Source organism: Columba livia, chromosome 15 (assembly GCF_036013475.1).
Source record: "Columba livia isolate bColLiv1 breed racing homer chromosome 15, bColLiv1.pat.W.v2, whole genome shotgun sequence".
Lineage (NCBI taxonomy): Eukaryota > Metazoa > Chordata > Aves > Columbiformes > Columbidae > Columba > Columba livia.
Genome location: NC_088616.1, coordinates 5994150 through 6138328, shown reverse-complemented (window position 1 = coordinate 6138328; position 144179 = coordinate 5994150). Strand labels below are relative to the sequence as shown.

Genomic DNA, 144179 nt, shown 5'->3' with positions numbered 1-144179 from the left:
GGTTTTTTTGGGTTTCCCCGCTTGCTTTTTTCTGTTAACTCATGGGTGGTGAGTAGATAATGATGCTTTCTGTTCAAAACACATCACACCTCTTACAGTCTTCACCTAAAATGAAAACACTCAGATTGTAAGAACAAACTGTTAAGAGCTGTCAGCTGTGATTCCTACAATTTCTGTGTTGTTTCTAGACATGAATAGAAAAGAAGGGCAGTTGGGAAATTTGAATTTTATGTCCTGCACACACTCATTTTTACATCTGTAAAATGAGAGTGAATCTTCCTCTGCCATCTGTGTAGGACAAGAAACCATGTAAACACAACACCTTTGCAAATAACAGCATAGAATCATCTTTGGGAGAGATATCTATGCCTTTACAGATGCATCTTCAGGTTTCTCTAAAAGTCAGAAAACCTGAAATACTGAGAAGTCTGGTGTTGTACGTGTGAAAGAGATTACATCAAGAATAATTCTTTTATACATCACAAAAATCTCAGATTTTAAAGAACTAGTTCAATTGTATTTCCTACCCATTTTTCACATGGCATAGGAATCAATTTTGAAGGAAGGTCCAAGTTTCCTGTAGTAATCTGTGTATCCTTTCCTTCCCATAGTCACAGGAAAAGACAAGCACAGAGGTTTCCTTTTTAATAAGTCTTCCTTAATATAAGCATTGTCAGACAAGACAGTCTTTGTTACATACAAAAATCTTTCAAAATAGTATGACAGAAAGAGAGGTTTATGAGTTCCTCTGGTAAGCAAGGAAGATGCAGTAATTGAAAGTGCCCATGGGCTTGGAGATTTATTGTTAAGGGAAGTGTGCTGTAAACAAGAGTACCATTAAGGATTTGACTGTAATAATTCAATCTATCTTACTTTACAAAACAACATCTAAGTTTGCAAGTAGTAAGGTCTTGTTTACAAAAAATTTGCAGCCTTCATGATGTAGACAGCTTTCAAAACCTCCCAGAAGAAAGCAATTTTATAAAATAGAAGGCATTACTACTGAAGCACTGGTCACAAGTGTGTAGCTTAAAGCAAGTGTGTTTTTCATGGAAATGGGTTCAACCTCTGTGCACTGATGTGTGTAGGAATGAGAGTAAAACAGCAAGGCAGAGGAATCTTCCTTTGTGGCTGGACAAACAGTTGCAGGAGGCATTACTGGGTTAGGAGTTGGGAAGTTGCAGGATCAGATGAACTGCAAGATTACTAGATTTGGAGGGGGCATTTAAGTCACCGTGCACCAAAATTTTCAGTACGCCTGGGCAGTTCCGGTCTTTGTAAAGTCGGTCCTTTTCTTTCTGTAACAAAAGCACAGAAGGTGCTGCTCACAGCTGCCCAGCTGGACAAGCCACGTAAAGAACGGGCACACAGCTTCTCCTCTGGGCTGAGCAAGTCTCACCTCTAAGGAAGTATTCATAATTCTGATCAAACAGCAGTAGGAACTATACAAACCACTAAAATATATTAGAGAATTCTGGCTATAAAGGGAAAACATGCAGTTGTGGAAGAATGGGATCACAGCAATGTGTATTTTAAAGAAATTGGCTTTGCCTAGGTCTTCTCTCTGTTATATCCCAAACATCTAAAAACAGCACTATACTTGCAAAATGAAAAATGCCTATTACTGTAAGGATGCGGTTCTTTTCTTGGGAATAAAAGGTGCTTCATTCTAGACATAGCATTCATATTACATTGATCCTAAGGGAAGAAGATGGTAGAAGAGCTTACTTAGCAAAATCCTGAATACTTAGCACACACTAAATGTCCAGATCCCATGTCCCGCACAGTGTGATGGAAGGTCTGTCTTCTGCCCCTCCTTTCCCCTTCCTGCTGCTTCTGGCACGATCTGCAGAGAGCGCAGCTGCCTGCCCGTCCGTGCACAGATTCATCTGTGCAACGGGTCAGCACAATCTTTGCAATGTCGGCATTTATTCTCATTGAGTGACAGACATTACTTATGTCCCAGAGCACAAGATTAAAATCTTCACCAGAGACATTTTATTTCATAGGATGTAATTTTTACAGAAAGATCACAGTTCTGTCATTGAATACACAGAGCTATCCACAAAAACATCCAGATGCACTGCAAAGTATGTCTTGGATCAGACAAGGAAAGCGAAAGATGAGATAACCCACTTGATCTTACATAGAAGTGTGTGCTGCTCCAGAGGAATTATTAGAAACTCTCTGGACCTCAAGGACAAAATTGTTAAGCCAGTACTTAACTGACAGTTATTTTGCTATTATCTTTTAAGAGGGTAGGAATTACATTGCTACTATTCTTTACAATCTGCAGTTCAGCACAGCATTTGATACAAAGACAAATAAAGTGTGTAAGTTTGGGGTATGTAAAAAGTAGGAAAGCAGGTATTTAAAAATATCTTGAATATTTAGAGTCATCAAAATATATAGTTTAATTGAACAAATATAAAAAGAACATTAAGAGAACTATTTTCAAGGTTCTTATATATCATTATCTTATCTGGGTCTCCTGATGTTCATGCTTACAGAACTCATTTATTCATCTACTTAGAAGTATTCTAGTCATTCAGAAAATGAAAAGTACTCTCAATTCTGCTGCTCCTACTATGCAGAGGTAGTTACTAAGAAGATATACTAAATAGCCTTTTACACCTCAAAAGCACAGTACAGCGGCGACAGACGGATGCACATGCCAGTGTGATGAGGAAAAAGAAAAAAGGAAGTGAACTAAAGACTGTTCCATTTTCATGGCAATAAGTTTCTTAAGCACAAAAAAAAAAGGTTCCTTCTATCTATAGTGGAGATGGTGACAATTAAAAAAAAAGGCTACACCGATCTTCTATTGATTCACTGCATTCACTGTTATGCCACAGTCTTTATCACTAACCAAAAGCACAGAAAAATTTGGTTGTCTAACAAGGAGGAACAATCATTAGAAACATTTTAATTTCCTCCTTTGTGTATAATAACATCAAAGACCTTAGATATTTCCATGATGGAAAACAAGATAGACAGATACAGAGCAGGTCTTTTAATGCAAAGATACAAATATGCATTGTACCTATGAATTAATTTAATTCACAGTATCTCTGTGAAATATTAGAACAAATTTTATAAAAGAACAAATTCGGGCATAAAAACCTTAGATTCTTCAGCCTTTGAAATTGAATGGTAAATTTTCTATTGAGCTGTTATAGAACTGGGTGTAGATTGGTCTTTAGATCACACAATGAGGAACTGTCTGAGCCAAGATTGGAAAAGTAACAATGAGGAACCCTTTCAGCAGTGTGTATTTATTAAGAGAATTCATTACTGCAGGAACAGATACAACTATCGTCTCTCGAAAGTCAGCGAAGACTTGCTATATTCTTCTGCCACTTAGAACCTGTATGGAATTTATCCTGTTCTTTTCATTTTATCATGATTTTATACAATTAAAACGAAATGTTTTTGTCCTCCTTGTTCTCCCAAATCAAGCACTATTACTATATATTTATTTATACTCAAGAAGAGCCACTAAAACCTTTTCATCACTTTTTTTTTTTCACATTTATGTTTTCCTCTTTCTGTCACTCACTAATCTTTATTTTTTTTTCTATTTGGTAAAGGAGTTTTGAATTTCAAATCTTCATCTACAAAGTAGCTCTTACAGTAGTTACATTGCAAAAAGCCATGTATATGCTGGCCCTCAGGGCAGATCAAAGCATGAGCAAAGCAGAGTTGGGAGGTGAAATAGAGCTCATCTGGAAAATTGCTGCATTGTGGTCTAAACCTTAGAGATGGAACAATTTTATAACCTAGAAGAGCTGACACCGGTGTGCTATTGGACTTTCAAACCAGTTGATCTCCCGTTGCCTACATCCTTAGTTACCTGCTTTAACAAATGCAAAATTTAGTCGACACCTGTAGTGAAACTATGCAAAAAGGCAACTTTAAATAAATGCTTAGGCAAAAATCACCAGGTTGTCTAAGCAAAGTTTCGTGTATTCGCTGAAGACAGAATGCAAAAGCCAAAGCTATATCTTCACCATTTGGGATTTGAAATATGCAAGCTCTAAGTAGTTGGAAAAGAGGAAAATCCAAAATTGAATTGAATCATGCAAGGAAAGCTATCTTGAAGAAGGCAATTGTTGTTAGCTGTAGCGGTTGGTGAACGTATGAGCTGTTCTCCCCATCTTTCTCCAGTGGATAAACATGTATTTTAACACAATTTGCAATGGGGTTTGGGACTTATTACCAGCTGTCAAGAGATCAGTTATTGAGGGTTTAACTGACAGTGGATAATTAGCTTCTCTATGAACAGTGATTTTGTTTCACTCTGAAGATAGTGGAGTAAGGAAGTGAAGCATATGGCAAAGTCAATTATGATTTTTTTCTCAAAACTGTTTTCAATGGTATTTAACTATTGATCTGTTGGGTTCCAGTTTACTCTGATGAGTGTGCAGTTATCACAAGAAGCTATTGTATTTAGGCTGTTTTCTATTTTAACTAATTATATCCTATTTAAACATAGAGAAATTAGTATATTACTGTTCAAAAAAAACCCCTATTTTTCAGTACAATTTGTGGAGCAAATGAGAGTACTTCAGAGGGCTGCAGAATTATCAACAAACAGATTATGGTTCTGTCATGGCCTTAAGGCAGGCTGAGCAATCCCTATTACTTTCACTATTCATAGGAGTTTATGCTGTCTTAGAACCAAACATATTAAAAATGGCCTTCTAATGTGTTTTCTGAAAGTATTCTTTCTGCCTTTGTCAAGTAACACAAGGAGAAATTATCATAGCATTTTAACTAGTAAGTACCAGCTGAGGAGCACAGGGTTACCCTAGGAAGCAGAGAAACACACAGCCTGGTACTTCTGCTTGCATAAAACATGCATTCTTTGCAGACATGTAGTTCAGTAGGAAGCTTATTGGATTACTAATCTTAATGTATCTGTATCACTCTCATACAGTTACAAAAAAACTCAACAATAACACAAAATGACATATTTCAGAAAAAAAAAAAAAAAGGCTGTGTCCCTATCCTTATTTAAAGTACAAAGATAATGTCTTGTTTTCTTATTTCTTCCTGTGTTAGAAATTTGACCAAATGTTTTTGAAACACTCACTGCTTTCTAACAACGGTGAAGTGGTCTGAAGATGACAAGTGAGATTACAATTTCTCTTCTCAATCTGGCCATTGACTTTTTATGCGATATTGACCAAATCAATGCTTTGAAGTGTAGAAGTTTAATTTCAGACGCCTTTAAAAGGTTGGAATTCCACAAGGTGAGAGAACGGAAGTTTATTGCAATGAGTCATCAAAAGTTAAGAATCTAAAATTCCTAATCAAATTAGTTTTAACCTGATGCTAAATCTTAGCGTCGTGGTTTCTCTAATAATACTAGAAAGAAGCAATCTGATTTACAAAACACAAAGTCCTCTGAGGAGAGGGTCATAAAATGCTGAAAGTCTATTTCTATTAACGTAAGAAATTAATTCCTGCCAGATTCAAGTTAGAGCTTTAAAGAAAAAAGGGACACAGTTGGATAGAGAAAAAGATAGTTATTCTCACATGCCTCTGCCCTTTTACAATAAGCCAGAGACATAATAAGGCCAACAACCTGGATTCACACATCACATCTGGATTTGTTCAGACACTCAAAATCTTTCTGAGGAAACTCTTTTCCATACAACCGTGTTCTAAATAGGAAACATCTTCTGTAGTACAGTACTATAATATATTAGCATTATACCACCATCCAACTATTCTCCTGAATTAAACTGAACTGTTACCACTGATGATCTAATTCAACCTGTGAACATTTACTTTCGTTACTAAGAAAAAGATGTCTGACAAAAATCACAGAAAATAAAAATTCACTTTCTTTCCTACTTTCCCTCTTCCCCAGGAGAAAGAAGCAACAGGGCACTGTAAGTTGAGACTTGCATTTTTTGCTATCCTCAAAGTATCTTTGGTCTAGATAAGGTCACACCACAGAAGGTACACCTTGAAGTGATGGTGGCTGTAGATAAGTCCACATCGCAGCAGGCACACCCCTGAGAAGACTTGCCCATGAATAATTCCATGCTGGAGCAGGTACACCCCTGAGGGACACCAAAGCAAGTCCCACCTGAGCAGCCTCACAAGAAGCAATGCAAATGCAGCAGTGACCCAACCTGAGCTGGCTTTGATGTCCATTAACTCTACACAACACACCACCTCTGTCCTAAGTAACTGCAGTAACAGATGGACTAAATGACTCAATTGGCATTTTATGGACATTTTACAGGGGTTGCCCAAAGACTAAGGTAGGTGCTGGGTAAGGAGGATGTATTGCATAGCGTGGAACCTGAGCATGATATAAGTAGTATGGAATAAAGGATTATGATTGCACTGGCTTTGTCTGGAATAGAATAAATTTTCTTCAGAGTAGCTCATACGGAGCTATATTTTGAATTTCTGACCAAAGCAGCGCTGATAATTCAGGATTATTGTAGTTATTGCTAAACAGAATTACACAGTGTCAAGGCCTCTTCTGTTTCTCATGCTGCCTCACCAGCGTGTGAAACAGAAGGGGGTGTGCAAGCTGGGAGGGTACTGCTGAGGTCGCTGACCACAGGTTACCACGGGAATGTTCCATACCATAAAATGTCATGCTCAGCAAAAATTGGAAGGGGAACAAATTTGCAAGGGCTGTCATTACTCAGGGCTCGGCTGAGCATCAGTCAGCTGGTGGTGAGTAACTGGATATTTTGCATCACTTGTTTTCCTTTGTTTTCTTTTTTTTACTTTTAAGACGTCTTTATCTCAACTCACAAATTTTCACACTTTTACCCTTCTGATTCTCTTCTCCATCCCACTGCGGGGAGTGAGCAACTGGCTGTGTGGTTCTTAGTTGCCTGTTGGGGTTAAGCCACAAGGCTTGGATGGACACCACTTCTAGTGGGTCAGAGCAGAGACTGTCTCACTTCCACATCCATCCAATACAAACTGTGCCTGTTGATGCAATCACTGAAGATATCCAAGTTAGCTCTGATGACATACTATTTTATCTTTTGGATGCATATACCCTCTTTTGAGAAATAATCTGAAATCTCAAAAGAAACTATACAAATATTTAGGGTTCTTGAACTCATAGATTTTTGAACCACCAAGATCACTTTACTCTAGGTTTTTAAGAAAAAATGGTGAAGTTCAGAGGCCACTGATACTGTGTCTATAACAGCTGCTTTCCATGACTAACAATTTAGCTTGGATTTAATTCAGAGATCTGAGAAGTCAAAAGTGGACAGATATAACACTGAAATAGTATTTCACTGTGTAATGAAAGCAAAGCCAAAAGTGATAATATCCAATTCCACTCTAATGGGTTTTATATGTAGATCTCAAGATGCTAGTGATATTCCACCAGCTAAGTACTCTATATTCACCTCAGGAGGAGGTCAAGGGCAGAACACCCATGGACTTTAAAAGTTTGCTGAACTGAGGCAGATGTATCAAAACATATTACTCCAGTTTCTGCCTTATATAATAAATTGTGGGCCAAAGGAGCAGTAAACCATCAACCACCAGCCTGATAATTGCATTTCTAATGAAAATGTGTGCCCCTTTTGTGTCATTTCTACTGTAAAACAGCACGCCAGTACCCACTAGTGAACAGTGCAGTCAGCAGAAGCATAACTAATAGGAGAAATAAAAATTATGTCCCTGATGGTGTATTTTTTAATGTATTAAATAATGATTAGGGGCAAAGGGCAAATATTAAGCAATCAGCGAGCAACCAACAAGGGAAAAAAAGATACTGATTCAGTAAGTAACGACCATTAAAAATCTTAGTGTAGCTCTTTTCTGAAATCTTCTCCCACTCGTCATAAAAGTACTGAAACATATCATCGTTCATTTTGATTGAAGCTAGTCTCTTCTCCAGACGTTAAGGTTGTTCTGTTATCTGTTACTATATCATATATATTCCTGAAAATATACTGTCAAAAAGACATACTTGCAGGTTGACAGCTAAGATATTAAAAGGCAATTCCAGTTACAGTTGGCCAAATTTTTGATTAGCTCTTCAGTAAACAAAGGGCATTATTACTGGCAGTAGGTGATTTCAGACAAGACAGGTGTATGTCACAGCACAACTTTCAAGCCTCTGTTGCGTGTTACGGTATGTTAAGAGATAGCACAACGTCTCTAAGAACCTTGTTGCCAGACTTAAATAGAGACAAGAGTAAGAATCGAATCTGCTAAACAGAATTTCTCAGTTGTACTCGTCCTTCATATTGAACATGCTGAAATACAACAATTCAAATTGTTGTTAGGCAAACCTAGATGGAATAGGATATAATTTGGCGCTTTATAATATTTCTGATCCTTTACAAAGGTTGGCTGGAAAAAAAACCTGTACACAGAAGAAATGACAATTATTTCTTCTATAAAAGGAACAGCATAATACAGACAAATGGACGTTGCAGGAGAATTGCCAATTATACTTGGCCTGGTTCAAAAGGTTAATGATGAAATGTATCTCTGGCTTATATTTCAAGAAGAAAACTAGCAGTAAGGCAAAATTATTCATTGTGAATCAAGTAAAAATATATCCTTTGGTCTTTTTCTAGTTATTGCTAACAATTCACTACCAGAAAATGCTTTCTGCTCTTGAAACAGGTACGCTTAATCTTCTAAATTAAATTTAAATACTTTCAGACAGGATGCAGTAGACTTTTTTTTCTTTATGTGCTACTTATACACTTCTAATGATGTAAACAGAAATGAAGGACATGGGAATGATCCTCATTAATCCAATAACAATTTGTGGTTAGACTAGGTCATGGGAATATTTACAATAGAAAACTTCTTTTACTCTATGGGTTGGTTTGGGAAAAGGCAGTTAAAAGAGCACAACTTAGATGAATCTAGATAAAATATATCCTGGTAAACAAGCTGTTAAAAACAATAATTACTGCCCTACAAATACCTGTTTATTTATATTGATGAATACAGGTTATGTCCATGGAGAATTTGATACAATGTTGCGAGTGCCAAAGGAAGACAGGAATAACATGAAATTCTGTTGATTTGGTTTTGTTTAGTATAGAAAAATTACATAGAGGAGCTTTGTTTCAGGCTTACTGCAGATGAGACTGGCTGTGAATGAAGTTCTGGGTTTACATGCGGTTTGTCCTATTTCTGCTACCACAGACATGCAGCTTATAAACCATTACAAAGGCCTTAGATAACAACCAAGTAAGTATTCACATATATAATTATTTTCCGTTTCAGATGGGTAGGGTCATCGAAGAAGAATCAGCAATCCGTGCCAAAACCAGAGCTCAGTCTGACTCCTGAAGGTGGCTGCACGACAGACGCTCACTGAGGAGCCCACAGGACACCGCAGTCCCCTGGCTCCGGCTAAAACAGTGGGGAATTATGCAGGTGAGCATCGACTGCCAATTTTGGCTGCTTTAGAAAAAGCGAGAGTAGCAAGGGATGTTTTAAAGGCTTTCTAGGGGAGGGGAAAAGGAAAGAGAAGAAAATCTGTGCATACTACATAATTATATCAAATCATAAAAGTTTAGGATCCAGGAAATTATCTTGAGTTCATACTTAGAAAAAAATAACATTGGGAATTGAGATTTAGCCTACAACATCTATTTGGCTTAATAATTATGCCCAAAATAACTGATAATTGTAGTTAGCAAGAATAGTTACCATATTAATTCTATTATTTTGTAATCTAGTTTTACTGAAAATAAACCCAGACATCCTAAAAGTGCTTCAATAGACCATGTTGATCAAAACGTTTTAGGAACACGTTTGATTTATGTCCAGCAAGGTATTTTGAAGTATATTACAGTAGGATGAACTTCGGTTTTAATGACTTGACTGAATTGTTCCGTTGTCACGTTATCTTTGTTGTGTGGGGTTTTTTTTTGTTCATATTAGTAGCTGATGAAAGCAAAACACTGTCAATGGCATCCTCCTTTCTCCGAAGTAACTTGAGGATGTACCACATACTCTAGACTGATAACTAAATATCATTTAAAAGAACAAAGCTAAGCAGTGATTTAGAATACAAAAAGATTCAAGATTAGGAAATCACGTTTTTGTGTGTGTTTTAGAGATCAGTAATGCTAAAAAACGAAACAGATTAATTATTCCTGTTATCTTGTTTGATTTCCCAAGAAAACGAAAGGAATCCTTACTGAGGAAATATCATTGTGACAGCCAACACTGAAATCAAAAGCACTGATGCATCACCAGTTTCAGCCCCCATATTTTGAATGCAAAACTTTACTGTTTCCTTTGGGTAATTTCCCACATTGCATAGCCTATATCAGATATAACAAATCTTTAAATTGTTAAAATACCTTAGGTAATAAGTGCACAGAAATAGATATAAATAAACTACTACAGCTTCAATATTCACTTTTATCTTTTACAGAGCCAGACTTATTATACAAATATATGATCATACAATGCATCATACACTTTTTAGCTGCACCAATAGATTTTGATAATCGGTATTTACATAATTATTCTTTCTGCAGGGAAAATATGGTGCAATATGAAAAACATACTCAGGAAAAAGTCATTAGACAATTACTCACACAATACTCTGGAGCTAAACCCACAATACTGTGCAAATAAGTAACTTCCTCAATGTACTTCTGTGAAAGAAGGTTATCCTAACTGAGTTATCAATTGTGAAGTCAAATATACCTGGGTTTGGAGGCAGACAGTAAATGTCATAGAACTTACATGCGCTTACCAAATAAACAGATCAATTCTGTATAGCCATTAGAAGTGTCATTACTCCTTGGTAGGTTTTGTGCCTCTCTCTACTGTCTTTCTTGCTGGTATGTTTTGCAAGAAGTAGAAATGAGTCCAAGTCTGCTTCTAAACCTCAACCTTGGACTACTTTGGACTTCAGAAAGACAAACCTCATGCTAACAATGGGACAATTTTTGGTTTTGCTTTCTTGTCCTCTTGATTATAAACAGCTGTAATTTTTGAACTGTTGAAACAACTTATACACAAAAAAAAGCACAGGTGGCTCACATACAGCGTGAGGGAGCTCGAGTGACAAATCCACAATTTACCAGATTACTTATGCCTTTTAAGACAGACCAAAGTGAGTTTACTTGGATGAGGACAGTTTGGAGGACAGAGACAAACCAATGAAATTGTTTACTGCAAGGTAGTGATGAGGATTATATTTGTTTCCCACTGCATAAGATTTCTTTTTAAAAGGTAGTTCAGGCCAGATGAAAGACGTGCATCTTTCTAGTACAGGAGTTACTAGGCAATAACTCCTTTTCTGAGTATTCTTCCTCCCCAGTAAGAGTATGTGTATGGGGCCTTTCTTATAAATAAGTTCATAATTATTTCTTACAAAGAAGGATGAGAATAAACTCATCAAGAACTCATGTTCTCATAATTATCGAAGGATTTCCCCAGAGAATTCCTGTGAGCTCAACAGAACCGCTTAGCTGCAAAGAAACCGTTTATGCAATTCAGGATCTGGGGAGAGTTCACTGGTAAAGACACCCCATGGACACAAAGAAATCTGCTGCGTACAAATACTCACAGGATGTTGAAGTGCCTATGAGACTGAGCTGGGACTTCATCAAACCTGGTGGTGCTGTGCAGCCCTGATGGCCTCTCTTATTCTCCTATAATGGCCTGTCCTCCTTTACTAGTTTAAGTCATTCTGCTGGGAACAGCTGTCTTTCCCTGTCTGTATGTCCACCTGGGGGCCCAGCCTTTGCTGTGGTGTCTAGAGGCTGTTAGAATAGACATCACCATAATAGGGGGGTCTTAATTTGAGGAACAATCCTGTGGCAGCAAAGACTAGCTCTTATTCAGGCTTTTACCAAACAGGTGGAAAATACACCTCTGAATGGTCTGTGAACATAGTGCTTAGCTTTAAATAAATGTTAATGCTGCTAATAACTAAATATCATTGCCCTGAGCCAGCAGGTTTTGATACAGTTCTGTGTATTCCTTACAGTTATTTGCCCCCTAGTTGTGCTTGTTTTCTTTTGAAGAATAATTAAGATTTAATGGCATATTTTCACAGGTTTTTTTCTGCTTGCTTTCTTGCTGCCTACTGTGCTGATTGCTTGTGTCTGATCCTGGTCATTACGAGAACTGTACAGTAATTGCCTATCTGGTGACTCTTTAATGAAGGTCCCCAGAGAGACGAGAAGCTGTTCTTTTGAAGTTCATCATGTTTGCTGTTGGCCTTCTAGTTTAATCTATACATTCAGGACACCTTATTCAATTATTGGAAACTCCTTTTTTTCTAAGGATATAGACACCTTGTAAACAAGGTCCTTTATCTCTGCTAACAACATGCCTTACCTCTGATAAATCAAAGCATTTTACACACCAGACACACTTTTCATCTTTGAAAAGCCAGGATGTTTCAGAAAAAGAAAACCAAAACATTCTGGTACAAACAGGTGTTTTGAATCAGGGAATTACCTTCAAAATGCAGCATTTCCAACATCTGAAATTCAGCAACATATTGTAACACAAAGCTCTGTTCATCAACACACATTTTCTAATTCTCAGAAGTTGTTTTCTTCTCTTTTGAACTGAGCTTTATAAGAGAAATAATTATATTTTAGAATTTTCTGTGAAAGTTTGAAATTGCTTTAAAAATGGCCATAATATTTGGCAGCAAGCCAACCAAAAGCTTCCACCTATTTGTTTCTATTCATCTAACCTGCTCTTGCAGACAGACAGATAATTCATAACTTCCCCTTTATCCCTCCCTTAGTCCACTGCTACCCAAGAGTGCTACCTCCTCTCTAATGCTCATCTCTGACTCCCTGCACTCATACACCCCACCAACAACAACCTAAGCTGTTTCCAAAGCATCTCACCAGTTACCTGATGAATGGATTTTTGAGAGACCTACCCACGTTCCACCAGAAACTTATCAAAATGTTTTGCAGCACGTCCCGGTTTTGACAAATGAACCTGCCAGGGCAAAGACTGTTCCAACCAAACATTCCCTTGACTGTAGCACTGAAAATACTCGGCTTCAGTTCAGACAATTAGATTTTTGTTTATTTGGTGGATGGCAGTACGCAAAGGCGGAGGGTAGTGTTTTGCCAGGAGTGAAGGGCACACCAAAGGTGATTAACTGCTTCGTTTTTATTATCCGTGTCTTCTACTCAATTGTTTGTCTGTGGTTGTGGTAGCTATCAACCTGCATGGGGGTGCCACTGTTTGTATTCACAAGACTGCTTTGTTTTCTCATTTTGTCTAAAATAGCTGAGTGCAGAAGGAAGTCTCCAGGATGAGGGCTATGAAAGCAAGGAGCTCTTACTGCCAAAAAACACAAACATGTGCTCTAGAGCTCTCAGTCACTAGGAGTCTCACCTCTACATGAGGACTTGAAAGATCCATACATGTCTAAGGAGAACATCAGGAAAAGAGGGATCCCTTCTGATTTGAGGTTTGACAGCAGTGGTAAACAAGTATGACAAGACTACTGTAAAGTGAAGCAATCAGGCTGGCAGAAGTTCAAGACAAGTTTTGCATAAAATAAATTATAAACAGACACAGATAGGGAGAACTTAACAGCTCCACAACAAATTTAGTTAGCCCAAAACACTTGATGACGATACTACAGCCTCTCAGGGACCTGTGCTATTACCTGTTTGCATAGAGCCTGACATTTTGCAGAGCACCAGTTCTAACAGTTTTCATCAGCATAACACAAGAAATCTCATCTTAAAATTCAAGCAACAGTTCTGTTTTGTGCATACTTGTTGCTATCCAGAATATTCCAATCTACAAGAAAGAGAACTCTGAATCTTTTCTTCATACTTGTGCAAGAAATCATGAGAATCACAGCAGTAAATAATCAGAAATAATCAGAAAATAATCACTAAAATGTAACACCCCTTGGCATGGCAATTATGTGGCACAGAGGACCTGGTAGATCAAAACAAGGTCCACATAACCACATCACTGGCTGAAAGCAAAAAGCAGCACTTAGTAGGTGTGGCTGGAATTCGGTTGTCACTAAATGACTGTCATGCGTATCTTTAGTTGCACGCAGTGAGTTTGGGTTCCACTCATTTAACCAAGTTTCACTGTATAATCTTTCTCACTCTGAAGTGTTGTGGAATACATAATTTCATAGCTCCTGCAATGCAGTCACCAAACAAAAGATCCCCAGGGCAAGCGGATGGTAATGCCAGTGTATTCCTGGTCCTGTGGCTTTGAATGAAGATGCATGATCAATATTTCTGCAACTGTGAACCTGCCTTCAAAATACATTAAAAAAATGACTGTTGGTTGTGAAAAATCCATGCTGCTCAAGATTTGATACTGTTTGTTACATGAGACATCAAAACACATATCTAAGGCATATCGTTAAATAAATACTTTGCTCAAATCAAACTAGTAACAAATCTTGTGCCTGTACATTAGTGTATACAACAAAATAGTGAGAAAATGGTTATGCTTCTTTCAGAAAAGTTTAGCTACAGAAGATTTATTTGCCACATGCAATTGCACTGTACTATACATTTTTGTAGACCATTTCAGTGGCAAGTTGATGGAATTATTTATTGATGCTTTACATATTGACATAATAATTTGTTCTTTTAAACCATTTGTATTTTAACAAACCCTCACTCACATGTTTTCCTGACCTCTTTATTTACCTTTGATGTGAAATGATTGAGGAATGTTTGGAGTTTTACTTAACAGCCGATTAAAATAAGCACTACTTGAAAGACAGAATTACTGGGGCATCAGGAATCCATTAAATGAGCTGTAAAAATCCTGTGGAGTGTAATATATGCATGTGATTAAGCGCTCTCCACTGATTGGCTTTTCTTTCCTACTTTCTATTATAAAGGCATTAGGAAAGTTGCATCAATTAAGACACTAGGGTTGAAATACAAAAGTACTCTGTTTTTCAGGGAAAGCACAAATAGAGGACAATGTGAAATCTCTATCTCACTTGGTATGAATTCCTCATGAAAGAAATCCAACGACTTGCACAAATTTTCTTGAAATTCTTTTCAAACAGCCATTGAACCAACATCCCCTAGAACAGCCACCCATTAGTCATATAAAAATTCAGTGTTAAGGTTTGCTGAGGAGATTCTTGCACCTTGTTTTATTTATCAGTTCACTTAGAGTAGTCATTACCACTACACTTTCCAACAGAGGCTACAAATGCTTTTTGAATAAATAAACTCATTCAGATTTGACAGTTAAACTGCCCAAACTCAAGTAAATTTTCTCTGCCGCTTCTAGAGAAGAATGAATTATAGTTTGTGAATCTTTTAATGAAACACATACAGTAATCCTGAGCTTTAGAATGGAAATTATATTCACAGTGTTAAAGAGGCACAGTTAATTAACATCAAAACCTGTTGCAACTGAATCTTATCTTTTTAGGGTAAAAACACTTTTAAAATATTATATAACTGTTTGCACCATTTGTACTTTTGTTTCTTTATTTGTCAGTGGATTTAATAGTTTGCAAAGATCAAATATTTTCAGCTAAGTCTCAGCACTAGTCTCTAGTCTAACAAAAGATCTTAAGACTCACATTTCCTTTGTTACCCAGTTTCCTTTGAAATATTTCTAAAGGATTTACCACAGAGCTATCTGGACAAGTCATTTATTCTATTTTGTTATTCTATAACAACAGGAAATGCTCATAGTCACTAACAAAATGTATAATCTCACAGTCACAATTAATGATAATGTGTGTGTTGCGGTGTTTGTCTTTTACAATCCTTTATTTTGCTCTTTTGAATTTTAGTGGTTTGGGGCTTTTTTAAGTGCTACATTACTCCACACCTACCACCACTTTGAAAAAAAAACACAAAAAAGGAGGGCAAATATTTTATTTTTCAGCTATAAGTTTTATCCATTCTAAGCAGGATCTGAGAACCATTGATGTATTCACCCTCTGCAATAAGAATTGAAGAAGGTGTAATGGCAAAAAAAAAGAAGGAGCTGCCAGTGGTACTGTGAATAGCAGACAGAGACAACATGTAGCAATCAGCTATATTTTTTTATATGCTTAAGAACCTTATACCCAGAACTGCCTAGAGAAGAAGAGAAAAGTGAAAGCGGGTTTTTTTGTTTATTTTTACATCAGGTGATGCCTGGCAGCTGAACTCAGTTACTTCATGTCTCAGAATAAAGAGATTATAAAGAGATGGTCTTTAGTTTTTGAAATAGTTCTATTTTAGGGTCCTCCTTCTCGGAGTCAGAATACTGACTAGTCAGTACACACATTAGGCCAGCACCATTACCTCCTTTTTGTTTTTTAAACATAGAAATAACTTGGCTGTTTCAAGAGAACTTCCCAAATTGCATCAGCACTGTATGCTTCTAGGAACCCAAATGGTTCCCCAGGAGGCTCCTGCATCAAAGAACCTTCCTTTACTAAAGAAGCCCATACTATCATGACAGAATGTCACAGCTTTTGTTCTAGACAGATCTGGACTTTATCTAATAACACACTCCCTGACAACAGTGGGAAGCAGGTAAAGGACTTGGATCACAGCATCCTCATTGGAAAAGCTGAGCAAAGGTACAAGAGGCCAGGGACTCAAGCCGTGGATGCAGCTCCTCACAGAGGACATTCCGCTGCCTTTAGCTCTTTACTTGATAAGAGTTTATGGGATCTGACCCCTCATTTGTGAATGTGTGCACAGCTTATTGGAAACACAAAGCACTCTCTAAATGGAAAGTGTCATCATAATTAATATTAATCAGAACCTAAATTGTCTATCTTGTTTTTAATATTATAAATTTTATTATGATCTAGAAGATCTTATTACTGCAGTAAAACAGAAGAGTAATTCAAAGAATTTCTGAAGGCAGCAGTGTAACACTCTTGATGGTAGAGTGCACATTGTTAAGCAGCTCAAAGGGATTAGTATGGGGGACTATAACAACCTTAACTTGCTTTACAGTCTGATTTTTCCTTCCAGACATCAAATAGAAACATGGAAAAAGAAGCCATTTGCCCGTCTTTTGTAGGTCAAGAGGACCAAACAGGAGTGGGATATCCTCTGTGATGCAAAACTGCTCCTTGTAACTCGTTTTCCCTTACATAAAGCAAGCAGGGAAACACAAGTTGAGTCATCCCTCACCCTACAGAAACCCTCACCCTTTCTCTTTTCCACTTGAAAATTACACACAGGACTGAACAGCTTTAAATAAAGATGAGCTTTTGCACTTTTTCATACTCTAGGATGGCGCGCAAAGTGAGGAATACAGTGAGGCTGTCTGTTAATTCTGCAATTTTAACATCTCACAAATATCATCACCCACTCCAGCCACAGCTCCTTCTGCTCTGCTTCCTTTTGTAGCCTTGTATTCACTTTGTACTCAACAAAAACAAGTTGGTAGTAAAACACCATTATTCACATAAAATGTAGGCCTCCACCACTAATTTTTTGAATGTATCACATTGAAGAGGAACTTTTTATCAAATATTTGATAAATAAAACAGTTCAATAAAAAATAGCGACTAGCCAATTTTGACCTGACATTTCTTGAATATTTTGCAATGTTAAGCAAGCTTCAGGGTTACTGATTTCTTCTGGATTCACATATTATTATTTTTCAGGGTAAAATTAACATCATATTAACAGGAGCTGAAACTCAAATAGTCTTGTGTGGAGAGACTTACCAGTTATTGTGGAAAAGTTGAGGGATTTGTAACTTGTGTTTGCAGTCACATGTCAATCATTCCTTCGCTGTTCTCCATCAAACATGGCACAGGCAAACCACAGCTCTGCCAAAGTAAGAAATCCACATTCTCACACACCTGCTGACTCTCTTGGCCTCTGCTAGCTGAAAGCTTTTAGCAGCCGTTTTGCCCAGCTGAACTTCACCTGCACAGAAAAGATGTCACACAGCAAGGTAATACCAGATGCAACAAGGGACAACAGTTACCTGGTCACCTTCTCATCCTGTGTCTGCCTCTTCCTCCAAAAGGGATGTGTCAGCCTTTTGACTACAAACACAAACTTGACAGGAAGTTTGTCCAGTAAACAAACATAAACTCCCAAAGAGATTTCAAGCTAAGTTAACCTCTTTTATATTAAATCACAGAATGCTGAAGAAATGTAAAAGCAGCTTTAATTGAGAGACATTTGATGACAGCAAACTAATGGTTTCACTAGGAGCACTTTAGAGATATCTGTTTGCTACGAATGAAAGTATCTTCATCTCATTCATACTTACAGTATTCTGCATCTAACAAAACTGACATTAAGTAGATTTAAAAGAAAAACAAACAAACAAGTACACAAACCAACAAACTCAAACACACACCATTTTTATGGCTAATGAACAGTAGCCATTTACTGACAGTGATATCATTAAAGCACTAACACAATCTAAATTAATAGATATTGCAATTAAGATTAAGTAACAAGAGGGCTAAAAACTGTTCCTTGTGGCTTCTCATTGAAACACAGAACAAAAAAAACAGCAGCAAATCATTTAGAAATGACACATGATGGTTATGGTATGAGATTTTGTAGATTAGGAAGTTTTATTTGCTGAGATTGCAGTTAAACTATGCTATGAAAACATTAAAATTCAAATATTTGTACAAATATACAACTGAGGATTTCTTATATTAAACAGTATACAGCCTTGCAGCAACAAGTTAAACTTGGGTTAAAATAAAATGTCATTGAAAGACAATGAGATTGCAATATGAACAGAATTACTGTAGCCATTACTGAGCACGTTTTGAACACAGGGCAAATAAGGGGTCAGATAATACTAGGAAGAGGGAATTAAATTCAGTGGCAGCATGGCAGAGCTTGCACTGGCATCAGACACAGTCATTGCACAGCAAAACGTTATTTGTAAAGAAAACTGGTGCCATATAAAGAATGTACTAAAGAACTAGATGAAAGTATTTAACCAGATCCACAGCTGTCATTCCTAAAATGAGGTTTTAGAAGATAAAATCTATTCATAGTCACAGTCCTTATATCTATTTCTTATTCAAAAATATTTCCCTCCTGCTACAAAATTCAGTTTACAGGAAAAAGACATGAACTAAAAAAGAGAGGTTGTTAAAAAAAGGCTGCATGATTTCTTTGGTTTCATGATGTGCCCTGATGCCTTTAGTATTTTGACATGAAGAGATGCTGTTTTGATATCTGAGCCAAAATACAATTTGTCCAAAGAAGATGGAATGTGACACAGCCCTATCCGTGCTTCACTGTGAGCTCTCCTAAGGATAATGAGTGCTCTTATGTTGGAGTTGCTATAACATCAAAAGGCATGTGTTTCTCAGGTTAGAATCAAATGGAAGTGAAACTACTGTTGATGGTTTGGTCCAGTTTGCCATTTTCCTGTTCCAATATGAAATTATTTTATGTTCAGATCCTAAGGGTAACATCAAGAGGAAGATTTGTTATCTATTCATACACTACATAGATGTTTAATGAGCACTTGATGATTCATCTAGAGTACAAAATTTCAGCTGAGAGCCTGGTGGTATTCTTCAAGCCCATTTTGCAGTCAGACAGCCCCCACTCTTCTATAAAGCATTTTTTTACTCTGTGGAAAACAAGGCCTTGGAGGCAAGTCAGCAGATACACAATGGCATATTGAATTTACTGGCTTTATCTTCAACAACATGGCAGAAATATTTCAGTGATGCAAGATCTAATCTATAAATAACTCGAAAACGCGGTGAAAGACTGTGCCAACAGATTGTTGAAATCCCCAGTGGTTTGAATGGGAGTTTACTGGAGAGAACTCCTGAAGGGTTGTAGTTTCAAGCAGAACTGAGCCAAATAAAAATAAAAACAAGGAATCTAAAATGTCACTGCGTAAAGGAACCATCTGATTCTGCAAGGGAACAACACTCTGTCACTGTTTGGCATTTTACGATTTCAAATGTTTTAATTTCTTTAAAACAGTTCATTTGCCCCTCTTTTCTTTGTCCTGGTCTCCCTTTTTAAAATACTTGTGCTTCAAGCCAGGACTGGGGAAATACCGACATGGTACCAAAGAGCAGCCCAAAATGAATACAGCCAAATGAGCCATGAGAGCACAAAATTCCCCATTCTCCTCCCCCATCTGTTTGCTGGTCATGATTTCCTAACTTCTTCTCCCGTTGCTCTGCTTTGCCTGGCAGCTGCTGCAAAAACCTTCACCCTAGCCAAAAGTCAGAAATAAGAGGTTCTTTTCAGTGCCGCTGCTCCTCAGAGCCCAGCACGGGAGGGTAGGAGCTGCAGAGCTGGTACCAGCTGCAGCCTGGCCGTCCTGGCAGCGACACCCTCCTAAACCTGGGGCTGTGCTGGGGAGCAGGACACAGCGGGGTTACACACACCTCTGAATGCTGCTCACTAGGGAGAGAAACTTCAGAGGAAATACGTTTTCCCCAGATTAACACTTTATAGCAAGAGAAGCTAAACCAACCGCTTCAACTACATAGAAGCCAAACAAGCTGTGTTTATAAATATACAGGAGTGAATTACATCTCAGCTACTACTGCATTCGAAAAAAGTATTCAAAACAGCAGCTATTGGATAACAGGTTAAACTTGTCATCTTCCTCTCCTTTCTGTGACTCTGCAGTGACGTTAGGAGAAATAGAAACTACTCACACCGCATTCAATTTAAATTGTACTGACTTCAAACATTTGAGTCAAAATTCTGATGTGAGGCTTATTTCTATTAGGGGAACAGGTGAGGTCAATCAGCAGATTAGATTTAAAAAAATGAAGTTTAGAAAAAATTCAAGATGATAAAGCTGTTTTCTAGCTCCCTGGTATCAACATCTTCCCCAAGATCCAGTTCTGTCCTGGTTTAGATGCCCTTAGAGACAGAGTCTTTTCCCTCCTTCCCTCTTCCCTATGCACTGGTCCTTCTGATCTTTGAAGAAAGTTCAATTCAGGCAGGGAAATCCTGTCCTCTTAAGATGTACTCAGACTTTCACATCAATTAAACTAATTGGCACCAAGTGCAACACATACCTTAATTGTAACTGCAAACAATCTGTGATTATATCAAATCCTTTCTGTAAAGGAGAGTGTTACATTACTTCCAAAGGTCAAAGAATCCAAATAAATAACTTCACACCAATAATCTTGTCTGTTTTAAAAATATACCTTACTGTTTTTATTTTGTAACCACTATCTGTTCCTTTTCACCAATCTGCACCTTTAGTAAGGTCTTGCTTCAATCAGCTCCTGTTTCCACGTATTTTCTTATATTAAATATTAGAATTCTAACATGCACAGGGAATCCAGAAATATTTAATGATCCTCTTTTTCATATTTCAGTTGAAAGACTGACAGCTAAAATGAGCTGATCAATATCACCCCAACATGAGCCAATTGTGAAGTGCTGTTTCCAATGTGAGAGCCAGGCAGGGCTGCGCCAGAAACACGGATTTGTAGGACACAATTAAAATAGCATCCATTTTGATTTGGTTTTAAGTAGTAAGTGATAGGAGGAGTGAACGTGTTCACTGATGATACCACCAGGAGGAGCCTTTTGGGAGACTCAGCTGGAGACACATCTGCTCCATGCACATCTGGCTGCCTCAGTCTCCAAGAGGCTCAGCGCTGTGAACTCATTTCTGTGTGTACAAAAGCAAAACAGACAGACAAACAGCACTCAATGGAAAATGTCAGAATTTCCACTTTGACACTTCATTCCACAATGCTCCCCCTTACACCTTTTCTGACATTTTTAGATGAGCAGGTTTCAATCAGTACTGAGGAACATCTAATGTGAAAGAAAACATAAAAAATTTTTACTATATCTAAGCGGTTCACGGGACAATCCTCTCTCAATTAATATGACATTCTATATTAGGTGAACACTTACTTACAAGGATTGTTAATTGAAAGAACATTACCCACAGCATGAACAGTTATTACCATTTCTGAGTTCTACCTTCTTTTAAGCATATTTTTCTTACTGTGCCATTGCAATGAAGATTAGCTAAAAATGTGTTTCAAATAACTAGGAGATTGCAATCTCTTCAGCTATTCCTTAGTTTAGCAAGCATCAATACAAAATTAAACAAAATTACCATAATTATTTTGAAATTATTATACAAAAAATGTCATCGGAGCCCTGAACTTTCTAGAGTTTTAAAAAGAAAAGTAAGAAGGAAATAACTTGGAAAGAGAATGCCCAGAGATACTGTGTGGAAGATCCAAGCATAAAAAGGAGGAAATTTGATTATTTTCCTTGCTCTCATGCAAAAGTAATCTCTGCTGGGCAGACAAGCAAATACCCAATTTCTGTCCCCAGTAGCCAGGATAAAGGATACGGCCACAGGAAAGCAAATACAGCTTCAACATCCCTGACAACCATAGGGTATAGATAAAAAGTATAACTATAACTCAGAGAGAATTAGAATAAATGTGGAAAGGTTAGAGGGCAGTGTGAAATCACACTGATAACCTACCTAACTCTTCTTTTCCAGGAATGCAATTTGAATTTGAAGGATTTTTGTCGGTGGTATTTACTGGTCTTGGGTTTGTTTACTGTGTGTTTTTCATAGGTTTTTTAATATTAAAAACATGCACATGTATATAGATAAGAATTTAAATGATGAGCAACAATGCAACAGGAGCAGCAATGAATGAGATCCGATTATAAATGATGTCAGGTATTCGAGTGATGTTTTCACTGTAATTAACAGATGATAGTGGAAGAAAAACAGGTTGCAGAAATTGAGAGATTTTACACAATGAAGTTCAAGCAATTTAGATTTGTTCTTGTTAAAGGACTCTCTCCTTCCATTGTTTGCCATTTTGAATTTAATCTTTTTTCCTGTCCCTGGAGTTTTGCCATTCGTTTTCCTTACAGGATCTTTATAGGCTCAGTTTCTGCAGTAGTAGTATTTCATCAGTATTTCTCCATAGGGAAACTTTTTCTTTTTTTCTTTTTCTTTTTTTTTTTCTTCTATATAGAATATTAGGAGGCTACTGGTAAAATATAGTGGCTCTAGTACAACATCACAATGAAATTGCCAAATGCTCTATCACTAGAGATATTTAAAACTTGACAGTACAAAACCTAAGAGAATAGGTAAAAGAACCTGTATCATGAGGGATTCCACAAGACCAAATACCTAACAGTCCATCTTGTTTCTCTGATCTCTATATCCCCTCTTGTCTGAAAATATGTAGCATATGTCAGTAACTTGTGTTTCTCTGCAATCATCTTCTGTGAACAAGAATAATTTCTTCTCCCTGTTTCATATGCAGCCCTTTCCTGGTATTCATGTCTGAAAACAGAGTTTGTATATCCTCCAGGGAAAGTTTATTGCAGTGAGGCAGCTACAATGAACAGAAATGTCAAGTCTTAATGACAAGAAAGCAGTTTACTCAAAAGATACTGATCTTGGTATATAGTAGTGTATGCACAGCTTAGATTATAGGAATTCAACCCTGAAGCAAAGAGGCTCTTAAAGACCCCAGAACTGTGGTTGCTTGAAAAGGCCAACTATTGAGTGTGTGCTTCTCATTTTTTTCAGCTTTTCAGGCTTGTATTTTCTGGGATTTTTAATTAAAAGATAATAGCAGAAGATCTTTGGGCTTAAAATTAAATTCTCAGACTTGTCTGGTTTCTCCAGTAGTCTCTAGCCCTTCCCTTCAAATATCTCACAACTGTCAGTGAAAGAAACCAACCTACTTGACACAAATAGTGAAACATCCTTCTTTCTTTCCCTCTTTTCTCTTTCAGAAAGATAGCAGGATGTCAGATCTGAAGAGAAATTAATGCATTTCCACCATGGAGGGGATGGGGACAGAAATGCCCTGGAGAACTCACAACCTCTGTTCATTGTGGTCTTTATCCTGTGACACAACACAACAGAGGATTTAATTGGTTTATCAGCACCAAGCTGCTGCTTGCTAAGCCCCCCACCCCATAGAGGGGCAGAGCCACCATGGAAGCCACTACAGCAGCACCTGGGGTTCCTGTGTCCCCATAATGGGATGCTCCAGCCCTTGGGACAGGGCTGCCTTCACCGGCCATGCTCCTGCTCTCTCTGTTGGGCTTCTGGGGCAGAAGAAGTAACTGATCTTGAACAAGAGCAGCTCCTGGGCTGCCATCTGGAGTCTGACAGGGGAGCTGTGACCAGCCTGAATCCCCAGTTCACAGCACGCTCTGGCTCCTGACAAGACCACAGTACATCAGAGAAGATCTGTCTGACGTCCTCCTTACCACTGCGATCATTCTCTTCACTGACTTTGGGACACTCTGGGAAGTTATTCTCATTTGCTGCTTTTTTTTTTTTTCCCTTTGGGAGAGGACACAATCATAGTATTTATACTATTTCTCTTCATTTCCCTTTCCCTTATTCACTTTTGTTTGCTAATTCAGTCTTCAGCAATTATTTCACCACAATTTATAGGCATCATTGTGGTATTTGTGGGGTAATGAAGCAATAATTACAGCAAAATAAACCAATCCACCCCCTCCCCCCAGCACAAAAAATCCAAAACTGAAACCAAAACTGAGATCCATCTGTACCCCTAAACCTGAGGTTTTTGTCTAGAACTTGCCTTGTAACTGAAGGTTTTTCTATGTCAGATACCTGGCTAGTTTATAGCCTTTAAAATATCTTATTCACCTCTGTACCTCCTATGTGATAATGGAAAAAAGTCAAACAGGCATACATTCATTTAGATGGCATTCCCTTAAAAGTTAATGTTTTAGCTTGCATTTTAAAGGAAAACAAAACAATATTTAGAAAAGATGAAGGCATGAAACTTTTCTAAAATGAAAGCAGATTAGGCAGACAGTGAAGATTAAAATTGCTTCACTCCAATGCTGTAATGCCTCTATATAAAATTATTTCCTCCATCTCTGCCCACCTTCCCCTTGCAAGTCGTTACTTCATTTCACCGAGAAGGCCGAAATCAATATAATGAATAGAAAAGTACGCAAATTAGAGAAGCGTGTGTCAAGTGACAGCGTAAAAAGAGCAAGTGAGAATTCTGTTCCAGCATAAAATCTCCAAAAAATCTTATACGCCATCAAAGTGGATTCATTTCCATAAGAAACAAATTGGTAGTTGATGCTGATGAAGGCTGCTGTACACTTTACTGCTAATAAGTGACACCAGGGGCCTTGTTACAAAGTATTCCTAAACATAAGAAATTCTGTAATGGGGCCCCCAAGGGCCACGTCCACAAGCTGCGGACCTTCTGCGTGCTGCGTGTGCGCAGTCACTTGTTTCCAAGGCAACTAACCCTAGCACGTAAGGCTATGAGACACTTGGTGTAGAGAAGTTCAGTAAAATGGCCTCAATATTTTCATTTTGCGATAGGGCCAGTGTATTAGGAAGTATCATCTTCCCTTGATTTTGGACTCCAGAATCAACCTGTATTTAGATATCACCTATTATTATCATCTGAAGAAATAATACATCCAAAGAAAGAATGCAGCATATCACAACTGAGAGCAGTAAGGGCATAAACCCCGTTTCTTTTTTTATTCACCAGTTAAAAAAACCCAAAAGGTCACCCCTTTTACCAGAAAGCAGCTGCAAGACATGACTGAGCATAGCAAATGGCTGTGTCCCTCTCCAGGACCTTCAGGTAGCAGAAGAGTATCAAGGATAATTGCTTTGATCGCTCTCCCCTTTGACTCTGGTCACAGTGCTGATGACAACTAACACCAGCCAGATTTTCTGGAATACGGTATCAGTTCTGCCCACTCATTTTGCATCAACCTGCCCATCAGCTGTCAGACAGCAAATTTTTCATCACCACAAACATACCAAAAGTATCAAGGGAAAACAGCTACAGATCTCCCCAAAAACATCCCCAAACCTTTATACATTTCCTTATCAGTTGAAGAACCTCTTAATTCACTTGGAAATTTTCAGGCCTTTTTTAAATGCTGACTTTTTTTTCAACATTAACCTCAGAAGGCCAGGAAAGGTTAGAACATCAGGATTCCATAAAATATTACAGCTATATAAGCTAAAAGCAAACAAATCCAACATCATACTACTTGATCATTCCTTCCATAACACAAAGACCTTAACAATAATTGTCCTTGGTAGTCCCAGGTCAAGTCTCACTGCAAAAGAGAAAGTCACCTTTCCTGCACGTATATGCAAAACCTCTTATTAGCTCACAGTTGCACATTAGGTAGCTCTACACACTTCTGCTTTAACTCCTGAAGCCAAAAAAGGGATTTGGAAGGCGAGTCCTATGATAGTGGGTCTGGGTATCTTGCTCAACGCATTTACAGCTGAAGTCAGCCAAACCCTCCATACCAAGGTGCCAATTCGAACTACAGAAATCTGCTGTGCTTTAGGTGCAAATAGGTAAAGCATCTAAAAACATCTCCTTCCTTAAGCCTTTGCTTAGCACTACTAGTAATTTAAATACTAAGCTCTGAATAACATGAAGATGTAGACAATCTTCAACTTTTCTGCTAAGGCTACATTTAATCAATTAGAAAAACATTGATTTAGCCCAGAGGAAAGAAGAGAAAACACAAGGTTTTCCCAGTTAGCAGTTTTTGAGGTAACACATGCTCTACTACTGGGATGTCAAACTCATTTTCACCAGGGACCATGTCAGCCTCACAGTTGCCTTCAAAGGGCTGAATGCAATTTTAGGACTGTATAAATGTAGGACTAGTTACATTTATACAGTCCTAAAACTTCATTCGGCCCTTTGAAAGCAGTTGAGAGGCTGGTGCGGCCCCCACTGAAAATGAGTTTGATACCCCTGCTGTACTACATGCCACGGTCACAACCCAAGAGCCTCCATCCATCCCCAGGAGCAGTGTCTGCCAGTGTCTGGCATCGACACTGACCTGAGAGAGGCACCTGCTCACAGGGTGGATACTCAGGGCCAGTGTTTTTAAAGGACAGATGGGAAACATCTCCCCACATGTCCACCCAGAGCAGCCTGATGGCATCACACTCCCAAGCTCAGAAAACACATTAACTACATTTCATTTAAAAAAAATCCTAGGTTTCTTTGTTTCAAGAAAACAAGCAAGAAATAAGGTTGTAGGTACTAAAATGCCTACAGTATATATTAAATTCACTGAAGTTTTGATTAAAGATCAGCTGTGCTTTGTAGCAGATGAAAAAAAAAACACTCATGTATAAAGAGCACCCCCTTTTGTCTTTTCCTCACTTCAGAATTGGATATTTTTTTTCAGAATAACATTTCGGATCTCTTCCAAAGAACGTGCCCATGTAGCATGTTTATAGCCATAAACCTGTCATGCAGTGAAACACTTCTAGCTAGGCATCTCATTTTTATAGTCTCTTGAGAAGCAGCTGGCACCTCTGTGGGTCAACATATTGGAAACCATACAAAAGCATATAGGAGGAAGCTTCTCATATTCTTAGCAGAAAGACCTCATCTCATCACCTGTCCCTGTGATACACCTGGTGACAGCAATGCTGCTGTCTTTGCACTTCACAATGAAGATGCACCAAACTCACAGTACTGATTTGGAAGCTTTATTACTGAATGTGACTTTGTATAAGTCAAGTACCAGACTGCTGATAATAGTGTCCAAAGCAACAGAGGTAGATATCTCCCTCTTTTGAAGTATATTTCCAAGTCAGAATCTGACTAATAAAAACCAAAACCTAGAGGTAAGCCACCTAAGGACAGTACAGGGGAGAAGCAAAGGCACAACTGAAATATCAAAGTAATTCAGTAAAGCCAGCCTAAGGATTCACATGCTCTCATTACCACCACCCCACGGAGACCCGTGACACCGGCACTGAACACACAAATGTCACAGTGTGCTGGTTGCCATTACAAAAGCATCTGCTCCGGCATAGCAGTACATCCAGAAGCAAGCTCTGCTCTGCGTTTCCAAGTTTCCCAACACTCACAAGGCTGCCAAGGAGCAGCTCCAAGCATAGCTCCAGAAAGAAATCAATGTTTGGCTCTCCTCCCAAAGACGCTGCCTGGCTGCATTGTCATCGACAAGGTAACCGGTGCTGTCAGATGGTAAATCCACACAGGTCTTTTGCCGCTGAGCTGCCAATGGGGGATTCTCTCTGTAACAAGGAGAGCAGAGAAACTCTGGAATAAGCAGTTTCTTTTTCTCTGGAAACTTGTTATTCCAGAGATTCTTACAGCTCCCTGTCTTCCTAGCTTCTAAGTCAGCTCCATGAATCATCTGGTACTGAAATATAGGTATAAACCCTCAAATTTCTTTGTGGGAAATACCAGCTAAATGGGAGCTGTCTCCTCTTATCTTTAGTATGAAATAAGTCTTAATTTTTTTTCTCCTGAATATAAATATAAAATAGCATTGTGTTGTCTCATAGTTGTGAGGAAACAAATATGAATGGTTTCAGCACTTGGCATATGTCATAATTAGAAAGGTCAATTTTTATCCATCATCTGAGGAAGATTTCTCCAGTTCCAGCCAGTGGTATTGTTGAGAATTTGCTACCTTTAAAACAAAGTTTATTTCAAAGCTGATTTTATTTGCTCCTGAAGTATTATGTAAAACTCTAGTCTACTGTATATGCTGACAATACCAGCTGCAAAGGCCTTCGAACACCCTGCTCACACAGCATGAAAATTCTGAACAAATGGAAAGCTTTAGAGCAATACGATACACATAATGGTTGCTTTCACAACTCCAGTTGACACTTAAATATTTAAAGACAACAAGGGACATATGGGTTATTTATTTTCTTTTTACTTTAATTCTAGTTCTGAAAATAGTTTCTAACTTAGTTATTTTAAAACAGAAATGGCACCATTTTAGCACTGAACTTGTGGGCAATTCATCAGGTTGTGAATTCTAACCTGACACTTACAATACACCAAATGCTTTTTCAATGCTGCTGTTGCACCATCTGCTTTTGATATTGCTTCAGAATTATACTTAAAAATATGTAGCTGGAAGCAAAATGAGGTTTATAGAATTTGACTACAATCTATATCTTTCTGGGAGGGAGGATTAATCTTCAGTGCTTGAAAGCTTTTATGCTTTATAATTTTTGACAACATTTGAAAAACAGAACACAACTGGCACTGCCACAAGGATGTAAAAGTTTGCTCTTTTCAAGTCCTAAAATAGTGGTGTTCTTGCTAAATTCTTCTAAGGAATATTTTGTGTCGTGTCATTTTTCTCCTCAAAAATCTAACCCACAGATACTGCTGGGTTTTGTTTTTAATGGTTCTTTCACATGGGTATAAGATCAAAATATTATGTAACTTTGAAATAACATGCTACAGTAAAATGGATTTGTGAAGGGTAAAATCTATGTTATTTTCTTACAGATTGTGAAGAGCAAAACAACACAAAATCTCACTTCTTTTGTGGACAGAAATAGCATAAGTAAATAGAGAGGTTTCACATCATTGCAGCTTCATGCCATAGTATAAATATTGCAGATTTTACAGTTTCAGTTGAAAATTTATACAGAATAATCAAGTTGTGGAGTAGGGAAGCAGACAGTTTTATGCGATGTACTGTAATTATTCTGACCTATTCCTGCTATTGATGAAATAGGGGCAATAAAGTGAAAAATCTTACAGTTTCTTTGTCCTCAGCCTAAGACAGACCTAAATGTTGCAAATTTTATGACAAAAATGAAGCAATTTCTACATGTTAGTTTGGCTCTTTTGTTGAAAATATTTATTTGGAAAACAGGTTTTACTAGAACTGCTGAGCGGGAGGCTCTCCAATCTTCCTCTTGGGCATCTAGTGCTGGCCTCTGTCAGAATCCAGGACTAGGTGGATCAAGAGTCTAAGCAGCACTGTAAACCTCATTCTAATTTGTCACTATTCCAAGAAAAAGAAAAAAAAGGCTATCTCAATTTCATGTTTTTGAATTTTTCTTAACTAGTGGAACATAAAGATGAAGCATGTAAGGTCTATAATTTGTACTCACACCTTTAAACAACATTTATAAAATACAAAAAAGGAAGAAAAACATGGAGATACTGTCTGTGCTACCACACTACCTTTCTTTTTTCCTGGCAAATTTTGAATGTGCAAGATGAAAAAGTTCATCGCTTCTCAAGAAGATGTATTACTTAGAACAGTGCTGAAAATTTCTTGATAGAGCAAAGGCAGAATTGTGACTTGAAGCATCTCAACGTTTCTACAGAGGGTGCTCTACTGCTTTGAGTACTCGACTCACAATTCTCATAAATCAGAAGCACTTCTGCTGGTGTGAACCTATTCAGATTTCAGTGTAAGTGCAGTGAATTCTCTTGATCTTGATAAGAGGAACATGCAGCCTGATGAAGTACCAAATACCACTCCACAAGAGGGTGTACCACGGATTTGGAAAGAGTTATTCCCTTGGCAGTACATTACAGAAAAAAGTGTTGATTCATTTAATATTTTGAATGATATTTTGAATGATTTTGTTTCATTTTTTAAGGTACTTGTTTTGGCTACACATCTATCTCACTGACACTGTCCTGAGGTGTCCAACTGTGCACATTCAGTCATTCATAACATTTTCAGACAGCTTTTTGTGGCTATTGTTAGTGTTAAGCTTTATAGTACTGGACTTTCTTAGAAATGTTGGGATTTGACTTAGCCTGGCAGTTGCTCAGTGGCCCTGGTACCTTTTTTCACAAGCCAGCAGAAGACCAAGTCTGTAATGAGAGCTGACATCGCACTCTTACATAGGACTGGTTTAAGGCTTTATTCTATTGCAAATGGAGCTGCTATTTTCATTTTGGATCTAGGATGGGCATTCAAAGTGCAGCTGCTTTTGATTATATTCTAATGTTCTGTATCAAGATAGCTTTCGTTTTGCATGGCATTGCTCAGTTGCCCTGCCTCCTTCTGCAGTCGGAGCTTTTAAGCACTTGGGAGTTACATAGGGATGGAAATTAGCACGCTATTCATTTGCCACCTCTTATGCTTTGGTACTAAAATCCTGGCATCGTAGAATCATTTGAGTCAGCAACAGGCGCAGCAGTGCCTACAGAGCAACCGCGGGAGATTTAAACACACTGAACCGACTTGCACAGCAGTGACTACGGGAAGAGCTGAGGCTGGGCATGGATTGGAGAGGCGAGGGAGAGACCCCGGAGCCCCGGTCCTGCCCAGAGAATCGCTGTGAAAAATGACTGATCTTGAGAGAGGGGCTGACCCACCCTCAAGGAGCATTGCCAAGAGCTACTGGGGGAGGTTGAAATGCCCTCCTAGGGAGTGCAGGCAACCAGGGAAAGCAAATGAGGTGAAGTGGTTAACGCAGCAGTTTGCGCAGGCAGGGAAGCTCAAGTGATTCATCTCACTTGGTTGTTTGCACCCTTGCAGAAGGAGCTGACTATGGTATCCACTCGGGGCAAAGGTAAGTATTCCACACTCAGCAGGAAGGAGGCGGCAACTCAGACAGAGCTGCCACGGGAACATGCAGCCACACAGACCTCAGGCTGCAGAGCATGTTAGAGCCTTTCATTGGTATGGGGTGGTAATACAGAAAGCAGTTGTGTGTGGTGTGAGCAGGTGGATGACCTGCTCAGCCTGGTACTAGAGCTGCAAAAGCAGGTGGAAAGGTTGAGAAGACCTGGTTCTTAGGGACATGGGTTAGCGCTAGAGTTAGGTCAGGTTATGGTTGGACTTGATGATCCTGGAGGGTCTCTTTCAACCAAAATGATTCTATGGATCACGTTTTTTCACTCTGCCCTTCATTCAAATATTTTTTCTGACATGGTTTCATACTTCAGAAATCCTTTGTGAGTGGTAGGAGGGCAATAAGGAAAATTAATCCTTGCATTAATATTCCCCTTATTTATTCACTTGAGTTAGAAAGTGTGGGATATCACTGATTCTGCAAAGCTCACAAAGGCATACGTACATCCCTTCTGTCACCCATAGTTTGATACCATTGTAGGCTGACATAAGATCTAGTCAACATTCTTCAGGTTGCTTATCCCATCAGATTATTCTTGTCTCAAATATAAGGGGTTTTTGCACTTCTCTGTCACTTGCTCACACCATCCCAGCCTCTCTTCGTTTCCCACCCATTGGTCTTTGCCTTGTGCTCCTCCAGCTTTCTTTTACCCACCTCAATAACATTTTTAAACAATCTTAGTTGAACACTTACCACTTTGTACTTTTTACTTAGGGCTGGCTCCCTCTTACAATGCTCATTTGTTCTACAATTACCTCCTTAAAGTTCCCATTTGCTGAGGAAAAGAAGAATAACAAAACATAATAAGATGGCTGACACATTAAGGCTTCTGCCAGTCATGCTCTTGCACTTCCTTTTCTATTTATCTGTTTCTTTTCCGGAGTTCTTTACCAGGAGGATTTTACTGTGATCCATAATGAGGACTCTCAGATCAGGATAGCAATAGTGATAACACTGCTTTCAAAGTAGGATGTGATTTATGCTCAACATATATTAAAAAGCAGATTTCCCATCCATGCTGTTTACTGAAATGTGTGATGCTAATTCAACTGGAAGCACTCAAATCATCGTTCAAAAACACTGCAGTGATTGAGGATTGCTCAGCTTGATGGATTAAAAACATTATATAAACTTCACACTGCCCCAGCTGTGTAGGTGAGAGTTATTCTCATTTTATAAATAGGAAACTGATGTGCAAAAAGAAGATGTGTTTTACAAAGATCCCACATTAACTCAGTCACAAAGTAAGTCCCTGATCACTACAGGGCATAGCACAATCTCACAGAAACCTGTACACAGCAAAGCTGTGGTTCTTTTGAAGCTTCCCTTTTCTTAATGCTGAATATTGCCAGAGAATTGATGGTCTCAGTTGCACAGGATGACTTTGCTGACTCCAGAACGACCCCTGAGTTCCCCCAAATTATACTTTTAGCTTTTTGTTTGGTTTTTTTTTTTTTTTTTTTTTTTTAAACTGTAAGACTTTTTCTGTTAATGCTGCAACATGCATGCAGCTTTCTGATATATTCTGTCTTGCTCTTTAAGAAGGTCCAGAGTAGCATATTTAGGTTTTTGGCAACACATGTGAATCTATGCTAATTATTTAATCAAGGAAAAAATTATCTGAATTGTCTTTAGCAAAGCAGAAGTAAACTGCATCATATGCCCTGCATACACACACACACACAAACACTCATTTGAATTATTCTGTCATTAACTGAGACTCCTGAGTACATATTACAGTTTAAAAATAAAAACAAACCACCATTTTCTTATTCTAGGACAGACAAAATAAATGGCACCCAATTAATTTTAAACAACATTCCTGCACACAAAGTTAGTGACATAATTAAGAAATGTATTCACACTATTACTAATTTAACATAGCTCATCAATACTTCCATCAGAAAGCTGTTTATGGCCTACAGTGTCAAAACTGAATTTATGCATTGTAAATACAAATATATTTTATTCATAGAAAATTCTTGTGACTTCAATTATGCAATAAGTATTTATTTGGAATTCATTATTTTTTGTTTGATAACCATCATTAATTCATGTTCAACTGATTAAGCCTGCTGTAAAGCTTTAGTGAACATTATAAAAGATAAAATATAGATTTGTAGAGCTCGATTTTCCCTACATCTGGAATCTGTGGACAATGACATTATGCTGTTTCATATAACCACTGAATTTTATGTCACAATAGCATTGTTAATAATGGAAATATATCACAAGAACACAAGAACAGTGTAAATCTCTGGACAAGAAGAGAAATCTATTGATTTAGTGGAGCTTTAGCTACTTGCTACTTTCAAACGGCACAAAGTTATTGCCCTTCTCTCTACCCTTTTTTTTTTTCTGCATATGAGATTAAGATGTAGGGTGTTTCCTCTGCCACCGCAGTTTGCAGGCATGTGAATGCTGCTTACCAAACAACCACGCTCTTGGCACAACTACTTCAGTTAAAAAAAGTGGTATGTTTAAGTATACACAGTAAATTTAATCTTCCTCCACATTTTTTCTCAAGCAAAGGCAGAGTGCTAAAATTTATGTTGGAATATAAAGTAAGTTTCATATGTTTCTAAACTGACTTTTTATATTGTTTTTGCTCCAGTTTCCTGGAGATTATCAAGAAAATAGAGGGAAAAAGAACGAATTAGAACAGCAACTATGTAACAGAGAAATAAAGACAACACCACTACTGTTTTCTATAGCTCCTGTTCTACAGAGAAATCTACTTTAGTTACCCAAGGAAACAAAACTTCAGGCTGATGGATAAAGCCATTTTACTGAAGTTGACAAAACCTGAAGACAGAAAGACTGAATTAGCCCAAACCAAAAATGTCTGCTCAAAAAACCAAACAGCTGTGTTGAGATAATTTCTTGTAAACAAGGGGAGCATGAAGCCAGAAATTAATGGACCAAAATAGCTATGGTGGAAACTAAGCTCAATTAGTGAATAAAATAATGAAAGGAATTGCTCTTTCCATCTTGCTTTCTTCCTTCAATATGCTGGGTCTGAGATCTTAATTTCACGCTGACATTAAAAGAAAGCACGGACCAAAAAGAGCAAGTGACCCACTACAGCTGCCATACTGCACATCCAGGACCTGTGAATTCACTTTTATTACTATTTAGCCAGTTACCAAAAGCCAAAAGCCAGAGACTCAGATGGTCTAGTCTATACGTAGTGCATGGATTGAATCAGACACCCAGCTGAGCTCACATGGCCAGATCGCTCAGTCCTATCCTTTGCCTGACTTCTTTCTTTGGTACCTTTTTGGTTTTTCACCACTCATCCAAAGAAAAATCCTAACTTTGATGGCCACTACTGAATTTCTCTTTTTGTGGGCCCTTCATCAAAAAAGACAGCTAAAAATGACATCTTCATCCAGCATTGTCCATATTTGGCAGCTCTAAAGCCATTAGTTATCACTGCTGGATTACTAGAAAGTACTAGAATCAGAAACATTTTCCTTGATACGCTTTTCTGTTTCTATTGATTCTGTAAAATTATTGCAGCCATTCTATCTTTTCAGCAGCAAGCATGAAAAATCTGCTTGACTTTCACTCAAAAAAAACCCCTCTCAGCATCTTACCCTTCATGTCTTGTGTACATCTGGAGTCTACAAATTCCATGGAAGTCTATAGGTCCCTAGCAATGCCTTGGTCTGTACACAAACTTGATGAATGTTCTCTTTCTGAAATAAGATTGATGGTCTATGAAAGCTATTCTCTATCCAAAAGCAAGTGTCACCGATATATACTCTGTTTTTGTTTTGGGCTCAAAAAAACGTAGGTGTAGTGAAGAGACTGTAAACATAACTTTTTTCCAAATTGTCACTTCTATTGTATCAGAAATGTCTTTTCTGCAGCATCTGTTCTGCATATGTTTAAGGTTACACTTTAAGGAGACAATATGAGTTACAGTAATGACCCTGAACACTGCACATTTCTATCTTGAGTCAGAGATAATGGGGTTAATCCTTTTTCAATTAGACACAGGACAGAAGCAGAATGGTATATTCCTGTATTTATCCTTGGGGGCATGTTTTGTATGAAAGTATTTTATTGAGAAGTGTTATACATATGATCAGACTTAGTGGCAGAATGCTATTAATATTATAGGAATATCTAGAAGTCCTCATCAAATGACTGTAATTTTGCTGTGACAGATATTGTACAAGTCTACATGGCCAGAACTACTGCTGGTCCAAACTTCTATGAGCAAAATTTGTCTTCCTTTATTTCACTTACTGCAACCTTTCTACAAGCCTTCTCAAATTTCTCGTTTGTATAACAATCTACTTTCCATACACTGCCATTTTTACTTTTTAAAAGTATCATAAAAGCATTTGATTTCCTCTCCCCCTCCAAAGCTCAGCGTGAACACATTCTTAAGTTATTTCTTTCCATAAAAACAAGAACCAGCCACTGACTTGTGAGTTCACGGAACTGTTGTAAAAATCATTTGTGAAGCTGGCTTTTGAAATTTCCAGCATCACCAACAGCTACATCACACACTTGCTCTAAAAATATAAATTGAATTTGTCAAAAGCAAAACATGGTCACTTTGCAATGAGCCTGTGACATTAAATGTAGGACAAAAGACATAAAGTGAAATATTTAGAACCAAAACTTATGTATTTATGTTTTTAAACAGATAATGTAACTCTACATGCACAGAGAAGGCTTTTATATGGTAAAGGAAACACAGAACATCAAATAATACAGTACTAGTGATTGCTTTTGATGCTGAAATATACTATTAATAATAATTCATACTAAATTTGATTCCAATATCCATACTAAAATATATTATTCATAAAATAAATATTGGTTAGCGGTCAGCACTACCAAAATATCAAGATCAGAAATTTTAAGAGTGCTTTATAAAGTAATCCTTCATGAAAGGAAAGATATTGCTCGCTTCAATGAAAATCAATGTGGTGGAATATACAGATTAAAGACTCAAAAAATAGCTTCCTTGTCCTTTAGCAATGGCACTGGATTGCTACCCAGCAGGTAGGAAGATCCTAAGTGGATTTAAAGAGCTGTCCTATATGCTTGAACACCAAACCACAGTTTCTTTAAACACATTACAGGTCCCTCCCATGACCTTTGTTTCTTGTTTCTTGCAGACGCATTGTGATAATATAAAATGAGGTAGTAATACATTCATCCCAGGGAACGTGATTGCTTAGAAAACTAGTAGCAGTTTTCCTCTCTTTCCTGGCTTAAGTCAGGCATGTAACAAAAAGGGCTACTGTCATTTCCATTAATCTAAGTTAGTTTGGTCCCCACTTCCTGCTGTATCCTTTTAGCTAAGAAGAGAATGTTTCTTGTTGAGAGCTGAAACAAGGAAATGGACGTAACGTTCAACTACAATAATACTGCTTTACATCCCTTTGACAATGTAACGGCAGTGGATATTAGTGTGATTTACTCCCACTTCAAGTGAAACTAAGTCTCCCATGAATTCTAGGACAAAATTATGATGTGTGAATGCAAAACAGTGAACAAACCTTGGATGTGGATGGAAAACACGCAATTAAAATATTATTCTGACTTGAGGGCTTTCTAAGTATTGCAAGATAAATAGGGAATATCTGTTTAGTTCGCACTTAGACAACAAATCATAATTTCTCTGGTCTCTAGAAATGATAGTAGTGGGGCACATGATTGATACATTATGGTATATTAATCACACATTGTGGCATGTGTGTGTTCTGTTGCATGTGTTGCACATGAGCTGCCCGGGAGGATTTCGGTCTCTTGCAGAGGCTACTTAACACCTCTCTGGCGGTTCTGACTTCCATGGGGACCATTGTCAGAACAACAACAACAAAATGAAATCCTGTGTCTTATGAGAGGTGACATCAACTGGCATTATGAGATGTTGGATACCTCTAGGATAATTCATGATGCAGAAGATCCCAGGCCATCAGAGACCTCACTACTATGCTCATACAATATAGAGTTAGACTGATTTAGAAATAATGCTGCCATCTCTGTTGCTTCCAGACTTAAGTAAACCTGCAAACTGTTCAGATAGGCCACTGATTTAGCAGAGCCACTTTATAAAGGCAAATAAATGTCCGAAAGTTGTCATCTTCATGCCCTCCAGTTCCCAGCCTGTTCAGGAGGCAGAGAGGAGGAGGGTGCACAGAGGAAGCCTCTCCTTGCCCTGCAGAACTTGTGTGGAGGGTGCACTGTGCTCTGAAAATGATGCAACTTGGGATGCAAAGTCACCTGGGGAAGCCTGGAGACAGGGGATTTATTAAATTTCGTTGCTAACAAGATTGCATATAGTATACACTCTTATGGGACATGATTTTGCAATCCTCACCTCACAGGCACACCAGAATATGTTTTACTAACTTCTCCAAGGAGTAGGTTTATACAAATGAAGTGAGTTACACAAGCACAACACCTAATCCTTTTCCCACACAGAATTTACTAAGCATACATAGGGAAGTAACATGAGGTTTAAGACACTCCTGTAAGGCTCCCAGAGATATCAATCTTATCCTCTAGAGCTTTTCCTTCTACTGCTTCTAAATATAATGAGAAAGAATCCCCCTCTCTGGTGTGACATCTGATCTACTTCTTCAGGCAAGCCCTTCTCTACTTACTGAAAACACTTGCTAAACCACAGGACTTCACCTGTTTCCCTCTCTGTCTCATGCCAATCTTACCTCAAAAGAGAGAGCAAAAAGAAGGCAAACTAGTACTCCCATCGCTCTAAAAGTTTTAGGTTGATGGTGCATCCTAGGCATCCACAATTAGATTTCAAACAGAGAAAACCAATAAACTGTTTTTCCAACATGTTCATCAGTGGGTATTAACCAGTTAATTAATCTAAGATCTAAAAAATGGTTTAAAAGCATCATGAGAGTAGAATTAAATCACAGATCTCAGAAAGGGAAATGCATGGGATGCTAAATCAAAAGAAAGGCAAACTAAAGTATAAAAGCTAACAGGCAGATTCACTTTTAAACAACTTAATTTTGTTTAATCTCCTTCTGCAATTTTCTCCTAATTCCTTACCTATCCACCCCACCTGCTAAAAAAATTATCATAGAAGGATATAGTTGTTCCCACCAATAAATACCTTTTACATGTATAAAGGAGCCAGCCAAAGAATTTTAATTTGTTCATTTGCCATCTGTTTTACATAGTATTTCTACCTTGGTCTGTATTTTACAGGACTGTAATGTTTTTAATGTAGTAGAGTTTCAATCCACTAAAACTTAACAATTTCAATTGCTACTTTTTCATTTTTAGGCATATGCATCATTAAGTCAGCACAAAAGTTCTTCACATTGCATTTTTAACAGGATACTCAAACTATTCACAGTGAAATGTTCTTAATTATGAGAATGAATCCTTGCTGTCATCACTGCACTTTAAAAATGTGACATCTAATTTTATTTAATTCTTTCCCATATTCTGTAGCAAAAAGGTTGCAGAATGTGAGCAATTATGGGCTAAGAAAAGGTGGTAAGGCAGTGGTAGTATAATGTGTAATCAAAGCAAGCTATTTAAATTGCAGGGAATTGAGTGTCTCTGTGTGTAAGACAAATATTCTACCATTCAAATGATCAACCAATTTCATTTTCTGCATGTGTTCTACCACTATGTTCTATTAATAAGTCCTCAAAAACCTCAGACAGTATTTGCAGGATTTATCTCAACCTTTTTCTTGGTGCTTCACCCCCACAATTGGAAGGCCACCTAGTTCAAGTTTCTCATGGCTGATTTCTTTCTCCACTAATGTTCAGTAGCTATTGTTTTATTGCAATGTGTTTATGAGAAAAAAGTAAGTTTTTTAAGGTGCCAAGAGCTTCAAGCTTTGTTTGTTTATAGCTCCTCTGTGCACTACTACACGTCTCTTGGATTCAACTGCCAATGTAAGGGATTAAGGGGCTAAGCGAGTTTGACTTGTGCAGGAATCTTTCAAATATGTTCCTCCAGCTCAACTCTTTCACTGGCAGTTTTTATTTAACAATAACTGCCAAGAAAACAATCCCTTGGTGCAGCAGGAGTGACAAAACAAACATACATTTCAGGCACAATTCAATATCTATTCACACCTCCGAAAAAAATAAGAGTTGACAAAATTATAAAGCTCTTCCGCCTGTTGGCTTGCTTTTGCTGGGTTGGGTTTGGTTGTTTTTCTTAATTTTTCTTGAATGCCCCAACTAATCTTCAGATTGTTAGACAGGGTTGGAGTAAGTGTTTGTTGACCTGTAGCCTGCCCACAGGGCAATGATTATTCAATAAAGTGCCTGTAAATGAAAATAACTTTTTTTGTAGAGCTACAGTAATTTCGCGTCAACAATCTTCTGTTGCTGCCTTATTTGTTTTGGACTACCTGGAACCTTTCCCTGGTTTCTGTTCCCCGTATATCAGCAATGCCTCTGCTGTTTCATCACTAAAAATCAAAACTTCTTTACAGGAATTACAGACAGCTTTGCGTTTGTCTTTCTAGGGATGGCTGAATGTTCATTGCTGATGAAAAGAGCTATTTAGTAATACCAGCAACTAAATTCAGGACTAACCCCAAAAGCGTCTCTGCTGATATAGCTCATTTCTGACCAGTCCTGCTATTTTGCTCCCAGATTCCTGGACACAGAGATCAAAGCTGTAATAAAGAACTCAAATGGTTTTGCTTCATACACAAATGGAGATGAGTCCCTCTTGCTCTCACTTGCTTCTTAACTCCTGGTCCTTGAAGTGAAGTAAAATTGCATTCACTTAAACCTATGCAAGTATGGTTTACAAACGATTAAAAAGATATGGCCTACATGTTGCTTTTCAATAGAAAGATGAAGATAACTGTATTGGTACTCATTTTCATCTGCCTATGCATATATTTCATTAGATTTAATTATTTCTACTACTAGGAACTAGTTTGGGGTTGTTTTGTTTTTAGTTATGAACTAAACTAAACATTGTGGTTTTGTTTTGTTCGTTGCTTTTTTTTTAAGATATACACACACAGAAATTGTTCCTTGGTAAAGATTTTGCTAGATCGCAGTGTGATTGTTAAAGAGAGGGATGCAGGAGGAAAAGAATCAACAAAGTAAGAATCGTTTTGATGGCACAGTTGGACACAAACACTCCTAATAAAATTTGTGGATGACACAGTGACAGAAGCCATATGGAAACACTAAGTCTCAAGTAAGTTGCACTGAAACAAATAGAGAGCAGAACTATAGGCTGAGGAGCACAGAATACAGGTCCTACCAAGGGAATGGCAGACAGAAGCCAAAAAAGCTTCAATTCTGACAAGGAAGTACAGAATAAGTGGAAAGTTAACTCATGTTCTCTGTCATGATGCTCATTACAAACAAAAATAAACCCCAATTCAATACATGACAAAGAATGAAGAGTAAAGAGTAAGAACAAGGCAATGTTACAGACCAAATGACTACAGCATCTGGTAATCACAGCTTTAAAGAGAGCTGAGAAATTAGAGGGAAAGTGTAAATACATCACAAATATGATATTAAGGTTTGAAAAATGTGTCATCTTATTGGTAGACAAAGGTATTTAGCCTATCTAAATGGGATCTCTACTGTTATGTGATTCTACTATCTAAGCAGCTTCATGGAGAGAAAGTAGGGAGCAACACTAGCAAGACAGAATAACTCAGCTGTGAGGCAAATGTTCTTCACAGCCAGCGTGACTAACCACTGGAAAAACCTATAAAAGCAAACCACAGATTTCCAAATGTTGATGTCCCAGGACTTTCTGAAATACATACTTATTAAATAGTGTTCTTCCTTCAGATACACTAGAATGACATTTGTGACATGCACAGGATAATCATGACTGATGTCATACCACGCCAACTGACTGATCACTCTTTGTGTATTTAAAACTTGTAAACATCACACGTTTTACCACTGTAACACGTGGAAATAATGATAACTTAATAAATTATTAATTATATCTACATCTCTTGCTTACTTTTGTCTAAAAATATATATACACTCCTCACTCAGAATCATTCCCTTTTGGCATGATAGAAGTTTGATAGCTCTTGGCGTGAAAGAACATGTGATTAACACATGTGGGCTCAGCATTCCTCATTTGAGAATACTGGCTTCATTTGTATGGAATACAAATATGTCACATTTCCTCAATATATGAAACAGAACATTTATATTTATGAGGATATAAACTCATTTTCTCAAGTCTCTGATATTTGCTGAAAATTAATCATCCCCTTGCAAAACACATTCACTAGAATATTCATAGGAAGCAAACATAATGAATAATCATATTCAACTTTCATAATCAAAAGTTCCCAAAGCAATTTACAGGAGATAAGAATCATTATCCCTGTTTATGGATAGGGAAACTGAGGCATAATATTAACTTGCCCAACACCAACTAGCAGAAATATGTTACACCTTAGATTTTTGGCAATTCCTATTCCTTCAATGTATAAAGATAGTAAAAGAAAAAGTTTTCAATTCAGTCCATGTTGACAGGTTTCTGTGATCTTCAGCAAGATTTCCCTGAAGTGACTGATGCTTCTCCACAGCATCCAGAATGTCTGTGTTTTTAAGAGCTACACAAACCTAAAACAGGTTTCCTCACTTGATCTGTCACAATTCTGAGAAGCCAAAAATATGATGTGAAGACTCTTTCCAACAGTTTTTACCTTCATTCTGGTCTAAAGCTTTTCTTGTTTGTACAATAAGATTTAAGAAGAACACAAGGTCACTGTAAACAAAGTTTGTTTAATCTTTATCATTAAAAAAAGTGAAAAACCCCTCAGTTTAAAATGTAACTTTACAAGTTCATAAGATACCATTCTTCCATTAACCATTATCTTTTAAATTGAGGCTAAAGGATCCAGCCTTTACATGGAAAAAACCAAATTTATAATAATTTTTCACTGGAAAGTGAAAAAAACAGATTTGCTCCTTAGAAAAAATGAGAACGCTGAAATTGTAAAATATTGCACTGGCATTTTCTCCCAATTTCTGTACTGCTACTTTCATGATGAAGTTCAGTTCACAGCCCTACTTAACTAGCATAAGTATATATAGTTTTTTCCTCACTTTTTACTGCTGAGTTTAATAGTTTCTTTTCAAATTATAGATGTAAATGTAAATAGAGTTAATACAAAATAATTGTATTCACAAAACCTTTATTAAATTTTCTTCCCCACATAAAAGAGTAACAAATAAAATCTCCATGCTTTGCTCAGTGATTTTGTTGTGCAACTGCCGGTGAAGTTGTCAACAGTGTAATATATTAAGCCAGCATGTGTGGGTGTCAAATAATTGTAGACAATTTAGTGACTGAATTCCTTTAGGGTTTTAAAGTTCTACTATATTTTTGCTTGGATACTTCTTTTCTGGGTCATTAAGACACAGTTGTCAAAAGAACAGATGAAATGAGCTTTTAATGTTATATTGCTGAATAAGAAGGAGTTACTCTACCTCAGTATCCAGAGTTTACAGCTGTAAACCTGTATTTTAGTTTGCACACACACCCCCTAAAGCAGTCTGCCAAGGGGGAAATTCATTTTAGAGAAAACAACTCAAGAGTTTTCTGGATTTTGATCACAAGTTTTGATCACATTACTGTATTATCTGACATGATCCCCTTCATTAATGCACACACTAGTTCCTCTGCACCAGCCAGCAGGAACTGCTCATTGCCTGGTCTGACATGCAGTCCTTTGGAGGTCAGTTCTAACTAACATAAGGAGCAAATAATTCTGTGCTGTTACTCCCAGTTATGCTGCTCTGAGGCCAAATCCTCTCAACATACACAAAGCATGGAGAAACATGATTGTGAAGGGATGCGAAGGGCAATGAAGGGCTACTACTGTTACGGTAGCAGCAAAGGGAAAACCCAAGGAACATGTGACATCACTGCTCAATGAGATGGAGGCTGTAGTGGTGAGGGATACAGGAAGGACTCAATGGGGGTTAATGTCTCAGTCTTAAATAAGAAGATCTGCCCAACAGGTCTCCTGGGTGTCAGACTCTGGGAAAGTGAATTACTATGCATGATAGAGTTATGTTTGAGCAAAATGGACATACACGAGTCCAAGCAATGAGACAGGCCACATGTGAGGTCTCAGGTACAAGAAAGACGTTGTCCAACAAGACTGTTCCAGTGGAGAGATACCAGCATAGCCAGGTGCTGCTGCACATAATGTACAAAGAGAGACTGAGTTATTTTTTCAACCTGTAGAAGATAGACAACATCCGGGGAGAAGGGAACAGGAAGGGGCTGTATTGCTTTCTAGAACCATCTACCAGAAGTATGGGGGCTGAAGTGAGTGGAGTAGGAGAATCTCTACCCTTGGAGATATTCTAAACTCAAGTGTGCAAGGCCATGAGAAATCTGATCCAGCTTAAAAACAACATAATTTTAATTTGTTGGTTTTAATCATCAACACAATTACAATTTCAATATGAACATAAAACATCATATGACATTACATCAACACAATCATAATCTGGTGATTGTAATCATCAACATCATTATAACTTCAACATCAACATATAACATATGTCAACATAATTATAATTGGTTGACTGTAGTGAAGCTTTTTTCTTCTTATGACTATTACTATTAATATTTTGGAATAATCTTCGGCACTCTTCCTACTTAGCAAAAAATCAAAAGGTTGCACGTCATATTCTAAACTCTGACATTCACTTAAGCTTATTCCCTGGACTCCTTACCTTCAAGGATACATATCCATGTTTAAACTATTAATATAGTGACCTTTTTGGTTGAGGAAAAATGAGGAAGGAGATTGGGAAGGCACAGGGAAGATGGCAATAAAAGACTTTCAGAAAAATCAAATAATGGAAACTAATGCAATTTCAAAATGTGTCATACTAACCAAACTGCCACAAAACATCCCATTCTGTAACATTCTGCCCATTACAGTAAGTATGGACAAACCTGGGGGAAAATCTCATGGTCTTAAGCCAGTGTGGATGAAATGGAAATACAGAAACACCTCAGTGTAGGAAACGTGAGTAAGGAGTGAGAAGTCAGCCTACTGTGAATTTACTGTGTGACTGGGAGGCAAACAAAGAAAGAAAGAAAGCAAAAGTCAAGGTGCTGAAAACAACTTTTCTATACTCTGGGAGTTATGCATCAATTTTTGACAGTTCAGTACAGAAAGACAGGTACATTTGACAGATGTACTTTCCCTGCAAGGCTGAATGAAGAAAATTCCAGACAATTGCAATAAAACACTTATTTCATCATATAAAAATGAACAGAAGACTTTGTTGAAAATGGGCTCCAGAGTTTTTCCATCCTGTAAGTATCAGTGAACAGTGAGGAGCAACAGTATAGAACGAAGTCTTTCAGAGTACACCTGACATCATTTGAGGAGGTAGCTGCTATAGCATACAAAAAGTTGCAAGAATGACCATGGACCATCAATTCTAATGTCTTCTGCTGAGCATACAAAGCAAGAATGGCTGGAAGTTTAATAAAGAATATTCAGTTTGAATAATATGAAGAAGCAAACTGATTGTGGGATTAATTACAAAACAAATACTCTCCCAAAAGAAGAGGTGGAATTTCTATCTCTTGAAACATTATGGCAAGACTGAATGAAATTAAGGAGAATCCACAGCAGAAAAACCACTTTGTGACCTGTTAAAGTGGCATAGGAGATATTTAGTAGGAATATTCCAGCTTTAAGTAGTCAAAAACTGAAAGAAAAGCAGTGCCTGGTCCTATAGCCAGAGGTTGGGCAAGAGAATATAGAATTTCTGTAACATGAAAAGGAACGGAAACAGTAACAAGATACTGGAGCTGACGATGCACAGTACCTTGCTAAATCCCAAAAGTGTCTAACACCTTCCAACTTGCCGCGACGTGCAGATAGGAATCTCCTCCCACTTGCCTCCAGCAAAAAGCCTAATTAGCCTATACCTTTTTATCAGGTGCAATTACTTGCCCTGTCTTGAAAAATGGTTGCAAAAAGCATCTACTTCTGTCCAGTGTTGACAAGGTGGCATTGAGCCTGGTGTCCTTCTGTGAATTTCTGAGGGACAGGGGAAAAGAAAAAGGAAAAAAAAAAAAAAAAACCAAACCAAAACCAAACTGGAAATGAGTCCTCCTGATTTCTTCTGCTATATTTTTCAAACATTAATCTATTGGGTTTCCTACCTAAATAAAACCCACCCTTGTTTAACCTGCAGCCTATTTTCTGCCATCTTTTTATTAAATATTAAATATCAGTTCCTTGCACTTTGCCCTTTTAAGCCTCGAAATCAACTTCTGCAATGCAGAACCTTCTTTACTTCACACAAGGATCACATTCAGCATCTTTGCAACTGGGTCCCTTAAACGCCCACCATCTATCAAGTAAAACCTGAACTTTTTGTGTGTTTTCCCATGATAAAACCATCGTTTACATTTTCAAATATTTTGTGTTCAATGCAGCCCAACTATTTCAACAAGCCTATAAACTAAGTGGCATACAAATATGGTGCAGTTTGGAAGACGCATGCCTTCTTCAAAGAAAAACTTGCAAATCTTGTTGTTGCTTTAAAATTTGAAGCAAGTCAGATCATACTGAAATGTAACAGATGCAACAAGAATATTCTTATTCACACTATTTTTCTTAAACAGATGTCAGTACAATTCTCCTGCTCTTAACCAAACCTTGATTATGACCCAAGTTTCTTTCAAGCTTCTGATTATTTTGCTATCTAGCTAATAATGTCCTACAAATTCAAAAAGATATCACACATATCTGCTGACCCTTCTGTCAAAGAACAGGGGCATCAAACTTTCTGCAGAGAGATGAAAAGGAAGGAAGTGCTTGCAACAGCTTTCTATAAACTTATTCTTGCTACCAGAGAAATTTATTTTTACTACATAAGAATTTCAGTTACTAACCCAAAATATATGTGCTTTACAAACCATGACTCAGATTAGAAGGATTTGTGAGAAAACAGTGTACTTGTCACACTGAAGCACTTAGTAAATGCAAGCCTCCTATATATGTGTACAGTATTGAGGAAGAGAGGAATTGCTAAACAAATTACTGCATTTCACTACCCAGCAGGGTAATAACCATAGCAACATCTCATAGAAGAGGAGGAAGGTTGAGAAATTGTAGCTATGGGATTAGATATTCGCAGACTCCATTTTGAAGGGAAAAATCTTTGTTTAATTAAATGTTTATTTAATTTTGGAGGGAAAAAAATCTTGTGTGTCTACAACAGATTAGAAAACTTATATGGAAAGGTATACAACCTTGCTGAATTTATACAAGGCTATTGACATATTTTACAGCATTTTACTAAAAAACCCATAAAAATTAAGTACATATACACAGCAAGTAGCTGTGTAGATATTAATCAGGCATATAAAAGGATGAAGTGAATATACAAAGATTAGACAATTCAGTTTTCCATGTCCATCTCCTTCTGGGACTCATCACCGTGTGACATACACATTTATTAATATGGTTATGCGCACATTCTAGCTCATTTTTTTATTTTTTGGCTTATAAATACTTATGCCCTTTAGAATTTATTCAATGAGCTGCTGGCCAGTTTAAAAGGTAAGTTCAGAATTGCATGGACAGACTGCCAAGGTCTAGGAGTTGAGGTTTGTCGAGGTTTTAAAAATGCCTAAAACTCTTCAGCTTTTTGACTGAGTAACCTTCCTAAATATTTAATTCCAAAGGCTTTTTGAGATATGCCAGTCGTCCAAATTTCAGTTTAACTTATGAAGGCAAAGATGTGAATAAACTGTATTTGGATTGTGATGCCCAGAACCACAGAAAATTGGAAGGGATCTCCAGAGGTCTCTAGTCCAAATCCCCATGCAAAGCCAGTGCAGCTACAGCAGGCTGGCAGGGGCTGTGACCATACAAGTCTTGAACATCTCCAGGAATTAACATTCTCTCTAGAGAATGGGCAGTTTAAAAAGCTCTTTCAGAAAAGCAGAAACACCTAACAGCAAGTATTATAATAATCTAATTCAACTCATTTTCCAAGTATGGGATAACAATTTGAGGAAAACAACATTTCTTGAGATTTCTTACAACATTCAATGAGAGCATCAGCATTTCAGTTTGCACCAGGACTTTTAAGGCAAGTCTCCCAGTTGCCCACACAACCTCTGCTCACATAGCAGAGCAGGTCTGGACATCAAGGACTATACTTGATGCAGGTCACATTTCATAACACACCAGCTCTGAGACAGAACTTGGTGTAGTTGACTTGCTCATGGGCATGAAGTCCATGGTACCAGACTAAAACTAGCCTGAAGTAAAAGCTCAGAAATAAATAAAGTGTAGATTTCAGGTCCTCAATACCAATTGCTTTTCGCTGTAGATTTGCTCTTCTTGGTGCTCACTACTGCCTGACCTCACTAGAATAATGTGTCAGAATTGTTACAGTGGTTGGAAATTTATGAAGCTTTGGAAGTGTAGTTTCTGTTGCTGCTTAAGAACAGCTAATATGTCTGACTTCAATGTCCTAAAATGTTGCAAGTTAGTTTCTACTAACTTCAAGAACCGATTTTGGAATATAGTTACTTTTGGTTTGTTTTCTTTTTTAAATGGGTAATTGGGGACAATTTTACCACTTTATTAAGGATATCCAAGCTAAAGGATATGGCAGTACAGTATTTTTTGCAATCACTTTTTTAGCATATAGTATGTGCAAAGTCGCATATTCTTTGAAACTAGACTAAGTTACTGTCAGTAGAGGGATTCAGAGCACTGTGCTGAATACACTGCAGGTTTGTTTCAATGCACCTTGATGAATCTATCCTCGCTAAAAACAAGTATAAGAAATAAAATTCTCATTGTGAATTATATACGTATGTTCCAAAGCACTAACATCTATGCTAAAGCTATGTTACGTAAAGCACAAAGTGATGTGGTAGCAGCAGACAAAAGCATGAGTGCATTAGCAAAAGGTGTTATTAACTTATTATCTGACACAGATAGTTTCTTAATATTTTATGCTCATAAAGTCACTCTAGATGGTGCATTTCTATTACAGCTGATCTTCCCAGTTATGCTCAGTGATCATTTTCAGATGCTTATAATCTAGTTCACTAGGAAAGGTATAGCAGGCATCTAAAATATGCATTAAATCCATTTTTGCCATGTTTTTTGATGCACATAGCACTTTAGTACAAAACAGAAAATTTATTGATCTTAAGATTATACAGTACATTGTGCTCAGAAAAAAACATTACATGCTAGATATCATTGTGGAATTAAAATTAAAAGATTTCTTACAATTTCTTAGTGCAGAGAAGCTAAGGGGGTAAAAATTACATGCCATTCTCCTCTCTTCCTATGTGTAGCAATCAAATATATGAAGTATCCGGCTTATCTAGCAAACTCACCAACTTTGCTAATTGTATTTACTACACGTAAATGATTCAGAAAATAATGTCTTAGTCCTTTCTGGAATTCTCCATCACTTAAATAAGTAGATACGCATTGGCAGATGTAGGCAAGAAATAAAAGGAGGAAGAACAAATAGACATTCTCCAGCAGAGACCTTTTTGAATTATATTTCATGGGACAAATACATTTAATACGTGGTTCACATAAAACACTGAAAAAAAATCCCATGCTCCTATGACATGAATCTGCAGCTTTTATGGACATCCTCTACTGTGTCCCCTAAAAACTACAAATAATGGTCAAAATTGATGTATTCTCAGTGAACTCTCAATAGTAATTTTGCCAGGTCATCTAACCATCTAATTTGACATTGTCTTACAGAAACATCAATGGGAAAGAGAATGCAATTGTTCTGAGACAATAAAATTTAAATTATGCACTTATAAATGGAAAATCAGAGTGTATAGCCTTTTGTCAGCAACATCATGAAATGAAAGGCTTCTTAAAGTGAAAAAGTCAGTCTTGCTTTTGCCTCTGGACTTTGAAAAAGTTTCTCTGTAACATACGATACTAGCTTCTATTAGATAACCTGATGTCAGGTCATAAGTAACAGTAATCAACACAAATATCTTAAACAAACAAAATAAACCCACACACCTTAACACATGTGTAAATCAGTAATATAATTCTCAGTCACACTCACTGTTTTTTTCTCATAGAAGTGGATATTATTTTAATAGATTCTCTTAATCTTTCTTTTGTAGGGTATATCATATACTATATGTCCTGGTGGACAACAGGATGACCATGAGCCAGCACTGTGCCCTTGTGGCCAGGAAGGCCAATGGCATCCTGGGGTGTATTAGAAGGCGGGTGGCTAGTAGATCGAGAGAGGTTCTCCTTCCCCTCTACTCCACCCTGGTGAGACCACATCTGGGATATTGTGTCCAGTTCTGGGCCCCTCAGTTCAAGAAGGACAGGGAACTGCTGGAGAGGGTCCAGCGTAGGGCAACCAAGATGATTAAGGGAGTGGAGCACCTCCCTTATGAAGAAAGGCTGAGGGAGCTGCGTCTCTTTAGTTTGGAGAAGAGGAGACTAAGGGGGGACCTCATTAATGTTTATAAATATATAAAGGGTGAGTGCCATGAGGATGGAGCCAGGCTCTTCTCGGTGGCCAACAATGATAGGACAAGGGGTAATGGGATCAAGCTGGAACACAAGAGGTTCCGCTTAAATTTGAGAAAAAACTTCTTCTCAGTGAGGGTGACGGAGCACTGGAACAGGCTGCCCAGGGAGGTTGTGGAGTCTCCTTCTCTGGAGACATTCAAAACCCGCCTGGACATGTTCCTGTGCGACCTCACCTAGGCGTTCCTGCTCCAGCAGGGGGATTGGACTAGATGATCTTTTGAGGTCCCTTCCAATCCCAAACATACTGTGATACTGTGATACGATATAAAGCCAACTCAGTAGTAGCCTCAGAAGACTCATGTTCCACAGCCAAAGAGGGGAAAACACAGCCAAATGAAACATTTAAATCTGCTATGAAGCGGGGGGTTGGGGAGGGAAATAAAATTAAATAAATATAGATATAAAGAAAAGAAAAATAATCTCCCAAACAAACCACAATTTAAAGCTTCTATATCTTTTTAGTTTGATGATATTAACAGATTACAGGATTTAACCTCTGGCACACCACATGCATTGCCTAAATTCGCCTGTAAATCCTTCCTAGACCCTTTTCCCTTTCCTTCAGAAATCACTTAGCTCACACATGTCCCTGAAGCCCAAACGGGTCTCGAGTTGCCTCTGATAGAGCAAATTAGTTCCTCAGTATCCTCATTCTGCAGTGATAGGAGCCCTCTGCTATTTACCCAGAAGCGTCACCACGAGGTAACAGTTCACAATCATGTAGAAAGGGAAGAGAGAATATCACTAAATAAAACCAAAGACTTCATAAAAGCAGAATTCAATGTGCTTTGAATAAGCTTAAAGAATTGCCCGACCTCCAACAGGCAGATCTACAACTGACGAATTTACAGCTGAAGAGGAAAAAAAATGTAGAGATAAAGGAGAACCAGGAGTTCCTTTACTAAAAATGGCAGTTAAAGTCAGATTATCTGACTGTGCAGGTGAAAAGAGACTGTCAAAATGTCACTTCCCTAACCCACAGATTTATTTATTGACTTCAAAGGGCAGAAATTATAAAATGTTTTTGCTTACCAAAGACAAGTAGAAAGGAACAGCAAAAGTGCATACACAAAGTACAAAACCCAAGAGCAGACAGGCACAAGTACCAAGGATCATAAGAGCTAATGGAAATAATTCTGAAACTGTCTTAGTAATAAGAGGGACACATACACACAAAGTGGAAGGGAAAAAAGCTACTGATCTGCTATTGTATGGAGACGAAAATCAAAAAAGAGGAAAACGTGGAAGGCCAAAAAGTTTGATCTCTTTTTTGCTTCAGTCTGCACTAGTGACGTAACTGCAAGCAGGTTGCCAGTACAGTTAAGACCAATGAATCAGGGCAAAACAGAATCTCTCTAAAATATCAAAAGAACAATCTGGTGCTATTTAAATAAGTGAAATACTTTCAAAACAGCTAGGGTGGATTTATTTCATTAGAGATCTGACTGAGTGAATGTCAAAATTAATTATCATTTATAACTCATTACAATGACAAAGTATTAGACAGGGAGAAAAGGGAAATGTTGTGCCTATCTGTATCTGAAAAACAGGAAGAGAAAATAAGCATCAGATAGTTACATAGAAGTCCAATTACTGTTCTGGAAAAATATTGAGACAAACAATCAAACTAATTGTAAGCTTCTAGATAATGAGAAAAAGTCAGAAGATAATTGGCAAGAACTAGTCACCAGAAATACATTTAATTTCTTTCTATAACAAGGTGACAGGCAAATGAAAAAGCAGAAAAAAAATATGAAGAAGAAAAAGAGAGATGTTAAGCATCCCAATACTAGTAAAGCTTGTTGCCACATCCTCATGGGCAAGCTTAAAAACAAAGCCCCAACCAAAAAAATCCACAAACAAAACAACAGCCACTAAACAGGAAGCCCTGTGAACTACATTAGTCTGATATTGATGCAGTGCTAATAGGATGGAAAACAATTTTCTACATTTGTTAGGCATCCACCATGAGAGAGGGAGCATGAAGTCCCATTCCTTCACTGACTGCATTGGTTCTCCTGCTATTTGATGGTTTCAGTAACAGGATTATAGAGAGTACAACTTCAGTTGTGAAGATGCAGGAGTGCAGGAAGTCCTACAAGAACACAAAAGGAGTCCAAACAAAAACTCCCCCCAAAACTTCCCCAGAAAAGTATGACGAATTGGAAAAGTAATATAGAGAAGTGAAGGCAATTCAAAAGGCACAAAGAAATTTAGATGCACATCAAAAATGCAGTGAATAGTCAGCTAACTAGGAACCCTGAAGACTTGATCAGAAGGTTATAGCAGATCATAAGTTGTTTATGACTCAGTAAATGTCATGCCCTTACAAGAAAGGGAACAATTTCCTGGGAGGCATAAAAGCGTGTTATGTTCCAGAAATAACAGTTCATCTAGATATCACCTGAAATATTGCATCTGTTTTCATCAGTGCTTTTCAATAAAAAGTTGGAGAATTTGCAAAAATAATTTTAAAAATAGCAAGACCAAAAAAAGAATGATCAAAGGTCTTAAATTTGTCCTACAAGAGCAGTTTAAATAGACCGTTGATGCTTAGCCCACAGAAAAAAATGGAGACAGATTTGATAACAGTCTTAGTGGACTAAAAGGGAAGAAAGAATCTGTTCACTGTTTTTACTCGGGATACCACAAGAATTAATGAGCTTAACTTACAGCTACGGAGATTTAGGTTAGATATGAGGAAAATCTTTCTAATTGTAAGAACAATTAAGCTCAGGCTAGATTTCCCTGAGGATGCAGCAAAGACTTCATAACTGGAGATCTTTAAAAAGCAGTTATGTACTCATCTGTCAGAGATGAAAATAGTACAGTTATCCCACTTTGAAGCAGGATAACAGACAGGATGACCAAGATCTCTACCTGCTCTTCTTCCTTTAAAATAGAAAATTAATCTTCTAGAGTAGGATCTCAAATGGACAGACTCCCAATGTGGGAGGTGAGTTTAATTTGATGCATAAATTTCAGTTACCTACAGTGAAGGAAATAAGAAATCCCAACACTCCAATTTTTACTGTGGAAAAGACAAGATGGCCAGGAAATTAAAAACAACTGAAGAATATAATTTTCTAGTGGTCAGTTAAAGGCACTAAGTAAAAGCTCTTCCTACTTGGCCGAAGCTGTTTTCATACTTGTAGTTAAATCATGTCTGGTCTATCCTCACATTTTTAAAAGCCCATTGTTGTCAAAAATTTTCATTTCAGACAGATAGGAATTTTTTTATTTCCTGTAATATCTTCATTTGACCTTTCTTCTCTATATCATCCGTCTGGCTACCAACCGCACAGTCCCAAATGGGAATTGACAAAACTGCTGCTTTTTCTTTTCATGGGACAAAATTTATGCTGAGAGTAAAGTGTTTAGCAGTATCTTAGCTGGGCTGATTAATAGTATTTATTTTATTTTATATTATTCATTTATTTTATTTTATTTTATTTTATTTTATTATTTTATTTTATTTTTAAATCAACTTTATGTGTATTTCCAAGATGTATTTTGTTAAGAAATGGGAAATAGTGAAGGGCAGGGGAGAGGGGAAGTCAAAGATCCTGTGATTCTATCAAAAATTGTTGAAGGTTTGAAACTTTCCTCACCCATATTCAGTTTATAAATTCACTGGACCACCTCTAGAAATTTCTCCTGGCTGAGCAGTATATCCTCTTTTTATAGCAATCTACACTCTGATCTGCCTTAACCCAGCAGATTTCAACTGCCTCGGTAGTCTTAAGGTTGAAATTTGGTAAAAAGATATCAGAGTACCAGCCCTTGACTGACAACAAACATATTACAGCTGGGTAATTGTACAGACATAATGTCCAATGGCATGCATCATCCAAACTAACTGCTTTTAAACTCTGTTTCCTTAAGGAGAAATTATAATAATTGAGAACATAGAAAGTTGCACCTGCTCTTTTAACTGAAGATGAAAAATCAGCCTATACAAAAATCCAACCTAAGGCTTCATAAGACAGGGATGAAACATAAACTGGATATTCTTTTGATGCTAGAAAAAGCTCTGACACCACAGAAAATCTATTTTGACAACTGTAGGAGTTAAACTCTAATTTCAGATGCGTGGCTGTCAAAGGAATAAAAAAAACCACCCTGTTTCTATGCCTACAGAGATTAGAATCTGGCAGATGATCTAAAAATGCAGCTAAATATTCTTTTTATAGAGTCACCTCCTGGTCCTCTTGTTCGCATAAGGAGCCTTGCAGCATTCAAGAACAATAAGGGGGATTTGGCTCATCATGCTTTTCTGTTCAATAACATACTGTAAGATAAAATCAACCCAGACAACTGCATATTAAACTGAAGGTCACTCATGTGGCAGGTAACTACTTACACTACAACATCTCCTCTTGATACACGTCTGCTGTTAAAAATGATGGCTTTTGCAACTCTTGGCAATTTTTGAATGGCATTTTCCGTGCCTATCCTGAGGAATGGCAACAAGTAGTGGAGCAGCCCACCCTGATAGAAACTGCCCTTTGCACAGAAGAATTTTGCATCTCCAAATATCAACAGAGGCAATTTCTTGTGCCCTCTGCTGCCATAACACTTTGATGAGCAAGTTTTCCATCATCAGACTCCTGGTACAGGTCAAAAAACCCTTTCAATGATACAGAGAAACATGAGGCACAAACTTTGAATAGAGGAAAGAATGATTTCTCATGGTTATATAGGCTGTAATCACAGCACAGTGGCTACGCACTACCGTATTTTTTTTCCAAACATATTAGAAACCTAAGTTTTTACTGCGGAAAACTTTATCCTGGAATTTCAAAGTTTCAGAAAGATTAATTGCTTTCCAGAAGTGTTAGCCATTTACAGGCTTAACTGAAGCTCAGCTAATTATTCTGCTAAAGAACTATAAACTAATTAACTAAATAATGAAAATACTTCATTATTAATAACCCATTTTTTCCTTAAATTTTATCTTTTCATGGCATTTCTTTTTGAGTATCCAAAAAAATGAGGCACAAACTCTATTGCATGTTTTTTCCAAATTTTGGCCTAAGTATCATCTGATATACAATGAATGCTGCACTAGCCTTTCAGTCTACTTAAAACTGCCAAAGAATTCAACAAGAAGGTTTAAATAAGAATAAATACTGCTCTGAATACTAATGGTGAAAGAAAGCTATTTCTCTTACGTGCAACCTAAGCTGAATACAATGTATTGCAAAATACAGATACCTACAATATGTTTCATCATGCATGTAGGTGATTAAAAGTTAGTTATACTAAAGAAGGTGTCATCCTTCACTGTCAGCATTAAAATATGGAAACATCAGAAATAGGACTTAACAGAAGTACTATCTAATCCCACTATCTGCACAAAGACACTGTGATATTATTAGTATCTCTGTTCTACATTTTCAGGTTTTCATCATCCAATTTTAAAGTAGACCTATTTAAAAAAGATAATCAAAACCACACACATACAACTCCCCCCAAAAAAACCTTAAATGGAAACTACAAACCAACCAAAACTCTTTTTTTCTCTAAGACATATCTATAGATGTATCTTCTTCCAAGAAACCTTCTCCCCGCACCCACTTTTTTTCCTTTTTCCGCCTGTAGCATATTTCCAAAATAAATGTGTTATGCAAAACTGTGTGGGTTTATAAACAGCTGGTTTAGCAGGACTCTTCCTGTTGCTGTTCGTTAGGCCACTTTAAAAGCAACTCTATTGTACAACCCTTCTCCCTGTATTCTTTATACAAAAAACCAAGAGGAATTAAAAAAAAAAAAAAATTAAAAAAAATAGAATTCTAAAATGCAAAAAAGTCTAAAATGTTCCTAAATGGACCTTTATCCCAAACCATCATGTGCATTTCTTGGGCTGCTACTTTCCCCAGAAACATCCCTCTCCCGCCAGAGCAACGTGCCTTTAGGTGCACTAGGCAGCAGCTAGTGGTTTCCATTCACACTGATATTTCCAATGATGCAAAGTCACCAAATCGAAGTTTCTCATATACACATTCCCCAAATCATCACCAGTCAGAACAAATTCATACTTTCTTCTCTCTTCCTCTTCTCAGGAACAGCTGTTGATTCAACTCACTCAGCACTCCCAGGCTTTATTCTCTCGTGTGTTAGCAGCTGTCTACACCTACAACACATCTGAGGCAGGTATCAGGAGCGAGAGGAAGCCATGGTGAAAGCTCAGTCCCTCCTCCCGTTCCTGCTGCCATACCCTGCCTCACACCTCAGGTTTCTACAAAATATTGCCTCCAGCTTCTATGCAGCACAGAGCCAGCATCTGCACATCTCAGTCCCTTTTTATTCTTACTTTTTTCCTTTTTTTTTTTTTTTCTCTCCTTTTAAGCAGCTGTGTTTCTGGAGTTTCCCTGGGGAAAATCTTAAACTTGAAAGGGCTTCTTAATAACCTTGCTCAGCCCTGCACACAGGAAATTAAGCCGTTCTGCACATTCAGCATTTACCACTGTGTTCTGCAATCCAAAGTTCTCGTACATACATACAGTTTGCAGCCATTTGGGGATTGACTATTTCACCTTAGAGAAGTGCAGGTGAGTTATCATTTCTGTGTGCGAACTCTTTGCCTAGAGATGTGGGTAATATTTCATATATTGAATACAAACAGCTCCAAATAGATCAGAGTCTCTTTGCGTGGCTGCCAAAGAGATCTGCCAGACAAACAAAACTCACACCAAGTGAAAACATAATTAAGGACATTTGACTCTCAGATTAGTTTCCACTAGATTAAGTGTAATGAGTGCCCCCTCCCCTTCAAAAAAGAGAAAAAAAAGAGGCAACTTATTCTTTCCCCCACGACGTCCTCTTCTAGTGCACTGTGGTTTAGGGAATTCATTCATTAACCCCTCTTAACTGTTTTCCCTCTAGTCTAAGAGGCTGATATTTAGGGACACAACCCTGCTTTATTTGCATACCAAGACTGAGAAACTGGCTGTCTAACTTGGCTACATCCCAGGCAGCCAGTCTGCAAAAAGCGCAGTCAAATTGCTCAGCTGCTCTGCGAGTTTGGAAAGCCTGGTGCCTGGCACTCACAGTAATTTCTGACCAGTCTGCCCCTAAATCTCATGGAAGGCTTGTATGATATATTTTTCCTCTTCCATATTAAGAATAGCAAAAACCAACGATGATGTGTTTGCGCTCGCATTTCAATTCATGTTTCCTTGCACAAGTACAACTGCAGATGCCTTTTTCTTGATAGTACACATACGAGAAATATCTACAGATGCTGACACATCCCACATGTGAGACCAGGCACATTTTCAGTTTCAGAAAGAGACGTACAAGACTTCGCCCCCCACAAAGAATCAAAACAAACCAAATAAACACCACCAACAATAAAACCCCTTCTTTTTTAGGGAAACAATGATACACGTGTACTGCAGTTACAGAATGTGAAGCGTGTGGGACATACCCCTGTGCAAGGAGTTTGCTGAAAGGATTACTTAAATTATTAGAGGACCACAGATTGTGTTCAATATTCATAATAGTGAGTTTCAATAATAGTATCCAAATGCACAGCTAAATAAAATTATCACCTGGCAAGTAGCACACATGGGAAGTACAAACCCAAAGTACTAGTTAATGACAAAACCCATCATTAACCCCCCTTTCACTCTGTAGTTTTTTTGAGCATTCACAAATCCAAAAATCCAAAGGAAAAAACGTTCATTTTCAGTCTTGACAAGCTCCCACTACAACAAAACTACCAACACCATTACTATAGATAGATGCTTCTTTCCCACATAAATACAGCAATCAAAAATTGTTTACAATTAGAGACAGTTCAATGTTTGTTTTCATTCCGTGCTAAAAAATGCTCGAGAGCATTGAGAGAAGAGCCTGGCCTAGCTTGTTGCAGAGCCAGCAGTCACCACTAACTCAAGTGTTCTCTCAGCATTCTCCAAGACACTGCGGCTGCCGAAAGAACAGTGCCTGCAGAACTGCTGCTGACCTACAACTAAATGAAACACGGGCACTTCCCTTGTTCTCAAGGAAAGTTGACGATTTTATAAGCCCAGAAAATTCCTATCTTCCAGACAGGTGGACCCAGCAACAAAATTTCAAATGCAAATTTGTGGTTTCCTTCACAGATTTGACATTTTCATTTCACTTATGTATTTTTAAATAAGAATGCTTGTCTTGAAATATTATTTAAAAGAAAGCTGAATTAATTAATTCTACCATCAAGTGCAAGTTCTACATACTCTTTACCTAAGAAATGCACTGCAGAGAAGTGACTAAAATGTTAAGTTACCATGGCTACACCTTTATATCACAAGGCAAAGAAAACTTGCAGTCAAGATAAAGAAAAAAACAAGCCACCCTTTATATATATATATATATTTTTTCAGCATTTACAGGAGGAAATTCTGCTTAAAAAAAACTTATGTGTTCATCCATTTTTTTCTTGTGCATTACACAATTTCACAGGTTTTGTTTGTGTTTTATTGTTTGTTTGTAGACAAATTGATGGGTATCCACTACTTGCATTAGTAGTTAATGATTTTCACAGAGCACTGAATTCTTCGAATTTGAGACAAAGAAAAACATGATAGAAGGAACTTCTTTGACACTGCTGTAATTGCAGCTCTGCAGTTTTAGTTTTAAAAGAAAGGTATTTTTCAAAACAGAACATTGTGTAGATGTTTCCTAAACAAGAAACAAATGTAAAACTGTAGAGACATTTATAATGAAGGTGAGATAAAGATGTTAACAGGAAAATGGGTAGTTGTCGATTGTACTGTAATGAACAGTTGTTATGAAACACCACATCATAATTTTGCATAAAAGTTTCTTGAATACAATGAACTTCTCTCAATAAAACAGACCAGATTCAATAAGTGAAAACTGTGGAACATTGTGAAACTTCCTTAACACAGATGCTAACATTTAAAGGCATGAAAGCCACACACTTGACAGGAATGTGGTCCTATTTAGGAAGTATTTTTAAAAAAATGTCTCAGATTAACTTTTCCTACTAAGTATAAATCTAGGAACAGACTAAAGGAACTAGAAAGCTCTTAAAGAATGAGTTATTTATCCCAGAGTGTCCCAGCTTGACTCCTTTATTAGAATATTGACAATCTCAATTCATTACCAAAGTGAACTAAAGAAAAATTATTATTTTTTTTTTTAATTTCAAACTGCTCCACTGCAATCACTCATAACCCTACAGTCTTGTGCATTCGTCCTGAAAAGGGAGGACAAAACAAGTCAAAGGCAAATGACAACTTTTCTGCTCTGCAACAAGGTCTGTGCTCAGGTCCTGCTGCGTGATGTGGCAGTACAAAAACCTCAACTGGCAAGTTAAGCATCAGTAAAGAAGATAAAGCAATAAAGCAAGAAGCAGACAGAAGTAGGAAGCAAGGCTGGCTTGGTGATGATGGCTAGAGAACCTCTTACTCATCAGAAAGCCAGCTTTGAAATCTCTGATCTGTGAAACACAGCATGTGAACCATCACTGATGAGATCTGGGAGGGCAATTACATGAGGAAGAAAGTTTCGACTTTTCAAAGTATAAAATAGGGAAAGTTCGTCTGTTTGTTCTTTTTGTTGCATTTGAAAACTGAGATCAGAGCAGATGTTCATATTCCAGTTTTGATGATATGAACCAACAGTAAACCTATTTGCTCAGGAATTACAATGCTTTAAATTTAACATGAAACAATCCATTGTTATTTAAAAAAACAGAGTTCACAATGTCTCACTGAAAGGGCTTTTTCCCCTTTTCCTTCTGCTTTTAAATGACAGCATAATAGCTTCCAAATAAATGAAGAAAATACATTTACTAGGAGCTACAATTGAAAAGACTGTATGTTATGATTGATGGCCAGTTCTTTCCAAAGCTTCAGCAGAGGGTTATGACATCCATTATTGCAAATCCCATACACCACCGATGCAGAAACACAGAAACACTTACTGGATGCTGTACAAGAACAATCCAGCCAACAGAACTTTCACCATAATAAAGTATGGAAACATATTGCCATTTTAATAAATACTTTAAATAACTTGTAAGGAGACTTTCTCAAACAAACACCACAAGTGTTTTAGTGGTAATAAAAGATCAGAGTTAAGATAAAAAAATCACACATAAAGACTTCATTTCTTATTCTGAGATATTAAAACCACATTATTAGAACTGAAAGGATTTGAGAAAACAACTGATCTCTCACCTTCGTATTTTTCATTTGCTTCAAGTGTTACATTTATTTTATGTAGGAAACCTTTCTTTCCCCGCCCCCCCCCATCTATTTCTTTTATAGCTGAGACTGCAAGCTAAATGTTGTTTGGTCACTAACATGTTTAATAAAAACTTTCTTTCTAACTGTACAAAGTGTAATGAAGTAAACTAAAGTACACAGAAATTAAGCCAAAGCTCAAAGCTGTGCAGTATTGAAAAAGCAGATTCTACAATTCAGGCTCTCTCTGATGCTTCACAAAAGGAACCATCTCCTCCACCTTCTGAAGAACTCTGGTACAGACGCTCCAAGTAGTCACTGTTTCACAGGATAAGACCTATGAGCCTTCACACCGGGAACAACGTCCTTTGTACCAAATATTGGAAATACAGGAGGGGTAATAGGGATAATTAAAAACAGACAAACAAACAAAAGGGCAGAAGTAGGTCTACACTGTAAGTTACTGGTGTCCCTAGAAAAAATTACAGGTGAATTAAGTTACTGCAAACCATGTATGCAAAACATCAGAGAAAGAGCTGGTCATCTTGTGTAGCAGCTCCAGCTCCTGGAATTTGACACTCAAGCAATCATCAACAACTGAAACAACTTTCCAAAGACCTGGATGCAAGTTTTTGAAAATAAAATGAAACAAAACCACACTAAAAGTATAAATATATAAATACTGTCATAAACATAATAGCACTTTTGTAGAAAACTGTAAACTTTCCAGGCCATTGAGAAATGCAAACTGGAAAGCATGATACTGAGAAAACGAAGAATATTACTACACTAGCCCCTGACTTCAGCAAAAGGTATACAGTACTTCAGAAATGTTTGCATAGCCTCCTTGTGAAAATCTGGAGTTAAGAGATGACAATATCTCCTGTCAAATGTCTAAGTCTTGGATATGAGTCCTTGAAACTCTTGGCTGTTCTGCTGAAGTGCTACTTCTAGACTGAAGTAGAAATGCTAGGTGATAGAAGTCCAGTTCCCTGAAAAATTTGGTAATGAATTATGAAAAGCTTTTCTGAATTTCAGTTCATTTGAGTACTTCATGCTTACACAAATCCCCCTGAAGATTAAGATAACCATATTAAATCATCTATGAATATAGCCAGTAGGGATCACAGCAAGTCTGAGTTACCATCAGATAATTCTTTCATCATGAAACATGAAAACTGTTTAAGTTTTCAGCTGAAATGCTTTTAAGAAATTAAGATGCCATTAGAGATGAACAGATGAATGAAGAATCTTACTAAAATCTAGCATGTTGTGTAAAAACCCCTGTACTGAGTACTGTCTCCCAAATGCTGCATTTCTCTCAGGCCAAGACACAATTATCACAATTCTCCATCAACTACTAGAATTTTTGTAAATGGGAATACACATGTCACTGTTCCTGTTAACTGGAAAAAAAGTAGATGTCTCTATGCGGTTTCTAGCATTTTAGCAGAAAAGATTTAATATTTTCAAGAGAGGAAAAACCTCTTAAATCTGGCAGCCATTTTCATTTGTGCCTTTGGTGAGAGACCTGTTACAAGACAGCTTAGTACTTGCATTGAAGATATTCTATTCATATTAAACACGGCTCATCAATGGAATCGATGTATAAAGCTAAAACAAAACCCTCTTGCTTAGAAACATCTTGTTCCAATGTTATCAAAACAAGACCAATTTGTTTCAACAATTACAATTTAGAATTGGCAAAAGCCAACATGTTTTAAAGGCATGTTTAAATATTTAGATAGAAATCACCTTGTAAATACACACATGTTTTAACTTGCTGTCACATCAATAACACAAAAGACTCTAGATCAGGTTTTGGTGTCGGTTATGTGCCATATACCGTTTTTTCAAATATCAACTTTAAGCCTGGCCTTGGCCCATCCCTACAGAGGCACCTGATGGTCTCAGCTGGGTGTGAGGGACAGTGGGCCAGTCCTGCCCTGCCAGCCCAGGGGATGCCCACAGGCGCCCCATGCCTGCAGACTCCAGGGAGCCACTAGCCCTCCCTGCTTCACAACAACATTTAACTAGGATCTCTGCTTTATAGAGAATCATTTAACAATGAGGATAATGCAGATTTGAATCCTAAAGGGAACCACTTACAAGTTGTGCCTATAATATTAACTGCGTTACTTACACAATCATCTCACATGAAGCATAAAAAGTAGATATAGCCACAAGTTCCAGGCCAGAACAGTGATCCCAGAAGAAAAGCATGCAAGTGTCATAAGCCTTCGTTCATCTGAACTGATATTTCTTGAAATCCTGATGTTGCTCTCATCCTAAGATATATCTCTAGAAAATTTTCCATTTGGATGTATTGAGAAGGTGAGGGAGAAAGGTGGACATATCTTCACAAAAAGTTCTTTGTCCCTGTCTGAAATTCAATTAAATATATATAAATATATATATATATATATATATCAATATAGATATATCCTCCATCCCCAGTTCTCCCAATCTAAACCAATAACATCTCTTTTTATCTTCAAGCTGAGAGTCAGTGATCACTCCAGCAAATGCCACAGTTTGGTTTTCGTGGTAGAGAAGGCTAATCACAAATCTTATGGCAACTGGCACAGAATTAGATCTTTTACCTGCATTTAGTGTCTGTTGCTTCAGTGATTTGCTGCAGAAAAGCAATATTTTTGAACTAGAGGCTGGTACAAACTCCCTTCAGAGAAGGAATGGCACAAAACAGTCTCCATCAGCCATGAAGTTTTCCCTCCCCTTCCAAAAGAAATTGCCTCTGAGAACGGTCTCTCATTTCCTTTTCTCTCTCAGTTTGCTGGAAGCTGGACAGCTGTGGATTTGCATAGTTTTAATGGATTGCTTGTCTAACTCACCCCATTCAGAAATATTTCTAATTAGTCCCAACAGAGGTTTCTCATCTAATTCTCCCCTCTTTTAATTCAATTTCCTTGCTGGAAAACAGGACTACTGGACTCAAACTTACTGTAACATAGTATTTCCTGAAACATTCCTGGAACTGGTACTGCAGGAACCAAGATGTTTGCAGGATTTAAGATTTATGAAGTTTGGACCCGTGAAGGGGTTTTGATTCTGAGTACATCATGCAGCCTTAAGCAGCCATGAGGCAGATAAAGGGTGTAAATCTTTCAGCCTTAAGATGGAGCCTTGGATTTAGAAGCCTCCAGGGCCTCAATAGCAACACTAACTCTGTTCTTCTCTGGTGTGGTCATGATCACTAAACAAAGTGCACTAAACATCTGCAGCTGAGTGACGTGGAATCTCCTTTTCCACACAAGCCTGTCTTTACTCCTTATATACTCCAAGAGTCAGCAGGAGGTCAACAAGGACAGGCGCAACCATTTTGTCTCAAGTTGTCTCTCCTTGCACCTGTGGGTCCCTAAGCTACACTGCAAGATAAATTAAAAACTGTTTCCTCTCATCCAGTTTCTCTGTTCCTTTTGATGTCATTAAAAACAAACATTCAATAATAGGGACCTCTATTCCCTTTGCCAAGGTATCTTCCTGAAGTGGTTACTCTCTTCAGATCTTGGTTCACTCTTTCCTTTTAAGTCAAATGCTCTTTTACTGGCTTTCCTGTGCTTCCTTCCTGCAGCCAAGAGTGACTGAAGGTCACTCCAGAGGAAAACAACACACAAGAAAATGAAGAAACTGAGGCATGTGCTATTCTTCATAATGATATTACAGAGCTTCTCATATTCTCCATGTGGAAAGTAGGCACTTGTGCATTTACTGCAAAAGCATGAACAATAAGGCAAATCCTCTTCAAAAGTAAACACAATCTGATTTCCCACCTCCTAATCAGATGATTACCTGTCAGTTCAGGAGCTCGGCTGGAATCACATGCATTTGCAATTCCTAAAGCTCACAGGCTCCATGTCCAGAAAGTCCATTAGCAATCTAACTGATTGAAAGTAGCATAACCAGCTTCAGGGAGCATCAATAAAATCATTTGGGAAAAAAGGAAAAATATTTATTTTTCCCTTTCAAAAAAATTCAACAAAGACAACAAGCTTTGGCAGCATTCTGATCATCAGGGGATAAATAAATCAGTTTTCAGCTGCTGTGAACAAGTAATGAGGACCTGCTGTTGACACAGTTGTGGAGGAAAGATTCACTAGCCATTTTTTATTCCTACCGCAATGGCAGAAACTGGGTGCTGTATATTATTATTTGCGACAGTGTTTTGTGCAGAACAGCAGGTCCTCATTAAGAAAGCCACATTTACCACAAACATTCACCTCTCTTATGCAGAGATCAAGTTACAATTTGAGCTCACAGCACAGAAAATCTACTTTCTCTTTTTCAAGAGGCAAAAGACAGAAAGAATTAACATACATGTGCTATTATACCACAGGCATGTTTTCAAAATGACATCCTTTTAATTTCAGTAACACAGAAGATCACCATACAATTAGAAAAGTTTGCCTACCTAGTTTTCACTCAGGCCTCAAATGGAGCAGGGGAGGGCTCAGTAAAAAAGTAGTCTTAGAAATCTGTGTTCCTTCTAAAGCACAAATATGTAACCACCTCTTCAGACAAAGATGCAAAATTACATTATAAAGTTAACTTTGTAATTAAATACAGACTAAAACTCAGAGCTGCTTATAAGTTGCAGATGTCAGTCACTAAATGAGAGCAGATGGAGTAACTCCCACACAATTAAAGCAAAATGGATGTGTCCACTAACAACATTTTCAGAAAATGTTAATATTTAATGGTTGAAAGTATCATACAACAGAAAGCAGGGTACAGTAGAGAAGCCACAAGGAATTTGAATTTCTCCTCTTTCAAGGAAAGAACATAGATATTTTCAGGACAAAAGCAATTAACTGAAAATCCTTGCATTTCTATGGTCGTAAACCTATCTTGTATAACAAAACCATTGCAACTCCATCGAATTGCAGCTGAACAGATAACAGTACCACATTTACCCAAGTTAAATGAAAGCCAGAAAGCAGACCAGGTTAATGGGCATGCTTTGCTTCCAGAAAAACAAAACAAACAACAAAAACCAAAACAAACCACAAGCAAACAAACCACAACCCACTACACTAGGTTTTGGAGTGCTTTGTAATTCAGATATGTGATTTTGCCTCTCCTTCTTCCTATACTTTATCTCAAGTATTTTATTCAGATTACTTGTAGAATATTCAAATAATACCTGATGTTGATATATAGTGTTCAGAAAAAAGCCCTGCTAATCTTTACTGACAGTTTCAGTAAGGCAGGTTGTGCAGCTGCACACCACCTTGGCCATACACTGTTGCCTTTGGCAGAAGTGCTGCTAAAAACTTAGCTTAACAACAGCTAAAAATACCATCTTTGGCTGTGCTGTTTTGTTAGAATCTACCAAGGAACCACACAATACTGTAACCTACTTACATTATTCAACATAATACTGTGTGCATCATATCAACAAGAGACCATAAATAGGTCTCTGCAATTAGCAGAGAAATACGAGCTTTACCAAATAAAATCACACCTAGAGAAAGTCACTGTAGGAAATTATACAGGCATGTTATATCTGATGAAATTGTAACATTGCAGGACTAGATTTTGGTCATGGTACAGGGGCTGGTGATCACATGTTCCAGAATGCTGTTACTGAAACTCTGATAAGCTCTCAATAATTTAGAATGGAGAGTTAAAGGTAGAATTTCCTGAGAGAAGTCTGAAGGAGGCCCTCGGAATTTAGATCAGCAGAAACTACAAAGTAGTTACAACTAAGATTTATGCAAGAGCAAACACAGTAGATTTTATTCTATTTTATTTTATTTAATTTTAGGAGGTATAAGATTTAACAAAAAAAAATTGGAGCGATCACAGCATGTTTAATTTTTTATTTTCAGTGATCCAGATACACGGATCACTATGCAAACAGTTTAAATCTTTTTCCATCTAATATTCCCTTTATATTATAAGAATTAAAAGTACTAACCCAATGCTCAGTGTGTACTTAGAGATGGGATAACTTTCAGTTACAAAATGTGTTCCAAAAAGATGTGTCTATTTTTAGTCAATATTTTCTGTGATCCCAGACTTTGCAGGAACCATGCTATCAAACAAGTGCCCTAGAAAATCTGAAGTAAAACTTGATTCTGTTTTGCTACATATACTTAGTAGACTTTTTTTTTTTTAATTTTGCATAATTTTAATATAAAGTTTATTTGGTCACAGTGCAAATAATGGCACTAGATGAACAAACACATTACACTTTTCCCAAATTTGCACGTCTATAACAGTTTCTAGAAACATTGTCTTGGATGCGCGGGAGAGCTTTTTGTGCTCCTGGAGATAGCAGCAGCACTGTAAAAGAGTAAAAAAGTAATCTATATTCCAGAATTGTTTTCAAATAAGGAAAAGAACAACATAAGCAAAAATGTTATGGCAACATCTAACAGTGCCAAATGGTTTGAACAGGGCATATATCTGTAATTGTGGAAAGTCATTTCCTCAAAAAGACAGCATAATTTAACATGTAGCTCAGCAAATAATGAAGAAAATCAAATCTGTTAAATAGTAATTAACTTGCAATTAACTCAAATTAGTCAAGAGTCATGTACACAATGGGTGATGGAGTCCATAGTGTATTAGAGACAGTAATTGTCAGATAAAACTGAAATTGAAGAGAAGTTCAGGAAGAGTAAGTATAGTTAGGGAGAATTTTTCCAAGTTTAACACAACAATTGAAAGCAGAGAGCAAACTCCTAGTAGGTTTGAGAAAATGACTCAACAGATTAAAGAGAGAAAACAAACAATTACTGGGAAAAGACAAGATATTTTAAGTAGCCCGCGAAGTAAGAGACAGCTGACAAAAGAAATCACCACATATTACAAGAGTTTTGTACGAGATGAAAACCCATAAGGGAGTCTGACTGATTAAGACTGATGACAGGATATATCTAAAATGAAAAAATTCTGTCATTCATTAGAAGAAACTCATGAAGACTTGCATGATATTCCACCTTGAGAAACAGTCCTGAGAAATCACCACTGACCTGGTTTCAAGGAGAGGAACGGAATAGTTGGTTTACAAGCAGTTCGTTACAGAAGACCTAAAAGGTGCCGTTGGCATTCAGGATAAGTCAGTAGCAGTGCACTTGGTGTAACATGGGATGAAAAGATACCAACAAAACAACTGCAAATCATCAGAATTACTCAAGAGACAAGAGATATTGCAATTCAAGTTTGCAGGGAAAGGAGACATGTTATCACTGGAATGAGAGGAGCAGGACATGTTACCTCACGGGAACCTGCCCTTCAATCTGTGGAAAGATTGATTAAGGGTTAATAATTGATTATTTGTGCAAGTATTAGAAAAATGCCTCCTGTTTCTCTACAAAGCTTTGGACACCTAAACAAGATATAATAAAATAGAAATGTAGAGTATATTAGGATGACAATGGCTACAAACTGTCAGAGAGAGTGAAGAGCTGTGGAGACATAAGGCTTAATAATATTGACAGATTTTATTTAAGCCCTATATAGTATACTATGGCTACCTGGCATGTTTGGTGGAGATGCTAAACCACATAGAACTGCTAATTGGAGCAGCTAATGTAAAAACTCACAAGACGAGAAGCAATTCTTGAATCAGCTCAAAATTTAAGATGAAGTTATCCAAGAAAAAACCTGGAATAGACACTTGCTACTCTGCACTCAGACATAAAACTGCTTGTGTGAGAGGGGAAAAAAGCCAAAAAGAAACCCAAAAGGAAACCCACAAGAGGTTTAACTTGAAAGGTTAGCTTGCTTAACTTGAAAAAGAAGAATGGTACAAAAATGAAGAAGCTAGTTAAAAATAAATTAAAAAGAATCAGCTAAAATTTTAAAATATTCATATAAATATTTTAAAACTTTCTTTTTACATAAACTGGCATAGAAATTCTTTAAAGGCACCACTGTAAAAGCTCAGAGTACATGTATATTACCTATCAAAAATAATTGTAAATGGGCTTCCAAAAAAAGTCTGTGTGCTCAAATAGCAGAGTAAAAGAGGTTATTAGACATGAAAAGACGTCCTTCAAAAAGCAGAAGCTGCATCCACCTGAGCAAATTGAAAATAACACACTCTGACAAAATTAACATAAAACCAGAATTTAAAAAAAAAAAAAAAAAGTAATAATAATTTCAAGGAGTAACTCGCTAAACACCTAAAACTGAAAACTATCAAGTTTTTCAAATACCCACAGAAGCAGCAAGCCTGTTAGAGCAGATGCAGCTGATGGATGTGTATGAAAAACATACAAGGAAGGCAAACCGAATGAAACATCCACATCCATGTTTGCTATAAACTTTGTGGTGTTTCTGGACTGGAAATGAAAGGTTCTCCACATAAGATAGACTAAAATGTTTACCTCATTAATTAAACATTGAAGAACTTTGAAAGAGTCCACATCCTGTAGGGAAGCTAGGCCTCCCAGGTCTCTCAGTAAGAGCCATGAAAAAAAGAGGGACCCAACCAAAGCAGTACACTTGTGTTCCCTCCCAGAAATTGTGACTTAGTCGTTCACTGAAGACTGTAATGGAATAGGAAGAAAGGTGCTCTTGTAGATTAATAACTAGTAAAAAGGCAGGAAACAAAGGCTAGGAAATACCTTTACACATATATTATTATCTGCACAGATTTTCAGATAGGCTTCATAAAAGCAAATCCTACAGTAAACTGTTCATTGTAAATTTCTGACACTGATATTTAAAAGCAACTCTTACAGAAGCATGCTACGTGCTAATGCATCACTCCATGAAAGCAGCTGTTTACCTCCTAATCTATCATTAGTTATCTTCCAAAGGAAAATAAAAACTCAACCCAAAATAACAACAAATTAAAAACAGTATAAACAATTTCTCTCTGCACTGCTGCTGAATGGAGGAGTCAGATCTGTTTGTTTTTAAGAAGAAATTATGCTAATTTAAACAAGAAAGCTACAGTAAGAAATAAATTGTTGCACATCTTACTCAGAAATATCACATAACAAGGTCATTGTGGCTGAGGCAATTATTTTGACAAATGGTTGTGGAGGGATAAGAGCTAATAACACAACTCGTGAATTGCACATGTGTCTCAATGCTCAATGGATAAAGAAATTTATTTCTGTAAATTAGCAATATGATAAACACAACAGTGCTCTATATAGACGTCACTGTTCAGGAATCAGCATTGCAGATCATGACACATTGTTATTTGAGAAATAGGTTTTTCTTTGTCTTGTTACATTAATTAAACCCAGCATCAACTGACCACTCAAACAAGGGCTGCAGGAGCGCAACTAATGCATCCAATGATCCCCTCCCTCGGGCGCCACACAGAGAGGACATGAATCTACTAAGAAAACAACTATGATCATTTTTATTCACAAATAAATCTGGTAACTTCGCAAAGGCCAATATTTAACTTCCAACAGCAAATGCAGCACTTGCCTGTGGTACCACGGATGTAAATGCAGAAATGTGGAGTCTGAACACAAGCAGTGCTGCCATCCCGGAACAGACCCAGCTCTGGGTGCCCAGGCTGCATTGCACTTTCTCTTAGGACTAAATGATACCCAGCACTATGATGATTTGCTAGGTTATCTTCATCTGGGGGAGGGAAAAAAATAATAATAATAATAATTAAAAAAAAAAAAGGTAAAAAAAAAAAAAAAACACCACCACAACTAGGAGTCAGTCGTTGTCTTTTTTTTCCTGGCTAACAGACCAATCAGCCCCATTTAATCAGGCTAAGCTATAATAAAAGAAGTCTGAGACACTGATTGCACTGTATCACTGTCTTACAGGTATCACGGAGATCGTCTCATCACTGAGGTGAGCAGCTCTGGTGCTGGCAGGATGCTCAGCGCAGCGCTTTGGCACAGCGCATGGTGGGGTTTCCCAGACTTGCGGGGCCAGGAGTAATGGCAGCCAGGCCCCCCTCGTATAAAAGCAGCCCTTGGGGAGTACTCACAACCGGGATGGGTCAGGTAGTTCACACAGCGAAGGCACCGAAGCTCTACCAGCTCAAGCAGGCAGTGACAGTTCCCACCTGGCAGGCCATGGCCTCTGGAAGCTCCGCACCCACCACAACTGATGCAACTGCCCAGACAGAGCTCTGGTTGAACAGGCTGCAGTGTCTGCTCTGCTCTAACACCGGTACCATGCTTTAACACCAGCACAGGACAGCAGCAGTGACACAGCCCTGTGGGAGCTGTGCCCAGGTGCAGGAACCCCTCCGTGTAGTGACAGAGCTCCAGGAGGTGAGTTAGATCGTAGTGAGGTGGGAGCTGGTCTCTTCTTCCAAGTAACAAGTGATAGCACAGGAGGAAATTGCCTCGAGTTGCACCAGGGGAGGTTTAAATTGCATATTAGGAAAAATTCCTTTACTGAAGGGGTTGTCAGGGATTGGAACAGGCTGGGAAGTGGTTGAGTCACCCTCACTGGAGGTATTTAAAAGCCGTGTAGATGTGGTGCTTAGGGATATGGTTCAGGTTGGACTCAATTACCTTAAAGGTCTTTTCCAACCGAAACAATTCTATTCTAAGAGACAGCATGCTAGGCCTGGTCTCAGAATAGCTGTTTTGCAGAGAAAGAAATGAACAATGCTACCTTGATCAACTGTGAAACTTGGCTGAGAAAAAGGAAGGCAGCTGAAAGTGCTCCAGCCACTACAAATGACCAAAATCTCATCTGTCTAAAGACTCTGGGAAAGGAATATAGAGTTATAAAGCAGAAAAGAGTAAGAGGAAGTAAAATGCTTGATCCACAGCTCAAGGGCAGACTGAAGACTATTCTTCTACCTCATGCAGACATAAAATTGCTAGAAGGATGTTCTCATAAACAAAGTGCTGGAGGCCATGCCATCGTCCACCTCCTCCTGTTTCTCTTCACATCTAAGGAAGCCAAGTACATCTCATAAAACAGAAGATGCACACATTTCAGGAATATCCCAGAGGCAAAAAGAAAGAATAGTGAAACAGTAACAGCTTTCAAAGCTGGAGATACAGCTTCTTCTATTTAGGTTAAAAATCCTCTAGAGCCTGTTCCTAGTTCTGATTTCCACATACTTGCTGGATTTTCCACAGCTTCATTATTCAAAGAAAATAGCTAGCTTTTACGAAGGTTGGCCATTGGGGGCAAAATTCAGCCGCAGCATAAAGGCAGATGAAGGTATTTGCACCATGTAAGTTCCAATCACACTCTCTGGGGCACCACTTAAGTACCTATTAAACCCTCTGGGCTTGAAAAGGATTTAAATGAGGGAAGAGAGACCTAATCCTTTTTTTTTCCTCCCATTCTCTTATGCCCTGCAAAGTGTTTCACATTACAATTTGTTCATCGTTAGCGTTTGTCTAGCTAATCATTGCAAACACTCTCACGTTTCTTTTTTAAAAAAGGTCTAAATGGAGCTTGCTAATGTTTTAAACAAATCTTGATGCTTCCATTCCCATATATCAGGGGAACAATGGGAACTAAGGGGAAGGTGGAAAAATAACAGGACAACCTCAGAACTAATCCAAGATTTATAAGAGTGGAAAACTCTGCACACAAAGCAACTCTCCTGCCTTGCCATTGGTATGATTATGTAACTTAATAATAATAATGTCTGTAAATAGCTCAACTGCACTGAAATAAATAGAGGTGTGCTCTTACATACATGCAAAACTGATAAAGGGTGAATTTCATTCATTAATTTATTCACACAATTGCTTAAAATATAGCTGACAAAAGAAGCCAAGTAGACCCTGATGTTTTTTTAATATCCATATGAAATGGCACTCAGACAGATTTAGTGCTTGATTTAAAGCAAACTGATGGCTAAGTTATACATTTAGATAGGGATGCTGGGGTAAGGTCAGACCACTAGCATTAACATCCCAAGGAGGAAAGCTGATAATTACCAACACTTAAAAGCACCAGCAGTCTACCGACTGCACGGATTTTCTCAGACTTTTGTTCAGCCAGTTTCTCAGGTAAAAAATAGCATTCAAAGACTTTTTGCTCATACAATGTAAGCCTCACTCATTAGTAATCCTTGGAGCTTGACTTCATTTGAGCCTGTTCTGGGTCTGGATAGCAATTAGTATTGCCCTCCAGGTAAGGGAGTGTAGATTTATTCCCCAGGGGTGGTTTAACTTCCTCAACCTACTTTAAAATTAGATTTACTCTGTTACAAATCGTAAGTGTTAAATGAGTAAAACTATTAAACAAGGAATACTGCTGGGCTAAATGGCTAAGCGTTTAATGGTTTACCACAGTATTACCATTTTTATGGTCTATTAAAACAATTGGAAGAATATCAGCAGTATGAAGAATCAAGTAATTTATATACAAGTTTGATAAAGTACCGTATGTTAGAGCAAAAAGTGAGCTCATTTTCTTACACTTAAGAAAATTAGAGGAAGGGATATTTTAAAATGAAAGGTTCCTTTAGAGTTGAAGTGCATTTATTTTAAACTAAATTCATAAAAGCATGTACAACATATATCTTGTTGTCAAGATTTTGTTTGTTTTACACAGCTTGTTATAACCAAAACGCAGATCATCTAAACCAATACCACAACACAGAACATCTCAAAAATATATTAAACACATGACTCAAATCTGATTCATTTCTGTGCTGCGGATTCATCTCTCCTCCTTTGCTCCCCTAGTTAATGCTGGCACCAAGGTCATCAATATATTGAATTACCCTACAGCATTCTGAGTCTTTGCATGATTGAAACATGGAAATAAAAAAATACTTGCTGCAATGGTATCCAAGAAATTTGGGGTCCAAGAAATCATACAGCAAGCTATTAGCAAAACTTCTTTTTATAAGTGAACACTGGTATGTTTTATTTAGTCAGTTTATCACTTGCCCTCGACTAAACTTTCAAGTAATACTCTGTCTTGTCTATTTTCTTGAAAACATCCTCAGCAAAACAAACAAAAAAACAAAACAAAAAACACCTTAAAAAAAAACAAACTGTCAAACAAACTCCTCCTTTACTGACCTTGCAAGAGAGAGCGTTTTACAACTAAAAAGAGAAATGCTTCATTTGCTAATGAAGTTTGATAAACTGCTCAGAAAAAGTTTTCTTCAATTAGCTTACCACAAATGAGTCCCATAAAAATGTAGGTAGACCTCAGACCCCTAAAAATCCAAAGCTTATATAGATGCTTCATGGACTTACCGGATAATAAAAATGATGCTAATATGGATGGTAACACCAGTGCTTAAAACAAATGAGATAATTGCATATAAAACCACCTCTTTGAAGGAAACCTCAGGTCTGGTGAATATTACCCTTAATAATCTCGGTCTCACACAAATCTGGAAGTCTTTGCTCAGGCATACAGAAACACTACCTGGAAAAATCTGATTTCTACATCAACGTAACAGCATTACCCAAAGAGCTCTGGAAGGTCAGGCTCAGCCCAAATGTGTGGGCAGGCACTCATGGAAATACTGGGGCAGCAAGAACCACCACATATGATTTTTTTTTTTTTTAAACTAGAAGCATAGGGGTGAAGATATCCATGACAACAAAGAATTTCTCAACAGAGATCATCAGCTACCTGGGTCACTGCTGACAACAAAATTACCAAGAACAGAACAGATGGATTGGCCTGTGGTCAGGCATTATCACTCTTCTAGTCAAAAAAAGCAATAATTGCAACAACTAAAAGGTAATCCTAAAACTCTTAAAAAGTACTTTCAACTTTCTTGTTTTTAATTGGTTCATTAAACACCTTGATAATACTATTTTAAACACCAATTACATTGTACATAGCATTCATCTTTGAACTGCTTGCTCTGTGTAATGTTAGTCCATACAGTGTGATGAGCCTTCATACACTAGTAGACAGCTCAAGACCTCCCCATACCTTGAAACCACTGGAAGTGATAGTGTGGATATTAACTTTTACCAGCTTCTGTAATTAACACCTTGTCCATTCACCTGCCTTTGACTAACTCTTGTTTGCACTGACTTTTCATCTTAGTAGTTCAGCTGAACAGCAGTGCTCGCATAGTCTGAAGGGACTCCTCCTTTACCAGGCTCTGAAAATACAGAGCACCCAGTACATACATTTGATTGATGGCTATGTGAAAAACCATTAGTACTTATACACTGTGGAAAAATGTGTGTATTTTCAGACAGCTTGTGTTAGACAGAACTGGTCAATATTGGAGACAGATTTTGAGCACTGGAAAAAGAACACCAGCTTACATGTGCTTTTGGCAAATGTAATCACCACTGATTCTTAAGGCATGGTCTTACTTGGAGTATCTGGTTTCTTCCCATATCACATATGGGTTTATTTTTTTTTTTTTCCTTTCCCTCTCAAAGGTATAACAAACATTCATCAGAGTGATGTGTATTTCTCTGAGACTTATTTGTGTTCATTTTTTTAACTTATTGGAGGATTTATTGGCATATTTTCTATTTCATCTGTGACAGGAAAACCAAACAGGAAAAACTCGTACGGCAAAAGAAAGAGTGGCAATGCATGGAAATCCCCTCCCAGACTGCTGCATTTTGCAAAACTTCCAGACTCATAACACCAAGACATCAGTATGTGTCTCCTTAACATCGGTATATGCAAGTAGCTGACAATTCAAAACTGAAATGTGGCAAGTCCATACCCAATGGATAGTAACAACTTGTGACTTCACATAGCAAGTGACCTTCAAAATTCACATGGATGATACTACTTCAGTGCAATCAGTAAGATGAGTTATCAGACTCTGTTTTATACTTCTTTGCTTTGTGGTTTTAAGACAAGTGTTTGATGTCATTTGAAGATAGATTTTTGTGGTGTAATACAGATAAGGGTTAGGCTGAGCTTCTGTTCTCTCTCACAAAGGAAATCCTTCAGACACATTCATAAAACAGCAGGAAGGACACCTACCGTCCTTACACATTCATATCATAATGTCTTTGCTTCTTTCCAGAGGATTTTTTCCTAGCAAAGCATATCAGATAAGATCAGTATCATCATCAATACCATCAGGGGGAAGCTGCTGGCAGCATACCAACTGTTAATTAACCCCAGCACTGTCATACCTGATTACTTTGAAAAGTACTTTAGAACTGTTGAATTAAAATAAGATAAATAAGGATAAAACATTTAACTAATATTGAAAAGACTACTATCTCCACTGCAGGCATGAATGGCATTCTTTCTACCAGGAAAGAGTGAATTGATTTAGAGACAGCTCAGAATTTAGACCTCCACTTCACTGAGCTTAAGATAAACCTCCTCTTGAGAGCTTGGTAAAACCAAAGATATGTGTGGAGGGGATAAAACTGTAGTACAGTAAGGCCCAAATATATGGGAGGCTGCACATGACTAAAAGGATTTGTGTTGCTCCTGTAGCAGCACCTACATTGTGCATAACAGATAAAAAGAAAGGACAGAGCAAATACACCCCCTGCACAGGTAAATGGGTAGAAGCAGAATTAGGTAGGTACAAAATGATGCCTTGGCTTCACCTTAACCTAATTGCATCTTGTTAGCATATGGAAGAACATATGCAAAACTGAGTAATTACTCATCTTTTTCCTCATCATCATTTTTAGGATGGTGTTTTCTGTTTAAATCAGTGGAGCAGAATTAGTGAGCATAGAGCATAGCTTCTACTGTGCACAATGTCTTAATGTTGCACTCCAGAATTACGTATCATCAGATTCAGATCTCTGCAAGCAAGTGACTTTGTTGGTCTACTGAAAATGCAAGATTTGGAAATACAAATCTCTCATCCTGGATTGTACTAATAAGCAAATAAATTGGATAGTCAAAGCTCAGTATGCAAGCCACCTAAAAGAGTAACATTAAAAGATTTTCATTACATAGAAAAATATTTGCCATAGAAAAGGAGGATTTTAAAATATTTTTTCCTAAAAGGGAGCGGGGAGGGGCAGGTGGAAATGAAAAACATTTGTTCAGTTTCTTTGTGAGAAATAAAAATGGAACAGTTTGAATAGCTCACAGTAGCAAGCAGGCTGAGAGCAAGCACAACCCAAACCAGGGTACAAATTCTTAGCTAAGATGATGGAGATCTAGCTCCTGAGAGCCTTTCTTGAAGGTGGGACTCATTTAACTGGACCCAGGATTTAGAATGCTGAAGTCTGGTAAGAAAAATCCAGCAAGAGAACTGGCAGGAGTACAGGGAAGTTACCCCCATCTCCCCGAACACTCACATTGTGACTAATCATATTTTATAAATAAATAATACTGATTAAAAAAAATCATAAGTAGTTCTGCTATCTGTACCCTTTAATTCAGTCATGGCTGTATTTTAATATGTGATGCCCTGGATCCTGAATATTGTAAGCCATATAAGACATCAATACCCCTTAAATTTCTTTTCTTTGTAAGATTTTCTGTCCTTTAGTTTCATTGACCGGCCTACTGTTCTTCAATTATCGACAGGGTAAAGAGCATTGATTGAACCATTTCCATTTTTGCCATATATTAAAAATGTAATAGTCTTGTTATATGGCTGTCAAGATTTCCAATGTCTGTTTGATATTTTTCATGAAATTTTGTATACTAGGTTTTCTTGAGGTGCAGTATGAAACAGCATCCAGATCCAGCAGGAGATCCTCATCGTGAAATACATTCTGGAAGACTTCAGACTTTGCTGTCTCCCTGTTTTTATTTTCTAAATGATTCCTTTCACCAGACTGTTTCAGACCATCTCACTTCTTCAGCTTTAGAAATTTCATGTGGTGAAAAAAGCGCAAAGGAAACAGAGTTATCTAAAGTATTCCTTAATCACTGAATCAACTCTGAATCCAAGGAGAGAATTCACTTAAACAAGAATTGATCAAATATCCCAGAGACCATTATATTCATTCTGATACTATGCTTGATCTTAGCCAAAAGGCTGAGAAATGATCATTCTAGACAAGTCCAAATTGACTATGAAGTTGGAGAGGAACACAAAATACCTCCAACACATACATTAGTTGCTTGCCCTTCATCTCTTGCCTGCTTGTAATTTCAGTCTTCTGGGTACCAAGAACGTGGCCTTTGTTTTCATCTTTGTTGCTCAGAAGCAAGAGAAAAGGGGGAGAATTATTACAGAAAAGCAAAGTAGAAATTTTTAAGACCTTCTGACAGCAATCTCCACTACTGCTACAATATTGTGTGTCAAAAAGTGTATCCGTAGTCTTGTCAAGATAGGCAGCCTTATAGAGCAGTACAGTGAAGCTTTCTGACTTGATGAGACTTGGTGAGGAGGGGTTAACCCAGGAGTAGAGACCAGGGCAGGAGAGGGGAAGGCTGAAAGGAGAAATCAGGTCAGAGGCAGTAACTATCCTGACTATATGAACATATGAACCTTATTTCTCATTCCTCTGAGAGCTGATGGCAAAAGCAGTTTTGAACAGTTTGCACGCTGGGGATGAGTGCATCCTGAGAGAAGAGAAAGGAAGCCAAATCAGATGATTTCCTAAATAAAGCTTGACAAGGAACCTTTAATAACTGGAGAACGTAAGGACCACAAGATTCACAGCAGCATTAATAGGATGAATAAGGCTGGTGCAAAACTGAGCATGGAAAAACTCCAGTGACTGACAAAAACCCTCCACATGATACGATTAGGAGCCACTGTCTCAAAAATAAGAGGAATAAAGGAAAAGAAGTATTTGACAGTTGTTGTAGCATTAACAGAGCTCTTTTAGTCATGGTAGTGCTGCTCAAATCTAATGGGGCATATGTGTAAATAAATGTCTCCTAATAAATTAGTAAAAAATATTTACCTCAAAAAGTTTAAGAAACTTGCACATATAAATGGTGGAGGTGGCAAAACCCACCTAAAACCTAAACAAAAACAAGTTGAAAAAACTATGCTCAGCAGTCAGGTTAACTCTTATTTCTTCAAAGTTTTCTCTATAAAGACATCATCTCTCCAAATAAATATTCCAATAGCACATACTCTGATTAATACCCAAATTAGAAACTGAACAAGAAAAAGCCAAATATTATGCAAAAAATCAGCAGTTATATAAAATACTAATGACCTTTTACTGTATTTCACAAAGAGTAAAGAGCTTATGTAGTCTATTTTCATCAGAATATTCCAAATTTCCAACAATGTTTGTGCCCTGAACGTGCTTTCTGAACAGCAACACATACAGTGATGTTTAAGGTTTCTATTTTATCAATAGAGATATTTTATTTTGGAGTAATTACCAAGTGTTCATAATCCCTGCAGGCTCTAGCAAATCTTTGGATTTTACAAGAGACAGACTGATTTAAGACCTAAAAACTTATATTGAGGATGGCGAATATTATCGGGATTGAAAATAAAAGCTGAGTGCATACCACAGAAAATTCATGCCTTTTCTCAGAAAAAGAAACCGCTAACACACAGCGCATGATCAGGGACTTTAAGGCACTAAAAAAATAAAATCTGAGTAACACTCCTGCTTTAAGGTCTGGCAACAGTGACAGCCATGGGCACATTCTTTCTTAAAATATACTTTTATAGGATTACCAGGTATTAATACAAACAAAAGTTTATTTCAAAAACATGCATCTCTTCTTTATGTTGGAAGCGTGCTCATCTTCAGTTTGGGAATCATTCACTGAACAGCCTACGTTGAAAGCCAATTAAATTGCTTTCAGTTCAGCTGAGAAAAAGAAAGTCGTGGTTTGTTCAAATGGCCTATTTGGAGAAACTTCAGGATTGATCCTTTTTTCCATTATACCAGCTTTCCATCAATGCAACTCTGATAGTGTCAATGTAGCTACACTGGCAAAACACAGGTTTAACTGAGGGGAGAATCAAACCCTTCACTTGTAACAACTTCTGTCAAGAGACCAGACTAAGTCACTTTAATTGAGTTCCCCTAGCTTTCATTGTGCAGAAACAAAGGAGGAATAAAAAGAGATCAAAGAGCCCTTATTTGGAACTAACGTAATTGTGTTCCTTGGAGTGAATGGCAAGCCTAAGATTACTGAAAGGAGATAGACTCTGAATATATAAACTTGACAACAATGAAATTAGACTGTTTTAAGACAAAAATGGCACATATCGAGAGATTTATTTTAACCTTTCATCATTTTGTTATTGAAGTAGTGTGTGTTCTAGTGTCTCCCTTGCTATTATATGATATATCAGCTAAATTTCTCTTACATTTCAGCTTGTGGCAATAGCTTCCATCTATTTATTACTTTAAACACCAATTCTAACAGACTGCAGTAGTCTGGAAAATCTTAATTTCCTAACGAAATTTTAAGAACAGCTTTTTAGTCTTGTAAATTCCGTTGTGAGAGTTGTATAAAATGGGAGAATAACACTTTCTAGATCTGAAGAGAAGGTGTGCAAGGATAAATTGCCATGCAGAGTGTAAGTCAGAGGAGAAAAGAAAAGAAAAGAAAAGAAAAGAAAAGAAAAGAAAAGAAAAGAAAAGAAAAGAAAAGAAAAGAAAAGAAAAGAAAAGAAAAGAAAAGAAAAGAAAAGAAAAGAAAAGAAAAGAAAAGAAAAGAAAAGAAAAGAAAAGAAAAGAAAAGAAAAGAGAAAAGAGAAAAGAGAAAAGAGAAAAGAGAAAAGAAGACATTTGGCTCTCTGAAGAATCATCTAGCATGTGTCCTTGCCTTTCACTTCGTCACTTCATCATGCAAAGGTGAAAAAAGGGGACAATATAGCTGTATATATGCACAATAATGAGAGTCCTCTAAGCTAATACTAGTAGTCATGTAAACAAATCATAAAGAAATCTTGGGGTTTAGGACTCGAAAATAAAATTAGAATTCTTGAACGCATCTTAGGAAGTTAAATATTCAAACACTGTTTTGAAGACCTGGAAATGTAACACCATTCAACCTTCAAACCCTGACATTTAAAACACTATTCATAAGACTCTGGGAGGATTCAGAAAATAACTGGATCTTGGTAAATTTAGCAAATACAGAATCAGTTCAAATACACAGAATGCATGAAGCAGTACAGACAATATACACAGATACCTACAGTTCTAGCCAAATGTATAGTAATATTAGTTGTGCAGGCACATCTAGTACTGCCATGTAGAAATTTAACCCAAATGTGGTTTGGTAGATAGCCCTGTACCATTACTATGGTAAGTTTAACCATTACTAAGGCTCAGGACACCATTACTGACCAGAAATAATCACAGAGAAGTCTGAAAGAATGAGAGTTTATTACCCAACTAGACCAATGCAGCTTTCCAGGCCGCACTGCCCAGGCAGCCTGTAGATACCCCTGGACCCCAGGCAGCGATCATTAGACTCTTGCTCTGCTCAGCAAACACTGGCGGCTGCCTCTGCTTCCTCCCGTTTCCAGAGGCAGCCCAACAACACCTTATGAATGAGAATCTAAACTTGTTTCTGCAAAAGCTCTTCTCACTGTGGAGAAATCAAAACAGAAAATCACAAACAAAAAGCTCAAGTGACACCCTGAACAACAGAGACAAAATAGAGTCCGTGAGTCATTTATGGGTACAATCAATTACAAACATAGCACAAGCTCTTTCATCAGGCCAGAACTGTCAAAACACACTGAATGTGTGGTGTAGGCTAAGTGGAGCTACAGAGGCATGATAAAGGATTATCTAGTAGAAGAAAAGACTTTTTAATGTTTTGAAGACTGATAAGGAAACCATTGCTTGGAGCTATAGTAAAACTATTGCTTGCTGACATCCCTTCCAATTGTGAAGCCAGGCTGCCTGGTACCATTCCTTTAAAGGTGTGGTTAGCATGAATTCTAGCTCCTCTCCAGGGTTAAATCTCTAAATAACATCAGAAGGAGAGAGGAAAAAAGAGGAGAAAAAAAATTAAGTCAGTTATGGGAGCAAGATAGCTGGAATGAGCACACAGTGTGGCTCACAAAACAGGAAACAAAACCAAAACAAAATAAAAACCAAACAACCCAAACCCAATGAAAAACCCCACCCAGATACACAGAATAGTGGAAAGAAGGCTTCACAGGAAAGACAGCTAAAAGCACTTCACTAGTGCATGAAAACAACAAGGGTAGGGAGTTGGCCCCAAGTTTTATCAGAGAGTTCATGTCTTTAAACTGAATAACTCACCCAGGATTACTTTCAACCCAGCTCTCTAGAAGCTGAGGATGCTTCCAGCCTGCAGTAATTTACCTGGTTTGCACACAGGTTAAAAAAGAAGGTGTGGCTTAAATTTTGACTAGAACCTGTTTATTTTGCAGTAAGGCTGAAGGCAAAAAGCACTGACCTGCTGAAAGCCCTGCAACAGCCTTCTCCTGGTTCTAGGAGGGTCAACAAGCAGGAGAAAAGAGCAGCTCAGAGAACAGCAGCTGTAGGAAATGCTTTTGGGGCCACATGTGCTGGTAGAGACAGAGGTACTATAAGAGAAATAAGGCTTAATTGCAGGAATTCTTGCACACAGGCAAGGACGGATAGATCTGACAGGCTAATCTTGGAACAAGACCTAACCAGAAATATTCCCTTTAGTTGAATCCTCACTGAGGGCAACAGCAGAGTTAACAGCCTGAATTACTTTTTCTCACACAGAAAAATCAGTGCTGACTCAATAATCTGGCCCCTTGCAGAATAAAAATGCAAAAAAAAGGAAACAATTTTTCTTTTGCCTTTCTATTCGTAGTGGTAAAGATAATTGAATTTGATACAGATCTCTTCCCAACATTAACTGTTAACTCTTGCATTATGTTGCTAGGGGCTTTTCGACATCCATACATGCTGTTCCAGAGGTGAACACAGCAATACGTATAGACACAAAGGCACTGTCAAGGTAAGTTGCTCAGCAAAGATGTAAGTCAAAACCAGGCAATGAGGAGAGAGCAGCTCCCCATTCAAACTTCTGCCTGGCTGGATAAGCATTGGTGCAGGAAAGTGTTTAAGAGGAGGAGAAACAGCTATAAGACTTATTTTCTCAGAGAAAGAGGAAACCACAATCAGGTTGCTGTTGTACCTGAGGAGGTATAACAATAGGAAAGGCTCTTTCAGAGATTGAATCCTGACAAGAGAAGATTCTGTGTTTTCTCTTAGAGGCAGGAACAATTCACCTCATTATTTTAATATAGTCAATTGTATAAAGGCTTTCCTTTAGACTACTCAGTGAGAGACTTGTCATAAATTCACAAGGCCAGAAGAAAATATCATAGTACATTTTATACATTTGCAAATGAGGAGACAGACCAAGGAGAGAGGTTTAACCCTGGGATTCCCTAAGGAGGATGGGTTACTGATACTGGCATGTGATCACTCACCAATATTTAAGAACAGTAGCTTGACTTTAGCTAATATATCAAGATGAAAATTGAGAAGTAAAAGCTTGCCAAACACATTGTGCTACGCACATATACCCTTCACAGATCCAGATGATTTTTATTAAAATGCTTGAAAAATAATAAAAAAAAACCCTAAAAAATAAAAACTAGAAACTATAAATGAACAAATTGTCTACCAGATTTCCCTCCTCACCCTTCCCCCAAATTACAGAATTGCCTTGCTGTAGCTTTACTGCACTGAATTACCCAATTATCTCCTAAATTATAAAAGGCAAATCTTCACCACCAACTGTTCCTAGGGCTGCCAGGATGTGCAGTGTTGCAAAACTGGAGCAAAAATGTAAACAAAAGAGCCCTACTGCACAGGGAGGCAGGCTGTCCACATATGCCAATCCCAGCGGCTTCAATCAAAGGAGAGATTGTTTCACAAATAAACTAAGCCAGTGCAACTAATAAACTCCTGCTCTAATTACTGGCTGCAGATGTATCAACTGAAGCAAATGAGACGCAGGCAGCCATTAATTATCTAATGAGGCCAGCAGTGTTTCTGATGAGGTGGGGCTGATTAAATATTAAACAGTAGCATATGGTGAATGCCAAGAACAAAAGACTAGAATCTGACTCTCTCTCTATATATATATATAAAAATACAACATTGCATTTAAAAAATCCCCCTTTGCTAAGACAGAAGAGCAATCTCACTCTGAGAAAGGTAATTAGGGCAGAAATGGAAGCACAAAACTCAAAGGGAGTTTAGCAAGATCTGACTTCTGAAGGTATAACTCAGATGAAAAGGCTTCACATTAAAGGGATGCCAAGAACATTTAGGCATTGCAGCAGTCATCTCTTTGTTTAACCCTTCTTAGTTATTAAGACCTGCAATTGTTTTCTTTTTTCCCCTGTCCCTTTCTTCCCTTATCTTTCACTGGAAAAGTCCCAGGGCTCACTCAAATAGCATGAGCAATATCTAGCAAATCCGTCCTTATAACACAGCTCACGATATTCAACCAAGAAAGGGTAAGTATAAGAAGGAGAATGCAATCATTGAAATGTTATTAGGACCAGCTAGGTATGACAGACTGAACTGAAGGAAAAGTCTAACCTTCCTCACACAGATGCCAAGCCCACTGAAGCCAGCTAATCCCGTCAGACTTAAATGGGCCACCTACAGCCAGCACACCAGAGAGTTGAGATGAGCCACATGTGATTTTATTATTGTTATTTTTTTTTTTCCTCCTGTCAGCTGCTCTGACCTTCATCACAGACATCCAGGGATGCAGCAGGCCCTTGCTATCCAAGAATTCCCCCTTTCAGAGGAGGAAGGAAGCTGAACTACTGAAAGTCTGTCCGTCTTCTAAGAAGCGATCAGCTACTGCTTCACTACAGAATGCTTCTGGACAGTTTGGTTGCAGTCTTGCCCCCATGCACGATAATGTTTCAATCTAACAACTCTTGGAACTGCCAGACAGGTTTGTAGGTAGGTTTGTAGTTTTGCTCCCTGCCATGCAAAAATGGCACATCACTCTGATTTGTCCTAAACTTATAAGACATGTACCAAGCTGATCTGTGATCTGTGCACCCACACAAGTGATCTGTGCACCCACACTAGGTAAGAACTTATTTTTGTGTTTGAGGCAGAAACTCTGAGCTGGCTGCTGGAAAGCTCTGTCTGGACTCCAAGGGAACCAGACATTTTCAAAAATCTTGAGAAACCCTTTAAAGTTGTCAGGACTAAAGATAGGAAAAAAGTTCAGGTATAAAGTAGACTCATAGCAACGGAAATTGTGGCTAGAATTGACAATGGCTACATGTGATCAGAAACCTCTGAAGTGTGTTTTTATAAAACCCTCAATAAGCCAAACAGCATTCACTGTTTATTTCAAAACATGCTTAGATGGCAGCCACTCGTCACATTTTACATTGTTACAGTGGCAACAATGCAACTGTCCTAGATCCATCCAAATTTTAGCTGCTATTTAGTTAGTTATTGAAACAAGCCCATTTTTATATCAGGCCTTCACAAAGTAACATAAAGAATCAACAAGTCATTATTGATTACCTAAAAAGAGATAAGATCTTTAGAATGCCTTTGCTATTACAAATGGTTTCCCTAAATATGAAAGAATGGTTCTACCCCATCTGCCTTTTTTTTTTTTCTTCTTTTTTTGATAATACCCTTCTTTATTATAATCTCCTTAATATCCATCTGCTATCCTTTAGGCTAAAGCTTCTTAAATTCAAATATAGGGCTATTTTTATCACGGAAGAATATGTAAAGCAATAGAAACATTTTAATGGATTTTTGTGCCTGTGGCCCTTTTTAGCTGAATTTCCATAATGAAATCCAGTTACAGACATTGGTGCTGCTACAGTTGGTTGTTCACACAAATAAAGAATGAACATTTTTGTCTTGTAAACCAACCCTGTAAAAAAGAGAGTGCAATAGCTACCTACACAAACCACGGGGTATTTTTCCTCTGTTCCTACTTTAGTATAACTGCATATAACTGTATTTTTACTCCAATAGGGCATAACAATCAAGATAAAGTCACAACTCTACATTTAGGTTATAAATAAGATGTATAAAGTCATTTTCGTAAGTAGTAACTAACAAAATGAGGATGCTTTCTTTTGTGCATAATATTCAGGAACATCAAAATAGCTTCATAAAAACAGCTACATGCAACAACATTCACAGTAAATGTCTGTGTAAGCTACTTGTATTAAAGGTCTGGAAAAATATTTTTCTAATAATACTTTAAGGGTACCTATTCTTCTCTATAAAAATATTTTATTATTTTCCTAGACTGTAAATGGAGCTTAGTAGAAAACTTCGTTTCTTGCATCCTAAACATTCCTAAAATTTTAAATGTTTTCCACTTCTCATCAAGTAGAAAATAAGACTTGTAAAGAGAGGAAACTAGATACCCTGTTTCCTTTGAAACAAGACAGCATCTTCTATTAGATTTTGCTCCAAAAGATGCTTACTTTTTTGCCTGTATAGCTGCCTGGAAACTATTCAAATTGACTTTTTCAATGAATTCTAACCAGGGCTTATTTTTGGAGTAGGGCTTATGTTTTGAGCGTTCTCAAAAATCCTGAAAAATCATGCTAAGGCTTATTTTGGGGGTAGGGCTTATTTTGGGGGTAGGTCTCATTTTCAGGGATACAGGATATCAAGGAATAGTCCCTGTCCCACACACAACAGCAAACAGCCCTTCTCATCTAGGAATTCAAGCCAGTGGTTGCCAGGCCTGGAGGCCAGGTTGTGTTGGGATGGCCCATTTCTGACAAAACAAGACAACCAGTACTTCAGACAAAAAACCCTTAGTAACCACAAAAAATATATCTTAATTATTATTTATATATTAAAATACTACTTGGCAACCTGATCACTGACAACCTTGACTCTGATCATAATGCAACTCAGCCTTATGTTAGTTTGACTGAATTCCGTGATTATACCAACTGCTCAGCCATTACTGTTGGTTTTTAATCAGGCCCAAAGTATCTCAAAATGGGCACTTAAACACCAAAATGCTACAGAGATATAGCAAATAGCGATATTCTCAGGAGTACCTGATAGATTTAGAAGCCTTCCTCCCTTGTAAAAACCAGGACCTCAGCATTTCTGTAATGTTTATCTTAAGAATTACTTATAAAATCTCATTTCTGTTTCCAGAAGACTTCACCATTAATTGCCTCATAGTCTACAGAAGGTGTCATGAGCGTCTGCATTTTTATAAATGTCCTTCCACAGAAAGAATACAGTGCTGAATAACATGTAATTCTTCTGTGTGTAAAGCCTTACCATTTAACACCCAAAATACAATACTTCCTCTATTTCAGCAGCGCTATTGTTTGAGGTGCTGAATTCAGAGAAGTCTTTTGATTCTGATTTATATATCTTTAATTCTAAAGATTTAATTATTCCAAACACAGTGTCTACTATATGCTGACTGTTAACAAGTACATCACTCTCTTTCCTTTGTCTTGCTGTGATATGTGTCTGTAGAAATTAAACATTCTAACATGCTTCCTTTGACTTACTGTTGGCTCTTTAAAGTTTTTCTGTATAGCTTTTACTCTACTGTGTCCTTATGTATACAAAAGTTGGCTTCTTTGCATAGCAGGCGGTTTTGCAGTTGTGATGAACATTCAACCCTATAAAAATAAATGTGTATGAGGAAGTAATTGTAAACATCCTGAAATATTAAAAACCAATCAATATCTGACATCTGACACTGTCTGCAAGCGATGTGGGGCCTTTGGGGCATCAGAAGCCCCATGGGGACTGTGTTTATGAACCTGAACCCTCAGCCCAGAGAAATGCTTTGCCACCCTTAGAACTTGCTTGTGGGATAAGGGAATTCACCAGACACACAGGAATCCAAAAAGTTCTTGTTTGCCTAACTAAGGTTTTAAGAGTGTAACAGTCCAAGCCATCCAATGAATCTTAGATGTTAATGAGGCACCAGGGATGCTCAGGAGACAGGAGAGATACCCAGGACAGCCAAGGCTCCTCACCAGGAGCCAGTTGCTGGCAGCAGCTCCTACCCTGGGGCCGTCCCATGGGGCAGGAACAGCTTTCAGTCAGTTTGCACCAGCACTCAGGGGTTACAGCCATGGCCACCAAATGGCAGACACAGGGCTAAGGCAGCATGGTGCCTATTTCTTCCACGCTCCTGATTAAGCTGCTGATAATAAAAGAGCTCTGAGCTCTCTCCCTGCTCTTGGCCGTGTGCTCTCACTTTTTGGGATGCCAGGCCAAAGCCTTTGGAGGATGAGAAGAAAATGCTCTGTTGTCATAGGCCTTCTACAAAAAAATGAAGAAGAAAAAGCCAAATTTCCTTTCTTTATCAGTTTTGTTTTTTCTTTCATGACTTCTAAATATTTTCTGTATTCCTTTGTGGAAGAAGAGATGTAATGTATTTTCAGAGGGACTCAGCTCCTGCAGGATCCTAAATTGGCTCATTTAATCTACATGGATACTTGAATCCTCACTTAAAACATTAGTTAATTAAGCCACATTAAATTACACAGGCAAAAAAAGATGTCTGATTTTCTGATTTAAAACCACAAAGAAAAGACTTGCAGAGAGCCAGCCTGGTGCTCCCTCATTAACACAGCATATTGTGACTTTTATAGTTCTCACTCAGGACTAGGAAACCACGAAAAATAGGGGGCTACTGTAGTGAAACAAAGCTAGATCATGCTGCAGAAAAATAAAGTTTGTGTCCATACCATGAGCTTGCAAACCAAGGCTTTGCCTTGCGGGCATTCAGAAACCTCTCTCATGCAAATGTTTTCATGTTCACAAGGAGAATTTTTATGCTGCTATTTGCGTCTCTTTTCTATAGATGTTTCAGTAATTCTTTCAGTAAGCATAACTCGTCACTGAGATAAATAACCACATCCAAAGAGAAGGTAAGCAAGGCAAATGAGTTTTCATGAAAAAATAAACTGGAAGATTATTTAAAATGTTCAACTAAGTTCAACTTTAAATACTAGCTAAGAAAGGCTATACACAGATAAGCAATAAAACAAGTAAGAAGAGCAAAACAAACTACTTGGCATGGGTCCCTGTGTCAGTAAATGCCCTGCTGAATGTCAGAGTGCCTTCCCTCCTCTCCACACCTCTCCCAAAGCTGCATCCTGGTTTCAGGCATCCTTCTCCTTCTACGAGCTAAGCGCATCCTTACTACTGCAGAAATGTTTGAAGTTTTAGGGAGTAGAAAGGGGCTAAAGCTGGGGTTTCTGAATTTTGGAGTTCCGTTACTGGTTTGATTTTGTTTGCTGTTCTTATAATTTACCAGAATCATTTAAACATTATTTCACAAGTATTTACAGGAAAAAATAAGTTTTGGGTAGGCATTGCTTTCCTTCCCACCTCTTAGTTTCTGAGAAATTCAGGAATGTTATGCTACCAATGTTTTGCAGAAATATGCCAACATAGGGAAAAAAAAAAAAAACAACAACAAAGCACCAAAAAACGCAAAAAAACCAAACAAAAACCCCAACAACAAACAAACAAAAAACCCAAACAAATAAATAAAAACCACCAAACCACAAACAACAGAGGTATCAAACTCAGAAACATCCATCTTAGGCAGTGAAACATGTAAACTCTTCCTATATTCCAAATTGATAGTTGAAATACCAACAGCTCCCTCCTTATCTGCAGTCAACATGAAGAAAGCTGCAGGGAAGGTAAAAAAAGAAAGGAAAGAAAATAGAAGAGAGTAAAAATGAAAGAAGAAAAAGAAAGAACAAAGGAAGAAACCCAAGTAAAATTCTCCCCATTTACCAACTCATTATTACTTTTTCTTTTGGCATGCCAGTAGTTTAGAATTAGTCAAACTAATTCTTTTCTAAAGCATATAAAGACAAGACACACACTGTTTGTTATCTCTATAAAGAATTACGGCTATAACAGATTTAGTAAGTGAGATTTTTCAAAGGAATTTAGGAGTAAAGTTTCTTCTGAAAACAAATCACATCCTTCCCTAAGTGTAGTGGATAATGCTCAAGACCCAGCATAAAGAAATAAAATAACACAAAGAAATACTATAATCCAAATATACACTGTACTTTTCCTGTGAATACAGGTAACACTTTGAAAACCTTAAGCCCATGCTTTCCTTTAATTTACATGAGAAAAAGAAATTGTATATTTTGATGATATGTACAAGACTACTCAAGTGCAGATGCAAAAGAAATCAGTTTCGAACTCTTCCCGATTTTTAGAAATCTGTTTGTTCTAAAGACACATCACTTAGCATTCTCATCCTTATTTTCAATGGAGAGAAATATTATCACTGTTACTTTAATTTGGGGTTTTGTCCAGCAGCCGAGATTTGGAAGGCGTTTTCCTTTAGCTAATAGTGCTGAAAAAAAAAAACAACAAAGCAATCTCAAGATTATCTTGCCACAAGATCATGTGTATATTCCTTCAAGAAATAATCAATCAGCCATCAATATTTTAAACTTAATTCAACAATTTTTTTTATCCATTAAGCAAGTAACCAAATTTTGTATGTAAAAACAAAGATAGCAAAATGTTAATCTGTGTGCTGTCGTGAATTCCCCCGACTAGCAGCTTGATTGGTTCTGAGCAAGTAATTAGAAGGAAATTAGAACAGATTTTTGTTTCTGCTTATTTTTGTTTAACATTAAATTCCATAACATTCAGAAAACTGCTTTAGTGTATTGCAGTAGGCAAGATAATAGATAAAAGAAAATTATTTTACATCTATCTTTGAAGTTTTATTTTTTATCTTGCTTTCCCTCTACATATTTATAAAAGAAAAGAAGCCTTCTGGGGACTTACCCATTCCCTTTAAGGCTTAGTATCTGCGTTTCCTAGGCAGCTTTCGAAAAAGTCTATTACCAACTTCTTCACTTCTTTCTATTTACTTCTTCATGGGCAGATGTGCATATTTTCGGCACCTGCTACAAGTTGCTATGCACTCTGCTTTTCTGATAACCTCTTTCCTTGTTGTGACCCTTCTAACTTTTTGTGTTCCACACTCCGGACTTCTTATTTTTATATATACACACCCTTATATAGAGAGTTATATGCTATGAATTTGTAGCTCAGGTTTCATTTTCAGAAATATACAACATTGTATTAAATCATTATTCGATAAAAATAATGTATGAAAGCTTATGGCTGAAGTAGAAATCCAACCCAGAATCTCTGAGGCTTAGTCCATTAGAGCTGCTCAAAAAGTTCACACAAGCCCAAAAGCAGAGCTCAGTGAGGAGCAACAGAAGTCATAACATTGTAATATGCACCCTATTGGTAGCTTGAGTTTTACATAAAGGAAGGAAAAAACAATGGTTGAAAATAATATTAATTTACATTCATTATGAATAAATATATAGAGACACACAGTACCAATTCCTCATCTGGCTTTGTATTTTATCCACATAAAGGATAAAAATTAATTTGCCAACTATGGCAAAATAATTCCCCCCAAAAATCTAGAGGTGATTGTCTATATAGTAATGCATATTTTATTTCTAGCTCAGTGTGACATGAACATCAAGCTACTTAAAAGGCAGTCAAATACTGCTCTTATTTTACACATTTCCACCCTCATTGGTCTAAGATTATATTAAATGTAACTGAAAAGTCTAGAAAGTTCTGAATCTACTTCATCTACAAAGCAGAATCATTAACAAGAGGGTTGAAAAACAAAGTATTAAATTTACAGAACAACATCAGTGTAAACCTTGAGCATGTGTCTCATTTTCCCCCCAGCTACCACTTCAGGCTGTTCCCTCACCCTCTTCGCCATTTATCTGCAACATTTGTAAATGCTGTGGTGTCTTATAGTGGCAAATAAATGTTTCACATATAAGAAATATAGAAATTTGTGTTATCATCGCTTGTAGGCGAGATTAAAATTGAATTTAAAGGCAGTGGCTTCCAAAGACAATTAAGTACTCAGTTACCCCTGCTGTTGAAGAGGGGTTGGATACATTACTCCCCAAAGCAACCTGGAAAATCCTAAGACTTCTACTTCCTTTTTCTGTCCCTACCAACTACTGCAATGAAAGATATGTTAAATTGACACTACAGATCGGATTGTATTTCTCAGGAATAGAGGAGTCCAAAGTGACTAACAGTACTAATCTGTTTGTGTAAGTGATATATGATTAGATGTTTGCACAGTTCTCTGTAGATGCAAGGCAGTGTTTACAAATGCTAAGTATCCTTATATGTAAATTAGCTGCCTCTGCAGAATTTTTTTCTGGTGAGTCAGCAGCTACTCATCGCTTAAGTGGTGCTCTTGTTCTCAGAGTACTCCTTGATGCCTCCTAAACATTTTTTCCCAATAGAAGATAATGTCTTTTGCAATGCAAGATCCAATTCATCTGACAGTCATGGATTGGATGCGCTGCTGAGGGGAGATAATGAGAATTGTGGATTTGCAGAACATACTGTCCTCTAAAGCTCTTTTTGCATCTATTTACTGTTTTCCCATTTCTTTAGCATGAAATTATGGTCTTAAAACAGACAGATGCCCAAGAAGCTCTTTGGCAAAACAGTTTTACTGATGTTGAACATTCTGGTGTTTTTATTAAAATTTCATAATAATACAAAAATTAAATAAACACTCTGCTTCAGGCCAAGAGCAAAACACCCTTTACTGGTACAAAGCTGGGGGGAAACACAGAAAAAGTCTTCTGAGAATCGTGGAAAATAACCACCATTTCCCCCTTTGACTCAGCATCATTCCTGAAGAGCTGCAAACTCAAGTTTGCCCAGGAAGGTGAACTGTACTTCCCAAACAACTTCATACTTTGAGCTTGTGCAGGATAATTCAAATTCAGATACAGGGTAGACATAATCAAGTATAAAATATAGCAATATCAGTTTTCCAGCACTGTTCTCCAGTGCTTCTCAGAATCTTCTTAAAAACCAAACATCGCACAAACCAACCTCTGCCTCGAACAAGAGAGCTAAAATGAAATGAGGTCTTTGTGTTTCATGCCAGTCAAATATAGTATTGCATGCCTCTGCCTACATCAGATTCCCCTTTAAATGCATTTATGGACTGCACTATGGCAACCATTCCAGTTATCATAGCAGTATTCCCCAGACCCTCAACTATTTTGAAAATTGTTCTTGTCAAGTATGCAAGCACTCCAGATTGAAAGCATGGTCCAGGCTCTCTATTGCTCAATGTGTAACTCTTTATTCAGTCCTATGAAAGGCTTATGAGTGCAGCCTCTGACCTTGGCTTTGAGAAGACAATAGGGTGGCCTGTCGGGTAGGGGGACTTACAGAAGGTTCTTCCAATACTCAGTAACACCAGATTTCAAATAAAGATGAATAAGAACCTGCCTAACAGAGATCATCATGTCTGTGTGGGCTACTTGCTGGCGGACCAAAGAACTACGCACACTTATGTCCTATGCACTTCTCCAGTTTCTTTCATTAACCCACTCAAAAAGACTCTCTCGTCTCTGTGCTGAGGCACTGATATTAGCGTGAACTTCAAACTCTCCGAATTCAAACTCCCGCTTTAAAAATCACTCCAAAACACTTTGGTTCAGGAGTTCACCAAGTGACTGAGTGTGATTGTAAGCTTCAGTGCTCATCTCCTCCCCCTCACTAACAGGGAGCTATTAGCCACTCGGAGATTTCAAACAGTGAGGCTTATCAAAGGCCCAACGGTCAGAGACACATAAACCTACTGAGACTTGAAAAGAATGAAAAATGTGGGCTCAGTGGTATTGTAAAATATGCACATACATGTTCCTATGCTTTACAGGGAGTTGCACAACTGAATAGAGGAAATATTCTCTACTGATGTGTGAGCTTTACTTTAATCTCCAGGTAATTTGGGCAAGAAAAATTGTGCAGACATGATAAGTAGTGAATAATTACAAAATAGGTAATGATCTAAACTTGCTTACTTATTGTGAAGGTATTTTCTCTCTTTCTTTATTTTACCCTTCCTATAGCAAGTTCTGCATTCATATAAGCTGAAATGCATAACAGAAAGCAGTAAAATAAAATTATATAACCATATCCTCATACTGTTGGGAAAAGGTAGAAAGAGAATGATAGTTGGAATGTGCCCCAATGCAAACTTAACACATTTAGGTTTTGAGACAGACTGAAAAATCCCAAAATGCTACAAAAGCTATTGGATAAGAGACCAAATCCACAAGGTGCAAACTTATGGGCTGGGTTTCTGTGTTGTACACCCCAATACTGAATATACTGAGACAGAAAAGCTGCATGAATCATAAAGCCTGATTGGCATGTGTTAGAAGCTCGTTGTGACTCCCGATTGAACAGCATCCTGCAATTTAACCATTTCTAGCAGACCTCTCATGTGCTATCTCACTGGTACTAGGCAGGAATCAGCTCGCATCACTCTTCTTTTCTTGGGTCTCTGCTACCAGAGGCTTATGGCCAAATCATAGGGTTCCACTTGTCTTTGAAATGTCCCTTTTAGATTTGTTTTACATGGTTAAAAGACTTAAGTTTGAGAGACAAACGTGCAGATAAACAGCAACAAAACATACAAGCCTGTTCTTCCTGGAGAACAGGCTGAAGGTCAGTTGCTGCAATACAGCCCTGGGAACCTTGTTCTTGGCTTCAGTGCCCAGGAGTGCCTGGTGCTTTCCTCCAGCATGGGGACAGCCAGCGCCACACAGACCTCAACGCAGCTTCCACCCTCACCTGAGGGATAAATGGGACCCTGGTTGTTATCTTCCTTATGCTTGCTTAACTATCTCTTGCTTCACAGGACTGAGGATGTATTCATCAATGTTTAAGACCAGACAGGTGTTAAGGTATTAGCTTGAGAGGTTCTTGGATCAAGCTTCCTCTGCTAATGAGGAAACTACAGACAGAATGAAAATCCGCTTTCTGCCTCAGGCAGCAGGTCAGCATAGATGAAGAGGAACATTTCTCTCTGAGTAAAAATCCACAAATGTGAAGACTGTAGGATTTTTAGTTGGGGTTGCATAAGATGCAAATACTGACATTTTAGGTAAACAGTAGGTGTTTGCGTTGTGCCAGTTAAAAGCACATTTACTGAAATTTCTTTAAGCAAGCCTGTATGTATTGATTATGATAACATCAGCAGCATATACATCTGTAATCTCATGCTTTCAGCTACTTCTTACCAAACATGCTAGGAAGATAATTGTAGGTCAAATATCAAACAGGACTCAAAGGATCACTGAAACAGACTGACCATCACACGTCTGTGCCATAAGCATTTCTCCACAGTCCAATTGTTTAAAGAAAAATATACCACAAGACCAAAGTGGCAAATCAACAGCTTGAGATATATAATGTAGAACTATGTAGAATTCAGTAACCTGAGTCAGCAAGCTGACTTCGGATCCAGAGGCCGCCCAGCCTCTGCAGCCTGCAAACCTTCCTACTGTGCTACTCAGAGCTGGTGCAGAGCTTCATCCTGTGCTGCCATTCATTCTTACAGATTAGTCTGGATCTTTTCAATATCATATTACATAGTGAAAAGTTCAGAAACCACCTATATCTGTATTCATAACCACCTTATGCATACTCTGAGAAATTACGATTCATTTAGACAAATAATTTGTTCATTTCTACAGAGTCTGAACAAGAACTGTGTGTCAACAAACCTGGTGAAAAGAGTCTTCCCTACAAATACATTTCTTTATCTATACCATGGTTTCAAAAAACAAGTGTGCCTTCCCTTTTGGAAGAAATTAATTTGGTTATTTCATGGATTCACTTGGGATCTCAGAAAGGAAGGAGGGGCACTGTAAACAACAAATAGGGACAAGAGAGAATTAAAAACAAACAAAATAAAACCTGAACCACAAACGCAGACACAAAAACAACTTTTGCAGATAAAGCGTTCAAATAAATATCTTGAAATAAATTTAAGATGCTTAACATGAGCAGGGGTCCTGCAGCCCCTATGCTCTACGTGATGGGCTTGCCGCAGTGCTCTTGCAGTGATTCAAACCAATTAGCTTCTCAGTCTTTGCCTCTTTGGCAATGGTCAGACTGTTCTCACTGTATGACTCCCATATTGGTGTGAAATTACCTCAAACTCGGAAGGATCACTTGAGCTGTTAACGGAAAGCTTAAGTTGTACATAGGACCTTTCACAGACAGGATTAATTTCTGCCTGCAAACATAATTTGGTTTTCTGTATACCATACTTCAAAGATTTTGTTGCAAAATTAGCTTTGAGCTATGTAAGCCACAAGTGCTAATAGAAGTGTTAGGAGGGACTGTATGCATTTAAGGTATAACATCCCAATATCTTTCACAGATCTTTAGTTTTAAAATGCAAGCTAAAGTGGTATTATCTTTTCAGTGTTAAGTTCTGCTTATATTCTACTAACTCTGTACAGGTCTAGACTTGAATCAAAAAATACAAAATTTTCTAAGCAAAATATAAATAGCTCAGATGTGGATCACAGTCCATATTTCTCTTTGACAGTATAACTGCATAGTTAAAATCCCAGCTCAAGTTATGTGTCAAGACAGCCCTTGGCAAGTGAGGGATGAGAAGCAGGAGAATATCTCTGCAGGGCCCCAACCTTCTTGCTATGCACAACTGAAAGGCATCATCCCTGCAACATGTTGTGTGGTGATGCACTCCAGAGCACTAAAGTCACCAGTGGGCTCCAAGCTTGCACAAGCAAACCATCAAGCTTTCCTCTTTCCAAAGAGACCATACTGAAGACAAGCTTCACTTATGGTGATAGTAAAAGAAAACATCTCTCCACTTCAGTTTAAGATTTAGTACAGGCTTGCATTTTGGCACCCCACCCCAAAAAGAAACTAATTTAGTCAAACTCTACTGCATTTATTAGGAAAAAATATTCATGAGTAGGACAAGGCACTAACTAGCTTTTAATAGTCAAGGCTTGGAGGTATCGCCAGCTATCTGAAAAATACAAGTGCAATTGCTGGAGTAAACGACCAGATACCAAAGCATTTTAGAGAGCTAAAAAATATCTGTATTAAAACTGGCATTTCAGCAAGCATATAGTAGGAAGGTACCAAAGATTTGGGTTATCTTACTTTCTGTAAAAGGTAATTTTCTTCCACAGCAGAAATATCCATCTCCTTCAAGGTTTTAGGCAGCACACCTGGCTGGAGTGACAGCTTGCTCTACACAGGCATCCAGAAATATCCCAATTCCCTATGGGAAGTCCACCTGGAGAGCAGAAAGAAGACCAAGGCTGCATCAGAGATACAACCTAAGCACCTTTTTAAAAAGGCCTGTAATTTGCACCAAGGGAAATGAGCTTCTTCCACCAGCAAGGGAAAGAGATGGCCAACAAAATTTAGATTTGAATTTCACATCTCAGATTCACTGACAACTACAACTTAGTGCTTATCACAGCATCTGAAAACTTTAATATGTTGTTAATTATTCACTCTAGGTAGTGACAGATTACCACAAGTATTGTGCTTACAAGGGTGTACCTGCTCAGGAAATTAAAAAGGAACAATTACCACCCAAAGAATAGTTTCATATTAAAATGGTGTGTATCACATTCATGACTGAATGCATCATGAACAGCTCATAAATCCTCAAAAATATACATGGTCCAGTGAGTATTCGTTATAGATTTTATGAGGTAGGAACAACTTTAATGTATTTCATAGGAATACATTATGACCGCATATAAGAACCTGAAAGAAATTTAACCGTTCAGCCACTTTACCTGCCAGGCACAAACAAAAGACACTGGTACGTAAACATGTCCATGGCTCCCCCTGTCCCACATTCCCCCTCCCCCTGTTGTTTTTTTTTTTTAATGTTTTGGTAAACTAAAAATGTCATTCTTTGTGCTGTACAAAGGGAGCAGTGTTAAGGGGCAGATAAATTATACAACTTCTCAGACAAAACAGGTAGTAAATTCAGTAAGGAAAAAAAAAAAAAGAAAAAAGACTACCCTATAAAGACACCTGAAACTTACATTTGGGAAGCTACAAAACCATAGCATTCTTCTGTAGGTTAAATCCAATTCTGCTGGGAATGGCAAAGTCAGCAGGAAAGGGGCTGCTCCCAAGGGCTGAGCCCACAGCACTGGGCACAGCCCTGTGGTACCCAAGCAAGGGTGATGCAACAGCCCAGTGCCCAGCAAATGCCAAGAGGGAACCAACCTTGCCTCAGGTCGACCTGAGCTTAAATAGGATCCTGGGCCATAGGAAGAGGAGCAGGTGAGGCTACTTAGAGCAAGTAAGGCTCTTTAGAGCCCTCTGCACCTTGAGGAAAGTTAGCAACAAAGCTTGAACAGGACCACAGAAAGCCGTGAGTATTACGTATCAGGCCTCGTACCCATGTAGGGGAAGAGCAGACGGGTGCGGCGGCAGAGCTGATCTCCCATCCTTATTCCCCAACCACTCCAAGCTGCCGACAATTCACGACAAGTATTCTGGTGACATGATGAATTTGTCCACGTGTGAACATGCAGTGCTGATTTGCAGTGGCAACCATAAAGACTAAAATACCTGCCCATCTCGAAAGAACCTGTCTTGTAGACACTAATGTCAACTTTATTAGGGTTTATGGGGTGGAACAGTGAGCAAAGCTCCCATAAAACTCCACTATTTGAAATTCCTGTAGAACTATTTCATATTCAAAATATCAGTGTCAAAAATCAGACAGAGTCCTAGGATGTGTGATTGTTTACACCACTGCAAATGGGGAAATGCTTCCAATCCCAATTTTTCACTCCCTTTGTAGAGGTTTCAAAGATCATAGAAGGCTGAAAACAAGCATGGAATCTAACCCCAAAATGGTTTGTTGTTTTAATTTCTTCAATCAATTCCTCTGGCATAACTAAAACAAACAAGACCACTTGACTGCTACATGGTACAATTGAATTCCACAAAAAACAAGTCAAGCAATGGCTTGGGGAAATATATCTTTTCATCCTTAGCATTGTACTTTAACAACATACACAATGCAAGACTTGTACTTCAAGGGAAAACAGCAGTTGCTTTTTTCTCCCCCCCAGAAACAAAAATATTTCTTTAGAAGAAAAACAAAACCCAAACAAAAACACATCACCACCCCCCCTCCATTTCTTGTTTCATACATATTCATTATCTAGTCACAGTGGAGCAGAGCTTGGAAGCGAGCCATAAATGCACTGTGCATACACTCAGACATTACCTGGCCCCCTGGCAATAGGGAGAGACTGAAATATTGCTCATGTTTTGGTCCTCGAACATAATTTCTAATGCCATTCTGCTGACTGTTGAAGAGGTTTTAAAACTTCTTTCCCTTCATAACATATATACTCTCATCTCTGAAGAACATGTCAGCTACAAAGAGAAATGGGGACCCTCAGAAGAAATTCAAAGCAGAGAGAAAGGAAAGACTTGCTCATTCGTAGGAACTGAGAGACAGCAGTGCAAACTATGTTATATAAAGTCAGGAGCCACCTCTAACTGCCCCTGGCTGTCTCAAGCTGAAGCTGGCACAACCTCTTCTGCTGTTTTGTGTATTTGGACTCTATGCTCTTACCCGAACCACCTGTCTGGAGTCTCCTTACTGCCAGAGGGCTGGTTGGTTTGTTTGTTTAATATGGTGAATCCATACTAGTAACTATACTAGTAACCACCGATCACAAATGATCAATACTCATTTATATAAAAGGGGTTTTTTCCTCTATTGTTGTGCCGCAACTTAAGCCTCCAAAAACCCTGGCTGTACCTAAGTGTTGAACATATTACAAATTAAGACAGCAGAACAGTTTTCAAAGCTTGACAATTCCTATGGTACACTTCATATTTCAAGTCAGTTCTAAAAGCTTGAAAAAAAAATTAATTTCACCTGCAAATTATTAGTTAAGTTTGTAGTGTCATTCAATTTGTAATGTACTTATACACCAAAAATGCTTTGAAGGGAGAAAAGAACCGTAAGAAATTATGAATTTGAATAAAGAAGAATTTAATACATAGTAATTCCTTACAGTGGGAAAATTACAGTAAGATATTTTAAAATGAAATTAAAAGTGGTGTAAGTAAACACTAAGAATATTTTTGTTTTTGTTTACAGAATCATTAGCTAAAGGAAGGAATGAAACTCACACAGGAAGGGAATTAACATTTGTTGACATTTTACTGCTTTTAGTTTTTATGTAAACTCAAAGCAATTAAATTATGTTTAAGACATTTTTCCTGTAAGTAGCTTCCATTTACATTCCTAGAAATAGTAATCCAACTATTTTATTGCATTGTTGGGAGCCCTGTAGCAACAGACCAAATATTTAGCAACAGCTCTGTTTGCCATCTCTAGAGCTGGAAACCAAAGACTTGAATCAATTTAATTGCATCAGTGTTTCTCAGCTACCACACCAGAATGTGTTGTTCTTGAGTTTAAAGGGTCTATTCCTACCTCCCCCCACAGCAGTTTCTAAATAAACCTATAAATCCTTGTTCTGTAGCACATGAATTATCAGTAACTTCAAAATAAATGAAGACAAAAATGGTTGAATATTTAAACGTGTAGCAAATCCATCCCATGATAGATCATTTCAAACCAAAATTCATTTTTTTCTTTGATATCTACTACTGCTATAAACTTCCAGTTTATCATATAACATTACAATTTATGGTATAACCAGCTTGTGTACTGACTATAAACCCTTTGTCAATGCCAGTGTAAAGACTTTATAGTCCATAAATAATAGAAGAGCGATAGTATCTATCCTTCTTATTTTGCCCAACACATCCAGAATATAGGACTTTAAACATGTCAGAGGATTTGCTTGTTTTACATACAATATAAGTAAAAAAATTTTTAAAGGGTACATTTCTCCAAGTATTTGGCTTACACAAAACTCATTTGAATAAATAGGAAATAAGTCACAGGTGGGAGTTTGCCTTTGCATGTCATAACCCAGGAATAAAAGACACATACAAACAAAAATTAGACTTAATTTACTGCAGCATTTATCTATGGCCAGAGACTTAAAAAAAAAAAAAAATTTCCTATCTCCTAAATTAGTAAAGAGAAAATGGCTTTTCTTCACTTAGGGAGGAATTAACTTACAACTCTGCATGTAGCTTATCACCTTTTGCTGGTTCTCCATGATGTACGGATTGGGTCAAGACACACTAGTGCAGTGATTCCAGACCCAAATCTGTCACACATTTACCTTTACAGCCCAGTGATGTTAATGTTATTGGGGAGGGGTTCCCTGACAATGAGGCAGAATGAAGAGAAAGACCTCACATTGCATCCCTTTGTGCTGTATGTGGTGAATCAGTGACAACCTCACCTGCTGCGCTTGCCAGGCACAAGGAGTTGTCAGGGGCTGTGCTTCTGGCTTCTCCTCTGCATGCACATTCCCATGCAGGGATGGTTATGTCCACTTTCACACTGCTAGCAAAAGATGAAGCAGGACTGCTTACAAACAAGCTTACAAGGAAGTGTCACAACTTAAAAATAGTCTAAAGGCAACTTCATACCACTCCTATTTTGTAAGTAAGGAAGTTATTCACACTGAAGATCACAAAAATGAGACGTCAATCAGTCCTTGAATTCCACGCCAAACTCTTATCCTAAATGTAGCAGGCAAAACTTCGATTTCTCTCATCTGTAGTCTCAGACATTCCTCAACACACTAGATTGCTCCCTCAGCACACCGAATTTCCTCAGCCTATCCTTCTTTCCCTCTGTGTTTGTTTGTTGAGTGTTTTTCACATTATACAGCTCTCCTCCTGCATCCCTCATGGCAGGATGCTCACGTTGTCTCTCCAGGGACTGCCCCTTTTCATCAGATCCTTCCAAGTGCTGCAGCAATAGGCCTTCTGGCACAAAGCCTCCACCTATTGATCCTACAAACCAGACTTCCTAGTTATGCTTGTACATTCCCTCGATGGATTCCTACATTGCTCTCACTTCCTACAAATTGGCAGGTGCCTTCATTTGTATTTCTTACCTTTTCTATCAACTCTCAGAACAGCGCATATCGACATATTTCTCACCGCAAAATATAACGATGAGGTGAGGACCTTTTCTCCATTTTTGGCTCAATAAGAAGGGGGAAAAAAAAAATAAAAAAATCTGTCCCTCTTTCTTTTCCAAATCCAGGAAAGATATGAGTCCCTTCCGGAGTGCTACATTGCAGCTCTCCACGGGATCACATTCCTACAGGTCTTCTAGTCATAGGTCTCCTTTAGTGCTGCTGAACCAAACACAGGCAACGAAATACCCTTGTGATTAGATGTAGCGCATCTTTAAATGCTGATATATTCAAATATCTTTATAGAGAATACGACACAATAAGTCTCAGGTGAACCCTTTGGGAATTCCAGGAAAAAGGCTGCCTAATCTCCAGTTAAACAGGCCTATTATCTCTCACTCCCCATGAGAAAGTGAAGCAGAACTGATTTGATTAAGAGCAAATTAACCTCTCTAACACAGCTACCCAGGGTTTTACACCTGTCACTTTAGTATGACAATTTATATTTATTCAAAAAGCCATGAGACAGTAAATTAAACATTGCCCTAATTAGAAAAATGTCATATGTTACAGTGGGGTAGCAAACTGAACTAATTTCAGACAGTTCTTGTGCAAAGTACATTTCAGTACAGCATTAATAGAAGCAGAGTCAATATTTTTTACACTGTCACATCTGAGCTGAATGCCATCATGCCACAGGTGTATATTTAAAGCTCTGTCAAGCAGTAAGGCTGGACTATATTCAAAGTTCACCATAGACCCAAAGTTGTTTAGGAAAAGACATCAACACCTTAATTACCATATTCTGCAGTACTATTCCTGCCTTCTAATGTCGAAGTATAAACTAGTTCTCCTCTTAATTAGATCTGTTGGCAGAGCATTCTTCCTAATGTTGCTCTGGATTAAAGGGTAAATTCTTCAACAGGTTACAAACCCATACAATATCAAATGTCAAAGTTACATTTACTTCATCAGATAATTATAGGTGAACCTCATTGTTTCAGAAAAATCTAAAATTGTACAATATAAGTTTTTAGGCTTACAGAGAAACCCTCAGATGTCTTATAACCATACGTAGTAACTTGAATGCTAATTAAGAGATGAGAGTAAGAAAAGTCAAGTTGTGACTGTTCGTTCACTCAAGTCCTGCTCAGAATTTGGCTAACAAGCACCTCGTATTAAGGCGTGAGGTACAGCAGGATCAGCACCATCAGATCAAAGCGAGGGCAACACACAGCCTGGACACGGTTGTCCAGGAAGGGTTGAAGGTCATTATGATGTCACTGTCACCTGCAGCTTCCTGTCCCCTCCAGCCACCATCCTTGCACATTGATGGATGCACAAGGATGGTGGGTTATCTGCAAAAAATTAAGTTCTTCATAATCCACTAACTCAGCTGGACTACTGGGGTTTTCTTGTTTCCCAGAGGAATACTGGGCACACGCGCGCGGTGACAGAAGAGGGAGAATGAGCCCGGTGAGCTGGGGACCCAGTTTGCTGATCGGTGCACAAGCTACAAGTTACGATTTATGAATTAGAGAACTAGCAAGTTAGAAACCTCATGAAGTAAGTGATGAATTAGCGAAGTCATGTGTTAGACTAGTCTGTACAAATGAGGATTGAGCCCTTGTTTGTTGTATGTCTTTGTTTTCTTTCCTAATGAGCTCATAAAATAAAGTTTAATTTACAGAGTACAGAATCCTGTAAATTGGAGAGAACCACATGGGCTGTGACACAACTAGGAAACTAAATTCTAAAAATGATTACTTCTTCCTAAACATTTCAGAATAGCTTGATTCATGTTGCAGACCAACATGCAAATTGTGGAGGTGGAAGTTTCTCAGCACCTTGACAACACTATGAAGATGATATTTTGATGAATTTTCGCAGCCCTGCTGCTTCTGCGTTTTCGTTTTTTTTTTTTTTTTTTTTTTAATTATCCCTAGCTTTTTAACAGCTTAAGTTCTCTTCCTATCTAAAAGCAGTATTCATACTGCAATTGCAACGCAGATAATGACCCTTTTGATAAATAGCAACAGAGTATACAAAAAATTATTCGGAGTTTCTCTGAGGAAACCCTATAGTAATGAAGCTATGTGAACTCTAACAAGGAAATAATTTAAGTCATTATTCCCAGCAATGAATATTGGACATACACATTTGTTTTGCTTAGCTTGTTAAAAGGCAGCCAGAATTATTATATTTTAATATGTATGTGTATATATATTTATATATAGATGGAGGTTTTCTATATTGTATATATAATTATCCATTTTATATCTAGTGTAAAAACATAGATAAGTATGTATGCATAGATAACTATGAAGTATATGAAGCAATAATGCAGTTATTTGCCAGTAAATGAAGTATCTTAGCTGGAGGGGAAGGCGCAACATTTATGACACGCAGGCATGATGAACACCAGCCTAAAGCTGGTGTGCCAGCCAGAGCTCCTGCTGCAGGTCCGACATGAAAGTCTGTGCCCGAGTCAGAGCTTACCCTCCCTTTTCACAATCCATACATCCTCAGACTTGCATCTGGTCCGGGAAATGCTAAAACTATCTACATCCACCTTAACTAGTATGGGAAATAAAGGGATCATCTATGGCAGTGTTTATCACATCCCTAGACCTTTCTCCAGAGCCACTGAAGGACAGATCAAGTAAAGCAGCTCTTCAAATCTAACGCAGCCATTATCCCTTATCAGAATTGTTTTTAAATAGATAACATCACAACCAAAGGCAGCCATCAGAAGCACAAGTCAAAAAGAGAAACAAGAGATTTGCAATGGCTGTTTCATAGCTGTAAAAGAGTAAAGATCCATTAAACAATTCTGTAAATCTTCTCATGTTAGCACAAACAAAGCAAGCCTATCAATAATTTTGATACTGTCTAAAGGTTACTAAGCATAGGAAGTTCCTCAAAATATAATGTCACAGACAGCCATTATTTTTATGCATTTTCATCAAGCTTCCAGGCTTTATCTACAAAGGACTAGCATCACAAATGTACAGACATCTGCGTTACTATTTGGAATGACCTCACCTTTACAACCTGAGTTGTTTACTAAGTCATAGTTGTCATCACTAAACAACCTTTTGTTTCTTCCTTAACTCTCAAGACATAATCGCCCTACAGCTTCAAAACTGAAAGACACAGATTAAAGATGTAGAGATTATCTGAAAGCAATGCATTACAGTGCCTGCCTTGTCACCAACTCTCGTATTCAGTGGAGATAAATTTGTCAGTAATACCTTGCCTGATTCATTGAATTTTGCTTAATTCAGATACATTTCTATATATCTCACTCATTTTAACTACTTAGAAAATATTTTGGCAATATGTCTGGAGACCACACTAGATAATATATACTGGGGGGAAAAAAAGAAAAAGAGGAAAAAAAAAAAAAGAAAACAACAGCAACAAAACCCCCAAATACTGTCCTTAAACTATGTCAAGCACTCTAACTTAGAATAGCAGCAAGCACAGCACAGCCTGTGTTTTAACCTGGAATGCCAACTCTATCTCATCTTTAGTCTTTCTCAAGGGCTGAGCTGCAGAGACAATTAACAACACAGACTGCCTTGTGCTTGTTGCCAGTTTAGCCTGAAATAGATAATTCATGCGAGCCAAGTGAATTACAGGCTTCTGATACTGCAGCATGGGCTTAAATTCACATATCACATTGGAAGTCTCATCACCTTCCCTAGAAAATTCCAGGAAAATGTCTTGAAGTTGGACATTCTCATTGCCTGAAAGCATTTTTGAGAAAGCTTCTGCAAAACTCATTGTGCTTTTAAATATTTTATATATATATATATATATATATAGGTTTTTTGGAGAACATGCTTTAGGAAAGTCTAATGTGGGTAAAAAATACATATATCTTCCCTTAGAATGTCTTTAACCTACCCAAATCCCATATGATTTAGGATGGGAAACTTAATATTACTCAAGAAAATAACAGTGGGGTTACAAAGGTGTCATTTATTTCCTCTGTAATTGTCCATTCAAAAATCAACCCCTGTGCACTCACAGGTTGGAATTTGTCCCACTCCCGAACACTTGGTGGCTGCTCCCTCTGCATCGCGTAGCCTCCAGACAGTGCAGCCAAAACGGGTTCTGCTCCTTCAATTGCTTCGAAATGGAGCAAATGAATAACAGCAGCAGTTCACGTCAAACACAAGCTGTAGCAACAGATCCCAGGAAAGAATATTTTTAGGAGGCTTTAAAATTGAAGTTCGCTTTCAGGTCATTCATTTGTGAATCAGCGAGGAAATGACAAAAGTAACAAGGTGGCAGCTTATAATTTAATGATTAAATAAAATGGAGTTATGGATCATCTCAGAATAAGACAGATTTAAAACAAAAAAAATGTTTTTACATTAAAATTTTAAGAACTTGCAGCCTTCGGGAAGAAAGGAATAAAAGAAAATACAGAAAGGGCATATTGGTTCATAGACACCATATGTATCATCAGGAAATTCCTGAGGAAATAGCAGCTCAACATTATAAGTGAAAGAGGCGTGTCAGCTCTCAGATACAGTAGATTTGCTTTTCTTTTTGAAAAAGCAAGCAGTGAAAAAAGAGAAGAAACTATAGAGGTTATAAAAATAGATATATTAAAAAACAGACAAAAAGAGAGAGAAAAGGGAAAAAAATAATACCAATCAACACGCTCTTTCCCTGAGGTATTTTTAGCCTATAAAAATCAAAATTCACCAGAAAATTAGACTGCAGAAAAACACTATAGCAGCAATATTAAAGTTCTGTAAGAAGACAAGTAAGGAGGTGGGCAGGATCACAATATGTGTATTGGATCACAGAGGCGACATTAAAAAAAAACACTTATTTTTGAATACACTGGGTATTCCAGACTGCAGCGCAATGCATTGCAGAGCTACAGAACTTGGATCAACCCAAAAGTCTAAATGTGTATTTCAAGCGGGTGCCTATTGTCTCTCCAACAAGAAAATATACACGGCAGCTCAGCTGATGCTTGGTTTTATTTGTTTTCTCAAGGTTAAAGAAAATGAGCAGGCAATCAGTTTTGTTTCCGAACCCATTTGAAAATTAATCCTATGAAATAATTTGTTCCTGACTACACTGGAGCACTGAACAAGCTCCCTTTGACAATTAGTGATGCCAACAGGAGGCAGATGTAGAAGTCAACAGGTACAAGGGGAAGAAGGGATACAGTGCAGCCTGATGTTTACTTAACCATGAAACTTCACAACCAAGCTTTAAACATCTTAAATCATAATATTCACATCCCCAAACAGACAGCCAGATCAGATGAAATTAGCTTAAAAAGCACAAAATGAGTATACAATGAACATATGTCATCTTTTTTTACCTTGCTGGGTCTAGAAAAATATGAGTCTTAATAAAGCACCACAATATGGAAGACATACGGCAGCAATGATCTCTCTTTATTGCCCAAATCCAGGAACAGTGACTTTGGATGAGTAGGGAAAGATTAACGATGGGCTCGTACGAGCAGACCTACAGCACAAAGGAATGATGCTCTCTCGAGACCCTCAAATGCCAGCGTGTCTGAGGATCAATGGCTTCAGCACCAATCGAGAAGCTTCCGCTGCCATGAGTCCCAAACAAGCTGGTTCCCCAAAACTGAAGGAGGACCTGGCAGATTCAGAGTACCATGTACTGACTGGGGCTACAGGTTGAAGGTCAGTTATGGTCAGAAGAGTGAAGCTGCAGTCAATGGCAGTTGCAGGAGGCAGAAAGAACATAAAGCCAGCTCACAAAACACTGGACTTCCTAAAAACTGGAGAAAACAATGTGCCTAGAATGTATTTTTTTTGTCCTTGGAGACAACTGTGATTAGCCAAAAGCTAAGAAATAAGCTTTAATAAAAGAGGGGAAGTGCTGGAACAAAGCCAACAATACGTTTTATGGTTCTGACACCCTTCAAAGAACATGCTGGATTACCATTTCAATACTTTGTAAGATGCGGTTAGAATTATGTCATAAGATACGTGAACCCAATATGATGCTTCACAAGCAAAAAATCAGCAGCATGCCATATGTTGTATATCCTAAACACTAGTCAAAATAGCCTCGTTTCATTTGACAGTACAAAGAACTGTCTGGATGTTGCATCTTTTCCTGGCAGACCAGATAGAATTATTGCTGTGTTTGTTTTAAAACAGGAAATATCACATCCAGTGCTTGTGTTGCAGTCATGAAAATAATACAAGCTGGAGAAATATTAATAATATTCTTAGCTCTGGGATTTGTGGAATTGAATATGCATATTATATTTTGGTCACAAAGGGTCAAACCCGTACGCTCTCTGAAAGTAGACAGCTTTTCTCACACTGAGGGTGCAATACTGAGTATTCCAGAGGCTATTGCACAGACTCATATTATGAGATAACAACAAAAAAACCACGCTTTTGGCACATGCTGAATGTAAATAATGAGTTGTAGATAATTAATATTTAGAAAATAGAAAACATTAAACAGCAGAATTACAGTCACAGTCAGGGTCCATTGTGGGATGCAATTCACAAATACCTAACAAGTACCTCCTATCAAAAGCTTGCCCTTTGCCCAGTTGACAAATACCCAGTTGATAAATACCTGCTCTAGGCTCTGCCATCTTATCAGTGGCCACACCTCAGTCTGGCAAACCCCCATTTGCTCTTCAATGGTTAATAGCTGTTTTGGCTAACATCAGATTAATTTGCTTTGGATGCACATTGATTACAGAAGTAATGTTCTCTCAACCCATGGCCTATGCATTTCTAAACCAAATATTCATAATTGATAATGTAAAACATGTAAAGATCGAAAAATCAAAAGTGAATGTTGTGCTTACATTGTGAGCGTTACTGCATTTTCTGGTGAGAATCTGAATTGATTGACCCAGGTTTGAATTTTTCAGTTAATCGATTTAACCCAGACATCGAGCAAAATTTTCTCATGGATAGAAACTCATATTTCTTCTGACTCATTTTTCCTATGTACACCATTAAAAGACAAAAAAAAAGGCAAATGCATATAAGTACATATCCAGGTTTGGGGACTTCAGGGTTTCAAGGGATACATGACTGACTGCTGTATGTAAGAAAGAAATTTGGGTCAAACATACGAATAAGAAATAGATGTGGTACTAGGGAAAAGAAAGTGTGGAGGGAGTAAAAAAGTAGTTATACAGAAATAAATGGAGTGTAGATTTTTGTAAGTAATAAAACCAGATTTTCAAAATACCTTGTGGCAGTTCTAGCAAAGTGCCATGGAGTGGTATATTATTACTCCTTACATGAATGATCTGCCAGGTCTACAGCTGAGGGCAAAACAGGCAGACAGTGTTATCCATTGCAGAGTCTTTAATGAGACAATGTGAAGTTCAAGTTGCACACCACGCAATATTTTTCTCCCCTGTTCAATCTATATTAAGTCGATACTCTGCTAAAACCTAACATTTGTTGCATTTTTCCAATTTAGTTTCTGTCAATGTCCCCTAAAAGTGCTGAGCCTATCAAACTGACATCACCCACACAAATTTCAATAACTGTGCTATAGTGAAAAATGCCATTAAGCAGGGGCTGTGCTTTGAGGAACCAGCTCGGCTTCTCATTCACCCTACATCTGGAAAAGCTTGTCTTTTCTTCAGGACCTGTAAAAGTCTGCAGAGATGCACACTACAGCAGTGCTCTGAGGCTCCCTTCCCTTTTATCGATAGTGCAGCAGGAAAGAATTATGGCCATTTGAGTAGATGGCTGTAATGAAGACTAACCAAAATTTTTAACCAAGTGTATACAGAGCTGTTTTGATAGCCACGGAGCTCTGTGTACTGCTGCATTACACACACAGCTGCTTCCAGTCCCTCACGCTTGATTTTAATTCTTTTTTGAAGGTTACTAATATCTCAAACTTTTCTGACACTTTAAGCTAACTACACAATCAAATGCTTTGTATTCTAATCTTACTATGTTTTTTACTGTTCTTGTGGGTTTGTTTTATGGATGTGTTTTTTGTTTTGTTTTATCCCCCATGAAAAATCCCACAACATGTAAATGACTGCAAGCCATTTCTAGAGGATGCTTCACACAAAACATGTGGGGGGAAACAGTGTAAATTGTTCCTCTTCCTTTACCATAGCACCAAAACAAATGCTGCCTTACCAAGAAGGTTTATATTAACTCCTGCGAACTTGCAAAACATCAAACAACAAAATGTGGGTTTAGATTGCTCCCTCCCTTTCCCTTCCAGGTGATACCTCTGCTTCTTATTCTAGTCAAAGAGACTGAGAACGTAACAAAAATATTGCTAATAGCAGAAGTTATTTATAATTCTTTATAATTTAAGGACATTCCTCTTTTAAGGAACAGAAAATATTAACTTCTCTTAATGATTTCTGCTTCTGTATATCTGAGTTTCTATAATAAATGAACTCTGACTTGTTACAGATGAATCCAGCAAAGGAATGAGCACTGATAGGAAGACAACAAACCTAATAGTCAGCCAGGCAAATTATACTTCTCAAATTTGTTGAGAAACAGTGAGTCCAATTGACAACAGTAGGGCCCAATTTCACAGAACTTCAGCTTCAGATGTAAAGCAGAGTTCAGGATGAGAGGGAAAGGAGGCCAATGTCTCAGGTCAGTCTGGGTGCCTATTATAAGCAGACTTAGGATGATTTGGGTCATGCAAAGTTACAAAGCATGTCAGAGTGCCCTAAAATCTTTTAAAATAGCAGTTGACTGGAGAGAGGAAAAAAAAAAAGTAATGAATGGAAAAATATTTTGTACCATAAAGAGAAAAATTGCTGAGTTGTAGGGAAAATATTTTCTGGCTTTATATAACCTTTTTTGTGTTGAAGTACATAAAAAAATTATAGAAGTAGCAAACTGCAAAACACGTACGTAAAATAAAAATCAAGTTATATTAAATAGGGGAAAATGGCTTAAACTGTAGATCATACCTGCCACACCAACTTAAAACACCTTAATCTATGTCTTCTCCAATAACACACTACCTGCTCTTTCAGATAACATATTCATTGGGACAGGCACAAATTTGGAATATACCTTCCAGTTCAAGTAAATAGGGAGAGACTGCCAAATTTGCCTGTATAAATCTCAGCAGTCATGTTTTATCACATCACAAACTGGGAAAGAAAATATTACTTTGATAAAACAGCAAAAGGAAAAAAGATCAATTTTTGAATGCTTTTAAGATGTCACAAAATCTGTAGTGATTCACTGAAAATACTCCACAGTTATATTCAGATGTGGAAAGACTTACACACAAAACCTTACCAAGTCACAGTATCATGCAACCAAACTTAACCAGGTAGCCGGGTAGCATGTGGTAACTGGTATGACCACAGGTTTAGAAATGCTGGTTTGCTCTCAGTTTTCTTTTTGATTAGAGAAGCTGTGTTTTAAAATAAACAGAAAGTGGAGAGGCACTGCTAAAAGCTGTTGACACAGTACAAATGAGATCACAAATTAGAAGGGATGTGCCAGTTAATGAACACGGAGCTGTTGATCAGTGTAAAACTGTAAACTCTAGATATTGCTCCCAACATTTTTCTTAATTTTCTACAAGGAACTCCATTGCTTGGACTTTCATATATTAACTGGACTTACAGTGGTGCCCTTTACATGCATTTTAGAGGTTTTTTTACTCAGAGACCCAAATATATTCCTATGAGATTCTGTCCATTCACACTTGCAAGGTAGCTGGAGATGTTACACATACTTTAATGAATTTTTAAATGAAAAACATTAACGTGGTCTGCTGGGCACTAGTTTAATGCATCAGTACAAGTGTGAGAGCACACAGTGTCTTTAGCTTCAACAAGCAGCAACTCTTCACAAACACTCCTGCACCCATACATTACAGGTGGCTAGAGTTTACTTATACATACTATGAATATGGCTTTGCCATTCATTAATGTCTTCACATCTTCCATGTTCAATCCCAGCTACTAACTCATGAATAGGGGAATTTCTTCCCTTCTACAGAAGTTCTCTGAGCAAAACGTGCATGTATATATATAAGTAGATCCTTAAATATTGTGGAGAGGCAACATCAATACTTTCAGATGTAAAAGGATTAGGAAGAACCCACTGTTTCTGGCAACCAGATCAAGAATTTCTGGATTGTTAATTTGAGAGCCCAAATTAGAACTGAGTGAAAATACTCTCTATAAAATTTGAAGAATAAAGACTGTTTCATTTTCATATTTTCAGAGAAATTATTTTAATTTTTTAAAAAATTATAGACTAATAAGTTTTTTTGTATAGGCAGTCACTATACATTAGGAATATATTTCATTTCCATTCTAGGTATCTTCTCTCCATTTTAATTGTACTTGTTCTGCAATGCAGTAGTTGTTACTTCTCTACATGAGTACAGTCAGATTCTCTGTCTTCCTCTATAGCATTCACTGTGATAACTGAAGAATGGAAGACTTGTTTATCTGATGTAGCAATACCATTTCCATAAGGAAAGATAGTTTGCCTTGATGATGCAGTAGTACAGGGGAATCAGAATGATGCAACATCTCTAAAATAATGGAGCAAGGAAAGGTCAAGGTTTCTTGCTGAATTTGAAAGATTACAGCAATAAAGGTTTTGGAAAGCACTCTGGAAGTTGTATGAAAAGGATGTCACTCTCTCCTAAATTTTGTAATTATGAAAGATAACTTCTGCATCAGTAAACTGCAGGTTTTCCAAGAAAAAAAAATAGATCTAAGAATGCATGGAGGAAAAAAAGAAAAAATGGTTGGGGAGTAGGAAAAAAAAACATTATTAGTCCCTGCATCCCTTATGACCAAAAGAAAAAAAAAAAAGAACAAGATCCAGAGAATACGAAAATCAATCCCTATGTACTGGGATTTTTTTTTTTCCTAGTTGTTTGCCATCCTTCTTATGGGAATGTTCATCTTCTATTTGTCTTATAACAAATTTGTTACCTTTCCCTCACTCCCCCACCCATCTCAAGAGATGGATGACTTCCAAAACCAGTCATATTTGACTCCCCAACAACACATTCTTGTTGTCATGCCTACAAGATGCTGCTTGAACAGGCAATATTGAACATCACCAGTTTCTTCATACTTCTGAAAAAGAACAATGGAATTATGGAGAATTTTGCCAAAGACTTTGTACAGACTTTGTACAATAAATCTCCAACACGTTTTGAAAGATGAGAAAATAAAACCAAACAAAAATCCTTTAAGAAATTGTTATAACATAGGATTAACATGAGAGGAATTTGGGAGAAAAACAAAAGAAACTGCAGGAGAGAAACCTCAGCATTACTTGTACTCTATCAGGAAGGCTCTTGGTTTTGAAAGGCAAAAGGCAGTGTAGTTACAATACCAGGTAGAGATAAACTACTTTGCCTTCAGCTTCAGTTTCTCCACACAGGAAATGGATGATTGCTCTGAAAGCTGCAGCATTCGCTCTTTATTGAAAGTATTCACGCTAAGGTAAGAGCACTGTTTCAAGCTTCTTTATGAAGCAAAAATAACGTCAGTGCTTTTACCTCTTAAGACACTTGTCAAGTGTTAAAAGAGTGAATTCATAAAACATTCACTGATGTTAAACTTGTATTGCAATCTAATGCTTCAGTCACCACACTGAACATAAAAGCCTACCATATTATTAATCTTCAGTTTAGGATGGAGGGATTTCTGCTCACCATGCAGAACTCCAGTTATGATGTGATTTCATTCTAACAAAATACACTTTAATTGTGATTCCACTAAATTAGAAATGGATGGCTTTGCCCAATATAATGCTTTGATGTCTACAGTTTCAACGCTAATAAAGGTATTACTACCACAGGTGTGCATTACTCTATGTTCATGAATTAGGGCATGAATTAACAATTTTCCAGGCTATACTAATTCTCAGTCATTTAGATAAGTCATTCAAGGAGAGAAAAGGGGGTGGACATCATAAAACAAGATAAAAGTTAAGGGAAGGAGAAGGAACGTTGCATTGTGGATAACTCCTGAATCTAGTTGTTCTCCGTGCCAGCAGACTGTTCAATGCTTTTTTGTTCTTGTTTGTTCCATTGTAAACTCAAAAAATATCAGAGAAGCTATGCTTAAAATCTTGTTATGAGCAAATACAAAATTGACTTTGTATGTCCAGCCAATGATTTGCTAGTACTATAATTGAAATATTAAGTCTAATGAAAGAATTACTATTAGTCTAAATTTAATCATTAAAATTAAAAAAAAGAGAGAGTACTATTACAGAAACATAGTCTCAATAATAGTATAATTGCAATTATTATGCATGCATGACTAACATCTAGCCCTTTTCCAGTGTTAATCTTGCCTTTCAACCATCCCTCTGGATCCTAAGTTTGAAGACACCAGTCTTCCTCATGCAAAATCAGTGTCCCAACTTCTGCACTGGAAAAAGTGTAATGTTGAAGGGGCTTCTTCTTTCTCTTCTATCTTTGTCTTTCTGGATTCACATGGAGCTATATTTTTGTGCTTTCTAACACACTCTCAAACCTTGCTCTGTCTTCATTGGTCTGCAACTGCATGTTACACAGGTGATATGGTTTACCTTGGTTATGTACTTGTACTTTCCTCTGTTTCTTACCTGCAAACTGTCTTTGCCCTGCTCTAGGGCTGCATTACTTCAGCTGACCGTGGCTGAACTGTGTGCATCCTCTGGGTCTCCAGTGACCTTGTCTGGTTCCATCATGTGCCCGTGTCCCTCTCCACGACATCTTGCATCCCCACCTGCGAGGCCCCTGCCAGCATCCCAGGCCTGTCCTCTACCACCACTACCTTCCTCTGAAATATCTCAGGTTACACAGAATAACTCTGTGTTACTACTGTCTGTAGAAAACCCTCAGTTACAGCACACAAATATAATCGAACATGAAGCAAATTAGGCACAGCCATCTGCTATCAGGGAAGTTGCTGCTACATCTAAACCCAGGAGCAGCTCTGGGAAGGTTCGGCCCCAAGGCTTTGCAAACTCGCTGCAAAGCTGCAACCTGCTACTAGCAAGGATGACACTGTATTGCTGGGAGAAAGCTAAAACTCATGTTAGCATAGTTTCTACAGAGATTAGCGTAACTCACTAACTTCAGCAAATGCATGAGAAATACTGTGAGATAAAACAAAATTATCTTGGTGGTAAAATATGACGCAAAAGAGGCAAAGGTGATCACTCACCACCTCCCGCGTCAGACCGATGCCCAGCCAGTCTCTGAGCAACAGTGCCCAGGGTGTTTGACCCTCCCTAATTAAAGCAGGCAGCTAGAACAAAAGGCACAGTCGCCCTCAGACAGGAATCATTAGAAGATCGTAGTGCTGTCCTTACTTATCTGCTCAGCTGGCAGGACCATGTACCCTTGAGTTCCTCAGAGGGTTCCCAGAAGCTCAGTAAAATCTCAAAGGACAGCTCAGAAACTGGTGCACAAGCTGCTGTCTCTGTTGACAGAGCTCCGAACCATGAAACAAAACCAGCAAGACCAAATCCGCTTCACAGCTGAGACGACTTGGCCTTCAGCACACTCAGCAGTGCTGTGAAACCAACCCAGTCACCATAGCAAGGACAACTTGCACCTCTTTTGGGTCCCAAGACTTGTAACACATTTCTCAAAGGCATTGAGTTTTATTGGTCAACACAGATATCTAAGCTATTCCCACCTTCCACACATCTCTTGCTGTGTCAGGAGCCCTACAGCACAGGGCAGGGTGTCCTGCCTTCCTGATTTTATTAAAGAAGAGGCAATTCTTGCAGCAGCTAGCACCACAGACAAGCAATGACATCCAGCCTGGGGGAGTAGAATGCGGCCCCTGCAGAAGGATCCTGGGCACCAGATGGAGGTTAACGAGACACGGTCATCATGACAAGCACTGACCAAGGGAAGGAAAACCTGGGCTGCGTCACTCTTCCTTGGGTGGGCTTCGGCACTGTGGGAGAGCTGCATGATCAAACTGCTCAGCTGCACAATGACTTTGCAAAGAGATTTTGTGTTCGGGAACTGTTGGGGTTTTTTGGTTGGTTGCTTTTTTTTTTCAGCACATGAGTGTGTTCAGGACAGAGGGGTTGTTCATTAGTCACTCGTAGGAGCCAGACAGGCAATACACAGGCTCATACTACCTTTTTTAGAATTTCCAATTACACTTCGATGGTAATTGTGCCTGGTGGTATATGACAAATACTGAGAGTTGACACAATGATCCAAAAAGTTTAGGTATGAATGAGCTGGCAGCACAAAAGAAGAACAGCAGGGAAAACAATAAAAGCCATTACAGCCTGAGAAATTGAAAAAACCTTCAGTAACCCACAATTTTGATGGTAAAATTTTCAGAAGCTGTTGACTGTATTGGCAGGCAAAACACATTAACTTTCTGTGGACTGAAAATACTAAGCAGGTGAGACGTGTTCGAAATTGGACAAAGCTGACTAAATTTTTCCCTGCATTTACTTATGGTCCTCCAAATCAGATGTTGATGCAGACCAGAGGGAATATGGTCATTCGTGGGGTTTCACTGGGTGAAGCATTTATGGTCACAGCATGAAGCCAAGAGTTCTGGCACGCCGCAAGCAAAATGCAAGAAACCAATTAGTATCTGTAGAAACAAATCCTTGTGTGCATCCCCATCGCCATTATCTTTTAACAGCATCTTGATTGCCAAGGCGTAAGTATCACTTATCATTCACAGAAATCTTAAATTTGAAGTGGTTATTCAGGCTTTGCCATATCTTGCTTTAGTTGTAACGTATTTCTGTGACAGCAACAAACATCTTCAAAATGATGTCCAGCAGTCAAAATTTCATTGCATAGCCTCTGTGGTTATAAACCACGTTACATGTAGGCCAACAGTACTTCAGCATTTCACAGATAAACCCATACACACTCTTTGTCCTTAACAGCTATGTAACTCTGAGAAAAAAAGGTAGCAGCAGCTTGAGTGGCATTAAAATGAAGGGAAAGTGCAAATAAAATTCAGATTTATTTCAGCTTCATTTCAACTTAACTGCAGTTATTCATAACATCTAAATGCACATTCACTGCAGTTTCTAGGTGCAATATAGTAGTTTTTATGCAGTTAAAATGAGTTTATGTACAAGAGAATTGCCACAAGCCAATTCAAAACTGCTTTTCAAAACCCTTTTTCCAAACTAAGTCGTGTAGTAATAATTCTATTTGTGTTGTGTCAGCTGGCCCAGAACTACAAATTTGAAATTATCATGAAGAAATCTAGGATAAAAAAAAGATATTTGCAGAAGCCATATGAAGTAGCTAAACATACCACATGCATTAAAAAGAAGAAAAAAGTCACAACAAACTATTCTTGCTTTGCTTGGAGACACTTGCAGCATAAGTATACATCGACAGTCTTCATGCTGATATATTTCTCAATTATCACACTTTAAGATGTTTTTTAATGCCCCCCAAGCTCAAATTATTAATCATAATTTGCATATAATACTCTTTAGTTTGTTTTATGTGTGCCTACAAAGACATCAAACTATAAAGATGTAAAGGACTTCTACAACACTTTCATTATAAAATAGCTTTTTCTCCAGCATTTATAATACATTGGAGAAGGCCCTGTTGCTCTCCATAGCATTCCACAAAGACATTTTCTTTTAGATTCCCCATAGGTCTTTGCGTGGTAATTTCAAAGATGAGGGAATAATCTATTCAGCCTTACTTGCCATCCATGGAAGGAAATACAATTTCTAAAATGAATAAGAAATTCAACTTCACTAGTCCCCTGAATCATCTCTGGAAACAGCCTGTAATTTTAAGATCACTTGATAAGCACATTCTCCCATAGTGACAATGTGGTGCATGTACTTCAAATGCAACCAACCCTCATCAAGTCCAAGAGTCACATACGAAAGTTAATTGTTTGTACTTTGATAGTAACTGGATACTTCAAGTGGAGTTCAAATACTCACTTGTTGTATTCTGTGCTCCAAAGAGATAACAAAACAGCTAACAGAAAATAAAGCAAGGAAAGAGGACAACCCCCCCACCCTGGCCAAAACAAAAAGTAACAGAGAGTGTCAGGAGGAAGCTGAGATTGGATTTGCACATATAGAACTTATGAACAGGAACATGGCACTACTCAGGTCACTAAATTCAAAAGGTTTCAAAATCCATACTCACAATTCCAGTTCAACAGGAGCTGCCTTTTTTTTTTTTTTTAAGGGGGAGAATGCGAGAAGCCTGGTCAAAAAGTTTTTAGCATTTCTACTGGTGCAACAAACTAAAAATTGTGCAAAGAATCACAACTCAGTAAATGATCAATGGCTCCCAATTGTTATCTGAGCAGAATATTAAAGTAAGACATGCATAATAAAGTAATTTTGATTCATTTTTGGAAGTGATGGCATTTAGCGAGATTCAGTAAATTGTCCCTTTCAGCACTAATAACATGTTCATAGCTTTCCCCACCAGACGTTCCATAATGGCAATATAATAGGATTGCAATGACAATTAAATGATTGCATATTTTAGGGCAATGGAGGGTATCCACTAGGGCATGAACCATTAGCAAAATGGTAACGTCACAGGAATTTTCATGCTTTAGCACAACAACTGATAAAGCAGAAGCACTGGAAGAGAGCAGGTATTCACTTCTTCTACCACCTTCTTGATTTTAAAAGGCAGGAAACTAGAAACTGATGGTGAATCTTAAAATACCCAATAAAACCTGCAGTTTACTTTCAGCCCTTATTCCTCCCTGCACTGATAAGAGGGCTTCACCTAAGACCATATGTAGCCTCTGCTGACAAACAGTTCAGAAAAGACAGCAGGGATGTTCCTCCTCTGCCCTTCCCCAAATCCCAAGCTGGGAACTCCCTCCAAGGCCACCTCCCCTCCACACTCTCCTCTAAGGGAACAACTGGCCTGCAGCACGCACTGCAGATGGATTCGCAGTAACACCAGGTTGTACAGCTGTCTCATTTAAAATGAGACTTTCATTTTAAATTTATTTAATTTTGTTGGTGTCAAACACCTGATCTGACAGCCTGGGGAATAAAGGTCTTCGTTCCAAGGCGTTGTACTGAACATCGTAAGCATCCTCACAGTGCTGGATCTCCTGCGGTACCAGCTTGGACCAGAGCAGCCAATTTGGAGATGTAACTGGACATCAATGACTTGATCCAGCATTTTTTAGATGTGCCTGGATGTTAATCCAGTCTGACATCAAAGGAGTGGGCAGACACATTGTTTTTCACACCAGTTACAACCAGTCCTTGGGAACTGGCTGCAGCACAGAACCAATGTCTCACACAGAACCTCTGCTGCTGGTAGCAGAACTTCATTCCACAACATTAATGGCCTGGGAAACATTTCCCAAACAAGACATTTATTCATGCGAGTGAGGAAATATGACTGCAAAAGGAATGAATAAAAGGGAAAAAAAAAACAAAAAAACAAAAAACAAACAAGCAAACAAAAAAACCCACAAACACAGACAAAACCACACAAGCACACACCACAAAAAGAAAAAAAAAAAAAAAAAAAAAGAGTTATTTTGTGGCTTCATACCCAAATGAATGCATCTAAACTTCTGCACTAACAATAAGGACAAAGCTAACTGTGCTAGGAGTAGATGATTCCCAAAGAACATTCAGACTCAGCATAAATCTGGCCACTGGAATTTACTTTTTAATACTTACCTTAGATATCACACCAAATGGTTCAATGTAAAAAGCATGGATGAGTTTAGGTGCTGTCACAACAAGAGTTATTTCATAGATCTAAGTTTACCTCCCTAATGCAGAACTGCAGGAAACACTGACATAAGAGAATGCCAAATTCCATCATATTAAACATCATTTCAAAAAAGCATACACATTTTTCATCCTGAGCTTAAGAAAAAAATGCATTAAAAACTGAAACAGCAATCACAGCAAAAGAATATGTGGAAAAAAACATGCATGAGAGAATGTTTTTCCTACTTTCTCCCTATTCGATTACAGCTGGAGGATAGAAACCAAAAGACATTTGTTATATTGCTGCATAATCTCATTTGCAATGATCACTCTCTGATGTGGCAGATAGAAGGGTGTATTAGAATGCCTTTAAGTATTTGTTTTCCCTTTATTTTCTGTGTACAACTGGTGACTGATATCTGCTGACAAAGTATTCCATATTAACTCTGGAAGTGTTTGTGAACATCCAGTATATCCTATATGATATTTCACAATCCTAGAAAACAATTCAAACAGAATTAACAGCACTTGGTGCTAAAGCTCAGGAAGCCCTAAGAATTTGGAGAGGAAAAAAAAATAAAGTTTTATATATATATATATATTTTTACATATATATATATATATATATATATATATTCATTTTCCTTCTTTGAAAGACAGTGAAAAGAAATAAAATAAAATTTTTTTAAAAAACCAAAACCACAACACCTAGAACTTTGACCTTGTCTTATCTGTGAAACGGTGTTAGCAAAAAATGGATCCTAGTGGATAGTCTTCCCACTAACCTATGGGAAAGGAGGTAGTATTTCCTTCAGGAAAGGACAGTGCATGCCTCGAGTGTGGGTCTGAAAGACAGAGCAGCAGTTCCAGAAAAGAAAAAGATACATATGATTAACCAAACAATGTAAAACCACATAATCTGGATAATAATATAATTAGAAAAAAGCCCCTCAGTACTGAAAATCAATATAAAACTATCAGATGTTATCCAGGAAAGTTTTTGAAGCTGTTTCCCACAGTTCAAAATATCAGATGTAAATTCATTGCAGTAGAAGCCCATCAGGGCCACAGTAGCCTCTTACTCTTTGTGTAGCACTGTGCCAAAGGGATCTTGGTCCCACCTGAGGCCTGTAGGCACTACTACAATAAGAAATAAAATTACTTTCCTCTGCCAAACCAGTGCAATAATTGTTCGCTACCTTGTTCAGAGAAAGGTTTGACTCAGAGTCCACCTAGGTGTCTTTCCACTTAATGTAACACCTTCATAAACCACAACCTAAAGACTGCAGTCCTGATCATCACATCAGTTCGTTCCTTTCCACCTTTATTAGTGGGAAATACAAATTACATTGTTTCAGTCAGAGTATACTGACACTTGAGAAAAGTCAACAATTATCTTCAGCTCATCAAAGAGGAGCTAAACAAATTAACATGTGCCATAGTAAAGAGACACCCTGCTTATTAATACCTGGAACTCATCTTGTAGAGGAACAATTGGGGCCAAAGTCTATTCATTATATGAAAGTCACTCTCTGATTTCAGAATTTTAACTCCACTTCTACCTGTTTCTTTCTAACATGCAAAATGCAACTATTTGAAGTTACCTTGTGGGAACTGAAGCCTGCAACAGTTTTTAGTGTCTTTTTCTTTGTTTGCCAGTGTCTGAGTACTATAAAACTACTTTTGAACTAAAGAGTATCTCCAGAACCATAATGCTGGAACAATGAACATCTGCTGGTAACACAGCCTGGGTGGCATTATTTATTTATTACTTGAAAGGAATACATAAGAACCTGTACTCCTGTAGTTTATTCCTCTCTGCATGCTACTAAGATAGCTCTTAAAAATAACAAAGTGACAGGAAAGAAAGTTTGAAAGAGGTTATTCCAGGCCTGACACATATCTGGTAGGCATTAAAGACTGGATCAGGTGTCTTGGCATATGGGACTCCCTAAGAGATGTCAACACACGATTCTACCTAGTGAGAAATAAAGCTTCCTAGGCACGCAAAGCAGTCTATCACATTCACCCAAAAAGCAACAGAGAGAAGATTAGAGAAGAACAGCAATTTGAGAACAACCTGAGTCCTTGATGGCTTCTTAAGTAAATACCAGGTGTTGAAATAGCTTTAAAAAAAGGAACAAATAACCCCAAACACACACCCCATTTTGGCAAGAACTTCATGGAGTAGATGGAATAATTTTGTAGTTTTCCTTCCACACAGCTTCGGTTGCAAATATGTAATATGTAGTATATTTTACACTAAGAATCTAGGTTCAGTAAAAAAGCCTTTAAAGGACAGAGACCACTGAAGAAAGGCAACCCATTTTGAAAAAAAAAAAAAAGTAGCAACAAAACAAAATAAATGCATCCAATTATCAAGACAAATATTGTTTCAAAACAACTGAAAACCTTGCATGCAAATCCTTTATCTCTAGGAGAACAAAACCAAATATTTACTGTGTGCCAAATAAAATTAAGAGGTATTTGGCACTGAAGGGAGAAAAACACTTTGAAACATCACAACACATAGCTGCAAACAGAAGAAGAGGGCTTCTGCAACTGGGAAATGTCTTAAGAACATAATTTCATTTTTAACATTACTAATGAAAACTTCAAAAACAAAATTAAAACTTGGAGAAAAAAAATTGTTTATATAAAAAAAGCTTTGGATTAGTTATCCAAATCACTCTTCACTGCAGCAAATAGTAAGCAGTCACATTCTCTTTCCCACAGTAATGCCATGCTAGTTGTCTGAAAGCTGTCTTGGATATAAGCTCTACAGTGCCTCTGCTTGACTACTGAAGGAACAAAGGAGTTTGCTCCTTCCAACTGTTCAATTGTTTCTAGCACAGAAAACCAGGATACCATCTTTAAAAAAAGGCACTTTAGTGTCTCCTGATTATTTTCAACACGAAGACCACAGTGCAGAATCATCAGCACTACACAACATACAAACAGGAAACCAAGTTATAAAAACAAATAACATACCATAGAAGCTGCATATTTTCCATACAATGGCCCACAGAGAACTGCAGCTTGGTAGCTGATCAGCTGCACTCAATTGCCTAACGATGTGGTTGCACACACCTGCATCTCAATTAAGCTACTTTGCTGCAGTGAGGCTACTTCACTCATTTTTAGATGTAACCTGGGCAGAATTGATTTCCAACCTGCCCCTCAATTCATTGCAAAAGATAAGATAGATTTTTAAAATTTCAAAGCCAGAACACAGATCTGATTTCTGCCTTTGAAAGAACTTCCACCATACGTGGTGAGTGCAGCAAATCCAACATACTGAAGACAGATTTTGCCCCAAAACTAATGATGACCATAGCCCTAGTTAAGCTTGAAAAAAGCAAAGGAACTCTCACAAATTTAATTAGGACTTTGCAAATACATCTCACCGAAATTTAGCCTAAATGATTATGGAATAAAATAAAACAATACTTAGGCAGTCATTTCTGCAGAAAGTCTTTTTCTAAACCTCTCCTTACCCCTCTTAAACTTTGCTTATGACAGTATGTTTTTTAGTTACATAAGGAGCACATTTTAATTATCAAGGTATGTTACATGAGGAAAGAAGATGGCTAATACATTTAATGTGCACATGCAGATTAGTTTGGCACCACTTCTATTGCTCTAGTGTACAAGTTTAGAAATAGTTTCGTGACATCTCTCTCCACAATTAGTTCTTATGTCTCCTTCATTATTTCTTCATCATTTAATTCTGTAGTTCATTGTCTTCTTCATTTTTGAAAGTAGGACATTTCTTCTTAGTGCTACATCATGTAGCATGCCCTGAAGACCTGACACACATTTCAGGGCATTAGCAGAAAGGCTTTTTCTTTGCTGTAAATATAAGAGTAATGCATTTTTAAGGTGTCCGATAGGAATTTCAGGACTGCAACATTCTCTTACATATTATAACTCAACATACCTGTGTTGCATTAATAAAACTTTATGATTGAGGAAATATGTGCCTTAAAAAAAATGACATTATACATAAAAATCTGTGTCGCCCAGTCAGGTAATGAGACCTATATGCCTGGTCTATCCCATTTTTATATGGAATTACAACAGGCTGGAGAAGTTGGTCTTCAAGCCTTGCCATTAAGAAACAAGGAGAAGCATCACAGAGCACAAAGCTCTGGTCAGGGCAATCTCTTGGATTTAGAGCCTGGCACCCACAGCTGTGTCACCTGGCCAAAGATTTGAGATCTGTGCTGAATTTCCACCATGTGAACACAAGCTGGTTACAGAAAAGGCCATGAAGCAGGAGTCAGTCCTTCAAGGCCACATAGTGACACAGAACACTATATTAACCAGGCTTCTGAGTGCTGGATCTGCCCATATACAGCTCTGGCCATATATTGTCAGTACTATGGGATTCAGGACTTTGTGTACAAGGATTTACTTGAACCTGTAATATTAATAACAACACCTTCCCAACTACAAGTGCTCTGCAGAGGAGTACTTATAGTGTGGAGGATTGTGGGGAAAAAAAAATCTCAAATTTGAAGCAATTTCCTATCAGGAAGCATGGAAAAAAAGTGATCCCGTTCCCCCCACCACCCCTGAAGTTTTTTATTTGAATTAAAGGAGAAAGCAGGCAGAAGCTTTTTAGACATTGTTAATACCAAAGATGTGTATTCACTTGGATGTGGATTGTCAGAAGGCTTTGTAAGGTCAGTACATAAACTTTTGAAGGAACTAATCTTACAAAAAGGCTCAATTTCACTTTAAATTGCTGCAGGGGAGAAAAAAAATACACAATAAACAACACACACCACAAAATAAACCCACACCATGACAGAAACACCAGAATATCTCACTAGCTAAATGAACAGTCATCCATTTTTCTGAGCATGTATGTTAAATCAAACCATCTATAATGAGAGCACCTTCCTATTTGCCAGACAGCATTGGCTGGCGAAGTCTATAGCAGTTGGCCGATTGCAGATGTCTCAAGGATAGATGGACATTTTGAGAATCCAAAGCATTGGCAAACACCTTGATAATCTAGTTTATAGCACGACAGACAATCTGCACATGAGGCAATGGACCTACTACACATTGGTGCACATCTCTGCTGGAGCCAAAATGACAACATGAATGTGTTCAATTACAATGCACAGGGAAAAGAACAGCAGTGTCATTCTGTGGTTTGCTGTTTTGAAGTAACTAAGTATTTTTCATCAGTATTTCCAGATAAAGGCACCTGTCCAGCACTTGATCAAATGCTGGTTACACTGCTTCTCCAAAGGTTTGATTTTAATCAGCACCTTTGGATTTGCTTTTTACTTGTCCTTTCTCATAGCTACTCACAAGAAGTATCCATGACCTGAGGAGCTGAAATCCAGCAATCTCATCCCCTTAAAAGGAAGTTACCTTCATTAAACTCTCATACTTGTTACATTCACATTATTTAACAACTACTTCCTAAACACAGTGAACTGACACATTTCATGCAAGTCCCATAAATGAGCTTTTTTTCAATATTCTGAAAATCACTTTTCTTCAATTGTTTTTCACTTTATTCCATAACGTTACTGTGACTTTCCAGTTGCCTCAACTTTCAGTGCCTGTTACCCGCAGTGATTTAGAGCATGCTGTTCAATACAATCTGAAACAAGGTCAACAAAACCTGTATTTTTAAACTGAAGTGCAAGCAGATAGACAAACATTGGCAATCACCATCTGGGCTGTCCCAGGAATAACACAGGACCCTGTAAGGCTGCTGAAGTTTGTTTTAAATACTGCTTGGTCTCCCCCAAGAAAATATTTCCAAAAGAACAAGGAAATACCTGATGTCAGGAACTCTCTTTAACAGCCTGTGCTTGCTAAGCAGCTAACCTAGATTTGGGTGTTTAATAATAGAGAAGACACAGGTGAAGCATTACACTAAGATACCATGTGAGATTAAACCCTGCATTACTCCAAATAATTCACTTTTGCATTCACTCTCACTCTTAAAACCAGAACATGAAAGAACAGAATGGGGAATACATTCTTATGATGTATACATGAAAGAGTTAATGCCAAATCATCAATTAAATCTCTCAGAGGTGCTGAATGCATGCATTAATTGTCACTGCTCAACACTTCTAAGATTTTCCCACCCCTCATAAAACTGTTCCTGTAGGTTGGATTTTTTTTCTTTATTGCACCATGTGTTGTGCAGAAGGCACACACAAATCTTCAAAAAGCAGCTTCCAAAAAATCCTGGTGAAAACAGCACAGAAGGCTCCTCTGAAGACAAAGAACAAGACATCAGTGTCTCATCTGCTGTGAATTAGTTTGCTTTTTTTCCTTCAAGAACTCTCCATATGAGAATCCGATCAACAGTTAATCTCTTTGAGCAGACACTGCTTTGCTATCCTCCGTGGTAGTTCTCTGCTGCTGGGGTAATTTGTTGCTGAACAATTGAGGCAAATACTTGGCTCAGGATAGAAAGAAGTAAGATTAGTCTGTAATTGGAATATTTTGTCTCATTTATTCTTGAAGATGTGCCATATTACACTCCATCAGCCAGGGGTTATTGTTTTATGAAATCAAGCTGCACCTGGCATTGTGTTCTATAAAACCTAAAGTGCTACTGTTTGCAATCCAGCTTCCTATTTACCCAGACTCTGGTACTGATGACTGTCTCATCCTGTGGTGTAACCCTCACTCCCCTCAACTAATTATCTGAGAGAGTCTTACATTTAAAAAAAAAAAAAAAAAATAGCCACAATATCAAACACAGACCTATCATGCATCAAAGTAATCCACACACTTTTCTCCATATGTTCATTTTCTTTTTCCAGAAAGATTTCAAGATGATCTCTTCTTTTACATCTTTAAGCAATTACTACTGCAAGTGAAAAATTTGTATGCCAAGCTAACTGATTGTGTCACTATTTCATTTAGTTTGACCTCAAGATGTTGTGGGGTTTTTTTTTGTGTGTGCTTTGAGATGATTGCAGGCATAAAAACAAAAGGCTATTTAAAATTCAGCTGCATTTATGAGTTCTACTGGTGTATCTTACACCACATGTGACAGCATATTTTTGGAATGTGTATATATATATAAACAAAGTTTTAGGATAAATCCTAACTTTCTGTATGTAAACGTGCCTTATAGAATAGAAACTTTAATTCTCCTTATCTAATTTTACATAAGTTATATTGTACCTGCTGCAAAATTGACCTTGGAATATGTTCTGCAACAAGAAATAAAGAGACATTGAAACATGTGAAACAACATTTGTAGGTAGCTAATTTCAACGCATCCCCTTGAATATTCACAAAGTTGACACATATTTTGATGTTTTTAATGAAGCCAAGTTTTTACTGTGAAGTTTATATGAACTTCACAACTGTGAAGTCAAATATTTACACTGTTAGAATAGAGGATAGAAAAGAATAAACATTCATAGCTAAACCTTATTTCTAAGATGTCAGGTAGCAAGGGCAGCAGAAAAGAGTTTACATTGGCCCTGTAGAAAGCATTACAGTATCAAAGAAGGATAAAAAGAAGGATATTGCTTGGCTTGGTAGAGATTTAGCCGGGACAGGGAGGGCCTGGTTGGTTCTTTAAACTTTTATATATACACATATATAAAAAAATTTAAAACACCTCTATCTTATAAGGAAGCACAAATGAGACTTAGTTTAAACTCAAAGTGCTGTGATTTTTCCCTCTGATATTAATTTATTTTTATGTAAGCAGATAAGACAAAGCATATTCTTACAGCATATGGTATTTCCCACCCACTTCCTAAGACTTACTAACAATACTAAATTTTAAATACAGTGTTTTAAATATCCACAGTCACCCCATATCTGAACATTAACGTTAGATATGAAAGAGGAGTGCATGAATTTTTATTAATAGTAGCACACTGCACTTTTAAAAGCATTTCAGACTGTGGGAGTGGCAGTAAGGACCATGTTATGTCTAAAAGAAAAAATAAACATAGTGAAGATGCAAACAAGACCCACAGCTGTTCTGTAAGTAAAAGAAGAAAAGATGCAGTATCCAGGAAAAGGAAGATTAACTAATCCCATATTTCAACTATAAAACAAATGCTGTCAGCTCAGACATGGTCTTTTCTATCCCATGTATAGCAGAGTTCCACAAAAGACGTGAATACAACTGAAAAAGTACTCCCCTTCAAAGGAAGAGCTTATCTTGTTCAGATCAGACAAGGTACTCATCAGCACTGCACTGTATTCACCATAGCTTTATCTGTTTAGAAACTATGTCTGGAATGATGCCAGACAAAAAAATGCAGCTGAAGGACCTTCTTGTGCCAGACATTGCTGGATAAAGGGCAAAGCACCTTCAACTCCAAGCCCTAAGGCTTTTGAGGTAAAACCTTTGTCCTGTGAAGAGGAAGCATTACGTCCAAAGCTCCACATGATCCATAGCATCTGAGCTGTGCAGGGTCACTAAGGACACCTTCTCCCCAGGGACACCCAGGCACTCCCCAGGTTACTGTAGGTGTTGGACTGGTACACGTGCACCACGTCCCTCAGATGCCTTCTGGGAAAAAGAGAGGAAAGTTGACTCTATCCCCACCTACACAAGCTGAATTCTAAATGACAGGTTTTAAAACTTTTTCACTCTCAAAAACCTTAGCAAAATAAAAAAAACAAAGCCACTAGGTCAATTTTCAAGTTACTGGCACAGCAGATGATGGGAAAGGGTTAGTTAGTTTTTTATTTATTTATTCTCTTAACATTAACAAGGAAGCTTCTTTCCTTTTCCTCTCCCCTTGACATTATCCAAGCTGGTGCGCCTGGGAAGTTGAACCACTTCTGGTCTGTTCACTTCAGAGTATCCCCATGTGGGGAGTGGCAGAGTGCCATTGCACAGCATCCTAACGTAAGGTGACAGCTCCTTTGGAGAGACAAAAGAACAGTGTCCCTTTGTTTGTCCTCAGCAAGTTCAGGATCCCCTGTTAACATCTCCTCATGCCTTTTCACAGCCCTTATTCCAGGTGGGAGGAAGTAAATGCTTTTGTCTTTTCTCTCCACCAGCATTTTCCTTTGTTTGCCTAAAAAGAAGAGCCAGATCATGAGTTTTGAGCAACATTTTGCACAAAATTGTGTCAGAAGCCATTACCTGGAGATGCTGATTACTGTTGCAGCATTCAAGACAAGTTGGCAACTGATATTTCTTTGGAACAGCTACAGACAGAAATAGTCTGAGTTGCTGCTAGGTTTTAAAACTGATTTCTCTAAAGCAATATTTTTCAGAATGAAACCAATTGTCAGGGCCAACAAATTGCACAGGAGACACGAAAGAAAAGGTAAGTATTCCTGTCCCAGGGATACAGCCCAAAAATGTGAGACATGGCTCTGGAAAAAAAAATCTCTGTGGTAGTTAAAAAATATAAAGGAAAGAAAAGAAACCAGCAAAGTTATTGAAAGAAAACCCAAAGATGAGGTTAAAGGCCACAGCACATATACTCATTCACTGGTAGTTAATAGCTCAGATCTCAAGAGGTTGTTGGGGACAATTGCTAGGTAGGTAACTCTACTACATTTTAAAGGCACTTTCAGAGTACAGGATGGAAATGTAGGATGTATTCTTGTTGTTCCTGCTCTCAGGATTCACCAAGTATAAGTATAGCCAGCTGTAAAGCAAGTGTAAAGGTAGTGACCTTTCATAAAGAAATTTGAGATTTGGTAATAATATCTGGTATCTAAAGAACTTGGAAATTTGGAAATTCTTGGAAATTCTTGCCTAGATGGGACACAAGCAAGGTACGAAAGTGACTGCAACATCCACCCCAGATCTACAGGGTCAGCTGTTTGTCCTTTCTCACAGTCTCTACCACAAACAGACAATAATATTTGCTAGGTACTGTAATTTCAGACATGGACTAATACTTCAGAAGCATGCTACTTTCCCAGAGATAAGGACTCTAATTCTAAAGGCAGTGTGATTTACAAGCAAGTTTTACTGTACTTCATATCAGGCTACATGTGATCTCTGCTTTCTGTATGCTGATAAACTTCATTCCAGTTGGCAGTTTCAGTTGTTTCTATACTGCAAATTGAAGTGGTGCTTTTTCAGAATTCTAACTCCTCTTATTGTTTCCATTTCAAGCTAAGTTTCAGTCCATGAATAACATTAAAAAATAAAAAGCAGAAGTATGTATATTTGCTGATCCAGATATTATTTGTGCCAGCTCTGAAAAAGAAATCAGACACTGACAGCTCCTGGGATAATCCAATATTTTCTGTTCATCTCATATTGATCTTCCAAAAATTTAGCTTGCTTGATTGGAAAACAAGTTGTTGAAGTGTAGCCTCTCTTCCCCGTAGTTACTAAGCTAGTTGGCTAAGTTGAAGTACAGCCCAAGTCTGTGTGGGCAACTTCTTTAGCATCTTCTCCCAGAGTGTCAGCTCTACAACTTAACCTGACAGGATTCTGTTCATCTTCATTGCTGAACTAATTTTGGCTTATTTCATTTTTTATCAAAGCTGAGCACACATAATACAGTCATTACTTCACTTGGCCAATGAATTTACACTGTCTCTGTAAGCAGTAGTTACTGTGCTTGCCTAAACCTGAATTTGATTCACCGCATAGGTACAGGAGCTATACAAGAAGGTCTGCGGATCAGTGAGGATAGCTCTGCACTCACATAGGCAGAGCTTAGGCAAACCCAGCAAACTTTCTACATCATGTCCATCTGATCTGGGATCCAGGCACATCACCAGCAGAGTACTGCCAAGCCACCTCAAAGGGAAATTGCTTTTTGTTCTACCCAATATTAATCAACAGATCTGCATAATTACCTTTCGATTAAGGACTTAATCCTTCACCTATCTTGGCTATTTTTTTTGATGGAATATATTTTTTCCACTGGCTAAAAAGAGCTCACTTTCTTTTTCTATTCCAGATTTCAGTTGGTCAGAAATACAGCGGGATAGTTCCCTACTTCAGTTATGCCAGTGAATCTGTCCCTGTTAACGTGTCTTCTCCCAGAAGGGAAACTGGGGAAGAGAGATAGTTTCAGGAATTTCAGTCCATCTGTTCTATCCAAAATTAGGAATCACAGAGGAGTACAAGTATAAAAAAAAAGTGAAAACACCAAACTAAAACCCTACAATCCATAAACTCTACCCACGCTTGAATTGAATCTTATTTTGCCTAAATTAGTTCTCCTATCCCTACAAAACCCACAAAATTCTCCAGTACCTTTTTAGAACTTAAAATTTTAATTGGAAACAAACTGCTGTGTGAACTGAATAGATTGTATTAGATGTGGATGATAGAAATTCAAAAAAGATATGCGTCAGACTCAGATATCTTGGAGTTGAAGTTCAGATGTCTAAACATTTCAAATTTCTCAAAATTCTTACTTATTGGCAAGAAAGAAACTTGTGTTGAATTCTGAGCTAGAAAACCTTACAGGGAAAGGCAGGATGAAGAGCCGGACTGTGCTGTGCACACAGCCTTGCTATTTACAACATTCTCTTCCACGTGTCACAGTTCAAATCTAGTTGTCTAAAGCTGATGAAATTCAATAGAGTGAAACTATTCCAGCAGTTGTGGCTATTCTACTTCATTATTCTTCTTCAGTAAAGCAGGTATATTTGGGTTCAGAACATCTGAACTGTGTCCTCACTACTCTGAACTCAATTTCCTAGCAACTTTCACAGTAAAAAGTAGGACAAGAAGTGTTGCATTTACTAACAGAAAGTTATAAAATTATTTTCCTCCCATCTCTTTTACAAAAACAAACAAAGGAAAAACAAACAAAATCTAAGAAGTGATGCTCAGTTTGAGGTAGACAAGCTCTTCAGTTGAAACTGAGAGGGCTCCCCACCCCCTGGTCTGCTTCTGGTAGTCTCTGTAATTAGAAAACAGCAGCTGAAGCTACGGAAGTGTATAATGAAGTGATTCGGCAGAGAGTTGCAAAATACCAGTCCCCAAGGGTACAATTACAGCATTCTAGTGAAAGGACCTGTAAGAAAGGCAGGTATACAAACATTACACACAGGACTTTAAAGATGCATGAAAGATCACACAGATATTTGCAAAACTGGCCTTTGGTTGTTGTTGCATGTGATATTTCTCAGCTTACTTTCACAAAACAAGCAAACACAAAACCTTTTTCCCTTTATTGTGCATTTTACAGACCTCTGTAACATGGATTTGTCACCCTTAATGACCAGAGAGAGCACATGATGCAAGGCACATGATCCGTACCATAAATAATTTGGGCAAGTAGAACTTTCCCCTAGGATGAATGAACCAACTTAATCAAAATCAAGTATCATCTTCCAGATCTCTCTGGATAATTGTCCATAATGCAGCCCTCTCTGCCCAGTGTTCTTATTTGCTCCTCTACTTAACTTTCAAACAACATGAACTGTCAAAAAGTGATTTTCTGTAGTTTTGGGAGACTCCTTGTCTTGTAGTTCCAAGGAATACAAGGTCTATGGAGTTACTCATCGGAAATAATGCATGCTTTATCATGCAAAAATTAGAGTTTGCAAGGTGGGTGCTACAGTCCACCTTGATCGGGCTCAGAAAGTCCTTGGGTAGAAAGGGGGGAGGCACAAGTTAGACAAGAGTTAGGTCAATACTTCCAAATAGTGCTTTTCTTTGCAACTTGATGCAAGCTTTGAATATAGTTCTTTTCCTCAAAATTCATATCTACTTACATGGTTGGGACAGTGATTGTTTCAATTTGCTTATCAGCATGAACTATACCCAGTGAAAATATTAGATTTGTACTGATCACTCCTCTTTCAAAAATCAAGTTTTGTTTCCATTAAGGGAAAACCTACATACTGACTAGAACAGCAGCAAGAATATACAAGATCTGAAAATTGCATAAGCAACAGTTTTCCTAAACACTCCTCATTGGAAACCATCAACAGTAGCAAGCTACTTTCAGTAAACACTTTTTTGTTGACACATCTAGGAAAGAAGCCTTAGAAATGATATCAGAACATATCAAACCACAGCCTCTTTATTTAAATGCCTGAGGTGCAATATAAAATACATATATTTATATACCAGCCAGCAATTATTTCTAGATAGTAGTATCTGCCACTAGCACTCAATTAATGGTCAGTGTGGTTTTCTGACTACTGTGTCTTCAAGGGATATAATAATCCCAATCCCAATGCATTCATACAGTGGTCAGAGACAAATAAAATCTGCTGTTAAATTGAAATATTGTACACATTCTCTGAACAGCTTAATTAACTTATCCAGCTTTTAAGTAGTACTTGCAAACACTATTGTACAGATAGGAAGGTCTGGTTAACACAGAGAAAAAATGTGATCATTGCATTTGAATGATCTTTGATGATCAACATGTCAGCCTACATGGTTTGCTTTTATTTGGAGCCACAAGCTGGTCAGAAACAGAGATCCGGTAGCTGAGTGTTCTGTTGATGGAGTCCTGGCTGCTCACAGGGGACATATAAAGAGACCTCTCTTGTAAAGAACTTCAAAGCAGGAGTCTGATTCCTTAGTCGTTATTCCAACACTGTCAGAACAACCAATGTTCTTCAAAATGTTCTTTCTATTGCATGACCCTGGGAGAAAGGCAAGAATGTAATTATTTCTTCTTGTGTTTGTGATTCTATTGTGCTCTGACTATTCCAACTGATTGAAAAGCACATAGAACCACAGTCAATCCACCACAGCACCTATGCTTAGTGCAATCTTTGGAGAAGAGCTTCATTGTTTTAGCCATTTACTATGTAAGCATTCCCTCACTTGGGAATTAAAGGAAAATGGGAGATACACCCACTAGATTCAATAAAACTTGCTGTGGTCACAAGTTAAAATCTTCACGTCCTCCAAAAAACAGACAATGTATAGGGGAAAAAAAAAAAGTGAAGATTCAAACTAGTCAATGTAGCTTTGAAAGCATCTAGTGGTCATTAGACTTTCACTTACTCTAGGAAGATCACTGGATATTTAATGCTCAATGCCACTGAAACACATTTCACACACCTTTTTGCAAACTCATCAAGCAGAAAAGAGAAGTTTTAGGATTTCTTCTGCTATACAGCATCCATCTTTAGCCCCCAAGATGAAGAACATCAAAAACCCACTTCTTTGGGAGTAAGCACTACACTTTTTTTTCCTTCCCCCACCCATGACTCAGACTGCAGGCAAATTCCACATTTGACATAACACCACTTATTTTCTGTTTTGGCCAGATTATTCAGAAGAAATACATTAAAAAAACCACAAAAACAGAGTAGCCAAGAAGTCCATTATGCCACATGTTTCATCGCTTCTGAAGAAGATGAATCAAGAGACCCAAAGTATTAGAAAGACATCCCAGATCCGCTACTGAATTTCTAAGGTATCTTTGAATTTTCATTTCATCTACTCGGTATTTCTTTTGTCTGCTTAGATTCTGAATGCTAGCTGATACTAGCTTTAAGCAGCTTTAACAGTATCAGTGGGCTATTTTTTTCAAAATAATTATAATAATAAAAACATAAGCAATATAGCTATCAGGTTTTGAAGAATCCTATTAGTTCTGATGCCTTTAGATGGGCACCCAAATCACCAGCTGCCTTTAAGAAGTGGAGCCACTGTGTACCTGAGAAGATGGTCGCAGGCAATCCAACATGCTTCATATAGTCTCATCAACCTCAACATGAAAACTGACCTTTCAAAATTCAGATACTAAAAAAACCCTTTTGTATTTAATGTTGCATTAACAATCAAATGCATATTTCAGCTAACTCATTTTCAGCTATTATATTCTTCAGGTATTATATTTTCAGCTCCATTCATTGTACTATCTTGAATATGTTCTTTTCTGTAGGGTGTTGTGAAACGTCTGAATAAATTAACAGTTTTTATGTTACAGGTAAATATAATGAAGTGTGACTTCTCCCCCAGTTCTTTTAAATATTGGTACTCTCCCCACCTTTTCCTGCAAGATGGTATGGCACATGTAACATGAGTTCCCAAGCTGCCTTTCATTTCAGAACAGCATGACATCAGCACAATGATAGACTTGAAAGCCATAAGAAGTTATCATTACACTCTCAGAAATGCTATCGTAATCAATCTTATCTTACGTATTCACCCGTTAGATATATACCACAAATCAACCACATGTAGCCACAGATAGAAATGACATGATTTAATCTTTGGTGCAATAAGGTAAAATGAATCAAATCCACACTGACAGGAACCTGCACCATAAGCAGTGCACTCAGCTAAAAAAAGGTTGTCATCAGTATGGACAAATCACAAACGGAAAGGCAACCAAGAGCACTGCCATTTTATCACTGCAGATGCAGAATATATGTTTGAGCCCTAGTCATTTATTCAACAGGAGCCGATATACTTTACAAGTTTATTTTACTTGAATCTAGATTATCAAGTAGAAGCAAACTGTGCTATGTTTCTATTCTTCATTTTTCATTATTATTATTATTATTATTACAATGTCCAGCTCAGAACTGTAATAACAAGTAAATACTGAGTCATCTCTTGGCTTTCTCCATAACACTGAAATAATTCCAGTTGAACAAGGTGGCAGTCCCACTTGACAAAATGAAGATCAGTCCCAGTCATGGCCTTAATTTCCACCCAAGATGACTGTGGGACAAGAATTAGCTCTAGATGTAAGTCTCACTTTACAGAAGACATTTGCTCTAATTCTGGCTATGTTTGGATTATACAGATGCATCAGCCTGCTGTAATTTAAGAGTCCTTATATTATACCACCATTACTTTTTCAAGAAACCACTGTCTGCAGCTGCTGTTTTATGACATGGAGTGATCTTTCACTGGAAGTGATTTACATCAGATGCTTATCTTGTTTCATTATACTTCCTCATTTGTCTTACTTCGAATATTCCTTTTTTGAAAAACAAGAAACAAAAATCCATGAGGCCTCCTCCATAATGAATTGTTTTCAACTTTCTTCTAAAAATGTTAAGTACAGAGTCATTATTAAGTACGATATATTAAATGCTAAACAGTGTTATTAGTCTAGTGTCACCAATAGCTATCTCATTTACATTAGACTTACATGAAGTACAAAACCTAACTGTGGAAATTTGTGTGCCCCGTTCCTTTTTGCTTCAAAAGCCTTCTAGCACAATACCCTAACGTAATAATGTCTTTGAGTTATTTGTTTCATGCAACATATTCATTTCTAATTGATGTATTTTCTAGATAATGACCACAGGAATTCTTTTGCTCTGCTACAAGCCAGTATTTAGTTTTAAAGCAACTGTGTCCTCTCATCTTGTTAAGACATATGCATTACACATGAAAAGATTTGAGCCATGCAGACACTTTTGGCACACAGTGTTGTGGAACTCCTAGTTAATATTTTTTTCTAAATACTCATGGTCCTCAGAATTCCTGTGTGACGGTAGTGCAGAGTTACAGCATAGGAGGCACCTGTGTGCACTGACAGGGAAAGTCTGCAAAGAAATCTTAGCAGGACCATTAATTTGAGGAACATACGGATAGATCCCAAGAGGCAGATAGGATACATTTGTCCCCGAAATAAAAGGTGGGTGGGGTGAGAGGAGAGGGTGGTGAAGGAAGGAAAACTGCTTTCATAAATAGTACAGTCAAAGGAAAGTGCTTTAAAACCAAATAACAAGAGAAAGGAGCAGTTGTCAGCTGATGCCCTGAAGTATTCAGGAATGGAGAACAGCAGTCCTTCCTTAACCAGAAAAGGCAGTTGGTTGGGCTGATGATTCCCGAGCATTAAGAAAAAAAATTAAAATATAAGTACCTATCTGGGCAGGACTCTGTGCTTTAATCTTTACTCCACACAGAAGTTAACTCTCCTACCATATCTTCATATCTCCAAGTATAAAAAAAAGAGCTACTTTTGAGTTGTGAGTCCCCAGGAGCTTCAGGAGAGGCTTCACAGCTGCTTTGTTTCACTGAAGCTTCCACAGTGACAAGCACAATTAGGACTGCGTCCTGCTAATGTAGTCCAAGTCCAGGTAAATCCTGCATTTTTGCTGAGCTGGTAACAGAACCAAGTGTATACCAGCCCAAAATGCCTTCCTAGGGGACTGCTGCCTCTGAGACACAGAACACAGAACGTGGCCAGAGAGGATGGCAACAGCACCACAGCAGAAAGGACACTGTCCTCTTTCAAGGAAAATGAGTTCTGCTTAAACACAGCTAACATTTAGGCTAATGAGTCATACCTCCCAGCCAAAAGAAGTGCCAAAAATCACTACCCTCTTAATGGGAACCTGCACAGGTGTAACATACAGTAAGAAAACATTTAGTCCATAAAATAATTACACATGCAGGTTTTTTGTTTTGGTATCTACCAACTATGAAGGAGTCTTTCTGTTTCTTAAAAATGTATCATTTTAGACAGGAAATCCAGGGTAACCATACTGCCACAGCATGAATTGTGCAGCAGAAATGGTTACGTGAGCTACAGGTTTCAACAAATGAAAATGCTGAAGTCAAGCCCAGGATATTAGAGCTTGAATTTTGCTAGCTCAGTAATGTTTTAGCAGTCATGCACTACTGGGATCTACTGTTTGTTCCCCATCAAAAGGATGATATATCTCACAGCATACAAAGCATTATCTAACAGCAGTTGGGTTTTCCTGAGATTCAGAAGTAAGCTGAGAGAGCAGTTTCTATCAGTCTTTGAATTCACAATTCCATGTGAATGTGGCCGGTATTTCTAAAAGCTTCTAAAATCATATTGCTGAAAAAGCAAACTAGATATTGGAAAGAATGGTGGTATTCATGAAACCTTATAGGAAAATCACTATCTTAATCGCTTCAGTTTTCACTTTATACATGCCTAAGAAATGGTTATCTAGATGGTGGTTTAAAACAGGTCCTCACTTGCACCAATGAGTTTTAAATTAACTTTGAACCAACTTTTTAATAGCCTTTTTTTCCCCTTTTCCACTGTAGATGTATTTCACTATTTTTCATAAATAGTTTATATCAGATGGTCACACATCATTCCGTTCATCCCGGGCTTTGATCACCCATGTCACAACTCCGTTTAAATTATAAAACTGCAACATAATTTTAATAAGAGAAGTAAATTCTGCAGAAATAAAGATGTATGAATTTAGGCAGTAGACCCTAAATTGCACTTAGAGTTTTACTAGATCCTCATTAAATTTCACCCTTACATTTTACTTTATATTGATTAATAGTAAAATATATATACATATATATATATATATATGTAGAGAGAGAGAGAGAGAGAGAGAGAGGGAGAGAGAGAGAGAGTAGTTCCATGGAACTACTGAGAAGTTAATTTGCTGATGTGAAATATGAACACTTTCAAGTTTGATTAAAAATTTATCTGAATATATGAAAATGCTTACATTAACTCATAGCAGTTATCTTGGAAGAACACTTCAACATTGTTTTAGTAGTCATATGGAGAAATGTAGAGAGATAAAGGCATACTAATCAAAACATTACAATGAGATTATTCAGAGATTCTTTGGGATACATTTCTACACCAATCCACAATGAAGATTCAAAAAAGAAATTCTTTGTTACAGGTATGTAGTAATAATCAGTAGGAATGCGTATTTCAAAGATTTTTAAATTATAAACTTTTATAGGCTGTTAAATTCTACTTAACAGGACTTGCCTATTCTTGAATGTTAACCTGGATTAAAAGATAGCAAAAATTTACACTCTGGTATCAATTTCTGAATAGCCTCATGTGTGGATGTCCTGACCCCTATTCAAATTAAGTCATTTTGAAAGAGAAATTTTGTGGATTAAATTTTAGTTTTGTCTTGGCTGCCAAAAGGCCCAGATTAAGTGAGTTGCTTAGGTCAATCAACAAGGGCCCTCTATGTGTTGTTCTGCTTCCACTACCTCATGTCATTTCACTGTGAATTTAACACAGTCACCTAAGTAATCTGTAGAGTCTAGCATTACTTTGAACATCACCTTGCTTTGGCTGTCCTATCAAAACAAACAAGTTTCTTCAAAATTACAAAAGCTATAGCACTACAATAGTACACTAAAACTAGAAACAGAATGATGCCTCAGAAGTCATGACATCCACAAGACCTCTGTCCATTCCTGCTCACAATCCTCCAGTAACTTTAAACAAAAAAAGGTTGATGATTCAAAGTTTGATGGAAAGGTCAGTTTGTCTTCTGAGTATGCAACATTTCTACAGTGCTCATGGCCCGCAGAGAAGAAAGATCCAGATCAACATACTGTTTCCTCTTACTCATCCTTTTCCTCCCCTCTGAGGATGGAAACAATAATTCAAGCCCTACCCTGACCCAAAACCACTAGTACAACACATCAAAATCCAGGCACCCACAACACGCTGCTGTTTCCCCAGCAAAACGAGGGAGATCACAGAATCACAGAATCGACTGGGTTGGAAAAGACCTCAGAGATCATCGAGTCCAACCCTTGGTCCAACTCTAGTCCGTTTACTAGATCACGGCACTAAGTGCCATGTCCAATCTCAGTTTAAAAACCTCTAGGTACGGCGAGTCCACTACCTCCCTGGGCAGGCCATTCCAATGCCTGACCACTCTCTCTGTAAAGAATTTCTTTCTAATATCCAGCCTAAATTTCCCCTGGTAGAGTTTAAGCCCATGCCCCCTTGTCCTATTGCTAACTGCCTGGGAGAAGAGACCAATCCCCACCTGGCTATAACTTCCCTTCAGGTAGTGATAGAGAGTGATGAGTTCACCTCTAAGTCTCCTCTTCTCTAGACTAAACAACCCCAGCTCCCTCGGCCTCTCCTCATAGGTCTTATGTTCAAGTCCCTTCACCAGTCCTGTTGCTCTTCTCTGGACCCGCTCCAGCACTTCAATGTCTTTCCTGAACTGAGGGGCCCAGAACTGAACACAATACTCCAGGTGTGGCCTCACCAACGCAGAGTACAGGGGAAGGATCACTTCCCTTGTCCTGCTGACCACGCTATTTTTGATACAGGACAGGATACCGTTGGCCTTCTTGGCCACCTGGGCACACTGTTGGCTCATGTTGAGCTTCCTGTCAATTAGCACCCCCAGGTCCCTTTCTGTCTGACTGCTCTCCAGCCACTCTGCGCCCAGCCTGGAGCGCTGCAGGGGGTTGTTGTGACCAAAGTGCAGCACCCGGCATTTGGCCTTGTTGAACTTCATCCCATTGGAATCAGCCCATTTTTCCAGTCTATCCAGATCCCTCTGCAGAGCCCTCCTGCCTTCCAGCAGGTCGACACTCCCTCCCAACTTGGTGTCATCAGCAAATTTGCTGATGATGGTCTCAATCCCTTCATCTAAATCACCAATAAAGATGGGCAGTGACCCACAATGGAGGGATAACAGGGAGAGCTGGCAGGACACAGCGTTTGAGATGTGGGGTGCAAGACACAGTCCTAAGAGAAACCAGGTTTTCATATGCAACTAGCAAAACCTCCTGGTGTTATGTTTTTATTCAGCAGCATTTTACTGAACTTTCTGTATATCCCCAAAAGCCATCTTCCTGAGTACACAATATAAACCTGCATCGCAACACCTTTTCCTCCTCATCACCACCAGGAACCCCATGGCAGCGATGTACCAAGTTACAAATCACATTTAAATGTCATTCACAACTTGACAGTCTAAAAAAGGCACAAAAAACACCCAAAATAATGGACTCAGCCTACTCTTCAGCATATGAGAGAACAGTTAATAACAATGCCAAAAAATACTATATAAGACTTCCTTTTTTTTTTTTTTTTTTTTTTTTTAAGGTCTCTGCACATGTGATGTTTTAACATACTCCTACAGCTGCTGTGAGCTCCATAACTTGCCATGAGAACAGCTCATTTGGAACCTATTTACAACTGTTTTCTAATTTGGCGTTTTGTACTCCCAGACTTCCACTCACCTCTATCTCCCTGTTATTGTTTTGCATTTCAGGAACATCCCAGCAGTGGCTCAAGAACATTTTCTCTCTGACAATTGCCACACATCCTCACTCTCTGCAACATATTACTCTTCAAATCTCCTCTTTCTCTCTCAGTCTTTGTCACCTAATAGTTTTATTTGTATGACTATATTCAAATCCACTAAAATAAAAATGTTCAGAATACAATTTCCATTTTGATTTTACAAAATGAAGTTACAGCTAGTTGGAAATACAAAACCGTATATAGCAGGTTTTAGTGCCCATTGGCTTAAATGTAAATCTTGTACCGTGCAAGGTCATTTCGTTCCACAGGCAAGAGATTTAAGTTTCCATTACAAAATATTTCACTTCCTCACACACTGAAAATGAAGTAGCTCATTCTGATCATCTAAGGACAGCAGGCTCTTAAAACTGATAACATATTATTTAAACCCGAACAGTTAGAATGCACCATTTCTGCAAGAATGTGGCAACACAAGAGTTATTTTAGAAGATTCAACAAGTAATAGAGCATTACCAAACAGCCACTGCAGTGCTTTGAAGTCCCCAGGCAACCATGTAAAGGAAAAAGAAGTCCTCTCTATAGCAACACTGTTTTGATTTAAAAAAAAAGGCAACTCTGGAAAATTAATTCTACCAGAATAAAGGTGTAAAGATAAGCATTGCTAAGTCTCCAATTCAGAACTAAATAACCTTAATTTATATAAGAAATAAAGACTCCAACATGAATTATAGACACTCTAATACTGAGACTTCAAAGGGGTTTAATACTAGCCAGGTAATCCTCTGCCAATCTTAATTCAGATTAATCTCCTTGAATACCCCTTTTGTTGCCAAACATCATATAGATGTGTTTATACTACACACAAAATATATTGATCCCACCTGAAGTATATGATCGCTTCATTAAAACTAGGTTCCTCCTGCCTCACCCCCTTGCCCCATACTACTTCAAAGGCTAACAGTTCCTATAATTCCTGCACTTTTTAGATTTCTTAAAAAACAAAACAAAGTGACAGCTGCACTTTGTCGTATTTCACCTCCACTTTTACCAACAAACACTGACTTTGTATGCTTTAGGCAGATGAAATGCTCTATAACCTACAGGTTAGGTAGATGTGCTATCACATTAACTACAGGTGCAAATGAAATTGCTGCAGTCTCTTATCTTATGACCTATACAAAGTATGGCACCCCAGTTTGGTCTGTTTGTACTTTAAGACATCTTGCAATGACAAGTTACAGACCAGAGAACTGGGTTGTGTCACAGGTAGTTCATGAACCCTAATAGGTCCCATAAGATAGCTACCATGTTATTTGTAGATCATAACTAGCTAGTTTTCCAACATAAAATGAGCAAGTACTGATTAGTTCAGGCATAAAAATTCTAAGTCACCATTAAGAGATAACAGGAATTTTAATGTTTCAAGCTAGGACCATTACAGAAAACACAGAGTTACAGACGGCAATGTTGTGCTGAGGCTTTGGCAGGAGACTTACAATAAAACCAACATTGGCCTATAGCATCAAGAGGCCTGGGTATGAAAGTCTTTTTCAGTTTTATGATCCTATAATTGAATTTTCTGAAAAGAAACGTAAGTGGTTACCCACACTGGCAAACTAGCCCCAATGATGGCTAGTGTATGGGATTTAGAATGCACGATTTCAGGGGACGCTTTACCTGACAGACACTCAGTAGTGACATGTCAGCCTCACTGGAAGGAAGCCCTGTACTGTTTTGCCAAGAGAAATCAATTCATCACGCTGATCTAACAAGTATCGCTGCCAGGCTTGGCTATGGATCTGCTGCTGGAGACGGGGAGTGCTGACCCACTAACGCTAACAGCAGTGTGCTGCGTGGCGCTGCCAGCATCTGCACACAGAACTCACACTGCTCGGCTGCGCGGACCAGCCAAAACTATCTGGGACATATTCTATTAGAGATGATATTGCTTTTGCTCCAACAAGCAGTAACTCTATTGAGATTGGCTAATTCAATTTTCCTCATCTTATCAGATTCCTTTTTAATGAAACTGAACAATAGTTTCATTTGTTATGTTATTAGTTTTCCCAGTGGTAGCAGCAAGACTAACTTGGTTGAAAGCTAAACAACAGCGTTCTGCCAGTGTTGACTGTTTATCATCACCATGTGCCAGCTTCATATTGCAAAGTTGCCTTAGTCCATTCCTTTCTGTTTGTTTCTCATCCATGGGGATTCACAGCTCGGAGGTCATCTTCCTGCTCCATCTACTTTGTGGATGAGCATGTACACGTATCTAAGTACTAAACCTCTGAAGACATCTGAAATTATCTGGGATGTCACAGTGATAGCGGGATGCTTCAGAATGAAATCGAGAGATGTGTTTGGGTATTGATTTTGGTTCCTTGGTTTGGGTTTTTTTTTTGTTTGTTTATGGAGGAGAAATGATCATTTTATATGTTCATACTTACAGTTCTTGTTAAATAAACATCTTCCAGCAGAGACTATACAGGTTGTCATCTGAGAGAAAACATCCAAATCCTCCTGTTGTGTTTATCTACTCAAAATCCTTTCATCAATTAACCTCCAGAGGTGCTCAAAAAAAGTTGCTCTTCCTTCAGTTAAATTCCTGCTGCTTCAGCTGATTTAGCACATTACAAAGACCTACACTGTGTTGGTGTTTGCAGGGAAATTGTATTGAGAAGGCAGATTCATTTGCATGAGACTTGCTGAGATATTTTTTTTTAGCTCTCTTTACCTTTAGAGAAAGTTTTTCTTTTATCCATGTATTAGTGGTGGTGAGAAAAGCAGGCTGCCAGCCTCTGCACACTAAACCCTATAGCACATTAATTCAAATAAATGGTCCAGAATACACACAACAATCCTTTTGCCTCAGCTTCCAAATGTCTCAACTCTCTTTGGCCCTGATTCAAAACAAGGGAGGTAGGTCAACTGTGGAACTCCTTGTCAGCCCATCTTTGTTGGTAGATCCACACACAACGTTGTCCAAAGCCAGAATGAGCACAGGCCACAGAAGCCATCAAAGACACTGTGTAAGCCCACCAAGCATCAGGGTGTAAATCGAGGATTAAAAGAACAGCCACCAGCTTCAGCTGTCAGCCAAAACTTACCCTCCTGATTTACTGCCTGGCCTTCAGGTACCACCTGGTTCCCATTCTTACCTCCAAATCCTGAGCACACAATATGTTTTCAAACCTCTGCCTTATCATCACCACCTGGCTCATCTCTTGTGAAGACTGTACCAAACAAAACTCTCTGCAGATGCTGCCCTCAGCAGAGCTATTGTTCCCAGAGCCAAATACAATATCCACAGTGGTTATTAAGGGTCAGGTGAAGGGCTTACTTTTACAACTGCTAGCAGAGAGTAGCTGAAAATCTAGTCAAAACCACTTAGTCCTGACAACATGTCCTCCCTGTTCTAAGGCATTGTTGTCAAAAGTGTTATGATTAATAAACCACACAAAACCCAGCATTTCTACAACTGAGAAACCCGGAGGTAAAGATTATTATTTCCTTGGTACATTTAAAAGCCTTGAAATCTGATCACTACTTAACATAGAGTGCCAACAACTGCAGTGCTTTCACACTGGCTGCCAGCATGTCAAAGGGAGCTAGGGAATCCCAACAGCAGTCTGAGGATAAATGGTTAAATGAACCCAAATTTCTTGTCCAAATAAAGTAATTAGACAACATCTACATTATATGGAATAGAGAAGAATCTGGTCAATGCAGCCATTGCAACCACCCCGTGTCCGGTTTCATTTTCTTTGTGTAGTTTTTCAACAACTGAAGAATAATGTGCTGGTAACAGCCCCAACATATCCAAAGATCCCATGAGAAGAGAACTGCTTTTCATGACCATACCAGACTGAATTCCATCACACTCATATTACCAGAAGCAAACAGAAGCAATCAAAGATGTCTTTTGAGATCAGTGTCTGCTTTTATAGCATTTACTAAAACACAGATATCCTTGCTTTGGTTAACAGTGGATAAGCTAGAACAAGAGCTGAAGACCCCAGCACCAGCATTGCTGTGCAGCTGGAGCATCCTGACTGGGGCAGGAACAGGAGAAAACATCTGCCTTTTGAATCAATGTCATCAAAAAGGCAAGTTTTTAGCACTGTCCCTGTGTGCTTATGGGAACACGCTTCGTGTCTGTCCTACCTGTAGTAACAGAAGCTGTAAGAGTTGCTTTGCTACATTTTCAGTAATCTGCAATGCCCCGATACCGTATAACTCAAATAGAGCAGCAACGTACATCTTCCACAGAACAACAGTGCTCCCTGACAAGTAAATCACCTTAATACTGATTGGAAGTATACCTCTGATCTCATCAGGAACAATATTCTAAGATAATTTCACCACAGAGCTGAAATCGCCTGCTGTACTTCCTGTTCCCCCTATCCAGAAAAGTATTGAGGACTCCAAACTCCTGCTGATCTCAGTAACATTTTTCCCCCAAGACTAACATTATTCTACAAATAAATAAACTAAATAGTTATAACAGGAATACTAAGGCATTCAGCAAATGTTCAATATTAGAGGTACTTAAATATTTACTCCTGAAGATAGACCGGATCTCACAGTGTGCATTTTAAAAAGAAATAATTATTTGCCTTACAATAGCACCTGGGAACCTAGTCACAAATAGGACCCTATTGTACAAACACTGAACAAAATAGACAGTCTCTGAAAAGATTTTACACCAAAAACGACTGTGCAGTAATTTCAACTACTCAGTATTTCATTTGCAGGGCTGAGCTCCTGGTGTTCAGC

At 37.9% G+C, this 144179-nt stretch overlaps 1 long non-coding RNA gene and 1 pseudogene across 2 annotated transcripts; both read right to left on the bottom strand.

The window, feature by feature from the left end:
- Positions 1–32056: 32056 nt before the first annotated feature.
- On the bottom strand, positions 32057–102092 carry LOC110363257 (uncharacterized). Of its 2 annotated transcripts, none has more exons than XR_002421200.2 (4): positions 101995–102092; positions 100136–100239; positions 95916–96051; positions 32057–32131 (listed from the first exon to the last, which is right to left on the bottom strand). It is a non-coding gene; the product is annotated as an uncharacterized LOC110363257 (long non-coding RNA). The 2 variants fall into 2 exon arrangements; XR_002421195.2 differs by lacking the exon at positions 32057–32131 and adding an exon at positions 86345–86518.
- Positions 76846–76999, bottom strand: LOC135575528 (U2 spliceosomal RNA; annotated as a pseudogene).
- Positions 102093–144179: the final 42087 nt, after the last annotated feature.